This window comes from Phyllobates terribilis, unplaced genomic scaffold (genome assembly GCF_046119375.1).
Source record: "Phyllobates terribilis strain yellow unplaced genomic scaffold, ASM4611937v1 Scaffold_1__5_contigs__length_1240528914, whole genome shotgun sequence".
Classification (NCBI taxonomy): Eukaryota; Metazoa; Chordata; class Amphibia; order Anura; family Dendrobatidae; genus Phyllobates; species Phyllobates terribilis.
Window position 1 is genome coordinate 260,659,781 of NW_027362761.1, and position 121,896 is coordinate 260,781,676.

Sequence of the window (121,896 nt, forward strand, 5' to 3'; positions counted from 1 at the left end):
CGACCTAGACAAGAATAAATCCTCTCCATCTCTGCTGCTGTCAGTTTCAATCGTCTACGGGGAGAACCGTTATTTCGAACTAGCCCAACTGGACTCTGGAGCAGCCGGGAATCTTATTTCACAGTCCCTGGTAGAGAAATACCGCATCCCCACCAAACCTCTGGCTGTACCCTTGTCTGTTGCTGCCGTGGATGGGGGTCTCTTACCACGCCCCATCCAACTGTCGGGGAAAAAGAGAATATATATATTTGTAACTTTTATACTTTTGTAACTTTTATACGCTTTTTTGCTAATGTACTAACCACCATTTTGTGTCATATAACAATAAGCTTTCCTTGCTACGTAATACTCAAATCGAAACTTAAACTAAGACATTTCCAGCGTTGCCAAGACTTATTTCAGAGAAACGAAACAAGATTATAAGCTGACGGCTGCAATATCTGCCCAGAGACTGAGATAAGGAGATGTGGACCAATCAGGAGTGGCCAGACATTGGACTTTCATGGCTTACCCCGCCCCGGACAACCCCTTTCCCCTCCCATTATGTAGTGTATTTAGATTTGTGCATGTAAAAAATAAATGCAGAACATTGCTGAGGACGTTGTCTGTAGTAGCCTTCTGAGCATGCTCTGAGCTTGAACCAGCTTGTTGTCTGACTCATTCTTTGAATGGTTGACCCATGCTCATAGTTTGAATTTGGAGTGACTGGAGGACGAGTGGAATGTCATCACGACCCCCACAAATGGCGCTCAACGTGCGGCGTGGCTAGCGGTACGCCGCCCTCCCGGACCCATATTGCTGATTTCCCTGGTGGTGACCGCGGTGGCTGAATTTGAGGCCTGATCAACCTCCATCGAACACGGTAAGTTGAGATGTATTTTATATGTCTCACTTGCCTGTGTGTCAGCCGCAGCAGTTCCTGTTGGGTTGTCAGGTTGGATCTGGGTGGGTGACCGGTCGAGTGGTGAGACCTTGGGCGTCCCGCACCACGTCCTGAACCAGCAAGTGTTAAAACGAGTGACGTCGCATGCCTGCGCGTGCTCGTGTGCACACCACCTCCTCCTCCCCCGGTCACTGTACTTTTCTTAGATAGCTGCCTCCCGTAACTGATAGTCAAGGTTACAAAGCATTCCTGAATTGTAGTGTAAGGGAGAAAGAATCTGTGACGAATTGAGGTGTGCTCTTCGTCTAACACAGAGACTGCTGTAAAGTCAAGGTTAGGAAACAGTGTATTGAGGTGTCTCTACACTGTCGGGTGGTACCGTGGTAGGAAAGCAGATAGATTGAGGTGTCTCTCTATCTAAACAGTGTATCGAGGTGTCTCTACACTGTCGGGTGGTACCGTGGTAGGAAAGCAGATAGATTGAGGTGTCTCTCTATCTAAACAGTGTATCAAGGTGTCTCTACACTGTCGGGTGGTACCGTGGTAGGAAAGCAGATAGATTGAGGTGTCTCTCTATCTAAACAGTGTATCGAGGTGTCTCTACACTGTCGGGTGGTACCGTGGTAGGAAAGCAGATAGATTGAGGTGTCTCTCTATCTAAACAGTGTATCGAGGTGTCTCTACACTGTCGGGTGGTACCGTGGTAGGAAAGCAGATAGATTGAGGTGTCTCTCTATCTAAACAGTGTATCGAGGTGTCTCTACACTGTCGGGTGGTACCGTGGTAGGAAAGCAGATAGATTGAGGTGTCTCTCTATCTAAACAGTGTATCGAGGTGTCTCTACACTGTCGGGTGGTACCGTGGTAGGAAAGGAGATAGATTGAGGTGTCTCTCTATCTCATCAGTGTATCGAGGTGTCTCTACACTGACGGGTGGTGACCTGTAGTCAGGGTGCCGTGGTGAGTCGCACTGTAAAGTCGCCATTCAAGGCTAGGAAAGGAGTTAGATTGAGGTGTCTCTCTATCTCATCAGTGTATTGAGGTGTGCTCTACACTGAGGAATGGCGACCTGTGGACTGCACCAGTGATCTGAGTCGCGACAGATCATTGCATTCTATAAGAAAATGTTGAGTATATTCAAATTTGAAAGATCTCGTAAGTTGTGGAATGCTGCTGTGGGAGTTAAGCCAATTAGTGGAGTTACGGGAAGGCAAGAAGGCAAGAAGAATGTTAGGAATTTGTAGAATATGATAAGCTTATCCAGTACAGGCAGGCTTTAGTCTTCAGTTTAGAAAGAATGTGTTACACACAAGTTGGGAAAGTTGGGTGAGGATTTCTGCAAGCACATCTTAGAGTAGATGGTGCAGGGGGGAACAGAGAATGCCGAGCCTTTGCTCGGATACATGAAAGCTGCAGAATGTGATTTGTTATGTGACCCTAAATTGGCCGTAACCCCGTTGATGTCTGTCACTACACCGAGCCCTCAGCCACCACCCTATAATGGCGCCGACGCTAAATCATCGGAAGGATGGATGTGTCGTATGTGCTGACAGCAGAACCCGAAGTTCTGCTGTGTCTGTGGGGGGGGGGCCGCCCATGGCACGATGCCCAGCCTGCCCCCAAGAACAATCCCACCCCCACTCCCCCCTCCTCCCTCCAACGGCCATCTTACTACACCTTTTCCTGCTTCCAAGAACTATCCCATTTCCATTCCAACTCCTCCCTCCCACAGCCATCTTGCTACACCTCTTACTTGTTGTGGGAGGCCCGGAAAGCCCCAATCCGGCCTATATCCACTACTAGATCCGTCCGGTGCATATTACCAGCCACCAGCACAGGTGGAAAAGCCCGTAGTCCCAGAGCACCCATCTGAAACTAATGTGACACCCTCTGCTCCAGTCCACGATGCTGAGACGCTTCCCCTGTTTCCTATGGGAGTCACCCACAACCCTGGGGATATCCTCCTCAACTCCCCAGAATTTCAGGCCAGACTGCTCTCCCTCCGCCAACATACTGTTACTCAAGACGATACGGAGCCAGATGAGGGATGGGCTCAAGATACTCCAGCCCCCCCCTCCTTTACCCCATACGTCTCCTATGGCATCCTCCACCCCATATCCATTACCCGTACTCCGGCCCTTGCTCCAAGCAACTGCTGAAAGAGCACCACCCCTCAGCCCCTCAGAAGTCTGGGACCCCTGCCGCTCCCGTAATCTAGTAGACCCATCAGGACGCCCTGTCACTCTGTCAATAGGCTATGGTGACATCCTTACACATCGGGTGGGGGCCATGGTCAACCCTGCAAACACCTGTATGAGCCATGTTGGAGGATTGGCTCGCAAAATTTCCCTTGCTGTTGGTTCTACTCTGGCTGCAGAATGCCAGGCTCACTTAGCCGAAAACGGAGAGCTTTCAAAAGGCCATGGTTTCCACAAAAGCAGGACCCCTTAGTACGTATGAATCCGGCCTAGAATACATGAAACAGTTAAAAGCCTGGGCTCAGAATCGTTTGTCAGATCAAGCTGGGTCTGTACAAGATGTTCAACAAGACCCTGTTAAATCTGTGGAAAGATATGCTGCAAAACTCAGCATGCATTTTGAGGATCTCGGATACAGTTTTCACGTCAAGACGCAGGCCGCTCTGTTGGTTCAGGCCCTAGTAGATGGCCTACAAGACGCTCTCAGAGATGAAGTCCTGAGAGTACGGCCCGAGATTCGTTCTTCTTCTTTCAACGACGCGGTGGATATCGTTAAAGCTTTCCAAAAATCAATGCTAAAAATGGAAAAGGATACTAAGCCAAAGAAGAAAGCCGCTCCTGCCATGGTATATCAAGCTCAAGAAAGCTACCCACCCCCTGGCAACCAACATGGAATCAAGTGGGTAATGGTTAAAGGCACAGGTGATGATACTCCTCCCACATATAGAAAACAAGACAGAAGAGATGACAAGGGATCATCTAGAAACAGAAGACAATCTCGTGATTCTGAAGGATGAATGTTATGTTGGGAGTGTGGTAGCCTTGACCACATCCTCAGAGACTGTCACTTTACAGGTGGACCATCAACCACTGGAGTTCCTGGTGGACACTGGGGCGGCCACATCTGTCATTTCCTCTGCACAGCTCCCTCCTTCTATATCCCTATCACCGGATACCCTCACCTGTGTTGGGGTGGAAGGCCAACATATTTCCTCTCCACTCACAGTCCCTGTGTCTGCAGGACCGTTCACCGGAGTGCTCACAAGATTCTTGGTCTCTGAAACTTGCCCTGTCAATCTGTTGGGAGCCGATCTCTTAGAGCGGATGAAGACAACAATTACCTTCGGAAACCATGGTATGGAGCTTCTTTTGCGGGACCCTCATTCCGAACAAGGGACTGAAGACCGCTGTGTTCTTAAAGCCTTCCCTCTCATGATGATGACCATACAACCTCACACTCTTCTTGATATTTCACAGTTCCCTTATTCTCTGTGGTCCAGTGGGCCAGAGGACGTCGGCCTCCTGCAGGTTCCCCCGGTCCGAGTACACCTCAAGCCTGGACACAGGTACCCACGGTTGCCACAATACCCCCTCAAGGCTGCACAAGAACAAAGCTTGAGTACCCAAGTCGCTTCCCTCCTGGAATCAGGAGTCCTTGTCAGATGTGTATCTCCATGCAATACACCCCTTTTTTCTGTAAAAAAGAAAACCGCTCCGGGAGAGCCTCCAAGATACCGGTTGGTTCAGGATCTCAGAGCCGTCAATGCAGCTACCATTTTAGAAACTCCAGTGGTACCCAACCCAAACACCCTTTTGTCTCAGGTGCCTCCAACGGCCACCTTGTTTACGGTGTTAGATCTGGCCAACGCCTTCTTCAGTATACCCTTACATGAAGATTCGTGGTTTCTTTCTGCCTTCACCTTTCAAGGAGCACAGCTTATATGGACCAGGACTCCGCAAAGAGCCCAGAACTCTCCTAACCAATTCACTTATTCTATGAAGTCTATTCTGGAGCCATGGGTTCAAGAGAACCCTCAGGTCACCCTTCTACAGTATGTAGATGATCTTTTACTCTGTGGCACTGAAGAAAATTTGCCGGAGATGTCAGCATCCCTATTCTGGTTTCTTCACTCAGCTAACTGTAAAGTCTCGAAAGGCGAAGTCCAATGGTGTCTGCCCAAGGTCATTTTCCTCGGACATTGTATATCACAAGGTGCTAGACATCTGACTGAAGAAAGAAAACAAGCCATCATGGATATCACCTTCCCAACCACCTACTCCGCTATGCAGACTTTCCTTGGCCTCATCACTTACTGCAGGCAATGGATCCCTGATGCCTCAAAGCTCATGCAACCCCTGTACGATTGTTTCAAGGATGAAGGCTCAGTTTGGCTTCATGCTGAAGATCCACGTGTTTCTCATCAACACAGACTATGTTTTGACCGCCTTAAACAGGCTGTTGTTTTTGCCCCGGCCTTGGGCTTACCAGACTATACTCAGCCATTTCACTTTTTTGTCTCGAAATCGGAAGGTCATGCCTCTGGAGTTCTAGCACAACGCTATGATCATAAGTATCGGCCTTTGGGCTACTACTCAGCCCGCCTGGACCCTGTCGCCCGAACTGCCTCCACGTGCCTTAAGGCGGTCCACGCTGCTCACATCCTCTTTGACAAGTCAGCTGACCAGATGTCTGACTATCAATCCTGCCACTTTGCTTCCACCTTCTAGGGGGGAAGGTGAAGAGGGTGAAGATCCATTGGTGGAACCTCATGATTGTATAAAAATTTTGCAGGAAGAGACTTCTGCTCCAGAGAATATGGTGGCACATCCGCTCGCAGACCCTCAAGGGAAGTTCCACACGGGATATGCTGTCACAACGGACCTAACAGTCCTCAAGGCTGAAGCTCTACCACCATACATGTCTGCACAAGAGGCTGAACTTGTGGCTCTCACAGAGGCCTGCCACCTGGCAGCAGGAACAAAGGCGAATATGTATATACCGATTCCAGGTATGGACATGGAATTTGCAATGATTCTGGACTCTTGTGGAAGTCTAGAGGATTCATCACAGCTGCAGGTACACCAGTGAAACATGTCTCATGGATTAAGGCCCTAATGAAGGCCCTGGAACTACCCATTTAGGTTGCTGTTATGAAGGTCAAGGCTCATGGAAGACTAGAATCCAGAGAAGCCAGGGGCAATCACCTAGCTGACCAAGCAGCCAAGACTGCAGCAGTGGAGAATGTGTCATCAAAGTGGCAGGAAAAGGAAGAAGAGATGGGAGAGACTCTGCAAACCGTAGCTGTGGCGCTCACTAGAGCAAGAGCCAAGGAACAGCCGGCGGAAGACCATACAAGTCCAGCGGAGACACGAGTGGAATCCAGGGGGGTCAGGATGCCTAAAGAAAAATTGTGTGAGGAACAAAGGAAGACCCCCCACTGAAGAAGTCAAGCAATGGAAAGCGGCAGGAGCCGTGCTGGCAGGTCGCAAAGATTCAAAGGTCAACTCGACTCTTTACCAAGTGGATGGGAAGCCTTGCTTGCCTAGACGCATGTACTCAGCTGTGGCAGCATGGGCTCACGGGCCTACACACAGAGGAAAGAATCAAGCCTTGGCATGTATCAAGAAACTGTACTTTGCACCCGGAATCTCTTCCACTGTGACTGCATACTCAAAATTCTGCTCTGTCTGCGCTACCTGCAACCCAACGTGTACGGCATGGGTCCCTCTCCAACACCTGGCTAAACCAGACTACCCTTGGCAGAGAATACAAGTCGACCATATCCAAATGCCTAAAGCAGGAAAATAGGAGTACGTTTTGGTAGCCGTGGATATGTTCTCAGCCTGGCCCGAGGCCTACCCGGTTGTCAACATGACTGCTAAAGTCACAGCCAAGAAACTGATCACCGAAATTGCCTGCAGATTTGGAGTTCCCCAAGTCATAGAATCGGATCAAGAACCAGCTTTCACAGCAAATATCTACGAAGAACTCTGGAACATGTTGGGAACAGATTTGGGCCTCCACACTCCATACCATCCTGCCAGTTCAGGCAAAGTGGAAAGGATGAATTCCACACTCAAGACCCAGCTCTTGAAAATGACCCAAGATCATCCCCTCCCCTGGCCCGACCCACTCCCCATAGTATTGCATCACATCACACACACTTCTCAGGCCAAACATGGGCTGACTCCCTATAAAATTTTGTTTGGGACCCCACCCAAGATAGGAGAGATTAGGCCCCAAGAGTTGTCTGAAACACATGATAGAGTGGTAAAATTTGTGATTGCCTTGTCTAGAGAATTGACTAACACCCGCTCTCCAGTATCTGCTTCTCTCCCAGAATCTACAGGTGATGCAGTACATGATTTCATCCCAGGCGATCTAGTGTATGTGAAGAAGTTTGTCCGGAAAGACTGCCTCCAGCCGCGGTTCGAGGGACCGTACACTGTGCTTCTCACCACCCCGACGGCTCTGAAGCTTGAGGGCAAGAGCACCTGGATTCACGCCTCCCACTGCAAGAGAGACAGAACGAGTCTATAAAAGATGACTACCTTCTTCTATATCCTTTCCATATGCTTACTGTCTGTCCCAGAGTGGACAGCTACCACACAGGGGTAGATACCTCCTTCTTCTCAAGTTGGTTGGGAGGGCTCAAGGGATTCTTCCAACAAGTTTGTCTAGTAATGGGAGGCCTACTAGTATTGGGCCTGGTGGTCCTGTGCTGCACAGTCCCCTTATATAGAGAAATATACTCCTTTGAACAAGCCTGACCAGACCCCCCCCCATGATAAAGTCCAATTGAAAGATTCAGTTTAGGATCAGTTGGGAGAACTCCATGTGTCACCCAGGATAGGGCTCGATTGTCTGGGGGCGTCCCATAAGGGGGCAGCTTCTAAGATGATTGGGTGAAGAAATCCACCTCCCCTCTCCCCACACATGGACAGTCTCAAAGGCCCCGAAGCAAAGGAAAGCTTAGTGTTTAGGGGGGAATGTCGGGGAAAAAGAGAATATATATATTTGTAACTTTTATACTTTTGTAACTTTTATACGCTTTTTTGCTAATGTACTAACCACCATTTTGTGTCATATAACAATAAGCTTTCCTTGCTACGTAATACTCAAATCGAAACTTAAACTAAGACATTTCCAGCGTTGCCAAGACTTATTTCAGAGAAACGAAACAAGATTATAAGCTGACGGCTGCAATATCTGCCCAGAGACTGAGATAAGGAGATGTGGACCAATCAGGAGTGGCCAGACATTGGACTTTCATGGCTTACCCCGCCCCGGACAACCCCTTTCCCCTCCCATTATGTAGTGTATTTAGATTTGTGCATGTAAAAAATAAATGCAGAACATTGCTGAGGACGTTGTCTGTAGTAGCCTTCTGAGCATGCTCTGAGCTTGAACCAGCTTGTTGTCTGACTCATTCTTTGAATGGTTGACCCATGCTCATAGTTTGAATTTGGAGTGACTGGAGGACGAGTGGAATGTCATCACGACCCCCACACAACTCATCACCGAATCCATTACTCTACAGGTGGGAATGCTGCATTCTGAGAGTATCTCCTTTCATGTTCTGCCTGGACTCTCTCACGCCCTCTTGCTAGGTCTACCTTGGCTTCAGAGACATGCACCCGTGCTTGACTGGCAGACCGGAGAAGTCCTTCGCTGGGGACAGGACTGCCATAAGACCTGTCTGGTTCCCGTCCATCCCGTCCGTCCTTCTCCTACCCCAGCTAATCTACCTGGACTTCCGATTCCTTATTGGTCTTATGCTGATGTCTTTAATAAAAATGAAGCAGAGACACTACCCCCTCATAGACCATACGACTGCCCTATCGACCTGTTACCCGGTACTACTCCTCCCCGTGGGCGTATTTATCCATTATCCGCTGCTGAGACCCGGTCGATGTCCGAATATATTGAGGAGAATCTGGCCAGGGGATTCATCCGGAAATCTACCTCTCCGGCGGGAGCAGGCTTCTTCTTCGTAAAAAAGAAGGACGGCTCTCTCCGTCCCTGTATAGACTATAGAGGCCTTAACCAAATCACGGTGAAGAATAAGTACCCCCTTCCGCTCATTCCGGAGTTATTTGATCGTCTGAGAGGGGCTAGAATCTTCACCAAACTGGACCTCCGTGGGGCGTACAACCTGGTTCGTATCCGTCAGGGGGATGAATGGAAGACGGCATTCAACACCCGGGACGGCCACTATGAATATCTGGTAATGCCCTTTGGTCTCTGTAACGCTCCTGCCGTCTTTCAAGAGTTGGTCAATGACATCTTCCGGGACCTTCTCTACTCCTGCGTAGTGGTGTACCTGGACGACATCTTGGTCTTCTCTCCGGATCTCCAGACTCACCGGAGGGACGTTCGTCAGGTCCTGCTCAGGCTCAGGCAGAATCACCTCTTCGCTAAATACGAGAAGTGCCTCTTTGAGCAGACCTCGCTTCCGTTTTTGGGCTACATTATTTCTCAGACCGGCCTACGAATGGATCCAGAGAAACTGTCTGCCATCGAGAAATGGCCTCGACCGGAGGGGTTGAAGGCCATTCAGCGGTTCCTGGGCTTCGCCAACTACTACCGCCTCTTCATACCACACTTCTCTTCCCGGACTGCCCCAATTTCCGCGCTCACCCGTAAGGGTACTAATCCCAAAGAGTGGCCGCCCGAAGCAGAGGAGGCCTTTCTTTCCTTAAAACAGGCCTTCTCTTCCGCCCCGGTGCTGCATCGCCCGGACGGCAACAAGCAGTTCTTCCTGGAAGTTGACGCCTCCTCCTCTGGAGCCGGAGCGGTACTTACTCAAAAATCATCTTCCGGGAGGATGGTAACTTGCGGCTTCTTCTCTAAACTCTTCTCCTCCTCAGAGCGCAATTATTCCATAGGAGACCGAGAGTTATTGGCCATCAAACTGGCATTGGAGGAGTGGCGTTACCTGCTCGAGGGGGCTCTTCACCCGGTAATAATTTACACGGACCACAAGAACTTGGCTTACCTCCAGCATGCCCAGAGACTTAACCCGCGCCAAGCCCGGTGGTCCTTGTTTTTTGCTCGCTTTGATTTTGTTCTTCATTTTCGCCCGGCTGACAAAAACGTCAAGGCGGACGCCTTGTCTCGATCCTTTCTGGTGTCTGATCTCGAGGAAGATCCGAAACACATCATCGATCCCGCCAGAGTAATGCAGGTGGCTCCCGTGAGTCTAAATCGTCTCCCTCCCGGAAAGACGTTCGTATCAGTACCTGATAGGGAGAAGATCCTTCACTGGGGTCACTCGTCTAAACTGGCTGGCCATGCCGGTCAAAAAAAGACCCTCCAGCTTATTACCCGGCACTACTGGTGGCCTACCCTGCACAAGGACGTAATAGACTTTTGTTTCTGCCTGTGTGTCCTGCACCCGCAACAAGGTTCCGAGACATCTGCCAGCCGGTCGCCTTCTTCCGCTCCCAGTACCTGCTGCCCCCTGGCAGCATATAGCAATGGACTTTATAACAGACCTCCCAGTCTCTGCCGGTTGTACGGTCATTTGGGTGGTCGCTGACCGCTTCTCCAAGATGGCTCATTTCGTTCCCCTGCCAGGCCTCCCGTCTGCACCCGAGCTAGCTAAAGACTTTATTCGTCACATCTTCCGTCTTCATGGCCTGCCCCTCCACATCGTGTCGGATCGTGGGGTACAGTTCACCTCACGCTTCTGGAGAGCCACTTGTAAACTGCTAGACGTCACCCTGGACTTCTCTTCCGCTTACCACCCACAGTCCAATGGTCAAGTGGAGCGGATCAATCAGAACCTGACCAGTTACCTCCGGCACTTCGTTAATGCCCATCATTCAGACTGGGTGGATCTCCTACCATGGGCCGAGTTCTCTTATAACAATCACGAGAGCGAATCCTCCTCCAAATCCCCGTTTCTTGTAGTCTTCGGTCAGCATCCTCGGATTCCTTTTCCTGTCTCCACCTCTGTGGACAACCCGGCTGCGGAATCTCTCGTTGGCAAATTTTCCTCCATTTGGGAGAGTACCCGATCCGCACTCCTTAAGTCGTCCGAACGGATGAAAAGACACGCTGACAAAAAACGCCTGGATCCTCCACAATTTCGTCCCGGAGATAAAGTCTGGCTCTCATCTAAATATGTCCGACTCAAGATACCTTCTTACAAGTTAGGGCCTCGGTTCATCGGCCCACTGGAGGTCATCAGTCAGATCAACCCGGTGGCCTATAAATTGAAACTCCCGGCCAACTTACGGATCCCTAACAACTTCCATGTATCTCTCCTCAAACCTGTGGTACTTAACTCTTTTTCCAAGTCTACACCTCCTGCTCCGGTTTCTGCTGAGGACGAGTTTGAGGTAGAGAACATTCTTGCCACCAAAAGGGTAAGAGGAAAGACCTTTTTTCTAGTAGATTGGAAGGGGTTTGGTCCTGAGGAGAGAACGTGGGAGCCCCGGGAGAACATCCATGCCCCGCTCATCCTTGCTAAATTTCTGCCTGGCCTAAAAAAGGGGGGGCCTAAAGGGGGGGTACTGTAGCGCCGGCGTCCCTGCCCTCTGCTAGGCAGGGACGCTGTTCCCCTCACCTTCCTGCTCCGTGCCCGGCGTCCTTCTCCTGCTCTGCTGGCAGTGCGCGCTCCTTCCCGGCCACTGTGCTTAGGGCGCGCGCTCTCCCTCCCTCTTAAAGGGGCCGCGCGCGCCGTCCTAAGGAGTCCCCGGCCAATGGCCGGAGGACTTCACCATATATAAGGCACCTCCTCCAAAATGGAGGTGCCCGAGCAATGTTGTTGCACTGTTCTACTCTGCTTCAGCCCTCAGGTCCCGTTGCCAGTTACCTGCCAGTTACCTGCCTGTTACCTGCCTGATTCCTGCCAGAGTCCTGCCAGTTTGCTGTCTGTTTCCTGCCAGTTATTCCTGCTACCTGCCTGCTAGCCTGAGGTCCGACGGTCTGCCTTACAACTCCTGTCAGTCTGTCTAAGGACCAGCTTGCCCGCTCACCTGGGAGCGCACATCAGCTACCTGCCTGCTTGCTAGCCTGAGGTCCGACGGTCTGCCTTTCTACTCCTGTCAGTCTGTCTATGGACCAGCTTGCCCGCTCACCTGGGAGCGCTCCTCCGCTACCTGCCTGCTTGCCTGCCCGGAGGCTCCGCCGTCACGTGCTGTGACCACCAGCTATTCCAGAGACTCTTGCCCGCTCACCTGGGAGCGCTTCTCCGCTACCTGCCTGCTTGCCTGCCCGGAGGCTTCGCCGTCACGTGCTGTGACCACCAGCTATTCCAGAGACTCTTGCCCGCTCACCTGGGAGCGCTTCTCCGCTACCTGCCTGCTTGCCTACCTGGAGGCTTCGCCGTCACGTGCTGTGACCACCTGCTATTCCAGAGACTCTCGCTTGCTCACCTGGGAGCACACATCCTCCATCTGCCTTGCTAGCCTACCTGGAGGTTCAGCCATCACAGGTCGTACCAGCCCGTTCACCCAGAGACTGCCCCGGTCACTTGCCGTGACCTCCAGCCCGTTCACCCAGAGACTGCCCCGGTCACTTGCCGTGACCTCCAGCCCGTTCACCCAGAGTCTGCCCCGGTCACTTGCCGTGACCTCCAGCCCGTTCTTCCAGAGACTGTCCCGGTCACTTGCCGTGACCTCCTGCCCGTACACCCAGAGACTGTCCAGGTCACCTGCTGTGACTGCCTGCCTGGTCGCCACCCGCTCCCTTACAAGGACCGCCCCCTTGTATAGTAGCTCAGAGGTTCCGCCTCCCAGAACCGTTACACCCTCTGCTGCACTACAACTACACACCCCCCCTCTGCTGCACTACATCTACACACAGCTCTACACTATACACCCCCCCTCTGCTGCACTACAACTACACACAGCTCTACACTATACACCCCCCCCCTCTGCTGCACTACAACTACACACCCCCCCTCTGCTGCACTACATCTACACACAGCTCTACACTATACACCCCCCCTCTGCTTCACTACATCTACACACAGCTCTACACTATACACCCCCCCTCTGCTGCACTACAACTACACACAGCTCTACACTATACACACCCCTCTGCTGCACTACAACTGCACACACCCCCTCTGCTGCACTACATCTACACACAGCTCTACACTATACACACACCCCCTCTGCTGCACTACAACTACACACAGCTCTACACTATACACACACCCCCTCTGCTGCACTACAACTGCACACACCCCCTCTGCTGCACTACATCTACACACAGCTCTACACTATACACACACCCCCTCTGCTGCACTACAACTACACCTCCCCCCTCTGCTGCACTACATCTACACACAGCTCTACACTATACACCCCCCTCTGCTGCACTACAACTACACACAGCCCCTCTGCTGCACTACAACTACACACAGCTCTACACTATACACACACCCCCTCTGCTGCACTACAACTACACACACTGCTCTTCACTATACACACCCCTCTGCTGCACTACAACTACACACAGCTCTACACTATACACCCCCCCTCTGCTGCACTACAACTACACACAGCCCCTCTGCTGCACTACAACTACACACAGCTCTACACTATACACACACCCCCTCTGCTGCACTACAACTACACACAGCTCTACACTATACACACACCCCCTCTGCTGCACTACAACTACACACAGCTCTACACTATACACACACCCCCTCTGCTGCACTACAACTGCACACACCCCCTCTGCTGCACTACATCTACACACAGCTCTACACTATACACACACCCCCTCTGCTGCACTACAACTACACACAGCTCTACACTATACACACACCCCCTCTGCTGCACTACATCTACACACAGCTCTACACTATACACACACCCCCTGTGCTGCACTACAACTACACACACCCCTGTGCTGCACTACAACTACACACACCCCCCTCTGCTGCACTACATCTACACACAGCTCTACACTATACACACACCCCCTCTGCTGCACTACAACTACACACACCCCCTCTGCTGCACTACAACTACACACACCCCTGTGCTGCACTACAACTACACACACCCCCTCTGCTGCACTACAACTACACCCCCCCCTCTGCTGCACTACATCTACACACAGCTCTACACTATACACACACACCCCCTCTGCTGCACTACAACTGCACACACCCCCTCTGCTGCACTACATCTACACACAGCTCTACACTATACACCCCCCCTCTGCTGCACTACAACTACACCCCCCCCTCTGCTGCACTACATCTACACACAGCTCTACACTATACACACACCCCCTCTGCTGCACTACAACTGCACACACCCCCTCTGCTGCACTACATCTACACACAGCTCTACACTACACACACACCCCCTCTGCTGCACTACATCTACACACAGCTCTACACTACACACACACCCCCTCTGCTGCACTACAACTACACACCCCCCCTCTGCTGCACTACATCTACACACAGCTCTACACTATACACACCCCCCTCTGCTGCACTACAACTACACTCCCCCCTCTGCTGCACTACATCTACACACAGCTCTACACTATACACACACCCCCTCTGCTGCACTACAACTACACCTCCCCTCTGCTGCACTACATCTACACACAGCTCTACACTATACACACACCCCCTCTGCAGCACTACAACTACACACAGCCTGCACTATACACACACCCGCCCTGCTGCACTACAGCTACACACACACCCTCTGCTGCACTACATCTACACACAGCTCTACACTATACACACACCCCCTCTGCTGCACTACAATTACACACAGCCTGCACTATACACACCACTCTGCTGCACTACATCTACACACAGCTCTACACTATACACACCCCCCTCTGCTGCGCTACAACTACACACACTGCTCTTCACTATACACACCCCTCTGCTGCACTACAACTACACCCCCCCCCTCTGCTGCACTACATCTACACACAGCTCTACACTATACACCCCCCCTCTGCTGCACTACAACTACACACAGCCCCTCTGCTGCACTACAACTACACACAGCTCTACACTATACACACACCCCCTCTGCTGCACTACAACTACACACACTGCTCTTCACTATACACACCCCTCTGCTGCACTACAACTACACACAGCTCTACACTATACACCCCCCCTCTGCTGCACTACAACTACACACAGCCCCTCTGCTGCACTACAACTACACACAGCTCTACACTATACACACACCCCCTCTGCTGCACTACAACTACACACACCCCCTCTGCTGCACTACAACTACACCCCCCCCTCTGCTGCACTACATCTACACACAGCTCTACACTATACACACACACCCCCTCTGCTGCACTACAACTGCACACACCCCCTCTGCTGCACTACATCTACACACAGCTCTACACTATACACCCCCCTCTGCTGCACTACAACTACACCCCCCCTCTGCTGCACTACATCTACACACAGCTCTACACTATACACACACCCCCTCTGCTGCACTACAACTGCACACACCCCCTCTGCTGCACTACATCTACACACAGCTCTACACTACACACACACCCCCTCTGCTGCACTACATCTACACACAGCTCTACACTACACACACACCCCCTCTGCTGCACGACAACTACACACCCACCTCTGCTGCACTACATCTACACACAGCTCTACACTATACACACCCCCCTCTGCTGCACTACAACTACACTCCCCCCCTCTGCTGCACTACATCTACACACAGCTCTACACTATACACACACCCCCTCTGCTGCACTACAACTACACCCCCCCTCTGCTGCACTACATCTACACACAGCTCTACACTATACACACACCCCCTCTGCTGCACTACAACTACACACAGCCTGCACTATACACACACCCGCTCTGCTGCACTACAGCTACACACACACCCTCTGCTGCACTACATCTACACACAGCTCTACACTATACACACACCCCCTCTGCTGCACTACAATTACACACAGCCTGCACTATACACACCACTCTGCTGCACTACATCTACACACAGCTCTACACTATACACACCCCCCCTCTGCTGCGCTACAACTACACACACTGCTCTTCACTATACACACCCCTCTGCTGCACTACAACTACACACAGCTCTACACTATACACCCCCCCTCTGCTGCACTACAACTACACACAGCCCCTCTGCTGCACTACAACTACACACAGCTCTACACTATACACACACCCCCTCTGCTGCACTACAACTACACACAGCTCTACACTATACACACACCCCCTCTGCTGCACTACAACTACACACAGCTCTACACTATACACACACCCCCTCTGCTGCACTACAACTGCACACACCCCCTCTGCTGCACTACATCTACACACAGCTCTACACTATACACACACCCCCTCTGCTGCACTACAACTACACACAGCTCTACACTATACACACACCCCCTCTGCTGCACTACAACTGCACACACCCCCTCTGCTGCACTACATCTACACACAGCTCTACACTATACACACACCCCCTCTGCTGCACTACAACTACACACAGCTCTACACTATACACACACCCCCTCTGCTGCACTACAACTGCACACACCCCCTCTGCTGCACTACATCTACACACAGCTCTACACTATACACACACCCCCTCTGTTGCACTACAACTACACACACCCCTGTGCTGCACTACAACTACACACACCCCCCTCTACTGCACTACATCTACACACAGCTCTACACTATACACACACCCACTCTGCTGCACTACAACTACACACACCCCCTCTGCTGCACTACAACTACACCCCCCCCTCTGCTGCACTACATCTACACACAGCTCTACACTATACACACACCCCCTCTGCTGCACTACAACTGCACACACCCCCTCTGCTGCACTACATCTACACACAGCTCTACACTATACACCCCCCCTCTGCTGCACTACAACTACACCCCCCTCTGCTGCACTACATCTACACACAGCTCTACACTATACACACCCCCCCTCTGCTGCACTACAACTGCACACACCCCCTCTGCTGCACTACAACTACACACAGCCCCTCTGCTGCACTACAACTACACACAGCTCTACACCATACGCCCCCCCTCTGCTGCACTACAACTACACACAGCCCCTCTGCTGCACTAAAACTACACACAGTTCTACACTATACACACACCCCCTCTGCTGCACTACAACTACACACAGCTCTACACTATACACCCCCCTCTGCTGCACTACAACTACACCCCCCCCTCTGCTGCACTACATCTACACACAGCTCTACACAATACACCCCCCCTCTGCTGTACTACATCTACACACAACTCTACACTATACACCCCCCCCTCTGCTGCACTACAACTACACACAGCCCCTCTGCTGCACTACAACTACACACAGTTCTACACTATACACACACCCCCTCTGCTGCACTACAACTACACACCCCCCCTCTGCTGCACTACATCTACACACAGCTCTACACTATACTCCCCCCCCCTCTGCTGCACTACAACTACACACAGCTCTACACTATACACACACCCCCTCTGCTGCACTACAACTGCACACACCCCCTCTGCTGCACTACATCTACACACAGCTCTACACTATACACACACACCCTCTGCTGCACTACAACTACACACAGCTCTACACTATACACACACCCCCTCTGCTGCACTACAACTGCACACACACCCTCTGCTGCACTACATCTACACACAGCTCTACACTATACACACCCCCCCCTCTGCTGCACTACAACTACACCCCCCCTCTGCTGCACTACATCTACACACAGCTCTACACTATACACACCCCCCTCTGCTGCACTACAACTACACACAGCCCCTCTGCTGCACTACAACTACACATAGCTTTACACTATACACACACCCCCTCTGCTGCACTACAACTACACACACTGCTCTTCACTATACACACCCCTCTGCTGCACTACAACTACACACAGCTCTACACTATACACCCCCCCTCTGCTGCACTACAACTACACACAGCACCTCTGCTGCACTACAACTACACACAGCTCTACACTATACACACACCCCCTCTGCTGCACTACAACTACACACAGCTCTACACTATACACACACCCCCTCTGCTGCACTACAACTGCACACACCTCCTCTGCTGCACTACATCTACACACAGCTCTACACTATACACACACCCCCTCTGCTGCACTACAACTACACACAGCTCTACACTATACACACACCCCCTCTGCTGCACTACAACTGCACACACCCCCTCTGCTGCACTACATCTACACACAGCTCTACACTATACACACACCCCCTCTGCTGCACTACAACTACACACAGCTCTACACTATACACACACCCCCTCTGCTGCACTACAACTGCACACACCCCCTCTGCTGCACTACATCTACACACAGCTCTACACTATACACACACCCCCTCTGCTGCACTACAACTACACACACCCCTGTGCTGCACTACAACTACACACACCCCCCTCTGCTGCACTACATCTACACACAGCTCTACACTATACACACACCACCTCTGCTGCACTACAACTACACACACCCCCTCTGCTGCACTACAACTACACACACCCCTGTGCTGCACTACAACTACACACACCCCCTCTGCTGCACTACAACTACACCCCACCCTCTGCTGCACTACATCTACACACAGCTCTACACTATACACACACACACCCCCTCTGCTGCACTACATCTACACACAGCTCTACACTATACACCCCCCCTCTGCTGCACTACAACTACACCCCCCCTCTGCTGCACTACATCTACACACAGCTCTACACCCCCCCCCTCTGCTGCACTACAACTGCACACACCCCCTCTGCTGCACTACATCTACACACAGCTCTACACTACACACACACCCCCTCTGCTGCACTACAACTACACACCCCCCCTCTGCTGCACTACAACTACACACCCCCCCTCTGCTGCACTACATCTACACACAGCTCTACACTATACACACACCCCCTCTGCTGCACTACAACTACACACACCCCCTCTGCTGCACTACAACTACACACACCCCTGTGCTGCACTACAACTACACACACCCCCTCTGCTGCACTACAACTACACCCCCCCCTCTGCTGCACTACATCTACACACAGCTCTACACTATACTCCCCCCCCCTCTGCTGCACTACAACTGCACACACCCCCTCTGCTGCACTACATCTACACACAGCTCTACACTATACACACACCCCCTCTGCTGCACTACAACTACACACACCCCCTCTGCTGCACTACAACTACACCCCCCCTCTGCTGCACTGCATCTACACACAGCTCTACACTATACACACCCCCCCTCTGCTGCACTACAACTACACCCCCCCTCTGCTGCACTACATCTACACACAGCTCTACACTATACACACACACCCTCTGCTGCACTACAACTACACACAGCTCTACACTATACACACACCCCCTCTGCTGCACTACAACTACACCCCCCCTCTGCTGCACTACATCTACACACAGCTCTACACTATACACACCCCCCCCTCTGCTGCACTACAACTACACCCCCCCCCTCTGCTGCACTACATCTACACACAGCTCTACACTATACACACCCCCCTCTGCTGCACTACAACTACACCCCCCCCCCTCTGCTGCACTACATCTACACACAGCTCTACACTATACACACACACCCTCTGCTGCACTACAACTACACACAGCTCTACACTATACACCCCCCCTCTGCTGCACTACAACTACACACCCCCCCTCTGCTGCACTACATCTACACACAGCTCTACACTATACACACACCCCCTCTGCTGCACTACAACTACACACACCCCCTCTGCTGCACTACAACTACACACAGCCTGCACTATACACACCCCTCTGCTGCACTACAACTACACACACCCCCTGTGCTGCGCTACAACTACACACACCCCCTCTGCTGCACTACAACTACACACCCCCCCTCTGCTGCACTACATCTACACACAGCTCTACACTATACACACACCCGCTCTGCTACACTACAACTACACACACCCCCTCTGCTGCACTACATCTACACACAGCTCTACACTATACACACATCCCCTCTGCTGCACTACAACTACACACCCCCCCTCTGCTGCACTACATCTACACGCAGCTCTACACTATACACACACCCCCTCTGCTGCACTACAACTACACACACCCCCTCTGCTGCACTACAACTACACACAACCCCTGTGCTGCACTACAACTACAAACAGCTCTACACTATACACACACCCCCTCTGCTGCACTACAACTGCACACACCCCCTCTGCTGCACTACATCTATACACAGCTCTACACTATACACACACCCCCTCTGCTGCACTACAACTACACACAGCTCTACACTATACACACACCCCCTCTGCTGCACTACAACTGCACACACCCCCTCTGCTGCACTACATCTACACACAGCTCTACACTATACACACACCCCCTCTGCTGCACTACAACTACACACACCCCTGTGCTGCACTACATCTACACACAGCTCTACACTATACACACACCCCCCTCTGGTGCACTACAACTACACACAGCTCTACACTAGACACACACCCCCTCTGGTGCACTACAACTACACACAGCTCTACACTAGACACACACCCCCTCTGCTGCACTACAACTACACACACCCCTGTGCTGCACTACAACTACACACACCCCCTCTGCTGCACTACAACTACACCCCCCCTCTGCTGCACTACATCTACACACAGCTCTACACTATACACACCCCCTCTGCTGCACTACAACTGCACACACCCCCTCTGCTGCACTACATCTACACACAGCTCTACACTATACACACACCCCCCTCTGCTGCACTACAACTACACCCCCCCCTCTGCTGCACTACATCTACACACAGCTCTACACTATACACACCCCCCCCCCCTCTGCTGCACTACAACTGCACACACCCCCTCTGCTGCATTACATCTACACACAGCTCTACACTATACACACACCCCCTCTGCTGCACTACAACTACACACACCCCCTCTGCTGCACTACAACTACACACCCCCCCTCTGCTGCACTACATCTACACACAGCTCTACACTATACACACCCCCCCTCTGCTGCACTACAACTACACCCCCCCCTCTGCTGCAATACATCTACACACAGCTCTACACTATACACACACCCCCTCTGCTCCACTACAACTACACCCCCCCTCTGCTGCACTACATCTACACACAGCTCTACACTATACACACACCCCCTCTGCTGCACTACAACTACACACAGCCTGCACTATACACACACCCGCTCTGCTGCACTACAGCTACACACACACCCTCTGCTGCACTACATCTACACACAGCTCTACACTCTACACACACCCCCTCTGCTGCACTACAACTGCACACACTGCTCTTCACTATACACACCCCTCTGCTGCACTACAACTACACACAGCCCCTCTGCTGCACTACAACTACACACAGCTCTACACTATACACACACCCCCTCTGCTGCACTACAACTACACACAGCTCTACACTATACACAGCCCCTCTGCTGCACTACAACTGCACACACCCCCTCTGCTGCACTACATCTACACACAGCTCTACACTATACACACACACCCTCTGCTGCACTACAACTACACACAGCTCTACACTATACACACACACCCTCTGCTGCACTACAACTGCACACACCCCCTCTGCTGCACTACAACTACACACACCCCTGTGCTGCACTACAACTACACACACCCCCCTCTGCTGCACTACATCTACACACAGCTCTACACTATACACACACCCCCTCTGGTGCACTACAACTACACACACCCCCTCTGCTGCACTACAACTACACCCCCCCCTTTGCTGCACTACATCTACACACAGCTCTACACTATACACACACCCCCTCTGCTGCACTACAACTACACCCCCCCCTCTGCTGCACTACATCTACACACAGCTCTACACTATACACACCCCCTCTGCTGCACTACAACTACACACAGCTCTACACTATACACACACCCCCTCTGCTGCACTACAACTACACCCCCCCTCTGCTGCACTACATCTACACACAGCTCTACACTATACACACACCCCCTCTGCTGCACTACAACTACACACCCCCCCTCTGCTGCACTACATCTACACACAGCTCTACACTATACACACCCCCCTCTGCTGCACTACAACTACACACCCCCCCTCTGCTGCACTACATCTACACACAGCTCTACACTATACACACACCCCCTCTGCTGCACTACAACTACACACAGCTCTACACTATACACCCCCCCCTCTACTGCACTACAACTACACACCCCACTTCTGCTGCACTACATCTACACACAGCTCTACACTATACACACACCCCCTCTGCTGCACTACAACTACACACACCCCCTCTGCTGCACTACAACTACACACAGCCTGCACTATACACACCCCTCTGCTGCACTACAACTACAAACACTGCTCTTAACTATACACACCCCCTCTGCTGCACTACAACTACACACCCCCCCTCTGCTGCACTACATCTACACACTGCTCTATACTATACACACACCCGCTCTGCTGCACTACAACTACACACACCCCCTCTGCTGCACTACATCTACACACAGCTCTACACTATACACACACCCCCTCTGCTGCACTACAACTACACACCCCCCCTCTGCTGCACTACATCTACACACAGCTCTACACTATACACACACCCCCTCTGCTGCACTACAACTACACACAACCCCTGTGCTGCACTACAACTACACACACCCCCTCTGCTGCACTACAACTACACACATCCTACACTATACACACCCCCCTGCTGCACTACAACTACACACACTGCTCTTCACTATACACACCCCTCTGCTGCACTACAACTACACACTCCCCCTGTGCTGCACTACAACTACACACACACCCTCTGCTGCACTACAACTACACACACCTCCTCTGCTGCACTACAACTACACACAGCCTGCACTATACACACCCCTCTGCTGCACTACAACTACACACACTGCTCTTCACTATACACACCCCCTCTGCTGCACTACAACTACACACACCCCCTCTGCTGTACTACAACTACACACACCCCCTGTGCTGCACTACAACTACACACACCTCCTCTGCTGCACTACAAGTACACACAGCCTGCACTGTACACACCCCTCTGCTGCACTACAACTACACACACTGCTCTTCACTATACACACCCCCTCTGCTGCACTACAACTACACACACCCCCTCTGCTGCACTACAACTACACACACCCCCTGTGCTGCACTACAACTACACACAGCCTGCACTATACACACCCCTCTGCTGCACTACAACTACACTCCCCCTCTGCTGCACTACAACTACACACACCCCCTCTGCTGCACTACAACTACACACACCCCCTCTGCTGCACTACAACTACACACACTGCTCTTCACTACACACACCCCCTCTGCTGCACTACAACTACACACACCCCCTCTGCTGCACTACAACTACACACACCACCTCTGCTGCACTACAACTACACACAGCCCCTCTGCTGCACTACAACTACACACAGCTCTGCACTATACACACCCCTCTGCTGTACTACAACTACACACACAGCTCTACACTATACACACCCCCTCTGCTGCACTACAACTACACACAGCTCTACACTATACACACCCCCTCTGCTGCACAACTACACTCACTGCTCTACACTACACACACCCCTCTGCTGCACTACAACTACACACACTGCTCTTCACTATACACACCCCTCTGCTGTACTACAACTACACACACAGCTCTACACTATACACACCCCCTCTGCTGCACTACAACTACACACAGCTCTACACTATACACACCCCTCTGCTGCACTACAACTACACACAGCTCTACACTACACACACACCCCTCTGCTGCACTACAACTACACACACTGCAATACACTATACAAACCCCCTCTGCTGCACTACAACGACACACAGCTCTACACTATACACCCCCCCTCTGCTGCACTACAACTACACACAGCAGTATACTATACACCCCCCCCTCTGCTGCACTACAACTACACACACTGCTCTTCACTATACACACCACTCTGGTGTACTACAACTACACACAGCTCCACACTATACACACCCCCTCTGCTGCACTACAACTACACACACTGCTCTACACTATACACACCCCCTCTGATGCACTACAACTACACTCACTGCTCTACACTATACACACCCCCTCTGCTGCAGTACAACTACACACACTGCTCTTCACTATACACACTCCTCTGCTGTACTACAACTACACACAGCTCTACACTATACACCCCCACTCTGCTGCACTACAACTACACACACTGCTCTTCACTATACACACCCCCTCTGCTGCACTACAACTACACCCCCCCTCTGCTGCACTACATCTACACACAGCTCTACACTATACACCCCCCCGCTCTGCTGCACTAGAACTACACACACCCCCTCTGCTGCACTACATCTACACACAGCTCTACACTATACACACACCCCCTCTGCTGCACTACAACTACACACCCCCCCTCTGCTGCACTACATCTACACACAGCTCTACACTATACACACACCCCCTCTGCTGCACTACAACTACACACACACGCCCTCTGCTGCACTACAACTACACACACCCCCTCTGCTGCACTACAACTACACACACCCCTGTGCTGCACTACAACTACACACACCCCCTCTGCTGCACTACAACTACACCCCCCCCCCTCTGCTGCACTACATCTACACACAGCTCTACACTATACACACACCCCCTCTGCTGCACTACAACTACACACAGCTCTACACTATACACACACCCCCTCTGCTGCACTACAACTACACACACCCCCTCTGCTGTACTACATCTACACACAGCTCTACACTATACACACACCCCCTCTGCTGCACTACAACTACACACACCCCCTCTGCTGCACTACAACTACACACAGCCTGCACTATACACACCCCTCTGCTGCACTACAACTACACACACTGCTCTTCGCTATACACACCCCTCTGCTGCACTACAACTACACACACCCTCTTTGCTGCACTACAACTACACACACCCCCTCTGCTGCACTACAACTACACCCCCCCTCTGCTGCACTACATCTACACTCAGCTCTACACTATACACACACCCGCTCTGCTGCACTACAACTACACACACCCCCTCTGCTGCACTACATCTACACACAGCTCTACACTATACACCCCCCCCCTCTGCTGCACTACAACTACACCCCCCCCTCTGGTGCACTACATCTACACACAGCTCTACACTATACACACACCCCCTCTGCTGCACTACAACTACACACACCCCCTCTGCTGCACTACAACTACACACAACCCCTGTGATGCACTACAACTACACACACCCCCTCTGCTGCACTACGACTACACACAGCCTGCACTATACACACCCCTCTGCTGCACTACAACTACACACACTGCTCTTCACTATACACACCCCTGTGCTGCACTACAACTACACACACCCCCTGTGCTGCACTACAACTACACACACCCCCTCTGCTGCACTACAACTACACACAACCCCTGTGCTGCACTACAACTACACACACCCCCTCTGCTGCACTACAACTACACACAGCCTGCACTATACACACCCCTCTCCTGCACTACAACTACACACACTGCTCTTCACTATACACACCCCCTCTGCTGCACTACAACTACACACACCCCCTCTGCTGCACTACAACTACACACACCCCCTGTGCTGCTCTACAACTACACACACCTCCTCTGCTGCACTACAACTACACACAGCCTGCACTATGCACACCCCAACTGCTGCACTACAACTACACACACTGCTCTTCACTATACACACCCCCTCTGCTGCACTACAACTACACACACCCCCTCTGCTGCACTACAACTACACACACCCCCTCTGCTGCACTACTACACACACCCCCTCTGCTGCACTACAACTACAAACACTGCTCTTCACTATACACACCCCCTCTGCTGCACTACAACTACACACACCCCCTCTGCTGCACTACAACTACACACAGCCCCTTTGCTGCACTATAACTACACACAGCTCTGCACTATACACACCCCTCTGCTGTGCTACAACTACACACACAGCTCTACACTATACACACCCCCTCTGCTGCACTACAACTACACACAGCTCTACACTATACACACCCCTCTGCTGCACTACAACTACACACACTGCTCTTCACTATACACACCCCTCTGCTGTACTACAACTAAACACACAGCTCTACACTATACACACCCCCTCTGCTGCACTACAACTACACACAGCTCTACACTACACACACACCCCTCTGCTGCACTACAACTACACACAGCTCTACACTACACACACACCCCTCTGCTGCACTACAACTACACACAGCTCTGCACTACACACACCCCCTCTGCTGCACTACAACTACACACTCCCTCTGCTGCACTACAACTACACACACCCTCTGCTGCACTACAAATACACACACACCCTCTGCTGCACTACAACTACACACACTGCTCTTCACTATACACACCCCTCTGCTGTACAACTACACACACAGCTCTACACTATACACACACCCTCTGCCGCACTACAACTACACACAGCTCTACACTATACACACCCCTCTGCTGCACTAAAAACTACACACACTGCAATACACTATACACACCCCCTCTGCTGCACTACAACTACACACAGCTCTACACTATACACACCCCCTCTGCTGCACTACAGCTACACACACTGCTCTACACTATACACAGCCCCTCTGCTGCACTACAACTACACACAGCTCTACACTATACACACACCCTCTGCTGCACTACAACTACACACACTGCTCTACACTATACACACCCCCTCTGCTGCACTACAACTACACACACCTCTGCACTATACACACGCCCTCTGCTGCACTACAACTACACACAGCTCTACACTATACACACCCCTCTGCTGCACTACTACTACACACACTGCTCTTCTCTATACACACCCCTCTGCTGTACTACAACTACACACAGCTCTACACAATACACACAGCCCTCTGCTGCACTACAACTACACACACCCTCTGCTGCACTACAACTACACACAGCTCTACACTATACACACCCCCTCTGCTGAACTACAACTACACACACCCCTCTGCGGCACTACAACTACACACACCCCCTCTGCTGCACTACAACTACACACAGCTCTGCACTACACACACCCCCTCTGCTGCACTACAACTACACACACCCTCTGCTGCATTACAACTACACACACCCTCTGCTGCACTACAACTACACACACCCCCTCTGCTGCACTACAACTACACACACCCCCTCTGCTGCACTACAACTACACAAACCTCTACACTATACACCCCCCCTCTGCTGCACTACAACTACACACAGCTCTACACTATACACACACCCCTTCTGCTGCACTACAACTACACACACTGCTATATACTATACACACACCCCCTCTGCTGCACTACATCTACACACACTGCTGTACACTATACACATCCCCCTCTGCTGTACAACTACACACAGCCTGCACTACAACTACACACACACTGCTCTCCACTATACACACACACCCTCTGCTGTACTACAACTACACATAGCCTGCACTACAACTACACACATCCTGCACTTCATCTACACACAGCCTGTACTACAACTACACACAGCTCTACACTATACACACACCCCCTCTGCTGTACTACAACTACACACACTGCTCTACACTATACACCCTCGCACCCCCTCTGCTGCACTACAACTACACACAGCCTGCACTATACACACAAACCCCTTCTGCTGCACTACAACTACACACAGCCTGCACTACAACTACACACACTGCTCTACACTATACACACACCCCCTCTGCTGCACTACAACTACACATAGCCTGCACTATACACACAAACCCTTTCTGCTGCACTACAACTACACACAGCCTGCACTACAACTACACACACTGCTCTACACTATACACACACCTGCCTCTGCTGCACTACAACTACACACACTGCTCTACACTACACACACACTGCCTCTGCTGTACTACAACTGCACACACTGCTCTACACTATACATCCACGCACCCCCTCTGCTGCACTACAACTACACACAGCCTGCACTATAGACACCCCCCCTCTGCTGCACTACAACTACACAAACTGCTCTACACTGTACACACACTCCTCTGCTGCACTACAACTACACACACTACTCTACACTGTACACAAACCCCTCTGCTGCACTACAACTACACACACTACTCTACACTGTACACAAACCCCTCTGCTGCACTACAACCACACACTGCTCTACACTATACACACCCCCTCTGATGTACTAAAACTGCACACAGTCTGCAGTATACACACACTCCCCTGCTGCACTACAACTACACACAGCCTGCACTACAACTTTACACAGCTCTACGCTATACACACACACCCTCTGCTGCACTACAACTACACACACTGCTCTACACTATACACACACCCCTTCTTCTGCACTACAACTACACACACTGCTCTACAGTATACACACACTGCTCTACACTATACACAAACTCCTTCTGCTGTACTACAACTACACACAGCCTACACTACAAGTACACACACTGCTCTACACTATACACACACCCCCTCTGCTGCACTATAACTACACACAGCTCTACACTATACACACACCCTCTGCTGCACTACAACTACACACACTACTCCACACTATACACACACACACCCTCTGCTGTACTACAACTACACACAGCCTGCACTAAAACTACACACACTGCTCTACACAATACACAAACTGTCTGCAGCACTGCAACTACACACACTGCTCTACACTATACACACACACCCTCTGCTGCACTACAACTACAAACAGCCTGCACGACACACACATTGCTCTACACTATACACACCCCTCTGCTGCAATACAACTACACACACTGCTCTACACTATACACACACACACCCCCTCTGCTGCACTACAACTACACACTGCTCTACACTATACACACACCTCCTCTGCTGCACAACAACTACACACACTGCTCTATACTATACACTCCCCCTCTGCTGCACTACAACTACACACAGCCTGCACTACAAGTACACACCGCTGTACACTATACACACACCCTCTGCTGCACTACAACTACACACACTGCTCTACACTGTACACAAACACCCTCTGCTGTACTACAACTACACACAGCCTGCACTACAAGTACACACCGCTCTACACTATACACACACACCCCCTCTGCTGCACTACAACTACACACACTGCTATACACTATACACACACTGCTCTACACTATACACACACTGATCTACACTATACACACACACACCCTCTGCTGTACTACAACTGCACACAGCCTGCACTACAACTACACACACTGCTCTACACTATACACCCCCCACTGCTGTACTACAACTACACACACTGCACACACACACCCCTCTGCTGCACTACAACTACACACAGCCTGCACTATACACACACCCCCTCTGCTGTACTACAACTACACACAGCCTGCACTACAACTACACAAACTGCTCTACACTATACACACACCCCTCTGCTGCATTACAACCACACACACTGCTCTACACTGTACACACACCCTCTCTGCTGCACAACAACTACACACAGCCTGCACTACAACTACACACACTGCTCTACACTATACACACACTCCCTCTGCTGCACTACAACCACACACAGTACTCTACACTATACACCCCCCCTCTGCTGCAATACAACTACACACGCAGCTCTACACTATACACACACCCCCTCTGCAACTACACACACTACTCTACACTATACACCCCCCCGCTCTGCTGCACTACAACTACACACACTGCTCTACACTATACACACCCCCTCTGCTGTACTACAACTACACACACTGCTCTACACTATACACACACTGCTCTACACTATACACACACCCCCTCTGTTGTACTACAGCTACACACAGCCTTCGCAACAACTACACACAGCTCTATACTATACACACCTCCTCTGCTGTACTACAACTACACACACTGCTCTACACTATACACCCCCCTTTGCTGCATTACAACTACACAAACTGCTCTACACTATACACCCCCCCCCCTCTGCAGTACTACAACTACACACAGCCTGCATTACAACTATATACACTGCTCTACACTATACACACACCCTCTGCTGCACTGCAACTACACAGACTGCTATACACTATACACATCCCCCCCTCTGCTGCACTACAACCACACACACTGCTCTACACTGTACACACTCCCTCTGCTGCACTACAACCACACACACTGCTCTACACTATACACACCCCCTCTGCTGTATTACAACTACACACACTGCTCTACACTGTACACACACCCCCTCTGATGCACTACAACTACACACAGCCTGCACTATACACACACCCTCTGCTGCACTACAACTACACACACACCCTCTGCTGCACTACAACTACACACACCCCCTCTGCTGCACTACAACTACACACAGCTCTACACTATACACAACCCCTCTGCTGTACTACAACTACACACACTGCTCTACACTATACACACACCCCCTCTGCTGCACTACAACTACACCCACCCCTCTGCTGCACTACAACTACACACAGCTCTACATTACACACACCCCTCTGCTGCACTACAACTACACACACCCCTCTGGTGCACTACAACTACACACAGCTCTACACTATACACACACCCCCTGTGCTGCACTACAACTACACACAGCTCTACACTATACACAACCCCTCTGCTATACTACAACTACACACACTGCTCTACATTATACACACCCCCTCTGCTGCACTACAACTACACACAGCTCTACACTATACACACACCCCCTCTGCTGCACTACAACTACACACAGCTCTACACTATACACACACCCCCTCTGCTGCACTACAACTACACACAGCTCTACACTATACACCCCCCTCTGCTGCACTACAACTACACACAGCTCTACACTATACACACACCCCCTCTGCTGCACTACAACTACACACAGCTCTACACTATACACACCCCCTCTGCTGCACTACAACTACACACACTGCTCTTCACTATACACACCCCTCTGCTGCACTGCAACAACACCCCCCCCCCCTCTGCTGCACTACAACTATACACAGCTCTACACTATACACACACCCCCTCTGGTGCACTACAACTACACACAGCTCTACACTATACACACACCCCTCTTCTGCACTACAACTACACACAGCTCTACACTATAAACACACCCCTCTGCTGCACTACAACTACACACAGCTCTACACTATACACACACCCCTCTGCTGCACTACAACTACTCACAGCTCTACACTATACACACCCCCTCTGCTACACTACAACTACACACACTGCTCTTCACTATACACACCCCTCTGCTGCACTACAACTACACACAGCTCTACACTATACACCCCTCCTCTGCTGCACTACAACTACACACAGCTCTACACTATACACACACCCCTCTGCTGCACTACAACTACACACATCCCCTGTGCTGCACTACAACTACACACACTGCTCTACACTATACACACACCCCTCTGCTGCACTACAACTACGCACAGCTCTACACTATACACACATCCCCTCTGCTGCACTACAACTACACACACTGCTCTAGACTATACACACACCCCCTCTGCTGCACTATAACTACACACAGATCTACACTATACACACACCCCCTCTGCTGTACTACAACTACACGCACTGCTCTATACTATACACCCTCGCACCCCCTCTGCTGCACTACAACTACACACAGCTCTACACTATACACACCCCTTCTGCTGCACTACAACTACACACAGCTCTACACTATACACAACCCCTCTGCTATACTACAACTACACACACCCCCTCTGCTGCACTACAACTACACATAGCCTGTACTAAACACACACACCCCTTCTGCTGCACTACAACTACACACACTGCTCTACACTATACACACACCGCCTCTGCTGCACTACAACTACACACACTGCTCTACACTGCACACACACTGCCTCTGCTGTACTACAACTGCACACACTGCTCTACACTATACACCCACGCGCCCCCTCTGCTACACTACAACTACACACAGCCTGCACTATACACACAAAGCCTGCACTATAGACACACCCCCTCTGCTGCACTACAACTACACACACTACTCTACACTGTACACACACCCCCTCTGCTGTACTACAACTATACACTGCTCTACACTATACACCCCCCCTCTGCTGCACTACAACTACACACACTGCTCTACACTCTACACGCACACCCTCTGCTCTACTACAACTACACACACTGCTCTACACTATACACACACCCCTTCTTCTGCACTACAACTACACACACTGCACTACACTGTACACACACACCCTCTGCAGCACTGCAACTACACACACTGATCTACACTATACACCCCCCTTTGCTGCATTACAACTACACACACTGCTCTACACTATACACTCACCCCCGCTGCAGTACTACAACTACACACAGCCTGCACTACAACTATACACACTGCTCTACACTATACACACACCCTCTGCTGCACTACAACCACACACACTGCTCTACACTATACTCACCCCCTCTGCTGCACTATAACCACACACACTGCTCTACACTGTACACCCCCCTCTGCTGCACTACAACCACACACACTGCTCTACACTATACACCCCCCCACTGCTGTACTACAACTACACACACTGCTCTACACTATACACACCCCCTCTGCTGCACTACAACTACACACACTGCTCTACACTGTACACACACCCCCTCTGCTGCACTACAACTACACACAGCCTGCACTATACACACACACCCTCTGCTGCACTACAACTACACACACATCCTCTGCTGCACTACAACTACGCACACACCCTCTGCTGCACTACAACTACACATAGCTCTACACTATACACAACCCCTCTGCTGTACTACAACTACACACACTACTCTACACTATACACACACACCCTCTACTGCACTACAACTGCACACACCCCTCTGCTGCACAACAACTACACACAACTCTACACTATGCACACCCCTCTGCTGTACTACAACTACACACCCCCCTCTGCTGCACTACAACTACACACACCCCTCTGCTGCACTACAACTACACACACACCCTCTGCTGCACTACAACTACACACAGCTCTACACACCCCTCTGCTGCACTACAACTACACACAGCTCTACACTATACACACCCCTCTGCTGCACTACAACTACACACAGCTCTACACTATACACACCCCTCTGCTGCACTACAACTACACCCCCCCTCTGCTGCACTACAACTACACACAGCTCTACACTATACACAACCCCTCTGCTATACTACAACTACACACACCCCCTATGCTGCACTACAACTACACATATCTCTACACTATACACACACCCCCTCTGCTGCACTACAACTACACACAGCTCTACACTATACACACACCCCCTCTGCTGCACTACAACTACACACAGCTCTACACTATACACCCCCCCCCTCTGCTGCACTACAACTACACACACTGCTCTTCACTATACACACCCCTCTGTTGCACTACAACAACACACACCCCCTCTGCTGCACTACAACTACACATAGCTCTACACTATACACACCCCCTCTGCTGCACTACAACTACACACAGCTCTACACTATACACACACCCCTCTGCTGCACTACAACTACACACAGCTCTACACTATACACACACCCCTCTGCTGCACTACAACTGCACACAGCTCTCCACTATAAACACACACCCTCTGCTGCACTACAACAACACAGCTCTACACTATACACACACACCCCCTCTGCTGCACTACAACTACTCACAGCTCTACACTATACACACACCCCTCTGCTGCACTACAACTACACACACTGCTCTTCACTATACACACCCCTCTGCTGCACTACAACTACACCCCCCCTCTGCTGCACTACAACTACACACAGCTCTACACTATACACACACCCCTCTGCTGCACTACAACTACACACATCCCCTGTGCTGCACTACAACTACACACATCCCCTGTGCTGCACTACAACTACACACAGCTCTACACTATACACACCCCTCTGCTGCACTACAACTACACACATCCCCTGTGCTGCACTACAACTACACACAGCTCTACACTATACACACCCCCTCTGCTGCACTACAAATACACACAGCTCTACACTATACACAACCCCTCTGCTATACTACAACTACACACACACCCTCTGCTGTACTACAACTACACACAGCCCCTCTGCTGCACTACAACTACACACAGCTCTACACTATACACACACCCCCTCTGCTGCACTACAACTACACACATCTCTACACTATACACACACCCCCTCTGCTGCACTACAACTACACACAGCTCTACACTATACACCCCCCCTCTGCTGCACTACAACTACACACACTGCTCTTCACTATACACACCCCTCTGCTGCACTACAACAACACCCCCCCCTCTGCTGCACTACAACTACACATAGCTCTACACTATACACACCCCCTCTGCTGCACTACAACTACACACAGCTCTACACTATACACACACCCCTCTGCTGCACTACAACTACACACAGCTCTACACTATAAACACACACCCTCTGCTGCACTACAACTACACACAGCTCTACACTATACACACACACCCCCTCTGCTGCACTACAACTACTCACAGCTCTACACTATACACACCCCTCTGCTGCACTACAACAACACCCCCCCCTCTGCTGCACTACAACTACACACAGCTCTACACTATACACACCCCCTCTGCTGCACTACAACTACACACAGCTCTACACTATACACACACCCCTCTGCTGCACTACAACTACACACAGCTCTCCACTATAAACACACACCCTCTGCTGCACTACAACTACACACAGCTCTACACTATACACACACACCCTCTCTGCTGCACTACAACTACTCACAGCTCTACACTATACACACCCCTCTGCTGCACTACAACTACACCTCCCCCTCTGCTGCACTACAACTACACACAGCTCTACACTATACACACACCCCTCTGCTGCACTACAACTACACACATCCCCTGTGCTGCACTACAACTACACACAGCTCTACACTATACACACCCCCTCTGCTGCACTACAACTACACACAGCACTACACTATACACACACCCCTCTGCTGCACTACAACTACACACAGCTCTAAACTATACACATCCCCCTCTGCTGTACAACTACACACAGCCTGCACTACAACTACACACACTGCTCTACACTATACACACACTGCTCTCTACTATACACACACTGCTCTACACTATACACACACCCCCTCTGCTGTACTACAACTACACACAGCCTGTACTACAACTACACACAGCTCTACACTATACACACCCCCCCCTGCTGTACTAGAACTACACACACTGCTCTACACTATACACCCTCTCTGCTGCACTACAACTACACATAGCCTGCACTATACACACACACCCCTTCTGCTGCACTACAACTACACACAGCTTGCACTACAACTACACACACTGCTCTACACTATACACACCGCCTCTGCTGCACTACAACTACACACACTGCTCTACACTACACACACACTGCCTCTGCTGTACTACAACTACACACACTGCTCTACACTGTACACACACCGCCTCTACTGCACTACAACTACACACACTGCTCTACACTACACACACACTGCCTCTGCTGCACTACAACTACACACACTGCTTTACACTACACACACACTGCCTCTGCTGCACTACAACTACACACACTACTCTACACTATACACCCTCGCACCCCCTCTGCTGCACTACAACTACACACAGCCTGCACTATACACACACAGCCTGCACTATAGACACACCCCCTCTGATGCACTACAACTACACAAACTGCTCTACACTGTACAAACACTCCTCTGCTGCACTACAACTACACACACTGCTCTACACTGTACACAAACCCCTTTGCTGCACTACAACTACACACACTACTCTACACTGTACACACACCTCTCTGCTGCACTACAACCACACACTGCTCTACACTATACACCCCCCCTCTGATGTACTAAAACTGCACACAGCCTGCAGTATACACACACTCCCCTGCTGCAGTACAACTAAACACAGCCTGCACTACTTTACACAGCTCTACACTATACACACACCCACTCTGCTGTACTACAACTACACACTGCTCTACACTATACACACACCCCCTCTGCTGCACTACAACTACACACACAGCTCTACACTATACACACACCCCTTCTTCTGCACTACAACTACACACACTGCTCTACACTATACACACACACCCTCTACTGTACAACTACACACAGCCTGCATTACAAGTACACACACTGCTCTACACTATACACACACCCCTCTGCTGCACTATAACTACACACAGCTCTACACTATACACACACACACTCTGCTGCACTACAACTACAAACAGCCTGCACTACACACACATTGCTCTACACTGTACACACACTGCTCTACACTATACACACCCCTCTGCTGCAATACAACTACACACACTACTCTACACTATACACACAGCCCCTCTGCTGTACTACAATTACACACACTGCTCTACACTGTACACCCCCCTCTTCTGCACTAAAACTACACACAGCCTGCACTATACACACACCCCCTCTGCTGTACTACAACTACACACAGCCTGCACTACAACCACACACACTGCTCTACACTATACACACCCTCTCTGCTGTACTACAACTACACACACTGCTCTACACTGTACACACCCCCTCTGCTGTACTACAACTACACACACTGCTCTACACTGTACACACACCCCCTCTGCTGCACTACAACTACACACAGCCTGCACTATACACACACACACCCTCTGCTGCACTACAACTACACATACTGCTCTACACTATACACACCCCCCTCTGCTGTACTACAACTACACACCGCCTGCACTACAAGTACACACATTGCTATACACTGTACACACACCCCTCTGCTACACTACAACTACACACACTGCTCTGCACTGTACACACACACCCTCTGCTGCACTACAACCACACGCTGTTCTACACTATACACACCCCCATCTCCTGCACTACAACTACACACACTGCTATACACTATACACACACCCCCTCTGCTGTACTACAACTACACACAGCCTGCACTACAACTACACACACTGCTCTACATTATACACACACTGCTCTACACTATACACACACCCGTCTGCTGCTCTACAACTGCACACAGCCTGCACTACAACTGCACACACTGCTCTACACTATACACACCCCCTCTGCTGCACTACAACTCCACACCGCCTGCACTATACACACACCCACCCTGCTGCACTACAACTACACACAGCCAGCACTATACACACACCCCCTCTGCTGCACTACAACTACACACACTGCTCTACACTATATACACACCCCCTCTGCTGCATTGCAACTATACACACTGCTTTACACTATACACACCCCCTCTACTGCACTACAACTACACACACTGCTCTACACTATACACACACACACACACCCTCTACTGCACTACAACTACACATGGCATGCACTACATCTACACACAGCCTGTACTACAACTACGCACAGCTCTACACTATACACACCCCCTCTGCTGCACTACAAACACACACACTGCTGTACACTGTACACACACCCTTCTGCTGCACTGCAACTACACACACTGCTCTACACTGTACACACACCCGTCTCCTGCACTACAACTGCACACACCCCTCTGCTGCACTACCACTACACACACTGCTCTACACTGTACACACACCCCTCTGCTGCACTACAACTACACACACTGCTCTACACTATACACACCCCTCTGCTGCACTACAACTACACACACTGCTCTACACTATACACACATCCCCTTTGCTGCACTACAACTACATACACTGCTCTACACTATACATACCCCCCTCTGCTGTATTACAACTACACACAGCCTGCACTAAAACTACACACAACTCTATACTATACACTCTCCTCTTCTGCACTACAACTACACACACTGCTCTACACTATACACCTCCCCCTCTGCTGCACTACAATTACACACACTGCTCTACTGTATACACACACTGCTCTACACTATACACACACCCTCTGCTGCACTACAACTACACACACACTGCTCTGCACTACAACTACACACACGCTCTCCTGTACTACAACTACACACACTGCTCTACACTATACACACCCCCTCTGCTGCATTACAACTACACACACCTTCTCTGCTGCACTGCAACTACACATACACTGCTCTACACTATACACATACACTGCTCTACACTATACACATACACTGCTCTACACTATACACACTGCTCTACACTATACACATACACTGCTCTATACTATACACAGCACTCTATACTATACTATTCACACTGCTCTATACTATACACACTGCTCTACACTATACACACACTGCTCTACACTATTCACACACCCCCTCTGCTGTACTACGACACACAGCCTGCACTACAACTACACACACTGCTCTACACTATACACACACACACACTGATCTACACTGTACACCCCCCCTCTGCTGTACAACTACACACAGCCTGCACTGCAAGTACACACACTGCTCTACACTATACACACACCCCCTCTGCTCCACTACAACTACTCACAGCCTGCACTACAACTACACACACTGCTCTACACTATACACACACCCCCTCTGCTGCACTATAACTACACACACCCCCTCTGCTGCACTACATCTACACACAGCTCTACACTACACACACACCCCCTCTGCTGCACTACAACTACACACACCCCCTCTGCTGCACTATAACTACACACAGCTCTACACTATACACACCCCCTCTGCTGCACTATAACTACACACAGCTCTACACTATACACACCCCCTCTGCTGCACTACAACTACACACACTGCTCTACACTATACACACCACGTCTGCTGTATTACAACTACACACAGCTTGCACTGCAACTAAACACAGCTCTACACTATACACACCCCCTCTGCTGCACTACAACTACACACAGCTCTACACTATACACACACACACACACCCTCTGCTGCACTACAACTACACACAGCTCTACACTATACACTCACACCCCCTCTGCTGTACTACAACTACACACAGCCTGCACTACAACTACACACACACACACACTCTGCTGAAGTACAACTACACACACTGCTCTACACTATACACACACTGCTCTACACTATACACACACCCTCTGCTGCACTACAACTATACACAGCCTGCACTACAGCTACACACAGCTCTACACTATACACACACCCCCTCTGCTGTACTACAACTACACACAGCCTGCACTACAAGTACACACACTGCTCTACACTATACGCACACACTGCTCTACACTATATACACACCCTCTGCTGCACTACAACTACACACACTGCTCTACACTATACACACCCCCTCTGCTGCACTACAACTTCACACACTGCTCTACACTATACACACACACCCTCTGCTGCACTACAACTACACACACACTGCTCTACACTATAGACACCCCCTCTGCTGCACTACAACTACACACACTGCTCTACATACCCCCTGTGCTGCACTACAACTACACGCACTGCTCTACAATATACACCCCCCTGCTGCATTACAACTACACACACCCTCTCTGCTGCACTACAGCTACACACACTGCTCTACACTATACACACACCCCCTCTGCTGAACTACAACTACACACAACCTGCACTACAACCACACACCCCCTCTGCTGCACTACAACTACAGACACTGCTCTACACTGTACACATACATACACTATACACATACACTGCTCTACACTATACTCATACACTGCTCTACACTATACACACTGCTCTACACTATACACACTGCTCTACACTATACAAACACACTGCTCTACACTATACACATACACTGCTCTATACTATACACACTGCTCTACACTATACACATACACTGCTCAGTACTATACACACTGCTTTGCACTATACACACAGCTCTGCCGCACTACAACTACATGCTTTTTAACAGGGAAAAATGCAAAGTACTACATCTGGGCAATAAAAATGAAAAAAGCATATACAGAATGGGAGGAACAGAGCTAAGCAACAGTACATGTGAAAAAGACTTAGGTATACTAATAGATCATAGACTGAACATGAGTCAACAGTGTGATGCAGCAGCAAAAAAGGCAAATACAATTCTGGCATGTATTAACAGAAGCATACAGTCTAGATCACGTGAAGTCATTATCGGTCTCTACTCCTCTTTGGTCATACCGCATCTGGAATACTGTGTACAGTTTTGGGCACCACATTTTAAAAAAGACATAGACAAACTGGAGCAAGTTCAGAGAAGAGCGACCAGAATGGTGACTGGTCTGCAAACCATGTCCTATGAGGAACGGTTGCAGGATTTGGGAATGTTTAGCTTGCAAAAAAGAAGACTGAGAGGAGACTTAATAACTGTCTACAAATATGTCAAGGGCTGTCACATTGTAGAAGGATCATCTTTATTCTCATTTGCACAAGGAAAGACTAGAAGCAATGGGATGAAACTAAATGGGAGGAGACACAGATTAGATATTAGAAAAAACTTTTTGACAGTGAGGGTGATCAATGAGTGGAACAGGCTGCCACGAGAGGTGGTGAGTTCCCCTTCAATGGACGTCTTCAAACAGAGGCTGGACAGACATCTGTCTGAGATGATCTAGTGAATCCTGCTTTGAGCAGGGGGTTGGACCAGATGACCCAGGAGGTCCCTTCCAACTCTACCATTCTATGATTCTATGAACTACACACACCCCCTCTGCTGCACTACAACTACACACTGCTCTACACTATACACACCTCTGCTGCACTACAACTACACACACTGCTCTACACTATACACACCTCTGCTGCACTACAACTTCACACACTGCTCTACACTATACACACAACCCCTCTGCTGCACTACAACTTCACACACTGCTCTACAATATACACACACCTCTGCTGCACTACAACTACACACACTGCTCTACGCTATACACACACTGCCTGCACTACAACTACACACACTGCTCTCCACTATACATACACCAGCTCTGCTGCACTACAACTTCACACAATGCTCTACAATATACACACACCCCCTCTGCTGCACTACAACTACACACACTGCTCTACACTATAAACACTCCTCTGCTGCACTACAACTACACACACTGCTCTACACTATACATACACCCCCTCTGCTGCACTACAACATCACACACTGTTCTACAATATACACTCACTCTGCTGACCTACAACTACACACACTGCTCTACACTATAAACACTCCTCTGCTGCACTACAACTACACACAGCTCTACACTATAACTACACACACCCCCTCTGCTGCACTACAACTATACACACTGCTCTACACTATACACACATCTCCTCTGCTGCACTACAACTTCACACACTGCTCTACAATATACATACACCCCCTCTGCTGACCTACAACTACACACACTGCTCTACACTATAAACACACCTCTGCTGCACTACAACTACACACAGCCTGCACTATAACTACACACACCCCCTCTGCTGCACTACAACTACACACATTGCTTTACTTTATACACACACCCCCTCTGCTGCACTACAACTACACACAACCTGCACTACAACTACACACACTTCTCTACATTGTACACATACACTGCTCTACACTATACTCACACACTGCTCTACACTATACACATACAGTATACACACCCCCTCTGCTGCACTACAACTACACACAACCTGCACTACAACTACACATACACTGCTCTACACTATACACACACTTCTCTACACTATACACACACTGCTCTACACTATACACACACTGCTCTACACTATACACATACACTGCTCTACACTATACACACACTGCTCTACACTATACACACACTGCTCTACACTATACACATACACTGCGATACACTATACACTGCTGTACACTGTACACACCCCTCGGCTGCACTACAACTACACACAACCTGCACTACAACTACACACACTGCTCTACACTATACACTGCTCTACACTATACACATGTAGCACCCTGAGGATTCGGCTGCTACAGGGGTATTGCACCTCAACCCAGAGGTGTGATATTCCACTCCCGGGTAAGGATGGAGTGTGGAACTGAGCTAGTAGGCTGCATGCACTACACACATCCCATTTCCGGGGAACAGACCGATGGTACTCCCACTAGAGAAATGTGCAGGTACGACAGTGTCTGTTCCTGGCTGGAGTGGGAGGGGGGTGGAACATCCCAGTAGTGTAGGGGCAGATAGGGGGAGCAGCCTGGGTAAAGTTAGGAGCTCATTGGGTGCTGGTCACCTGAGCTCACACATAGAGGGAGTATATAAGGTGGGCACCATCTTAGATCAGGGTCAGTCTGTGAGACGTCAGTCAGTCAGTCAGAGCCTGTGAGCCAGTCAGACAGTCTGTCTGAGAACCTGAGAAGCAGAGCAGAGGAGAAGAGAGAGAGACCCAGAGGCGCAGAGGGGACCCCAAGAGCCCATAAGAGAGCTAATAGGGTGATGGGTCGGCAACAGGGTACCGGATCCCAAGCTGGCAGAGGCTACAGCACACCTTAGCCAGGAACCGGAGGTCGTGGGCAGGATCTGCCACGATCACCCACTAAATCCACCCGGAAGGCAAACCAAGAATAGGGTCAGGGAACCCAGAGACAAGGGTTTACCAACAAGAGGCCCGAGGGAGCCGGACTTAGGTGGATCCCTGGTGGGGAAGGCCGGAGAGGAGGACAAGTCAGAAAGGGAGCTCAGGACTACACTCCGGAGTTGCCTGGGAGTTGACCGAGTCCAGGACCTGGTGGACGCAGCACGGCTTGGGTGGTCACTGCTGTACACAGTGACCCGAGCAACACCAGTAAGTAAAACCCTGGAACTGCATTTTATGCCTCTGAGTCTCCTTGCTGCACCTTCACAACCACCATCCTCCACGGCTGACCCCCTGAGGCTATACCCCTCCCGTTGGGGGTTATACTACCTAAGCTGCACTCACATCATCAGCCTCAGTGGACCCTGCTGCAGCGGCGGCCGTATTGACCGCAATTCAACGGGTGGCGTAGTCGACACAAAAGAACATCTAGTAACATCTATAAGGACTGCCACACACTGAGTTTGACACCCTGGGCACGGACCGGGTCACCGCCACTCGGAGACTACAACCCCCATCTGATCCGGCTCCGGGTATCCCCAACAACACTGGCCCAGGGGGCGCGTCAACTTTGGCGTAGTCGGCAGGATAACGTGCCCGCAACAACCGGGTACTGCGTGCCTGAAGAGAAGTTCACCGTTACCTTAAAAAGAAGTCTCCCGCCGGTTCCGGAGGGTCCCCGCCATCGGGCCCCATCACAGGTCGTTTCCCGCCGGTTGTCCGCCATTTGCAGCTTTTTGCCGCCATCCATGGAGTTTCCCGCCACTGGGAGACGATTCCCGCCATTTCCAAGGATTTCCCGCCTTGGGGGAGCGGACGCCATTATGGGCGTGCCAGAGGGTGGCAAGAGACCACCTCCCATCGTGGGCCAGGTCGAAGAATGGCGCCAAAAGCGGAAACCGCGCCCACCAACAGAGACTGTGATGCTGGAAGTGTCCATCAGCGTAAGAGAACTGCCCCTGGAACTGAAGTTGCCCCGGGACGACCCTCGATGTGGGCGGAGACAGAACAAGAGAGCAAAGATGGGTGTCGCCTGGAGGAGTTTGGAGAGAGCGCACCCGGAGACAAGACGTCTGGAAGAGAGTCCAGAGAGAGCCTACCCGGAGATGGAGGGAGAGTCAGGCAGCACCGACCCAGTGGTCAGGAGCCTGTTGCAGGTCGCCACTCCAGAAGGCCTGCTGGAGATCCTAGCACAGCTCCCCCGAGACCGGGAGTGTGCACAGACCGCGTTGGAGGGCCTCGCACGGAGGATGGCCCGGGTGCAGCGAGAGACGTTGGCGGAGTGGAGCCGAGAGATGGCCCAGCAGACCGAAACCCGTCAGCGGAGCACGCCACCCGAGACGAGGAGACAGACCGCCTCTGAGGATGGCGCAGGAGGAATGAAGGCAGGAGACGGCGCCGAGAAGGGAGCTGAACGGACGGAGGCAGGTAAAGGGGACGTCTCTACCCCGAGCCGGGAAACCGCGTGCCTGCCCCAGCTCCCCGTCGCAGAGCCCGAAATTCCCCCTGCCGTGCCCGTCGCTGCATCGTCACCGCCGCCGACTAGGCCTCAACCGGAAACCGCGGCCGCGACCCCTGTGACGTCACACGCCTCGACCTCGAGCGTGGCCAAGCAGGAAATACCACCGGCCTGGTCGCAAGGCCTAGTACCTCCGGGCGCCGCAATACCAACAGCGCCCCCTACCTCCGCGGAGCCACCGGCCTGGCCGCAGGGCCGAGTAACCACGGGCGCCGCCGTTCTTACGGTGCCCTTTGCCTTTAGGGTGCCCCAAGCCTGGTCGCAAGGCCTGGTCGACCCAGGCGCAGCTACCATCAACGCGCCCTCAACATCTAGAGTGCCGCACCTGGGTGAAAATCTATTTGCCCAGCATACGTGCCCGGATGGGCAGCCCTTCATATGGCCCCAGGAGTACATTCAGCTGGAACTCCAGAGAGCAAGACCCCTAGACGAGCCCCTGATTCCGGCTCCGAAGCCTGTAAAGAGGACCTCGCCCCCGCTGGAGGAGGCACAGTTCGAGTGGGACCCCACCGGAGAAGACTTCATGGGGTTCACTCAGGAGACTCGGGCGGCCGCAGCAGAGCGTGCAGAGTGCTGCCGGCAGCAGCTCGAGGTCTTCGAGAGGGAGCGGAGAGAGAGGCGGGTCCGGGAACAGCAAGCGCAGATAAGGAGCGCGGAGCAGAAGAGCCGGACCAGGAGGAATCCCCGTGCAGCACATGGTCCCCCTTCCACCGGGACTGTGATAAAATTCAACATGCAGCACGGATGGGGCTTTATTAGAGACCATCAGACCCCCGGCGACGTCTTTGTAACCCGCAGAGACGTAGAAAGCCATCTGCCGGAGGGACACAGAGGTCGTGACCTGTACGTAGGGGACGAGGTCACCTTCACCCGGCACAAGTGTGCCAAAGGACCCTACGCCCTCCATGTACACCGGCTGACGGAGGAGGAGCTACGGTGTGAGGAGGAGCAAGAGGACCCGGACGGGTCTGAAGAATCTAAAGAAGGAGCAGGAGGACGCCGTCGTTAAAGTACGGTAAAGAGACTGTACATAGTTACCCGTCAGGGTATAAGAACTGTTCTAGTTAAAATATAGTCCCCGTTGGGACCAGCCAATTGAACTGAATCCAGTGTGTCCCTATTCCCACTGACCGAGGACTGAGAGCGGTCATTCCACCCTAATGCCTGGCCGAGGACTGGGAGCGGCCATATTCCCCTTGTATATAGTTGCGCTTCCTAAAGCGCCCCCTACCGGTTTTATAGGAAACTGTTTTATTCCAAGAGAGACTGTCGCACTTTTCCCGGTCACAAGTTGCACCGTGACCGGAGGAACCAGAAACAAGAATGTTATTTATATGAAAAGTTTATTGCTGATATATCTATATGATGTTTTCTATGTTTATGTTTATGAAAATTTTGTATGTTTTGGATGTTTATATTTTACAGCCCGAGGACGTGCTGTGATTTACCAGGGGGGAATGTAGCACCCTGAGGATTCGGCTGCTACAGGGGTATTGCACCTCAACCCAGAGGTGTGATATTCCACTCCCGGGTAAGGATGGAGTGTGGAACTGAGCTAGTAGGCTGCATGCACTACACACATCCCATTTCCGGGGAACAGACCGATGGTACTCCCACTAGAGAAATGTGCAGGTACGACAGTGTCTGTTCCTGGCTGGAGTGGGAGGGGGGTGGAACATCCCAGTAGTGTAGGGGCAGATAGGGGGAGCAGCCTGGGTAAAGTTAGGAGCTCAATGGGTGCTGGTCACCTGAGCTCACACATAGAGGGAGTATATAAGGTGGGCACCATCTTAGATCAGGGTCAGTCTGTGAGACGTCAGTCAGTCAGTCAGAGCCTGTGAGCCAGTCAGACAGTCTGTCTGAGAACCTGAGAAGCAGAGCAGAGGAGAAGAGAGAGAGACCCAGAGGCGCAGAGGGGACCCCAAGAGCCCATAAGAGAGCTAATAGGGTGAAGGGTCGGCAACAGGGTACCGGATCCCAAGCTGGCAGAGGCTACAGCACACCTTAGCCAGGAACCGGAGGTCGTGGGCAGGATCTGCCACGATCACCCACTAAATCCACCCTGAAGGCAAACCAAGAATAGGGTCAGGGAACCCAGAGACAAGGGTTTACCAACAAGAGGCCCGAGGGAGCCGGACTTAGGTGGATCCCTGGTGGGGAAGGCCGGAGAGGAGGACAAGTCAGAAAGGGAGCTCAGGACTACACTCCGGAGTTGCCTGGGAGTTGACCGAGTCCAGGACCTGGTGGACGCAGCACGGCTTGGGTGGTCACTGCTGTACACAGTGACCCGAGCAACACCAGTAAGTAAAACCCTGGAACTGCATTTTATGCCTCTGAGTCTCCTTGCTGCACCTTCACAACCACCATCCTCCACGGCTGACCCCCTGAGGCTATACCCCTCCCGTTGGGGGTTATACTACCTAAGCTGCACTCACATCATCAGCCTCAGTGGACCCTGCTGCAGCGGCGGCCGTATTGACCGCAATTCAACGGGTGGCGTAGTCGACACAAAAGAACATCTAGTAACATCTATAAGGACTGCCACACACTGAGTTTGACACCCTGGGCACGGACCGGGTCACCGCCACTCGGAGACTACAACCCCCATCTGATCCGGCTCCGGGTATCCCTAACAACACTGGCCCAGGGGGCGCGTCACACACACACTGCTCTATACTATACACACACTGCGATACACTATACACACACACACTGCGATACACTATACACACTGCGATACAATATACACACACACCGCGATACACTATACACTGCTGTACACTATACACACCCCTTTGCTGCACTACAACTACACACACTGCTCTACACTATACACACACCCCCTCTGTTGCACTGCAACTACACACAACCTGCACTACAACTACACATACTGTTTTACACTGTACACATACACTGTTCTACACTATACACACACACAGCTCTACACTCTGTACTATACACATACCTCTGGACTGTATACTACTACACACACATCCCTCTGCACTGTGTCCTAAACACAACTCTGGCTTGTACAGTACAGACGTTTGGACACACCTTCTCATTTAAAGATTTTCCTGGATTTTCATGACTATGAAAATTGTACATTCACACTGAAGGCATCAAAACTATGTGGAATTATATACTTAACAAAATAGTGTGAAACAACTGAAAATATGTCTTATATTCTAGGTTCTTCAAAGTAGCCACCTTTTGCTTTGATGACTGCTTTGCACACTCTTGGCATTCTCTTGAGCTTAAAGAGGTAGTCACCAGAAATGGTCTTCTAACAATCTTGAAGGCGTTCCCAGAGATGCTTAGCACTTGTTGCCCCTTTTTCCTTCACTCTGCGGTCCAGCTCACCCCAAACTATCTCGATTGGGTTCAGGTCTGGTGACTGTGGAGGCCAGGTCATCTGGCGTAGAACCCCATCACTCTCCCTCTTGGTCAAAAAGCCCTTACACAGCCTGGAGGTGTGGTTGGGGTCATTGTACTGTTGAAAAATAAATGATGGTCCAACTGAACGCAAACCAGATGGAATAGCATGCCACTGCAAGATGCTGTGGTAGGCATGCTTGTTCAGTATGCCTTCAATTTTGAATAAATCCCCAACAGTGTCACCAGCAAAGCACCCCCACACCATCACACCTCCTCCTCCATGCTTCACGGTGGGAACCAGGCATGTAGAATCCATCCGTTCACCTTTTCTGCGTCGCACAAAGACACGGTGGTTGGAACCAAAGATCTCACATTTGGACTCATCAGACCAAAGCACAGATTTCCACTGGTCTAATGTCCATTCCTTGTGTTCTTTAGCCCAAACTAGTCTCTTCTGCTTGTTGCCTGTCCTTAGCAGTGGTTTCCTAGCAGCTATTTTACCATGAAGGCCTGCTGCACAAAGTCTCCTCTTAACAGTTGTTGAAGAGATGTGTCTGCTGCTAGAACTCTGTGTGGCATTGACCTGGTCTCTAATCTGAGCTGCTGTTAACCTGCGATTTCTGAGGCTGGTGACACGAATAAACTTATCCTCAGAAGCAGAGGTGACTCTTGGTCTTCCTTTCCTGGGGCGCTCCTCATGTGAGCCAGTTTCTTTGTAGCGCTTGATGGTTTTTGCAACTGCACTTGGGGACACTTTCAAAGTTTGCCCAATTTTTCGCACTGGCTGACCTTCATTTCTTAAAGTAATGATGGCCACTCGTTTTTCTTTACTTAGCTGCTTTTTTCTTGCCATAATATAAATTCTAACAGTCTATTCAGTAGGACTATCAGCTGTGTATCCACCAGACTTCTGCACAACACAACTGGTGGTCCCAAACCCATTTATAAGGCAAGAAATCCCACTTATTAAACCTGACAGGGCACACCTGTGAAGTGAAAACCATTTCCTGTGACTACCTCTTGAAGCTCATCAAGAGAATGCCAAGAGTCTGCAAAGCAGTCATTAAAGCAAAAGGTGGCTACTTTGAAGAACCTAGAATATAAGACATATTTTCAGTTGTTTCACACTTTTTTGTTAAGTATATAATTCCACATGTGTTAATTCATAGTTTTGATGCCTTCAGTGTGAATGTACAATTTTCATAGTCATGAAAATACAGAAAACTCTTTAAATGAGAAGGTGTGTCCAAACTTTTTGTCTGTACTGTATATTACACACAACTCTGCACTACAACACTGCACTGTATACTACACACACACACACCACTGGACTATACTATACATACACACACCTCTGGACTGTATACTGCACACACACCACTGGACTGTATACTACACACAACATGGGACTGTATACTACACGCACATGACGCGCCCCCAGGGCAGTGGGGTACTCGGTGTCCGGGCCTATGGATGCTGGGGGGGAATATGTCACAGTGGCTGGCCCGGTCCGTGGCCCAGGGCGGTCAACAAAAAGGGGATAGTTTATATGGGATTTGTAGTTTGATCGTGATGCCACCTGTGGTTTCTGGTAATTCGTACCAGCGCTACTGCAGACCTCTGAGGCAGTTGATAGGCAGCTAGAATGGAACAGTTCCCCACAGGTGGAGCGGGTCTCAGGGCAGTGTAGAGTTTGATGGTGGGGGTGATGCTGGGGCTTGTAGTGCAGTCAGGATGGCGCAGCTGAAATAACTGACGGAGGCAGTGCGGTGCAGTCATCTGAGTTTTACTCACAGTTCTTGTTCAAGGTTCTCAGGTACACTGTACGGGTGTCCGCCTCCACGTCGCACTGCGTCTACCAGACCTGGGGTTCAGCACTTTCTCAAATATATCAGGAGTGCTTGACGGAACCCCTCGTTCTTTATGTTCCTTACTAGACCGACTTCTCACGCTGGGTCTTCTCCCTCCTGCCCTGCGCTTCCCCACACTCCGTCCCGATCGGGTGCTCCGAAGTCCCTCTGGGCAATCTGGAGTTCCCGGACCTACTTGACTCTCACGGTGACTAGGATGAGACTGTGGCGACTGCACCATGGAAGTGCAGAAGCCTCCGTTTTTTCCAGCCGAGACCTTGAGTAACACGGCTGGTCCAGGGGCCGGTCCCCTTCTTGCGGCCTGATCCCTCTGACACCTGGCAGATTCGGGGCGTACGGGTGCCGTCCTGCACTCACCGTACCCCCTGGGATCCCTTCTATAAAACGGAGCCTTTCTCCTCTGCTCCCCTCCTGGGCCTCTATTACTAGGCCCCACACATGGAGCAGAGCTCCTGAAGAGACTCTGCTCCCCTCCTCTCCTTTCACTGAATCCACACTGACTCCCCTCACTGTCCTGCCACCCTAAGAAGGCTTCCCTTTATATAGACCTATTATGGTGCTCCCCTACTCTACATCCTCCACCCACACCCACTACTGGTTCCCCCTCTCTTTGGTTCCCCCCACTCCAGCCAGGGACAGGGCTCAGCAGGAGACACAGTGCATCTTGCCCTTCCAGCCGGCCTGGAGTAGTGTAGTGTTGAATGCGTGTGTTGGGGTTCCAGGCAGCACTCTCTCCTTACCTGAGAGAAGGAGACACCACACCTCTGGGTGAAGTGCAGTACCTCTGTGGCGACTGAACCCTCAGGAGCACCACACACATACCCCTGGACTATATACTACACGCACATACCCCTGGACTATATACTACACGCACATACCCCTGGACTATATACTACACGCACATACCCCTGGACTGTATACTACACGCACATACCCCTGGACTGTATACTCCACACCTCACTTGCAAAACTCACATTGTAGTGAGCCAAAGACGAGCAGCTCACTGATCACCAGCATTTATACAGTCATGTGAAAAAGTGTGCGCCCCCCTTCCTGATTTCTTATTCTTTTGCATGTTTGTGACACTTAAATGTTTCAGATCAGAAAACTAATTTAAATATTAGACAAAGATAACACAATTAAACAAAAAATGAAATTTTTAAATGAAGGTCTTTATCCCCTTAATAACATCTGACGTACTAATACGCGTCTGTTCAATTTGTGAAGCACCTGGGGGTTGCAACTGCTCAGTATGCATCTAGATAGGTGCCTTGGGGGGTCTAGTTTCCAAAATGGGGTCACTTGTGGGGGAGCTCCAATGTTTGGGCACACAGGGGCTCTCCAAACGCAACATGGTGTCCGCTAATTATTCAAGCAAATTTTACAATCAAAAAGTCAAATGGCGCTCCTTCCCTTCCGAGCCCTACAGTGCGCCCAAACAGTGTTTTTTCCCCAAATATTGGGTATCTGCGTGCCCAGGGGAAATTGCACAACAAATTTTGCGGTCCATTTTTTCTTGTTACCCCTGTGAAAATAAAAAAAATTGGGTCTAAAGTAACATTTTTGTGAAAAAAGTTAAATGTTCATTTTTTTCTTCCACATTCAAAAATTCCTATGAAGCACCTGAAGGGTTAATAAAGTTCTTGAATGTGGTTTTGAGCACCTTGAGGGGTGCAGTTTTTAGAATGGTGTCACTTTTGGGTATTTTCTGTCATAAAGACCTCTCAAAGTGACTTCAAATGTGATGTGGTCCCTAAAAAAATGGTTTTGTAAATTTTGTTGGAAAAATGAGAAATCGCTGGTCAACTTTTAACCCTTATAGCTCCCTAACAAAAAAAAATTTTGGTTCCAAAATTGTGCTGATGTAAAGTAGACATGTGGGAAATGTTATTTATTAACTCTTTTGTGTGACATATCGCTCTGATTTCAGGGCTTAAAAATTTAAATTTTGAAAATTGCAAAATTTTCAAAATTTTCGCCAAATTTCCGTTTTTTTCACAAATAAACGCAAGTGATATCGAAGAAATTTTTCCACAATCATGAAGTACAATATGTAACGAAAAAACAATCTCAGAATCAGGGGGATCCGTTGAAGCGTTCCAGAGTAATTACCTCATAAAGTGACAGTGGTCAGAATTGTAAAAATTGGCCCGGTCATTAACGTGCAAACCACCCACGGGGCTTAAGGGGTTATTATTAAGAGAAAAAAAATCCTGGTATGAAACAGTGATTGCCCCCTAAACCTAATAACTGGTTGGGCCAACCTTAGCAGCTACAACTGCAATCAAGCATTTGCGATAACTGACAATGAGTCTTTTCCAACGCTCTGGGGGAATTTTAGCCCACTCATCTTTGGAAAATTGTTGTAATTCTGCCACATTGGAGGGTTTCAGAGCATGAACCACCTTTCTGAGGTCATGCCACAGCATCTCTATCGGATTAAGGTCAGGTCTTGACTAAGCCACTCCAACGTCTTAATTTAGTTTTTCTTAAGCCATTCAGAGGTGCACTTGCTGGTGTGTTTTGGATCATTGCCTTGCTGCCAAGTTCACTTCAGCTTGAGATCACGAACAGATTGCCGGACATTCTCCTTTAGGATTTTTTGGTAGACAGCAGAATTCATGGTTCCATTTACCACAGCAAGTCTTCCAGGTCCTGAAGCAGCAAAACAGCCCCAGAACATCACGCTACCACCACCATATTTTACTGTTGGTATGATGTTCCTTTTCTGAAATGCTGTGTTACTTCTACATCAGATTTAATGGGATAAACACCTTCCAAAAAGTTAAACTTTTGTCTCGTCAGTCGGCAGAGTATTCTCCCAATAGTCTTGGCGGTCATCAAGATGTTCTCTGGTAAAACTGAGATGAGTAGTTGTTTTCATCTTGGAACTCTGCCATGCATGCCATTTTTGCCTAGTCTCACTTTATTATGGTGGAGTTGTCATGAACACTGACCTTAACTGAGGCTTGCAGTTCTTTGGATGTTGTTGTGGGTTCTTTTGTGACCTCTTGGATTAGTCATCGCTGCGCTCTTGGGGTAATTTTGGTCGGTCGGTCACTCCTGGGAAGGTTCACCACTGTTCCGTGTTTTCGTCATTTGTGGATCATGGCTCTAACTGTGGTTCACTGTAGTCCCAAAGCTTTAGAACTGGCTTTATAACCTTTTCCAGACTGATAGATCTCAATTACTTTGTTTCTCATTTGTTCCTGAATTTCTTTGAATCGCAGCATGATGTCTAGCTTTTGAGGATCTTTTGGTCTACTTCACTTTGTCAGGCAGGTCCTATTTAAGTGATTTCTTGATTGAAAACAGGTGTAGCAGTAATCAGGCCTGTGTGTGTCTAGTGAAATTGAACTCCGCTTCCCAAAGATAAACCACAGTTAATTTATGTTTTAAAGGGGGCAATCACTTTTTTTCACATAGGGCCAAGTAGGTTTGGATTTATTTTTCTCTTAATAATAAAGACCTTCATTTAAAAACCGCATTTTTTGTTTACTTGTGTTATCTTTGTCTAATATTTAAATTTGTTTTGTGATCTGAAACATGTAAGTGTGACAAACATGCAAAAGAATAAGAAATCAGGAAGGAGGCATACACTTTTTCACACCACTGTATGTTTCATTTTTCATACCGATGTATGGGTACATCTTCTGACAATTGTTTCTCCATCACACTAATTGATATATAGCATTATGCTTCTTGGTTTGGTGGTCACTTTATAATATTTGATTGTACTAATTAGGTACTCAAATTCTGTTTTTCCTTCTTCAATGGTTTTAATGCGTCTTTTGTTTATTTGTGATTTTTAATACATGGCTAGTCAGCCATTTCTAATTAAGTATCTTTTATTTTGGTATAGTATGCATTTGCATTGGATCCAGGTAATTATAGGTTTGGTGTCTTCATTGTGTTCCAAATTATTATGCAAATTGGATTTAAGTGTCAAAAATATAATTTTTTTGTTTTTCAAATAAACTCATGGATTTATTGTGTCTCAGGGCTGTTTGGATCAGACTCAATCTCAAATACCTATGGTAGTTAGTTTGTCAGGTGAGCACAATTAAAGGAAAACTACCTAGGAAGGACGCTCCACATTATTTAGCAATATGGGAAAGAAAAAGGATCTCTCTGCTGCTGAAAAGCATTAAATAGTGCAATGCATTGGACAAGGTATGAAAACATTAGATATTTCACGAAAGCGTGATCGTCTTACTGTGAAGAGGTTTATGGCTGATACAGAGGACAGACAGGTTTGTGCAGATAAAGGCATAAGAAGGAAGGTTTTTGACAGACAAATTCATTGGATTGAGAGAGCAGCTGTTAAATTACCATTATAAAGCAGCAAACAGGTATTTTAAGCTGCTGCCTCTGTAGTCCTCAAGGTGTAGGATCCTCCGGAGACTTGCAGTTGAGCATAAAACTAATATTCGGCCGCCCCTAAACAGTCTTGTGTACTGATGAGTCCCGTGCAACCCTGGATGATCCAGATGGATGGAATAGTTGACGGTTAGTGGATGGCCACCATGTCCCAACAAAAAACCTAGAGAAATTAATTGGAATATAAGTTGGTATGCATGCAACGCATAGGTGCATGTTCACACTGGCCACTAAACCTACGATAAAAACAAAGTGAGCAAATGCCCTGCAGTAAATAAATAGCAACATTACATGAAAATAACATAGGGTACTTGGTTAACATAACCGTTCGGCCTCCCTTTTACTTGAGCTGGACATTACCTTTATAATGTCCAGCACAGAAGCCCCCATCCTCTGACTACGCTGATGGAGCTCTATTATTAGGCGATCCATATACAGATCCTCCGAATTAACCCGGAGTTATCTTCTGGACCATAACCCTTCCATTTGACAAGAAACTACAAACGGCACCTGAATCCTAGAACTCGCTCTATTTTATACTTCCGATTCCCCCCTCCAAACCTGCCTCCATAATGCCTCGGGGACCACGTGTCCCTTCAAATTTCTTTAAAAGGGAAGAGTGGAAGGGGTTGTTGATTTTCCAAGCTACAGGGAGTTGAAGCTTAACCGTCACGGGATTCAAGATTTTGGTAATCCTGTAAGGACCTACAAATTTGAGACGAACTTCCTAGAAGCCACCTTAAGATGTAAAGTCGTCAAAGATAATCACACAAACTTCACCACCTTGAAGACAGGGGCCTTTCTATGCCTGTGATTAGCTCCCTTTTTGGCCCGATCTCTAGTCACCAAAAGACGCTTGACCTTCCACCAAACTTTTATCAATCGGGAGGAAAATTTCTCTTCCTCTGGCACGGAGGACTGCAACCATGAAAAATGACCAAATACTGGATGAAAACTCCCACGACAAAAAAAAAAAGGTGAGGTACCAGTAGCCATGGAGGTACGGTTATTTAAAGCAAATTCAGCAAGAGGCAGAACCTCTACCCAGTCTTCCTGATTAGAAGAAATAAAATACCTCATACATTGCTCCAGCTCTTGGTTCATCCTCTGTCAGTCCATCAGTCTCGGGATGGTACCCTGAGGAAAACGACAATTTGATACCCAATCTGGAGCAAAAACTACGCCAAAAGCGAGCCAAAAACTGAACCCCTCTATCGGAAATAATGTTCCTGGGAACAATTAATAACATGAGAAATGAACAACATAGCTAAGCTTTTAGCAGTTGGCAACTTTTGAAGTGGAACCAAATGAGCCATCCTGCTGAAACAGCCCACCACCACCCACACAACAGTATTGCCGCCAGAATTAGGTAAATCAGTGACAAAGTCCATGGACAAATGGGTCCAGGGCTGTGACAGAATGTCGTTAGGCAAGAGATTACCCGCTGGGGCCTGACGAGAGGCTTTAGACTTTAATAAACAACCAGAAAAAACAAGAGTCGCCCCAAGAGTTAAAAAAGGGTTTTCCCACGAACAAAGTTGATTTTAATCAATACATCTTGGGGACACTTTAGGACGGCATGCGCTGTTCCCTTAAGAGGACGGGAGACCGCGCCCTAAGCACAGTGGCCGGGGAGCTACAAGCCGTGTACAGACCCCAGGCAGCAGCAGGAGGATCGGCACGGAGGCCGTGGCATTGAGGAGGCCGGGGTCTCTGCCAGGGGAGGAAGGAAACATGCAGAGACGCCTGTGCTACAAATACATAGTACAAATTTATTGAGAGGCGCACATGAGTGGATTGAACCGAGAAGCATGGTCACAACTCCTCACAAAAGACATATCCTTGAGTGTATTTTTTATTTGGGTAAGTAAAGTAACTGAAAAAACAGAGTTTTAATATATATTGCGGCATATTTATCAAGACTGTCTAATTGTTAAACATTGCAAATTTAGGCAAGTAGAAAAGTGGAAATGGTTCCAGCTTCATTAAAAACAATCCTTTATTGATAATTGTTAAAAACGGATTCCATATTGCATAGAAAAGGCACCGCGTTTCGAACGCTTGCCAGAGTTCTTTTTCAGAGCTCATATTGTTTTAATGAAGCTAGAACCATTTCCACTGTTGTACTTGGATGTTTCACATTTGGTGAATATGGAGGTTCCCTGCTTCGATATGCATTGAGTTGCAATGGTGAGCTGGTTCCTATCCCCTTTCTGCCATGTATCCTCAAATTTAGGCAATACATTGTTAGCCAGATTTATCATAGAAGTTCATGCTATTCGATAAATATGATGATTTTTTTAGACTTTCTAAACTAAGGTTACACCTATTAAAGTTCATACTATTTTAGAGAGAAAAAAAGTTCATAGGAGTGCTTCTTTAATTGGTTTACTTTGTGCCAGAAATGTGTGTCACACGTTCCTTTCCCAGAAAAACCACATTCGCAGTTAGTCCGGGGTTTGCATTTTCTTTTGTAAAAACGATCTAACTGACAATGCAATTACACCATTTTGATCTGAACACAACATTTTTATAATCACAAATTAGCATATTTTTTTTTAGCAGACACTTCCTTTTTTCCCCTCCTCTTATCAAAATTTATGTGCCACTAAAGAGGGCTTTGGTACTTCTATATTTGGATTATGGATTTTTCAAAAAAATAATCTCCTAATTCTCCAGTGTATAGTGATTCAAAAACTAGTTTTTACAACATCTGCAGCACATTACATACAAACAAAAGCATCCACACACGGAGTACACTAAGGTATATGTGAAAAGAAAAAAGCTTTTGATATCATGTGGGCAAGTTAAAAGAAGATTTATTGATGTCACTAAGAGAAAAAAAAATCTTGTAACTATGATACCTTTTAATGGCTAAGAAAAATAAAATAAATGTTAGAAATGAGTTACCGTATATACTCGTGTATAAGCCGACTTTTTCAGCACCCGTTTTATGCTGAAAAAGCCCCCCTCAGCTTATACTCGAGTATATACTTACATTCCGGCTGTGGAAGGTGGTGGTGGTGGTGGGGGGGTGTTGCGGAGGAGCGGTGCACAGGCAGTAGCCGGCTGCTGCAGCTACCAAGTGTGCCTGCTGCTAAAGAAAATCAATATTCACTCTTCTCCATGCCCATGGGAGTGGAGTGAATATTCATTTCTTTAATAGCGCGCAGTATCAGTAGCAGCCGCCGGCTTCCTGCTGCGGCTCAGCGATCCTGTGTGCCCGCTATTAGAGAGTATGAATATTCACTCTTCTCCACTCCCATGGGCATAGAGAAGAGTGAATATTCATTCTCTGTAGTAGTGGGCACACAGGATCGCTGAGCAGGAGTTGCGGCCGCTGATGACACTGTGCGTTATTAACCCCTTTATCCCCCAAGGTGGTTTGCACTTTAATGACCAGGCCAATTTTTACAATTCTGACCACTGTCACTTTATGAGGTAATTACTCTGAAACGCTTCAACGGATCCCCCTGATTCTGAGATTGTTTTTTCGTGACATATTGTACTTCATGATTGTGGTAAAATTTCTTCGCTATCACTTGCGTTTATTTGTGATAAAAAACAGAAATTTGGCGAAAATTTAGAAAATTTTGCAATTTTCAAAATTTTAATTTTTATGCCCTTAAATCAGAGAGATATGTCACAAAAAATAGTGAATTAATAACATTTCCCACGTCTACTTTACATCAGCACAATTTTGGAACCCAATTTTTTTTTTTTTTTTTTAGGGAGCTATAAGGGTTAAAAGTTGACCAGCGATTTCTCATTTTTCCAACAAAATTTACAAAACCATTTTTTTAGGGACCATATCACATTTGAAGTCACTTTGAGGGGTCTCTATGACAGAAAATACCCAAAAGTGACACCATTCTAAAAACTGCACTGCTCAAGGTGCTCAAAACCACATTCAAGAACTTTATTAACCCTTCAGGTGCTTCACAGGAATTTTTGGAATGTGGAAGAAAAAAATGACCATTTAACTTTTTTCACAAAAATGTTACTTTAGACCCAATTTTTTTCATTTTTGCAGGGGTAACAGGAAAAAATGGACCCCAAAATTTGTTGTGCAATTTCCCCTGAGCACCCAGATACCCCATATGTGGGGAAAAAACACTGTTTGGGCGCACGGCAGGGTTCGGAAGGGAAGGAGCGCCATTTGACTTTTTGAATGTAAAATTTGCTTGAATAATTAGCGGACGCCATGTTACGTTTGCGGAGCCCCTGATGTGCCTAAACAGTGGAAACCCCCCACAAGTGACGCAATTTTGGAAACTAGACCCCTCAGGGAACTTATCTAGATGTGTGGTGAGCACCTTGAACCCCCAGGTGCTTCACAGAAGTTTATAACATTGAGCCGTGAAAAATAAAATTTTCACAATTTTCCCACAAAAATGTTTTTCAGCCCCCAATTTTGCATTTTCATAAGGGTAACAGGAGAAATTGCACCATGCAGTTTGTTGTGCAATTTCTCCTGAGTAAGCAGATACCCCATATGTGGGAGAAAATCACTGTTTGGGCGCACGGCAGGGTTCGGAAGGGAAGGAGCGCCATTTGACTTTTTGATTGTAAAATTTGCTTGAATAATTATCGGATGCCATGTTGCGTTTGGAGAGCCCCTGATGTGCCTAAACAGTGGAAACCCCCCACAAGTGATACCATTTTAGAAACTATACCCCACAGGGAACTTATCTAGATGTATGGTGAGCACCCTGAACCCCCAAGTGCTTTACAGAAGTTTATAACATGGAGCCATGAAAATAAAAAAAGCTAACTTTTTCCACAAAAATGATGTTGTAGCCCCAATTTTTTTATTTTCACAAGGGTAAGAGGAGAAAATAGACCCCAAAAACCTTTGTGCATTTTCTCCTGAGTACGCCAATACCCCATTTGTGGGGAAAATACAGTGTTTGGGCGCACGGCAGAGTTCAGAAGGGAAGGAGAACTGTGTGACTTTCTGAACGCAAAATTGGCTGGAATCGAGAGCGGACGACATGTCGCGTTTGGAGAGCCCCTGATGTGCCTAAATAGTGGAAACCCCCCCACAAGTGACCCCATTTTGGAAACTATACCCCTCAATGATTTTATCAAGGGGTATAGTGAACATTTTGAACCCAGAGGTACGACACAGAATTTGATAACATTAGGTCATCATATTGAATAAGTTGTCATTAGTCTTGAGCGCAAGTGCTCGCTACTTGAGTTTGCATCGGGTACTCAGGTATGCACTATGTATCGCGCGTGCTCGAGTGACATGCTCAAGTCTCCGCCTCATATGCTAATTTTGCATCGCCATATTTTGACACCTATAATTTTTCCATCTTTTGGCCGACAGTCATGTAACGGCTTGTGTTTTGCGGGATGAGTTGACGTTTGTATTGGTACTATTTTCAGGCACGTGACATTTTTTGATCGCTTTCTATTCCGATTTTTGGGAGGCAGAATAAACAAAAACCAACAATTCAGGATTTTTTTTTTTTATTATTCTGTTCCGCATGTGGTAAAATTGATAAGGTAGGTTTATTCTTCGGGTCAGTACGTTTACAGTGGTACCACATTTATATAGTTTTTCTATGTTTTGGCGCTTTTACACAATAAAACCTATTTTCTAGAAAAATAAATTTTTGCATCGCTTTATTCTGAGAGCTATAACTTTCTATTTTACGGCTGATGGAGCTGTATGGCGGCTTTCTTTTTGCGGGACAAGATGACGTTTTTATTGGTACCATTTTTATTTATATTCATCTTATTGATCGCGTGTTATTCCATTTTTTGTTTGGTGGTATGATGATAAAGCATTGTTTTTTGCTTCGTTTTTTTTTTTTTTTACCGTGTTCACTAAAGGGGATAACTAGTGGGATAGTTTTATAGGTCAGGTCGTTCCGGACTCGGCGATACCAAATATGTGTACTTTTATTTATTTATTTTTTTCATAATAATATTTATTGATGGGTACATTATATTTTTGGTGGATTATTTATTTATTTATTTTTTTAAATATTTAAAAAAAATTTTTTTTTTCATTTTTTAACACTTTTATTTACTTTTATTCTTTGTCCCACTATGGGACTTTCACTTTTTTTATTCTGATCTCCTGTATAGCATAGGGATGGAGCACCATCCCTGTGCTATACAGGCTGTCAGCGCTGGAGATGCAGAAGATACTTTGGTCATGCACTGCGCATGACCAAAGTATCTTCCTGCTGTCTGGTGACCCGGATGTTGTCATGACGACATTGGGTCATCATGGCAACATCCGGGAAGCCACGGCAGACAGCGCTGGACGCCGGCAGGAGAGGTGAGTATCGCGATCACCTCCCCTTGCACCGAATATTCCTCGCAGCTCACCTCAGAGTCTAAGGGTGCATGGCAGTGATATCATGCACTGCTGAGATCAGCTGCTGGCAGACAGGACACAGCGCTGTAGCAGAGGGGAATAAGGAAGGTGAGTAGAAGTGTTTATTTTTTTCATGTGTGCAGTGATGGGGGCCATGTATACCAGGATAGGGGGGCCATGCATACCAGGATTGGAGATGATGGGGCAAGGCCATTCCCTTCAAAGTGGGTTTTCTCACTGAATAATAGTGGTAAGTAGAAGCTTGAAAAAGGTGGCAGTTAAAGAAGCACTTCAATCAATGTTTTTATCCTCTTATATATAGCAATAATATTATATAGCACGGTGTACTTGTAATTGTTCATTTTGCCATTCTACCCAGCTAATTCTTATCATTTCTCTGCTCTATGTACTAAAAGGAAATCTCTTGTTCCTGCAGAAATCATTCCCCTCTTCAACTCCTGACCCAGCTGCCTGTCCCCCTGCCATTGACTTTTGCAGTGATTTATGACTCAAGGCTTCATTTGGTCAGTTTTTAAAGGGAACCATCCTACCAGCATTTGTGTATTTATTGCTACCCCTTAGACCTCAGTCCAGAGCCTCTCACCTAGCCAAATCAGAACTCATACTTTGCACTGACGAGGGCCAACAGCCCGAAACACCGTGTCTGCGAATTGAGATTCTGATTTGGCTTTTATCCTAAGTCATATTGCACGACTCGTTAAAGGGTTGATTGTGACTTGTAGGATTGCTGCTTCCTATAGGTGGCGCTATAGAGTACAAGTCCTCTTTTTCTCTGAAGAGGCAATTTGCATATTGTATTTATTGCTAAATTCCCTCACTAACCATCCCTTTAGCCTGCTAATCACTTAAACAAGTTGAAAAAAAAGTATTAATAATCTTGTTTTTCAAATTAGTCCTTTGACACAGTGCTATATAATATAAAGATTGCAAGATATTAAGAGGATATGATGCGCCCCCAGGACAATGGGGTACTCGGCAGCCGGGCCTATGGATGCTGGTGGGGGATATGTCACAGTGGCTGGCCCGGTCCGTGGCCCAGGGCGGTCAACAAAAAGAAAGGGGTTTTTGGGTTTATATGGGGTTTAGGAATAGTTCGTGACGCCACCTGTGGTGCCTGGTAAAGACTACCAGCGCTGCGACAGATCTCTGAGGCAGATGTTAGGGCAGCTTATGATGGAACGGCTCCCCACAGGTGGAGCGGGCCTCAGGGCAGCGTGGGGAAATGGATGGTGGTTCAGGGAGAAATAACGGACACTCACACGGGGGTTCGCTTCGGTACCTTTACTGGTGTAGATGCAGGTATGGTCCAGGGTACTCGGTAGGAAGGGTGCACTTCTGGACTCTCCCCAGTGAGCGGGTAGAGGGCCTCCTGATCGGTTGCTTTCACTTGCTAAGCTTCTGACCTGCCTGGAGCTAGGCCTGGCTTAATTACTGTCTCTCTCTCTTGCACCTGCTGACCTGGTGGTAGGGCCTTCTCTTGGAGATCACTCTCCCTGGACGCTGGAGCCTCCGTGACTCCTAGCCCTGGTACAGTAGTCAGCGTTGGTCGACCTGGGACTTGTAGTCCTCCAGGTATCCGGTGGTCCCTACTGGGTATAAAGGGACCCTGTAGGCGCGGACCCGGTGTATAGTTCGGGGTGAGCCTGGTACGCTCCTCTGCCCCCTCGTTACTTCTTCTCCCCTCTCGCCTTCGGCCACACTCAGGGCCCTCACTAGGCTTCAGTGCGCGCTGTAGGCCTGAACTTGCCTCACACAGCAGCCTGCGTGCTGCTCTCTCTCTGAGCACACTAGACTCCACTCTAAAAACACACAAATTCTCACTAAACTCTAAACTGAACTGCTTGGCTCCACCCTCCATATATATATCCCTAATGGGGCTCCCTCTGGTGGTCTGAGGTGGTAGGGTGGAGGTGTGTGAATGTGTGAGGGCCTCTTGTGGAGAAGTCCGTCCATGCACCCTACTGGGTTCTGTGGCACCTGTGCGGAGCAGGGCGCCACAGATACAGATTTTGATGGGAGTTCTTCTTTATGCATGCATGCTACCACTCCATTTAAAGGGGCTGGCCACTTTCTTTTTTTAGTGCAGCTTTCTCGCAAACTGACCAGCACTTCTGTTCAAAATTAGCTGCAGATAAAGGAGCATGTGACCAGACTGTCCATCAGCCACTTCCAACTGGATAACACGTCACATGAGAAAGCCATTTTATGGACAGATGTACTGGTCAATTAGTCAGAAAAGTTCCTGTGACGATACAGCTTAAAATCTTAATTATGCCAGACATACTTTCTTATGATACAGAGAGGTTGGAAATTGCAGCATTCCTTTATTTTTATGTTGACTCTTTAATCTCTGTTCTTCTTTAGTTGATTAAGGCCATGTGCCCACGATGCAGAAATGCTCCGGATTTTTTCCAGAGCATTTCTGCATCTCCCTGGCAGAAAAACGCATGCGGATTGTACATGCGTTTTTTCTGCCAGGGACATGCGGATGTGAAGCGTTCTTCACATGCATTTCCGCATGCGGGTTGACAAGCGCTTTCCAAGCGATTTTAGCATCACTTGGAAAGTGCTTGACGACTTGGTCACACTATATAAATCCATGCAAACGGCATGGATTTTATATAGTGTGACCGTAAAGAATGGTAAAAAATAAATATATACTTACCTTCTGATGGCCCGCGCTGTCTTTATTCGCTGCGTCCTGGCTTGCTGGCAGCTCGCGGTACACTGAAGGACCTGCTGTCACATGACTAAATGACGTCAGCGCAGGTCCTTCAGTCCACCGCGATCTGCCGGCAAGCGAAGACAAGCACACCGCGGGCCATCAGAAGGTAATTGTAGTATTTATTTTTTATTTTATTCTTTTTTTTACAGGTTCTATGGTACCCCCGTCTGGAGGAGAGTCTCCTCTTCTCTAGACCCGGTTACCATCCGCACATTGAAACGCATGGATTCCGCATGTACAGATCCAGTGATGCAGAATCCAAGCGTTCTAATGCAAGTCAATGGTGGCGAAAACGCAGCGCTTCTGCAAAATAATTGGTAGTGCTGCGTTTTTTTTCCACAATGATAATCCGCATGTGCTGTGCACATGCTGTGGAAATTTCCGCTGCGGGTTATCATTGGGGAACATGGCATTTCTGCAGCGTTTTTGCCGCTGCGGAAACGCTTAAAAAACGCATCGTGGGCGCACAGCCTAACACAGACTACTATTTGTATAACCCTGAATGTTATCTGCTCGTTGATTCTGAAACAATGATGTGTATTTACAAGAGCCCCTGTGATACCAACTGTGTAAATAGATTATCTCAAACAATGATAGGTGAGCCATGCACCTTTATCTCTGACATGTGATATGCACACTTAGCTTTGGGGGTGAGAGCAGTTCTGCCATTCAGGGGGCTGAGCCCAGAGAAGCAGAAGGAACATGTGTTTTTTGTAAGAGTCAGACTTGAGCCCAGAGAAGCAGAAAGGAGATGTGTTTCAGAAACAGATTGAGACTTGGGACAGAGAATGAAGGCACATCAGAAAGACCTTATAAGGAGTATGAGAGACATCCTTCAGAACAGCAGATGGATTGCATGGCTTCCAAAGAGACACAGATTTGTATTCTACATGATTCTAGCCTAAGGGCACCGGCCCTGACTGGAAAGATTCGGATCTGCTCCATTAAACATTAGAGAGACCATGGATACTTTTGGGGAGTGCAGGAGAGGACGAAGAAGTCACCTGGCCCTATGGATATGTTGATTGGGGTTGCTAGGAGGGACCCACCGGTCGCCTAGAACACATGGAGACGTTTGGAGTTGCCAGGGGGGACCCACCGGTTGCCTGGCCCCATGGAAATTTTCGGAGAGGCTAGATTTGGACCATTGGGTCTCCTGGCCTTGTACCTCGATGGACAGCTGTTCTATCCCAGGCGGGCGGAGACGGAAGGGTGAGACTGTGTAATGTTGTACCATCTTGGGTATTTGCTGGGACTGTTCTGTGTTTATTGTCCGCTTTGTGGTTCAATAAAGTATTGCCACGCTGTTTTACCATCACCCTGTGTTGTCTGAGCAGCGTTACGCCCACGGAAGACCCCGGGTCTTCACAGTTGCACTAACAAGAGAAAGTGGCCAACCTTTTTAAAGTAAGGGACTAATGCAAACAGCTGAACACATTCTAGTAATAAGTAGGGGACCCAACTGTTGGGCCCCAGAGATCAAAGATTTAGCACCTGTCATAAGGAAAGATAATGAATGTTTGTTGGAAGTTCTCTTTATAGGGGCTGTCAACTTTGGACAGTCCCTACTTGTTAGAAGCATCCTTGACAATAGGGTGTCCTCCTGCTTTGAGGCGTACATTAGCTATATTCTCTGGTGAGATCTGGCAGAAAGAATTCAATTTCACTGCAGCACCATCATAGGGGTAATAAAGCGGTACACATATTCAAGTTAATTATATGTTTGTGTAATGCAGGATTGGTCACGTCCTCCTGAGTGAGAAATTCTCTTTGTAACCACTTTTGGACAAGAGATAAGGATTCAAGAAACAGTTTTACAAATTAGAAAGTCAGCCGCCCCTGTTGAATGGCAACCTTTGTACAAAGGAAACACAACTTTATTTGGCGTATAATAAATATAGGCTATTAGACCAATATGAAATATTATATTTATTTCTATTAAAGTAGACATTTAGACTAAATAACTTCTACTTTACAAGATATATAGAAATATATTATACATATAATTCGATATCATTGAAAATGTGGACATGTTTCCAAAAGACAATGCAGTTTACATCCTTATAACTTTGAAAGGCCCAGATGAGACTCAGTTCAGCCGTTCTCCTGCGCTCTTTCCTGGGGAGTCATATGCAGTGTTTCCAACATCATTGAAAGGAGATGTACTGAAAAATGGCTGATTATAGAATTCACCTTCAGATGACCTTAAAGGGGGTGTTTTCGCAACTTGGAGCATGTTTCCTGAAGAGCAAATATTTGTGCTTAGTTAATACCACACATTTAAACATATGCATAATAGATGTACAGTCATGAGAAAAAACTAGGCCAAAATGCAGAAGTATTTTTGCGCAAAAGTAAGTACACCTTTATTTTTATTTTACTCACTTATATAGCGCCACTAATTCCACAGCGCTTTATTGATTCTATAGGAATTAAGAGTGTAAGTAGTAGCTAGGTGCTGTAATTAAAAGCCCTTGATTAATTGATCATCAGTAAGTGTAACCACCCCTATAAAAGCAAAAGGTTGGGCAGTTTGCTGGCCTATGGCATTCAGGAATATGTCAGCACAATGTCAAGGAGGAAAAGCATCAGCAATGATCTTAGAGAAGCAATTATTGCTGCTGATGAATTTGGGAAGAATAAGTCAATTCCCAAACAATTTGCAGTCTATTATTCAACACTTCCCAGGAGTGGATGCCCCAGCAAATTCACTCCAAGGTCACGTGCAATACTCGAGAATTTGCAAATCCAAGAGCTATAGCTGAGACTATTAGGGTATGTGTACACAACATTTATCAGATGCCGGCATTCCTACCAACTTTTGCTACAGTAAGATACTTCAGGAAAAAGATGACAGTGTTTTGACGGAGCCCTGTTCAAAGTGTTTTCATCTGGTGGCTGATTGGTGGGCTGCTGGACCCCCACCAATGTCAGACTGATGACGTGCTTGGAAAACCAATTTCAGAGAGCTGTACTTAAACAAATGCCGTTAAAACTCAATGAACTTAAAGGGAACCTGTCACCAGAAATAGCTCTATTAACCTGCAGATATGCGGTTAATCTGCAGCTTAATAGCATCTGCAGGAAGAAAATGAACTTTATTCTCCCCTCCAGCATTCGGTTTCAGTCATGGGGGCAGTGGCGCCACGGGTTCAGTCATTGCTCTGAGTATACAGAGCGAGCCCTGACTGACACTCACTCAGCATTAGGGCTGGCTGTCAGTCAGGGCCGGGTGCACTGATACAGCGGCCGTTCTGTATTCTCAGAGCGGTGACTGAACCAGAGCCGTCCCCATGACTGAAACTGAATGCTGGCGGGGAGAATGAAGTTCATTTTCTCCCCGCTGCATTCGGCTGCGTGCCAGGCTGCATAATAACGCTATTAACCTGCGTTATTTAACCCCTTTCTGGCCCAGGGCGTACTAATACGTATCTGTGCCCAGGGCCTTATGGGCCTGATACGTATTAGTATGCCCTGTCTTTAATGCGGTGATCGCATTAAATTTACGGCGCTATCATACCTCAGTGTAGATGGTGCTGGCATCTCGGGGGGTGTCGCCGCTCCCCCGATCGCTGTGATTGACTGTTCAATTCTGAACAGCCAATCACAGCATTTCTCACTGTTTCCGGCAATCAGATTGCGGGAAACAGTGATGTGCAGCCTAAGAGCACCGATCCTAGGTTGTTGCTAGGAGACCCCAGCCCTGGCCCCAAACTACTATGATCGGTGCGATCGCCGATCACATTGATCATAGCGGGACCGCGCGGTCACGGGGCGGTGACCGGCTTGTGACCTGCCTGTCACCGCCCCATGACCCCCTGTGATGTCAGAAGAGCCCCCAGCCAGCTCTGATTGGAGCGATCGATGATGACTACGGCACTGATCAACGTCCGTGTTCGCTGCTTTTCAGGACTTTTTTTTCGTCCCTGTCAATTCTTCCCCCCCACACTTTGCACCACCTCCATGCGTGCATTCAGCAGCCGCCGAGAGTTGATCGGTGACACAAATCACCGATCAGCACTCGCGCTCGCTACTTTACCCTTTTTTTTTAAACTAACCTTTTTTCTTTTCTAGAGGCCAGTGGCATTATCTGATTGTGCGCCGCTCTGGGCCTTGCGGTGCCACAGAAGCCTGTGACACCACAATCGCCGCTCCTGCTCCAGAAGACATCTTACAGAAGACATCTGAAAGGCGACAACTGTAAGTAGGATTTTTTGATCCGTCCTCATCCACCCCAATCCCCCTCTCTCCCCTCTCCTTCTTCCCCTTTCTCCCACCAAGTGCCGATCATTACTTGATCGCTCGACTTTTATCTGTTTTTTTTTCCCTGTGCTTTCTGCAGCGGCTGAGCGCTGATTAGTGACCACAGATCACTGATCCGCACTCGTGCTCGCTGTTTTACCCCCCCCACCTTTGCACCACATCCGCGCGCACACCCAACAGCTGCCGCGTGTTGATCGGTGACATAGTTCACCGATCCGCACTCGTACTCGCTGTTTGCACCACCTACAATAGTTCCTTTTTTTCTCTTTTTTCATAAAAAAATGTTCACACCAAGCACACTGACACACACACACTCTAAACAAAGTACTGATACACACGCACCACATACATAAGAAAAAAAAATGTCCCGCTCATCCCAAACTTGCTATTCAGCGGAGGAGGCATACGCTTTTCTTGCCTCCGACACTGACAGCGAGGATCCCACATTTCTTTAGTTTTCTGATTCCTCGTCGTCCTCCTCTTCTTCCTCCTGCTCCTCACATACTGCTGGACCGCCACGCAGTCGCCCCAGAAGAGAAGATGAACCAGCGCCCCCCACTACTGACCCCATATGGACTTCGCAGCCGGAAAATTACGAGTCACTGATTCCTTTCGTCGTGGAATCAGGAATCAAGTTTGACACCACCAACCTCACAGAAATAGACTTTTTTGAAAGTCTCTTTCTCTGAGGATTTCGTAAACCTCATGGTGGGCCAAACTAATTTATACGCTCATCAATTTTTGGAACAAAACCCCTCTTCATCATTTTCTAACTGGTCTTCTGTAGACGCAGAAGAAATTATGAAGTTTTGGGGCCTGGTCCTTCATATGGGGATCCTTAAGAAGCCAGAAGTTCGGCAATACTGGAGTGTTGACGTTTTGTATAACACGCCAGTGTTCCGAATAGTCATGACCCGGAAACGCTTTGAGGCCATCCAGAAGTTCTTGCATTACAACGATAATGCAAGGTGTCCTGCACGCGATAACCCGAACTTTGATTGTCTTTTCAAAGTTCGGCCGGTCATCGAGCACTTCAACAAGTTTGCTGAAGTGTATGTGCCCCAAAGGGATATCTGCGTGGATGAATCCCTAGTTCATTTTAAGGGGTGGCTTGGATTCCGGCAGTACCTGCCCAGTAAGAGGTAAAGGTGTGGGATCAAGCTGTATAACTTTGTGAGAGTACTTCAGGGTACACTCAAAAGTTTAGAGTTTATGAAGGGAAGGAGTCCCGGATTGAACCCCCTGAATGCCCCCTGTTCTGGGAGTGAGTGGGAAAATTGTGTGGGACTTGGTGCACCCACTACTGGATAAAGGTTATTATTTGTACGTGGATAACTTTTATACCAGTCTCCCTCTCTTCAAGTCCCTCTCTGCACTAGGTACCGCAGCCTGTGGTACTGTCCGCAAAAGCAGAGCCCAATGTAGCAACCACCTGTTGGTGGTCAAGTACAAGAGGGATGTCCTTCTCTTGACCACCATACATGGTGATGGCAGCACCATCAGCACTGTACGAGGTTCCACTACACAGGTTGTCAAACCAGACTGTGTAGTGGGGTACAACAAGTACATCGGGGGAGTTGATCTCTCTGCCTCTGATCAAGTCCTCTAGCCGTACAGTGCTTTGAGAAAGGCCAAGGTATGGTATAAGAAGCTGGCAGTGCACATTGTAGAGATGCCAATGCACAACGCTTTCCTTCTGTCACAATGTGCAGGCCAGATTTCTACGTCGTACCTTCACTTCCAGGAGACAGTTATCAAGGCCCTGATATTTGGCAGTGGTGACGGAGCGGGCCCCAGTACTTCCGTAACTGAAGGACCTCTAATTGTACCGGGCCAGCATTTCCCAGGGCAGATCCCTCACAGTGGAGGGACACCATTTATCAATGTGACACCTGCCCCGACAAACATGGCCTGTGCATGAAAAACTGCTTCAAAAGATACCATACTTCAATGGACTACTAAATTAATTTCTGACGTATGACAACCTGACGAACACTACACAACTGATGTAGTGTTCGTCAGGTTGTCCTACGTCAGTCGTGTAGTGTTCGTCAGGTGGTCCTACACAACTGACGTATGACACTACATTATGAAATTAAAAAATCAGGTATAGTTCCAAAAAGGGGGCACTTGTTGGGCATTTCCACTGTTTAGGGACATCAGGGGCTCTGAGAACGTGACATGACACCCACAGACCATTCCATCAAAGTCTACATTCCAAAGCGTCACTCCTTCCCTTCCAAGCACTGACGTGCGCCCAAACAGTAGTTTTCTCCAACACATGGGGTATCAGCGTACTCAGGAGAAATTGGACAACAGATTTTGAGGTCCACTTTCTCCTGATACCCTTGTGAAAATATGTTTTTTTAACATTTTTGTGGAAAAAATGTTTTTTTTTATTTTCACAAGACATCATAATTTTCTGTGAAGCACCTGGGGGTTCAAAGTGCTCACCACACATCTAGATAAAATCATTGGGGGTCTAGTTTCCAAAAAGGGGGCACTTGTTGGGCATTTCCACTGTTTAGGCACATCAGGGGCTCTATAAACGTGACATGACGCCCGCAGCCCATTCCATCAAAGTCTGCATTCTAAAGAGTCACTCCTTCCCTTCCGAGCCCTGCAGTGCGCCCAAACAATGGTTTGTCCAAACATATAAGGTATCAGCGTACTCAGGAGAAATTGCACAACAACTTTTGGGGTCCAATTTCTCCTGGCATCCTCGTGAAAATAAAAATACTGCGGCTAAAAGATCGTTTTTGTGGAAAAAAAATGTTTGTTTTTTTCATGGCTGTACGTCAAACTTTTGCAAAACACTTGGGGGTTCAAAGTGCTCACCACACATCTAAATAAGTTCCTTAAGGGGTCTAGTTTCCAAAATGGGGTCACTTGTGGGGGGGTTTCCACTGTTTAGGCACATCAGGGGCTCTCCAAACGCGACATGGAGTCCGCTGTCAATTCCAGCGAGTTTTGCATTGAAAACGTCAAATGGCGCTCCTTTCCTTCCGAGCCCTGCCGTGTGCCCAAACAATGGCTTTCTCCCACATATGAGGTATCAGCGTACTCAGGAGAAATTGCAAAACAACTTTTAGGGTCCAATATCTCCTGGTACCCTTGTGAAAATAAAAAAATTAGGGTCTAAAATAAAATTTTAGTGAAAAAAAGTTAAATGTTCATTTTTTCCTTTCACGTTCAATTAATTGGTGTGAAGTACGTGAAGGGTTAATAAACTTCTTGAATGTGATTTTGAGCACCTTGAGGAGTGCAGTTTTTAGAATGGTGTCACTTTTGGGTATTTTCTGTCATAAAGGCCCCTCAAAGGCACTTCAAATGTGATGTGGTCCCTAAAAAAATGGTTTTGTAAATTTTGTTGTAAAAATGAGAAATCGCTTGTCAACTTTTAACCCTTATAGCTCCCTAACAAAAAAAATTTTGGTTGCAAAATTGTGCTGATGTAAAGTAGACATGTGGGAAATGTTATTTATTAACTATCTTGTGTGAGATATCTCTCTGATTTAAGGGCATGAAAATTCAAAGTTTGAAAATTGTGAAATTTTCAAAATTTTTGCCAAATTTCTGTTTTTTCACAAATAAATGCAAGTGATATTGAAGAAATTTTACCACAATCATGAAGTACAATATGTCACGAAAAAACAATCTCAGAATCAGTGGGATCCGTTGAAGCGTTCCAGAGTAATTACCTCATAAAGTGACAGTGGTCAGAATTGTAAAAATTGGCCTGGTCGTTAACGGGCAAACCACCGTGGGGGGTAAAGGGGTTAATAATAAATAATAATCTTTTTATTTATATAGCTCTAACATATTTTGCAGCGCTTTACAATTCAGACAATTTACAGACATTATGGGCATTGTCCCCATTAGGGCTCACAATCTACATTCCCTATCAGTATGCCTTTGGAGTGTGGGAGGCAACCGGAGAACCCGGCAGAAACCCATGCAAACACGGGGAGAACATACAAACTCCTTGCAGATGTTGTACTTGGTGGGATTTGAACCCAGGACCCCAGCGCAGCAAGGCTGCAGTGCTAACCACTGAGCCATTCTGGTGATAGGTTCCCTTTAAGCATGATTGTAAAGAAGAGTGGGCCAAAATTCCTCTACAACGATGTGAGAGACTGATAAAGTCATGCTGAAAATGATTAAGGGGGCTGTCTACTACAAGGACAACCCCTTCTTGATCTAAATATTTGGGACTGATAAAAAAAGCCTATACTCACCTTCCGTGCCGGCATTGATTGGCCGCCGCAGTCACGTGTCACAGCTACCACATGGGAGCCCTGGGACCGCGAGTGTCGGCACCGCTGAAACGCCGCCGGAAAGGGAGGTGAGTATTGGCTTTTTTATTTTATCGGCCCCAAACATTTCAGATCTAGAAGGAGTTGTCCTAGTAATGGACAACTCTTTTAATTCAAGTAATTGCAGTTAAAGGTGGTTCTACAAGCTATTGATTCATAGGGTGTTCTTAACTTTTCACACTAGGTTTCTGCATTTTGGTCTAGTTTTTGTTAAATAAATAATGACACAGTGTTACTTGAAAAACAATGCTCTATGCAAGCTATGAGGGTGTCCTAAAACAGTGGAAGCAGGGTGAAAGTTAATTTCCAACCTCTGTATCACAGAACTACAGGCATCAAAGAGAGTCTGAAATCACCTGGAGTAGCAGTTTTAATATACATTACACAATATTACAAAACTGCAAATATTTGAACATCTAAGTGGGGAGAACTATGACCTCCATAACTGATGTGGGTAAAAAGAAAGAACAATATCTCTTGGTAGTTACTACTATTCTAAATTTTATGTGAGAAAATGTATTGATCACGTCATCACCTGTCCATGGTGGTTACCTGGAGCATGTGATCTTTGTGATCACATAACCGCTCGATCATGTGCCTTTGCGCCGCCCAGTCGCATCAGTGGTTATGTGACCGCCCCCTTGGGCGTTCACTTTACTGGTCATGTGACTGTATTCTTAGACCCGGATATGGATGGTGGTGCGCCTGCATTGGCATCAGACGTGGCTTCCAGCCCCTTATAGGTTATACACCCTGGTCTTTAACATATGCCGTTAAGGGAGTCCTTAATTATATAAGTGCATTTGTGATATATGCTCTGATTGCTGTTTGAGTATTTAAATAGCCTAAATGATACATTTCTCAAATAACCCCTGATGAAGCTTGATGCGAAATGCGCGTCGGGTGAGTTTACTTGATAAGTGAGGTCTGTCTGACACCACTGTGCATTACTACAGCTGTATGATACCACTCCTTATTTTTCATTCTCTTTTCTGAATACGTGCAATATCTGAATGGTGTTGACAACTTTGGCTCATAGCTTCACCCGAGTATCTGTCCTCAATGCTGAAACTGTATTTAATATACTTCTCTATTAATCTGTTTTACTTTCTGGAAGTGTGATACCATTGTCCACCTATTTACTGTATTTTGTATGTCTGACTTTTTATGTTAACTTCACTATTTTGTAATAACTGTTTAATAAAAAAATATATTGTTATTCATGTGTTGAGCCTGCATATTCTTTGTATTGATATTCTTTATCTAGTAAGGCAAGAATAATCTTTTACTTTTTAGACCAGGGTGGCACGTGTGAAAGCAATTCTCTGAAAAATAAACACGACAAACACATTTGTGCAACTTCTAGGTGAGTTTTTTTCATCTAAAATTGCCAATTTGCAGATAAGTTGCATTTCATGTGCGACTTGCACTGAAATCGAATGCAAGTGTGTCGCATTAGGGTGGTCCTTATTTTTGAAAGTGTATTTTCTTCAGTAGGCACCCCTTGATTCGGTTTCTGTATGTAAACTAAAATGGCAGAAAATAATTCAGCCAGATACACACAGATTTAGGAGTCCCTACCTATCTTCAAACTTTCTGGATTTTTGCCATGGCCGAGTCCCATTTACACCTCCTCTGGTTGTGGCAAGACGGAGTGAATTTTGCTGAATATAGCCTGCCATTAATAATACCCTCCTTCTCCAGCTTGCTCGGCCAATCAGTCCTGTCTTCTGATGCTGTTCCTCCTCCCCCAAGGCAATAGAGCTCTAAGAGGAATAATGTCTCTTACTGAGAAGCACTGTCTGTCTCTGTTTGCATCAGTTCCTGTACATCAGTGGTCCCCAACCTTTTTTGCACCAGGGACCGGCTTGAAGCAAGATCATTTTTCCATGGCCCAGCAAGGAGGGGGTGGGGTGGGCGGGGCTTTGGTCATATGGGGGCGGGGTAATGGAGGGATTTGGAGTTTAGTGCATACTTATCATATAGTGTAGACCAGGTCCCCGCCAGGAGCTATGCCAGGAGCCCCACATAATGTGCTGTGCCAGGAGCCGCATCACTGAGGCCCCATCACGCCCTGCAGCAGGACAGGGCAGCTGTCCTGACAGCTGCTGTTCAGCTGCATTTACTTCATCCCAGGGGCGGACACAGACTGTAGTGGGCCCCTGTGCAAGAAATTTTTGGGGGCCCCCCCGCCCTTCATAAGGCAACAAAGTTATGTAAACATAACCCCCCCCATGTGCATCTCTCACCCCCCCATGTGCAGCTCACCCCCCGTGCATCTCTCATCCCCCTCCGTGCATCTCTCATCCACCCCCCGTGCATCTCTCATCCCCTCCGTGCATCTCTCATCCCCCCGTGCATCTCTCATCCCCCCCGTGCATCTCTCATCCCCCCGTGCATCTCTCACCCCCATGTGCATCTCTCATCTCTCCCCTCCCCCCCATGTGCATCTCTCATATCTCCCCTCCCCCCCATGTGCATCTCTCCCCTGCCCCCCATGTGCATCTCTCATCTCTCCCCTCCCCCCATGTGCATCTCTCATCTCTCCCCTCCCCCCCATGTGCATCTCTCATCTCTCCCCTCCCCCCATGTGCATCTCTCATCTCTCCCCTCCCCCATGTGCATCTCTCATCTCTCCCCTCCCCCATGTGCATCTCTCATCTCCCCCCCATGTGCATCTCTCATCTCTCCTCTCCCCCCCATGTGCATCTCTCATCTCTCCCCTCCCCCCCATGTGCATCTCTCATCTCTCCCCTCCCCCCCATGTGGATCTCTCATCTCTCCCCTCCCCCATGTGCATCTCTCATCTCTCCCCTCCCCCCATGTGCATCTCCCATTCCCCCCACTCCTAGTTAATTGTATTTAAAAAAAAATAAAACTTGTTATACTTACCCCCATACGATCCCTGCAGAATCCTGGCGCTCGTCCAAATCGCTGACACCAGGTTCTCCTGCCTTCCGGTCATGTGACGGCGCCATCACATGACCGGAAGTCAGAGGAATTATGAGATGTCCTGGACCCGGCGCTTTGCATGGGGCCGGGGGCCCCATGAGGAGAGAGACGCACAAAAGGGGGGCTCCGAGGGGGCTCCTACCGGCCGGGCCCCATACTGGAGTCAGGGCAGTCATGCCCTGATGGCGGCCCTGCTGGAGGCTGGAGGGGCCCCCTCTCCCTCGGGGCCCCCGTTCAATGAACCGGCTGCACGGGCGGTAGTTCCGCCCCTGCTTCATCCTGCTTCAGGACCTGTGGTGACATCACAGTTATGTACCTTGATGTCATCACAGGTCCTCTACAGGTCTACCCTGCGGGAGTCTAGAACAGCGGGCAGCATCCACCCCACACAGTGTGCTCTGAGCCACCGCAGACCAGAGCACACTGTCAATGTTTAGTGATTGTCTGTGGCGGTGCCGCGGACCGGCTGAAAAACCCCAACGGCCCGGTCCTGGTCCGCGGACCGGCGGTTGGGGACCTCTGCTGTACATCATACTCCCTTTACAGGGGTTACAAAAATAAAACATCAAACAGAGCAGCTAGCACTGCAGTATGTCAAAGCCAACAACCAGAAATGAAACAGACCTGTGGCTTATTGGACAAATGTCCAATAGTAGTTTATCTTCAACTAAACTGCCATCCGAGAGAGGTTATGTCACTGTTTTGCTACAACAAGAAAATGACTAAACAGACAGTTTGTGATGCAGCTCCTTTAACAACTACTGATGTTCTTGATGTCTGGGCAAAGGCAGGCATCCCCACAAGACTGAAAAAACAGGTGGTTGAAAAAGTGGAAGGTCTCTTCAAAGAATATGACAAGCTGAAGAAAAACAAAGAAAACAAAACTAAACGTTCTGATGATAGTCTGAAGAAGAAGGAGGAGGAAGAATGGAACGCAGGTTTAGACAACTTGTTTGATATCGCGCATGATAGGACTGTGGATATGACAAGAATACCGGAAGACGAGGAGTTTTTGCTAGCTCGGAAACAATCTGGATGCCATAAAAAAAAATGGGAGGTGTTGACAAAGTTTGAGAAAAAAAACAAATGTACACACAAAGTTATATTGAAAACTAGCATATACATTTTTTCTGGTTAGCCAATAAAGGTATCACTCCTAGAATACTTTTGCCATTTTTGGACATAAAAGTATTTACATAGAGAAAAAAACAAAGAAATTTTAAAGAAAAAGGCAAATTACAAGAAAAGGATCGAAAGAGGGAGACAAGAAAGAAGTCCTAGAGAGGAAAAGGTGGTGTTGCAGTCGTCATCTGATGAAGTAGATGCAGATACGGAAGACGATGAAACATAGTGACAGAAGTGCAGCATTAATTCAAACACAAACCCTTCAGCACCTTGGCCATGATCCTGCAGATTTCAATGTAAATCGTTCATCAGTTTGTAGAGAAAGAATAAAATGCCGTCAGACAATGGCTCTAAACCTGAAGCAGGAGTTTCAGCTAATTGTACCTTTAACAATTCACTGGGATGGAAAGTATTTAGAAGACATCAGCGGCAGGAAAACTGTAGACCGTTTTCCCATTCTGGTCTCAGGAGTTGGCATTGATCAGTTGCTTGGAGTTCCAAAGCTTACCAAAGGAACAGGTGAAGCTCGTGCTAATGCTGTTTATGCTGCAGCAGTGACCTGGACTGTTACTGACAATGTGAAGTGCAAGTGTTTTGATACCACATCTGTCAACATGGGTTTCAGGAACGGCGCCTGCAAACTTCTAGAGCAGAAGCTTGGCAAGGACATGCTGTAGTTTGCATGCCGCCATCATATTCTAGAAATAGTGCTGGAAGCCGTTGTTGTTCATTGCCTTGGTCCATTGAAAGATCCAGAAAAAATTATCTTCAGCAGGTTCAAGAACAACCGGCATATAATTGACTTGACTATCTTTCAGACAGCACTATCAGACCAGATCATGTCAATAGCAGTTACCCACATTGCAGCTGAAATCATAGCTTTTGTGGAGATGCAATTGCTTCAGTACCAACCAAGCGAGGACTTCCGAGAATTATTGGAGTTAACAATCATTTTCCTTGGTGGTGTTCCATCTAGAGGAATTTGATTCAGACCTTCAGCTGGACTGCACTGAGCCAGATGGATGGCAAAGGCTATCAATGCGTTAAAAATGTGGATGTCCAGGAGTCAGTTCATGCTGACAAATGAGGAAGAAAAAGTTATCACAGACATCTGTCAGTTCACTGTTTTGATGTATATGAAGGTGTGGTTCCTAGCGCTGTCAGAACCATTAGCTTCACGCATTGATCTCTGGCTGCTCAAAAACATCTATCCGTACAAGGAACAAAACAACTCAGTGTTAGAAGTCGCGATGAAGAAGATGAAAAGACACTTATGGTAGTTGTCCGAGGAACTAATCGCTGCATTGTTAATTGAAGATGCTGTGTCAAATGACACAAAATGTCTGATGGTGACAGCCCTACAAACATCAGCTGCAGAAAATTATCCCAAGAAGATAACTGTCGATGTAGCATCAGTTGTGACGTAGAACCTGGAAGACTTTGTCACTCAGAAAACTTGCAGGTTCTTTAGCATCACCGGCCTGTCATCGGTGTTTCTGTCCAAAGATGTAGATCTATGGTCTGCAGATGAAGGCTACCAGGCTGCCAAGAAAACAACCAGTGGTATGAGAGTGACTAATGATACTGCAGAACGAGGAGTAGCACTGATGGAAGAATATAACAAGTTGCACACAACAAATGAAGAACAGAAACTATTTTGGCCGCTGTAGTCAAGGAGTATCGAGAACAATATGGAGATAGAAAGAAAAAGACACTCCTGGACTGCAAATAATGTGACTCTATCAAACAAGTCTTTAACTGTCAAGCAGCAAAAGTAACGGTTTTTGTAGAGAAATAAACATGATTTGTAATTGCCGATCATAATGGTCAATTTTTACCAAAATATGATAAAACAACTACATATCTTGAACGGTAAGGACCAGTAAAATGTAATTTTTTAAAAAATATTTGTAGTTTATTCGTTTTTTACCCAGATGGATCATTTCAGAGGGTGCCCCATCAAAAAATTTTAAATATAATATTTTGCTTGCATTAAGGACCACCCTAGTGTTGCATGTGACTTTAAACCAGCAACTATAAATCAATTACATTTGAAAACTTTAGTGACTCTGTGTCACAGTATGTCACAAGTTGTAACAAGAAACCATAGAAAGTCATTACATCCAATGTTGCAATGTGTTGCTACAACTTCAGTGTGGAATGACAAATGTCGCCCCCTCCTCCACCCCGCACCACACTTTCAACGGTATCAGCATCCTGGATGCAGATACTGATAAACACAATACAAGCATGGAACCACGGAGCCGTCGGCTTCGTTTCATCATTCTCCCTGTGAGTCTGAGTTCGGAGTCTTAGCACAGCGGATACAATGACACTGTCGTCACTACATCACGCCCGCTATAACCAAACAGTGTAGAAATCGGAATCACTGTGTGAGTGGGCAGTGTGGGGTCTTTCATACTGTGTGAGGGAGCTGGGTGGAGGCCATCATACTTTGATGGGACCATGTGGGGTTCATCATACTGTATTTGAGGCTGTGTAGGGGCATCATACTATGTGGGGCCACCATCATACTGTATGAGAGTACTGTGAGGGCCATTATACTGTGGAGAGAGCTTGGGCCATCATACTATGTGGATGACTGTGGGGGCCCATCATACTGTGTGGGGCAACTGTGGGGTTCGTCATACTGTATGGGAGGATTGTGGGGGCTGTCACATTGTGTGGCAGGACTGTGGGCCATCATACTGTGTGGGGGACATTATATTGTGTGGGGGGCTGTCATACTGTATAGGAGAACAGTGGGGGCCATTATACTGTGTGGAGAGTGTATGGAAAGACTTTGGGGCCTTCATACTGTGTAGAGGACTTTGGGGGCCATCATACTGTGTGGTGCGACTAACCTGCTGAATATTGTTCTTTTTATATACACCTCTCGACCATGCAAAGAAAATAAAAAGCTATTTTATCATACTGTGTGGTGAGTGTAAATCTACTTTTTTGAACTTTCTCAAATATTGTGCACCACACATGTGAATACTGCCCAATGTGTTCATCCTGTTTTTGGGAGCAGTGCCGACCCTTTTTCTCTATTATATGAATTAGTAATTTCACTGTATAAAATTGCTAAAGTATACAAGAGTTAAGATATAACCTTAACAAAAAAACTGTGACCAGTTTTTGAGCCTATGAACAAATGCCACCAGATTTAACTGCTCCTGGGCTGCATTCCACAAGGTGTCTATCAGCTCCTGACTGCACCTGTATACTCCAAAAAATACCATTTGATATGCTCCCGCGTTGTATGTAAATGAGGGTGGTCCAGTTCGATGGGCGTCTTCTTGCGGCGTCTGTTCCTCCTCTCTGCTCCTAATCACGTCCTCCTGCTTTGATTTATGTGGATGACGAGTCCTGCATCATCCACATAGTGAACCGAGATCTTGGCCTGCACAGTAGCCTCACAGTACCGCGCAAGCGCACTCTGCTCTACCCTACTGTGAGCAGAGCATAAAACAGCACTGCGCAAGTGCATACCGATGTCATCAGAATGAGGCTACTGCGCAGGCGCGAGATCTTGGTTCGCCATATGGATAATGCAGGACGTGTCATTCACATCAATCAACGCTAGGTGCTTGCGCAGTGCTTTTTTATGATCTGCTCACAGAAGGCAAGGAAATTATCAAGATCCGAGGCTGGCATCTCCCTTTTGCAATTGCTGACCAATGACGTCCCAGATGTGCTCAATGGAAGACAAGTCTGGAGATGCAGGCTGATTCCAGTAGCATGAGTAACACGCGGCCTGGTGTCGAGTTGAAAAACGTTTCGACACTTTAGAGAAATGGATGTACCACTGGTTCCACAACAAAATCAATGTAACGCCAAGCTGTTATTGGCCATGACTGTAGATAGTGTATTTTTTTCTACTGTATGTAGCTCTCCTGTATTAGTTTTTATCTTCTCACTTTGCTATCAAGCTACAGGGCAAGCAATAAATATTACCAGCCAGTCAAGGACTGATAGTATGCGAAATATACAGTAGAATTTGTAACCTAGAGAGAGAAGATAGATATATTATTGTGTGCAACAAAGAAAGAAGATTCTAATGTTGTTCCTCCTATCTATACTAAACTATTCAACACTGAAATTGTAACACCAACTCCTGGAGTTATAGAAATCACAGGATCCATAGACATGTTAATGATATGCAAATGATGAAAAAAATGGAAACAAAATTTTCAACATCTTGATTTAACCACTATTGAGCGTGAGCGCCACATGCAGAATTACAAGCACTTACACACTTTGTCATGTTATCAAAGAACTTATTAATGGTTGTCTGTGGAATGTTCTGCCACATTGAATGCACTTGGGCAAATCATTAAAATCCTTCAGCCTGGCTGCATTTATACTCCTGATACAAAGTCTGGAGATGCTGCAGGCCATGGCAGCACATTTTGGCCATGCAGGCTGCTTACATTAGTACAATCTACATGCGGACTACTTTTGTCGTGTTGAACAATGGCTCTTTCTACACTTTAGAGCCATGGACGTACCACTGTTTCCACAACCAAATCAATCTAATGCCGAGCTGCTAGTTTACCTGAAATGAAGACAAGAGGGGTATGGGTACCATACATTACGCCACCCCACACCATAATCCTGGGAGTAGGACTGGCTTGACTTTCCCTTGTAGGCCTCTAAATGGCATTGCGCCCATGTTGTCTCCAGATGGAGATCGGAGGCTGGAATAGAGCAAAAGTGGCTGGAATGGAGGTCTATCCTCTTCAGCAATAAGTCCCGTTTTTGTCTTAGACGCAATGATAGCCAGAGATTGGTCTGAATAATGCCAGTGTTGATGATGCCAGTGAGCGGCGCTATCGGTAGCCGCTCACAGGCATCAGGTGACCCCAGCGCCAACGTCATGACAAGTGAGGCGTGACTCAGCACTGGGGTCCTCGCGGTGGCTGCCTGGGTTGTGGGCGGGGTTACCCCCCGCGTCACACCCGGCATCCACCGCGCGCTTTCCCAATGAATGGGGAGAGGCAGAGCGCGTGGTGGATGCAGGGTGTGACGCGGGGGGGGGGCATCCACCATGGAGCCAGGAAGATCGTGACCCCCGGCTGCTGCCGACACTTGTCGTGACATCAGCGGATGTCAGAGCTGGCTGCAGCCGGGGGTCTCATGATGCCTGGGAGCGGCCAGTGGTAAATATTACCAGTGTGGCTGGAATGGAGGTCTATCCTCTTCAGCAGTAAGTTCCATTTTTGTCTTAGACGCAATGACAGCCAGAGATTAGGCCGTTGGAAACATGGTCTCCAGACCAAAGAGGTATTCTTGAAGGAACGTTACACCAGTGCTACTGCCAGGATTATGGTGTGGTATTGCATGATGTTCAGTAGCTGGAACCCTCTAGTTTTCATTACCGGTACACTAACAGCTCGGTGTTAGATTTGTTTGGTTGTGGAACCAGTAGTAAACCCATTTCTGCAAAGTGTCTAAATGTGCTACCATGGCCTGTAGTGAGTTCGGACATATCTGACATTGAGAACATCTGTGACTTCATTGGTCGACAATTGCAAAGGGAGCTGCCAGCAGTGGCTCTTGACGATTTATGTTCCCAAGTACAATCACCTGGCAAAACATTCCTGAGGCAACCATTAATACCTCATTAACAGCATGCCAAGGCGAGTAAGTGAATGTATTTCTGCACGTGGTGCTCATACTTGATACTGTATGAATCGAGATGTTGTGAAACTTTTCTTTCCATTTTTTTTTAACATTATCGTGTTCATTGATCCTGTGATTTCCATAATTTCATTAATTTTTCTTCTTGGTATAGCAGTTTCAATGCTAAGGTGTGTTTTATCCACTGGTGCTACAAAGGGCAAAACAAATAAATACATTTGTTCTGGCCACTGTCCGTTGTATATATTTACAGTATATATATACTGTATCTTTTTTAACGCTTTATTAGTTTACTATTTTGCTCATCTATTTTAATTATACATAAAAAGGTTATATCTTCATTTTTCTCTACCCTAACAATTTTAAACAGTGAAATGACTTCTAGGACGGACACTTTCAACCGAGCCTCCAACGCGGATCTGAGCCAAGTCCCTCTGAGTATAAAAACTGAGTTTTCCACTGAGATATTTTACCTTATATTTTACCTTAAATTTTACCTATTCTGATTTTTTGTTTCTACTCTCACTACCCTACACTCTCTCGAAATTACGGATTACAAGAAAAAAAGGGATTAAGGACCTTTGTGCAATTTTCATATATTGTTTAGTTCAAGAAAATAAGACTCCTTGTGCATTGTGTGCGTCTATTATATAGCAATATACTTATTCTATAATTTAGAATTATTTGAATTTTCCAAGCAGAGATCATATACACACACACACTATATATATATACATACATACATACACACACATATATATATACACACACATACACACATACATACACACATACATACACTGTGTGCAGAATTATTAGGCAAATGAGTATTTTGAACACATGATACTTTTTACACATGTTGTCCTACTCCAAGCTGCATAGGCTTGAGAGCCAACTACCAATTAAGTAAATCTGGTGATGTGCATCTAATGACATCAACACCCTATATAAGGTGTGCTTAATTATTAGGCAACTTCCTTTCCTTTGGCAAAATGGGACAGAAGAGAGATTTGACGGGTTCTGAAAAGTCCAAAATTGTGAGATGTCTTGCAGAGGGATGCAGCAGTCTTGAAATTTCCAAACTTTTGAAGCATGATCACTGAACAATCAAGCGTTTCATGGAAAATAGCCAACAGGGTCGCAAGAAGCGCGTTGGCCAAAAAAGGCGCAAAATAACTGCCCATGAATTGAGAAAAATCAAGCGTGAAGCTGCCAAGATGCCATTCGCCACCAGTTTTGACATATTTGAGATCTGCAACGTTACTGGATTATCAAAAAGCACAAGGTGTGCGATACTCAGGGACATGGCCAAGGTAAGGGAGGCTGAAAAACGACCACCTTTGAACAAGAAACATAAGATAAAACGTCAAGAATGGGCCAAGAAATATCTCAAGACTGATTTTTCAAAGGTTTTATGGACTGATGAAATGAGAGTGACTCTTGATGGGCCAGATGGATGGGCCAGGGGCTGGATCAGTAAAGGGCAGAGAGCTCCACTCCGACTCAGACGCCAGCAAGGTGGAGGTGGGGTACTGGTATGGGCTGGTATCATCAAAGATGAACTTGTGGGACCTTTTCGGGTTGAGCATGGAGTGAAGCTCAACTCCCAGACCTACTGCCAGTTTCTGGAAGACAACTTCTTCAAGCAGTGGTACAGGAAGAAGTCAGTATCGTTCAAGAAAAACATGATTTTCATGCAGGACAATGCTCCATCACATACATCCAACTACTCCACAGCATGGGTGGCCGGTAAAGGTCTAAAAGAATAAAAAATAATGACATGGCCCCCTTGTTCACCTGATCTGAACCCCATAGAGAACCTGTGGTCCATCATAAAATGTGAGATCTACAGGGAGGGAAAACAGTACACCTCTCGGAACAGTGTCTGGGAGGTTGTGGTGGCTGCTGCACACAATGTTGATCGAAAACAGATCAAGCAACTGACAGAATCTATGGATGGAAGGCTGTTGAGTGTCATCATAAAGAAAGGTGGCTATATTGATTACTAATTTTTTTGGTTTTTGTTTTTGCAAGTCAGAAATGTTTATTTCTAAATTTTGTGCACTGATATTGGTTTACCTGGTGAAAATAAACAAGTGAGATGGGATTATATTTGGTTTTATTAAGTTGCCTAATAATTCTGCAAAGTAATAGTTACCTGCACAAACAGATCTCCTCCTAAGATAGCCAAATCTAAAAATAAAAAACCACTCCAACTTCCAAAAATATTTACTTTTGGGTTGATTGAGAACATAGTTTTTGATCAATAATAAAAATAATCCTCTAAAATACAACTTGCCTAATAATTCTGCACACAGTGTATAAACCATATTCTTATGTATTTAATCCTCCCCCCTGTGCTTACCCATTGTAAATCCAAAAGACCCAGAATATTCCTGCGGAGCCCTCTCTCTACTTGCAGAAGCCGCTCGGTTAGCCATAGCAATATTGCGCAGTCGTACTCCATCATACATTACTTGCAGCTTATTATACTGCCGGTTCCGCTCCATTAGCTTTTCTGACAGTTCATTATATTTTCTTTTGTATTCCTCCAGGATTTTCTTCAGCGAATTCACTTCCCCCTTCATGGCTACTAATTCTGAATCCTTGCTTTGAATTTGATGGGCATGAAGTTTTTCCACTTGCTTCAGATGTCCTTCTGCCTGGCTGTACTTATATTCCTGATACAATCGCTCCTGGTAAACCTGGTTACAAATTCAAAGGTTGGCCTAAGTGATGACAGCCAATAATACAAGATATACCATACAGAGGACAAAGATTTGGATTTATTAATGACAGATTTATTATTGTAACTACACTACTTAAGTCATTTCCTCACACCTTTACCAACACAAGAAACCAAGCAACAAGTCTTGGAACGATTTCTAAAGAAATGTAATATTATATATCTATATTGTACTCATCTGCATATTCCAGATTCAAAACACCTTCTCCGCCAGGCGCAATCTTGCTTTACGCACGCTAACCGAGGCCAGCGCAGTGTCTTCACCCCTGCACCCGATGTCTGATATTGTCTGCAGCGCTGACATCACGTCAACCATGCTGCAGCCGATCAGTGATATCAGTGGCTCTGATTGGCTTATGCCGTCTACGCAGGCAGAAAAGCTGAGCTCACTGATTGGCTGCAGCGTTGATGTCAATATAAAGGTACAGTACAGACCAAAAGTTTGGACACACCTTCTCATTTAAAGATTTCTCTGTATTTTCATGACTATAAAAATTGTACATTCACACTGAAGGCATCAAAACTATGAATTAACACATGTGGAATTATATACTTAACAAAAAAGTGTGAAACAACTGAAAATATGTCTTATAGTCTAGGTTCTTCAAAGTAGCCACCTTTTGCTTTGATGACTGCTTTGCACACTCTTGGCATTCTCTTGATGAGCTTCAAGAGGTAGTCACCGGAAATGGTCTTCCAACAATCTTGAAGGAGTTCCCAGAGATGCTTAGCACTTGTTGGCCCTTTTGCCTTCACTCTGCGGTCTAGCTCAACCCAAACCATCTCGATTGGGTTCAGGTCTGGTGACTGTGGAGGCCAGGTCATCTGGCGTAGCACCCCATCACGCTTCTTCTTGGTCAAATAGCCCTTACACAGCCTGGAGGTGTGTTTGGGGTCATTGTCCTGTTGAAAAAGCCTTAGTTACTTACCGGTAATGAGATTTTTCAGAGCCAATGACAGCACCACGAGAGAGAGGATCCGCCCATCATGGACAGGAAACCTACAGGTTAAAAAGGGCGGCACCTCTCTCCCGCCTCAGTTTAGTTAACAGAGCATGAGAGGACCGCCAAGGTTAATAACAACAACACAAATTCATTTTAAGCCAATTACTTTAAGTAACTTCCCCCGAAGGTGCAAAAAAGAAGAAACAACACGACGGGAGTGCAATAACACCACCAGTGTAGGGAGGGAATATAAGGGTGCTGTCATGGGCTCCGAAAAATCCCGTTACCGGTAAGTAACTAAGGCTTTATTCGTACTCCCATGACAGCACCACGAGAGAATTACAGAGACGAAAGGAGATCACCTTGCGATAGTGGATTTTGAAGCTTTACAACCTTTTCTGGCCCCCTGATGGCATATAAATAGAGAACTATCTTTCCTAAATTTGTGTGAAACCTCCAAATATTTAAGCATTTAAGCTTTCTGATTCTTAGGGGGGAAACAAAAGGTTGGAAGATTTACCTCTTGAGTTCTATGAAACCGTGAGACTACTTTTGGGAGAAAAGCTGGATCAGGCTTTAACACAATTCTATCATCCATAATTTGGGTAAATGGAGGGGATATAGAAAAGGCCTGTATGTCACTTACTCTTCTGGCCAAAGTCAGGGCCACTAACAAGGCTGTTGTAGCGTAGGCGTCCCTGCCTCCAGCTAGGCAGGGACGCTGTTCCCCTCACCTCTCCACTCCGTGCCCGGCGTCCTCCTCCCGCTCTGCTGGCAGCGCGCGCTGCTTCCCGGCCACTGTGCTTAGGGCGCGCGCGCGCGCTCCCCCTCTCTTAGAGGGGCTGCGCGCGCCATCCTAAGGAGTCCCCGGCCAATGGCCGGAGGACCTCACCATATATAAGGCACCTCCTCCAAAATGGAGGTGCCCGAGCAATGTTGTTGCAAAGCCTTCACTCTGCTTCAGCCCTCAGGTCCCGTTACCAGTTACCTGCCAGTCACCTGCCAGATTCCAGCCTGTTACCTGCCAGTCACCTGCCAGTTTCCTGCTTGATACCTGCCTGATATCCGTTTACCTGCTTGCAAGCCTGCGGTCCGACGGTCTGCCTTCCGACACCTGTCAGTCTGTCTATGGACCCGCCTGCCCGCTCACCTGGGAGCGCTCATCTGCTACCTGCCTGCTAGCCTACCTGGAGGCTCCGCCGTCACTTGCCGTGACCACCTGCCTGTCCAGAGACTCTTGCCCGCTCACCTGCTACCTGCCTGCTAGCCTACCTGGAGGCTCTGCCGTCACTTGCCGTGACCACCTGCCTGTCCAGAGACTCTTGCCTGCTCACCTGGGAGCGCTCACCTGCTACCTGTCTGCTAGCCTACCTGGAGGCTCTGCCGTCACTTGCCGTGACCACCTGCCCGTCCAGAGACTCTTGCCCGCTCACCTGGGAGCGCTCACCTGCTACCTGCCTGCTAGCCTACCTGGAGGCTCTGCCGTCACTTGCCGTGACCACCTGCCTGTCCAAAGACTCTCGCCCGCTCACCTGGGAGCGCTCACCAGCCGCCTGCCTGCTGTCCTTCTACCCAGAGACTGTCCCTGTCACTTGCCGTGAGTACCCGTCCTTCTACTCAGAGACTGTCCCTGTCACTTGCCGTGACTACCTGCCCTTCTACCCAGAGACTGTCCCTGTCACTTGCCGTGACTACCTGCCCGTCTTCCCTGGGAGCCACCCGCTTCCTTACAAGGACCGCCCCCTTGTATAGTTGCTCAGAGGTTCCGCCTCCCAGATCCGTTACAGTTTGCTCGGGCCATGGAACCCGGTGGCACCCAAGCTCCCTCGCTCTCGGATCTATGTCATGAACTGTCCCGTCAGAGGTCCCAACAGGAGTCCATCCTGAGTCACCTGCGGAATGTCAACTCTCGCCTGGACACTCTGACTGCTCCACCAGCTACCACCGCTAGTGTCATGACTCGCAACCCGGCAGCGCCGCTGCCCACCAATACCATGGTATCCTGCCCCGGACCCCGGCTTTCTGCACCTCCTCGCTTCGGAGGTGACTCCGCTCAAGCTCGGGGCTTCATAAACCAGTGCACCCTGCACTTTGAACTTTTGTCCCACCTGTTTATCTCTGACCGGTCCAAAGTAGCCTTTATCATGTCCCACCTCACGGGGGAGGCTCTGGCTTGGCTAAATCCTCTATGGGAGAGAGGAGACCCCCTGGTGTCCGACCTGCCAGCCTTTCTCACGGCTTTCCGGAAAATCTTCGACGAACCCGGACGGAAGACCTCATCCGCATCGTCTCTGCTACGCCTCCATCAAGGAAATCTCACCGTAGGCCAATATGCCATACGGTTCCGTACCCTTGCTTCGGAGCTGGCCTGGGATAACGACGCCTTGGTGTCTGTCTTCTGGGAGGGTCTGTCCGGCCGTATTAAAGATGAACTCGCCGGTCGGGACATTCCTACCACTCTCGACGACTTAATAACACTTGCCACCCGGATTGACATCCGGTTCCAGGAGCGCGCCAAAGAGGTCACCCGTGAGAGGAGGTTTCCACGTCTAGCTCCTACCTTCCAGAAACCCGTCACTCCCTCCGTTACTCCCCAGGCACACTCACCTGAGCCTATGCAGGTCGACCAGACCAAGATGGTCAAAACCCGTCAAGACTTACGCCGTGCCGAGGGGAGCTGCTTCTACTGTGGCAGTAAGGAGCACCGGATCCGTTCCTGCCCAGAGACGTCGGGAAACGCCTGTGTCTAGGATCGCTCAGAGAGGTCGCCCTAGACAAAAGTAAGCCCTCTCCATCCCTGATGCTGTCAGTCTCTATCATCTGCGGAGAGAACCGCTATTTTGAAGTGGCTCAACTTGACTCAGGAGCTGCTGGAAATCTCATCTCTCAATCCCTGGTAGAGAAATACTGTATTCCCACCAAACCTCTGGCCGTACCTTTATCTGTCGCCGCCGTGGATGGGGGCCTCTTACCACATCCCATCCAACTCATCAACGAATCTCTAACTCTACAGGTGGGAATGCTGCATTCTGAGAGCATCTCCTTTCATGTTCTGCCTGGACTCTCTCACGCCCTCTTACTAGGCCTACCTTGGCTTCAGAGACATGCACCCGTGCTTGATTGGCAGACCGGAGAAGTCCTTCGCTGGGGACAGGACTGCCATAAGACTTGTTTAGTTCCCGTCCATCCTGTCCGTCCTTCCCCTACTCCAGCCAATCTACCTGGTCTTCCGGCTCCTTATTGGTCGTATGCGGACGTCTTTAATAAAAAGGAGGCAGAGACATTACCCCCTCATAGACCATACGACTGCCCAATCGACCTGATGCCCGGCGCTACTCCTCCCCGTGGGCGCATTTACCCTTTGTCCGCTGCGGAGACCCGATCCATGTCAGAATATATTGAGGAGAATCTGGCCCGGGGATTCATCCGGAAATCTACTTCCCCGGCGGGAGCAGGCTTCTTCTTCGTCAAAAAGAAGGATGGCCAAGGGACTCGCCTAGAAAGATTAGTGTAAACTAACCACCAGCGAAGGGATTGTAAGGAGCGAGGGCCCAAGGTAAACTCTCGGTGTAGATGACCATCTAGGAGTGAGTCGTTATACAAGACATCCCATTGAAGAGCCCTTGAATGAAATTGGGACCAGCGTACCGCCGAAAAACTTGAGGTCAGGGTCCCCAATAAGGACATGGCTTTGCGCAGTGTCATGGAGGGACTATCTATACAGTGTTTCACTAGTCCCTGAATTTTCGTAATTTTCTCATCTGATAAATGACATAACTGCTTGTCTGAATCTAAAATGACCCCCAGGAACTGTTGGGCTTTCTGTGGAATCAATCTAGATTTTTCTAAATTTAGGAACCAACCTAGTCTTTGTAGGATAGAAATTGTTACCTGAAGGTGGGCTTCGCATTGTGCAAAGGAGTCCCCCACTATCAGGAAATCATCGAGGTACGGGATTATTAAAATATCTTTTTTCTTATGTGGGCCATCACTTCCGCCACCAGTTTAATAAAAACTCTTGGGGCTATAGGTAATCCAAAGGGAAGGGCGGTGTACTGGTAGTGTTTTATCACCCCTTTAATTTTGATGGCTAATCTTAAATACTTTTGATAATCCTTATGAATGGGGACATGGTAGTAAGCGTCTTTTAGATCCAGGACAACCATAAAACAGTGGGGAAAAAGCAATTTTATTACTGTTTTTAACTATTCCATTTTGAAGGTGTCTATTCTAAGAAACCTATTTAAGGATTTTAAATTTATGATAGTCCTGAAACACCCATCCGGCTTGGGAATCAAGAAGAGCGAGGAGTAGAATCCGTCTCCCTCTTCTGTTTTCGGAACCTCAATCAAGACGTTTTTCTTTGTTAGGTCTTGTATTTCCGATATGAGGGCAGCCTGCCGCTCTGGGGAGGAACTAGAGGGAACAATTACAAATCTCCTGTAAGGAATGGCTTGGAATTGAAATTTAAGACCAAATCTAATTAGGCCCAAAATCCAACCACTATGTGAGATACGTTCCCAAGCCGGAAAAAACAATGACAACCCCCCCACCACCTCGGTGGATTGTGGTTCCCCTGGCTTCTGCTCATCTCTGGAAGAAGAACCAAAGAGTAGGCCTCTACCTTTGCGACTCTTTTCCTCAAATTTCTCCTGTTCTCTAAAGAATCGCCTACGTACAAACTTCTTTCTCTGAAAGGATCTTTTAAAAGAGGGTAGAGGTACAGATGGAAAGCCCTTCTTAGGATCTCCTGCTTTTTCCAACAGATCGTCCATAGTCTGGCCGAAAAGATATTCACCCTCACAAGGAATTGTACAGAGTCTAGACTTTGTTTGTACATCTCCCGGCCAGCATTTTAGCCAAAGGGCTCGCCGAGCAGCATTTGAAAGAGCTGACGATTTTGCTGCTAGTCTGACTGAGTCCGCAGATGCGTCAGCAAGAAAGGCCGCTGCACCCTGGACTAGGGGGAGAGAAGAAATGATTTCCTTCCTGGGGACACCTTCTTTCAATTGGTTGTCCAGCTGTTCAAGCCAGACCATCAGGGCCCTGGATGTGCAGGTGGCAGCCACTGCTGGCTTCAGGGCTCCTGTAGTGGTCTCCCAGGTACCTTTTAAAAAGGTATCTGCTCGTCTGTCCAGGGGATCTCTTAAAGCTCCCATGTCGTCGAAGGGAAGCCTTTTTTGAAGCTTTGGCAATGGCTACATCAAGCCTTGGAACCTTTGACCAGGAGGAGCATGCGGAATCGTCAAACGGATATCTCCTTTTGAAAGAGGGAGGGATGCTGCCCTTTCTGTCCGGCTTCTGACACTCTCTTTCAATAAGATCCTTAATTTTTGTGTTCATGGGAAAGGATCTTTTCTTTCTTTGACCTAAACCTCCAAACATAACATCTTCCCGGGACTTCTCTGGTCTAGAGTCCACAATGCCCATAGTAGAACGGACAGCTTTCACTAAAGGCATATACCTCATTTAAAGGGAAACATTGTCTCTCAGATTCGCTATCAGAGGAGGATATGGAAGAGGAAGAAATGTCCGAGATGTCGGAGTCTGAGCCCGGTCGAGGGTCCTGAGGGGAATGCCTGACCTCAGAATTCTCAAGCAAGGCCTTGCCTACTTCTTCTTTAATTAAGGTTTTAAGGCCTAAAGAAAACCCCGGGGTCTCTTCCACCATCACCTTGTCAATACAAGGCTGGCACAATTTTTTAGTATATGCATCAGGGAGCGGGCTGCTACATAGGGCACATTCTTTATGCCTATATTTAAACGCACATTTCTTGCTCTGAAAAAAATTCCATAGACAGAGAAGAAAAAAAGAGGAGCAATTACACTGTGTTCCAAATTATTATGCAAATAATATTTTCTCAGATTTTCCCAAATTACCTATATGAATTGCAGTCATTGTAATATTCCAGTCAAATAACTATTAGAGTACAATTGAAAGGTTTTTGTACAAACTGCCTATGATAACAGTATATTTTAAAAAAAATAAAAAACTCAAACTGCACTCAAAATGCATGTTCCAAATTATTATGCACAGCAGAGTTTTCAACCTTTTCATTTTAATAAAGAACAAAAAAATTATCATTTTTGAAATTATAAGCATTAGCAGGTTATTACAAACTGAAATCAAACAGTTTTCAACTCAAAACTTTATTCTAGGTGATGTTATATTTGCACATAGGACCCCTTGTTCAAAAGGAGCTTCTGAACTCTCTCGTCCATTGAATTTGTCAGGTTTTGGATGGTTTCTGCTTTAATTGTTTTGCATGAGGACAGAATACCCTCCCAGAGCTGTTGCTTAGATGTGAACTGCCTCCCGCCATCATAGACACTCCTTTTGATGATGCTCCAGAGGTTCTCAATGGGGTTGAGGTCAGGGGAGCATGGGTGCCACACCATAAGTTTGTCCCCTTTTATGCCCATAGCAGCCAGAGATGCAGATGTGTTATGTGCAGCATGAGATGGGGCATTATCATGCATGAAAATGATCTCGATGGTCCAGTTTTTTCCAAGCGTTTTTCTGCTTGAAAAAGCGCTGCAAGAAATAATGTAAAAACGACAATGCTGTGCACGTATGCAGTCTTTTGTCACTCCCTTTCTCCTCTTCTGGATTAGGAAACCGTGAGGAGGCTAAATGGAGTAGTGTGTTAATACCTCAGAAGAAAAAAAGATGCCAGCGGCACAGCAGTCACAAATTAAAATAATGGCGAAACCGCTTCAGAAAAAAGATTGACGACTTTTTCCTTAAGTGGCTATGCCTAGGAAAACCTCCAGCTTTTTGTGTTTTTCTCAGTGCTGAAGTGGCCCTTTAAGTCCCCAGATATATCCCCACTTCCAGCGTCTTCACCGTTTTTCGGCACGGCTCCAGTCCCACAGCGCCATCTTGTGACAGTAACTTCTTACAGCCGGAAGTCAGAAGCTGTGTCACACGCTCTCAATACAAGTGTATGAGAGCCAGAACAAGGCCAGAACGAGCCTCTCATAGACTTGTATAGAAAAGTGACCTCCAGCTCGCTGCATGAAACACTGGAGCTGCCAAAAGGTCACTTTCCACTGGGGAGCAGTGGCAAAAACAGATGAAAAGGCTGGAAGGTGGGTGTCAGACAAGGACTTACATTTAAACCACCACTCCAGCGGTGCAATAAAAAAAACACTGGCGTGGTGCTTTAAAGGCAATGGGTGCACATAACAGGCACTCAGACCAGCGGGAGAGACTCAGTATTGGACCCAGGGAGGGTAAATAAAGCAATGTTATTAAAAAAAAAACACTCGACAGGGGTTTTCTAAAACCGAAAAATCCTTTTCAGGCAGGTAATGACTGCTATGGACACAAGCTGTATCCCTATATACAGTACCTCGATTTATATGTAGCCGCCCCTATGACTGAAAGCGAGGACACAGCTTCACTTCCTAGGTTTTAATGCTATTTACCTACAGATTAACCCTATATATGCACGTAAAGACGTGACAGAGAGGCTAAACTGAAGACCAGATGGTGTCAGTCACTGACAGGTGCCGGCTATGTAACTGCCAATGTCCGCGCTGCACAGACTGGGCTCAGCCCCTGCGCTCGCTCCATACACGGACACTGTACAGGTATGGCGGTCATTGCTGAGGGGTCACTATAGCATTGCTCGGCCTATAGTGGAGACATTGGAGAGAATATACAATGCCTGACATTACTCGCCATAGACGCACGCCGCCATGTGCATGAGCCCTTATACTGCCATCACCTGTACACTTACTGGTAACCAGAGCATGGATAACAATACAGTGCCATCACTGCAGGGCAGAGGCCCAGCGGGCTCCTACCTGGTAGGTCCAGAATGCCAGGGCAAGGGAGCAGATATCTAGCACCACCTCAGGCCTGAGCCCGGCCAGCATTATGGCCTTGTGCTCCTCCGCAGGGTTCAGCTCAGTGCGCAGGACGTCCAGCTTACTGGACAGAGCAGTGGTACAGACCGGGCACACGGTGGGCGAGCGGCTGAACTCGCCACTGCCGTGCTGGTCACAGAAGATGTGCGAGCACGCGGTGACCCAGACACGATTGGACAACTTCATGCGACATTTGGGGAAGTTGCAGAGTAGGAGGTCGTTGCATGCTGCCATAGTTACCGGTCAGAAGCTGAGGTAACACGCAGTGCACCACAAAGCAAACACCAACGGCAGCGACGCAAACGAACGTGACAGCGTGTGCCAGGTCCGCTCCGTGCGTACGTCTGATGGCCTGAGTGATGTGCGTGCACCTCCGGAGCGGGGCCGGATCACATAGCTCCTGCCTCAAGCGCGGGAAGCTTAACCCCCAGCATGCCGCGGTTTATGTGGATGCTTAGATGCAGGAAGGAAGCTCCTGGTCACCCATCGGCTCCCGACAGGGCTGTCACAAGTACTGATGGGTTGCTGTGGATGTCAGGGCGCCTGATAATGGCCCTTATAGCTGCCATGTTACTAGACCCTGCCTAAGGCATTGTCTATAGTCATAATAATACATGGGTATAGCAGTGTATTATATGAGCTCTGGTGTATAGTGGTGTATTATATGAGCTGTGGTGTATAGCGGTGTATTATATAAGCTGTGGCGTATAGTTGTGTATTATATGAGCTGTGGTGTATAGCGGTGTATTATATGAGCTCTGGTGTTTTGCGGTGTATTACATGAGCTCTGGTGTTTTGCGGTGTATTACATGAGCTCTGGTGTATAGCGGTGTATTACATGAGCTCTGGTGTATAGCGGTGTATTACATGAGCTCTGGTGTATAGCGTCTGGTTTTTTGACTTGTTTGCATTCTGTGCAATTTAAGGGTGTGGCATGCCCTTTGTTGAGCTGATTGGTATATATGTAGCTTACCACGGGCCTAGGTGGTCTGGAGTTGGGACCCGGTCCTATTTGTCTACCCTTTTATATGCATTACTTCAACTTTGATATACAGTAAGGTTTTTAATATAGGCAGTATAGGTACCGTCCCAATTTAGGGTCACCTTGCCGCTGGTGGGACGGCTTGTATACTTTTTTTGATCAAAAATAGTTCACTAAGTACCCTATATTTATTATGCAATTTTGCTTTACATTTATATATAATTATGGTAGGGTATGAGATATATATTTTTGTCTTGCTTCTTTTTTGCTAGTGTGAACATGCCTCTGTTTCTTGTATGTCTGCCATCTTAGACCTCAGTTCACATTGTCTGGTTTTATGTTACTAGACCCTGCCTAAGGCATTGTCTATAGTCATAATAATACATGGGTATAGCAGTGTATTATATGAGCTCTGGTGTATAGTGGTGTATTATATGAGCTGTGGTGTATAGCGGTGTATTATATAAGCTGTGGTGTATAGCGGTGTATTATACAGTGCCTACAAGTAGTATTCAACCCCCTGCAGATTTAGCTGGTTGACACATGAGGAATTAACTTGGCATTGTGACATTTGTACTGTAGATCAGCCTGGAAGTGGGAAATGCACTGCAGCAAATTTTTTTTTTTTTTAAAACGTTAAAAGTTAATTCAGAGTGTCATTTATTATTCAACCCCTCAAACCACAAGAATTCTGTTTGGTCCCCCAAAAATATTAAGAAGTAGTTCAGGCACCAAGAATAATGAGCTTCACATGTGTGGATTAAAGATCTCTTTTGCCAGCCTTTTCTGACTATTTAAGACCCTCCCCAAACTTGTGAACAGCACTCAGACATGGTCAACATGGGAAAGACAAAGGAGCATTCCAAGGCCATCAGAGACAAGATCGTGGAGGGTCACAAGGCTGGCAAGGGGTACAAAACCCTTTCCAAGGAGTTGGGCCTACCTGTCTCCACTGTTGGGAGCATCATCCGTAAGTGGAAGGCTTATGGAACTACTGTTAGCCTTCCACGGCCAGGACAGCCTTTGAAAGTGTCCTCCCGTGCCGAGGCCAGGCTTGTCCGAAGAGTCAAGGCTAACCCAAGGACAACAAGGAAGGAGCTCCGGGAAGATCTCATGGCAGTGGGGACATTGGTTTCAGTCAATACCATAAGTAACGTACTCCACCGCAATGGTCTCCGTTCCAGACGAGCCCGTAAGGTACCTTTACTTTCAAAGCGTCATGTCAAGGCTCGTCTACAGTTTGCTCATGATCACTTGGATGACTCTGAGACAGACTGGTTCAAGGTTCTATGGTCTGATGAGACCAAGATCGAGATCTTTGGTGCCACCACACACGTGACGTTTGGAGACTGGATGGCACTGCATACGACCCCAAGAATACCATCCCTACAGTCAAGCATGGTGGTGGCAGCATCATGCTGTGGGGCTGTTTCTCTGCCAAGGGGCCTGGCCATCTGGTCCGCATCCATGGGAAGATGGATAGCACGGCCTACCTGGAGATTTTGGCCAAGAACCTCCGCTCCTCCATCATGGATCTTAAGATGGGTCGTAATTTCATCTTCCAACAAGACAACGACCCAAAGCACACAGCCAAGAAAACCAAGGCCTGGTTCAAGAGGGAAAAAGTCAAGGTGTTGGAGTGGCCTAATCAGTCTCCTGACCTTAACCCAATTGAAAACTTGTGGAAGGAGCTCAAGAATAAAGTCCACATGAGACACCCAAAGAACCTAGATAACTTGGAGAAGATCTGCATGGAGGAGTGGGCCAAGATAACTCCACAGACCTGTGCCGGCCTGATCAGGTCTTATAAAAGACGATTATTAGCTGTAATTGCAAACAAGGGTTATTCCACAAAATATTAAACATAGGGGTTGTATAATAATTGACCCACACTTTTATGTTTAAAATTTAATAAATTTCAACTGAGCAACATAACTTTTTGGTTTGTAAGATTTAAGTTTCTGTTCATAAAACCTACTCTCGTTTGCAGTTTGAAGGCTCTAACTTATTTGCATCTTATCAAACCAGCTAAATCTGCAGGGGGTTGAATACTACTTGTAGGCACTGTATAAGCTCTGGTGTATTATATGAGCTGTGGTGTATAGCGGTGTATTATATGAGCTGTGGTGTATAGCGGTGTATTATATGAGCTGTGGTGTATAGCGGTGTATTATATGAGCTGTGGTGTATAGCGGTGTATTATATGAGCTGTGGTGTATTGCGGTGTATTATATAAGCTCTGGTGTATAGCGTTGTATTACATGAGCTCTGCTGTATAGTGGTGTATTATATGGGCTCTGGTGTATAGTGGTGTATTATATGATCTCTGGTGTATAGCAGTCCATTTATTTTATGAGCTCACTGAAGTTCTAGTCCTCTAATGAGGCTAGAAGTCAAAAAATTGTAATAAAATGTTTACAACATGTATAGAAAAAAATACCCCCACAAAAAGCTTTATAATGTAAAAATATAAAAAGAAAAAAATAACCTTCACATCATTGGTATTGCTGCCTCCGTAACAACTCCTCCACCCATTCATTTATCATATTATTTATCTTGCACAGTGAACGCTGGGGAAAATGAATAAAGAACGCCAAGATTGGTGTTTTTCTGCCCCATCTCTAAAAAAAATACAGAGTAAAAAGTGATAAAAAGTTCCTACATACCCTAAAATAGCACACATAAAACTACAGCTCGTTTTGAAATTTGGGATATATACAACATTTTGATTTTTTTTTGTCACATTTTTTTTAATGGCTCTCACCGTTAATGTTAAATACTAGTTTTATAGAATGGATCCTTTGAAGGCAGTGATACTAAATATGTGTTGTTTTTTTGACAACTTTTTTATTATTAAAAGTGGGATTTTTTCATTGTTTCTTTTTATACATAAAACGCTTTATTTTGTTTATGCAACACTTACCAGTCCCACGTGGGAACTTGACCATGCGATCCTTTGGTTACATTGATAATACAGTGTACTACTTATGTATTGCTGTGCATTGCCAAAGACTGACAAGTAGCTGAGTAAACCTCGCCTCGCTGAGGAATATGGCAGACATGGGGGGCTATTGTTAGGGCTTTAGTTGTCATTATGCCATTAGCAATCCCTGCAAACCCTATTTATTATCCCAGACAGTAACCTTGACACTCAGTAATCATCCATCACATGCTATTAGCGCCCCCAGGAGAACCAGGATGAGCTGTAAATAGTTATCACTGAAGTGTGTGTGACTGTGCCCTGTGATAATCCCTGTGCTGTGTGTATGCAGAGGGTGGGTCATTGTCCCTGTGTTACAAAGGTTTGTGTGATGGATGGGGGTGAATGTGTTTAATACGGTGGTGGTCCTTGGAAAGTAGGTGTATATGATGAGGAGGCCTCGGGTGCAAGGGTGTGTGCTGAGTGGGGTCAGTTGGGGTGCAGGTCTGTTTAGGAGAGTGTGTGCATGCATGTGTGTGTTTGTGTCCTGGGGTGCCGGTATGTGATGAACGGGGGTCCTCTGGCCTGAAGGAGGGTCCTGGGGTGGAAGCATGTGTGTAGGAAAGACCATGGAGTGCAAGTGTGTGTGAAGGGTGGAATTGGCTATTGAAATGCCTATTCACACTCATTATCCGCCAGTGTAAACATGCCGGCAATCACAAAACAAACGAGGAAAACACTAATTCGTTGGGTGATTGGATCATTTATGCTGGCATAAAAATAGTAGTTACGGGCCAAGCATCGTACCATGTGCACAGGTGATGCGCTGCCGATACGTGCTGCATATGGGAACTGAACGATTGTATTAGCCTTTCCTCTATTCCCATGTTTTCGACTGACTCTTTAAAACCCCTTCACAACCCTGAGATTTTGCGTTTTTGCATTTTCGTTTTTTGCTACCCTTGTTCCCAGAGCCATAGCGTTTTTATTTTTTGGTCAGTATGGCCGTGTGAGGGCTTATTTTTTGCGGGACGAGTTGTACTTTTCAACGCCATTACTAGTTTTACCATATCGTGTACGGGAAAAAAATTCCAAGTGCGATGAAATTGCAAAACAAGTGCAATACCACAGTTGTTTATTTTTTTTACCACGTTCACTGAATGCTAAAACTGACCTGCCATTCTTATTCTCCAGGTCATTACGAGTCCGTAGACACCAAACATGTACAGGTTCTTTTTTATCTAAGTGGTAAAAAAAATTCCAAAGTTTGGTAAAAAAAAAAAATAGCGCATTTTTCTAAGACCTGTAGCGTCTCCATTTTTCGGGATCTGGGGCTGAGTGAGGGCTTATTTTATGCGCACCGAGCTGAAGTTTTTATTGATAACATTTTGGGGTAGATCCGATGTTTTGATCGCCCGTTATTGCATTTTATTGCAATTTTGCGGCGACCAAAAAACGTAATTATGGCGTTTAGAATTTTTTTCTCGTTACGCCGTTTACCGATCAGATTATTTTTTTATATTGATAGATCGGGCGATTCTGAACCCGGCAATACCAAATATGTGTATGTAGGGTTTTTTTTTTATTTATTTATTTTGAATGGGGCGAAAGGGGGGTGATTTAAACTTTTATATATTTTTTTATATTTTTAAAACCTTTTTTTTTTTTTTTTTTCAGTTTTTGATTGCTTCTATAGTCTCCCTAGGAGACTAGAAGCAGCAATTGTCCGATCCCCTCTGCTACATACAGATGATCAGCAGATCACTTGTATGTAGCAGAAATGGTCCTGTGCTATGAGCGCCGACCACTAGGTGGCGCTCATAGCGACCTGCTCATGACAACCACTGGTGTCTGCTGCAGATCCAGAGTTGTCATGACCACCCATCGATGACCCGCGATCACGTGACAGGGTCGCCGATGGGCGGCATAAGTGACGCGCTTCCGGCGCGGCGCTGTTAAATGCCACTGTCAGAGATTGACAGCGGCATTTAACATGTTAACAGCCGCGGGTGGATCGCGATTCCACCCACGGCTGTTGCGGGCACATGTCAGCTGTAATAATCAGCTGACATGTGCCCGGTTCAGTGCGGGCTCACCGCCGGAGGCCTCACAGAACCGGGGGATTACAGCCTGTGCGTACTAATACGTCACAGGCTGTAAAGGGGTTAAACAAACAATAAATGATTGCCAATTGATTTACAGTCATGGCCTAAAGTGTTGGCACCCTTGAAATTGTTCCAGAAAATTAAATGTTTCACCCAGAAAATGATTGCCATTACACATGTTTTGTTATAGACATGTTTATTTCCTTTGTGTGTATTAGAACAAAAAAACTGAGAAAAAACTGAGAAAAAAAAGGCAAATTGGACATAATTTCACACAAAACCCCCAAAATGGTCCAGAATTGTTGGCACCCTTAACTTAATATTTGGTTGCACACCCTTTGGAATAAATAAATGCAATCAATCGGTTCCTATAACCATCAACAAGTTTCTTCCACCTCTCAACTGGAATTCTGGACCACTCTTTTTTTGCAAACTGCACCAGGTCTCTCATATTTGAAGGACACCTTCTCCCAACAGCAATTTTAAGATCTTTCCACAGGTGTTCAATGGGATTTTGATCCTAATTCATCACCGGCCACTTCAGAACTCTCCAGCACTTTGTTTCCATACATTTCTGAGCTATTCTTGAAGTATGTTTGGGGTCATTGTCCTCCTGGAAGACCCATGACCTAGAACGCAAACCAGATTTCTGACACTGGGCACTACATTGCGACCCAAAATCCTTTAGTAATCTTCAGATTTCAAGATGCCTTGCACACAGTCAAGGCACCAAGTGCCAGAGGCAGCAAAAACAACCCCAAAACATCTTTGAACCTCCACCATATTTGACTGCAGATATTTAAGGAGCATAATACAAGAACAATTACAATAATCTTGAACACAATGTGACAGCGAATGGTACAGGAGGAGCGAAGACCCTGCTCGCGAGGGCTCACAATCTACAAGGGATGGGTGAGGGTACAGTAGGTGAGGGTAGAGCTGGTCGTGCAGCGGTATGGTGGAGCGGTGGTTACTGCAGGTTGTAAGCTTGTCGGAAGAGGTGGGTCTTCAGGTTCCTTTTGAAGGTTTCCACGGTAGGCGAGAGTCTGATCCGTTGGGGTAGAGAGTTCCAGAGTAGGGGGGAAGCACGGGAGAAATCTTGTATGCGATTGTGGGAGGAGATAAGAGGGGAGTAGAGAAGGAGATCTTGTGAGGATCGGAGGTTGCGTGCGGGTATGTACCAGGAGACTAGGTCAGAGATATATGGAGGAGACAGGTTGTGGATGGCTTTGTATGTCATGGTTAGGGTTTTGAACTGGAGTCTCTGAGCAATGGGGAGCCAGTGAAGAGATTGACAGAGAGGAGAGGCCGGGGAATAGCGGGGGGACAGGTTGATTAGCAGAGCAGCAGAGTTTAGGATAGATTGGAGGGGTGCGAGAGTGTTAGAGGGGAGGCCACAGAGCAGGAGGTTGCAGTAGTCAAGGCGGGAGATGATGAGGGCGTGCACTAGTGTTTTTGCAGATTCATGGTTGAGGAATGTGCGGATCCGGGAGATATTTTTGAGTTGGAGTCGGCAGGAAGTGGAAAAGGCTTGGATATGTGGTTTGAAGGAGAGGTCAGAGTCCAGGGTTACCCCAAGGCAGCGAGCTTGAGGGACTGGGGAGAGTGGGTAGCCATTGACGTTGATAGATAGGTCAGTTGGGGGGGTTGAATGAGATGACGGAAAGATGATGAATTCTGTTTTGTCCATGTTAAGTTTTAGAAATCTGGCAGAGAAGAAGGATAAAATAGCAGACAGACATTGTGGGATTTTGGTACTGTGTTCTTTTCTTTGTAGGCCTCATTCCTTTTTTGGTAAACAGTAGAATGATGTGCTTTGCCAAAAAGCTCTATCGTGGTCTCATCTGTCCACAAGACACTTTCCCAGAAGGATTTTAGCTTACTAGCGTACATTTTGGCAAACTGTAGTCTAGATTTTTTATGTCTGTGTCAGCAGTGGGGTCCTCCTGGGTCTCCTGCCATAGCATTTCATTTAAATGTCGACGGATAGTACGTGCTGACACTGATGCACCCTGAGCCTGCAGGACAGCTTGAATTTCTTTGGAACTTGATTGGGGCTGCTTGTCCACCATAAAACTATCTTGAATTGCAACCTTTCATCAATTTTTCTCTGCTGTCCACATCCAATGAGATTAGCTACATTGCCATGGGTTGTAAACTTCTTGATTATGTTGCACACCGTGGACATAAGAACATCAAGATCTCTGGAGATGGACTTGTAACCTTGAGATTGAAGTCCTGAGACTGTTTTCTTTTCCTTTTACTGTTCTCCATACTTAGTGTGGCACACACAGATACACAATGCAAAGATTGAGTAAGCTTCTGTCCTTTTTATCGGGTTTGAGGTGTGATTTTTCATATTGCGCTGTTATGCACACGCCCGGGCTAAGCGGCGTGTGCGTGTGATTGGTAGTGATTCCACTGGACCGTGCCGGAGAGTGAATGCCTGGAGGGGCGTGACTAAGTATTCACCCGATCCGACCAGGGTCGCACGACGGCATACGACGCCAGTGCACCAAGGAGGAACCGAGCAGAGGGACCAGGTGCTACTCCAGGACAGACCCCGGACACGGCTGTTGACCCACACAGGGGAATACAGGAACAGGCTGGTAGGCTGGCACACAGACTGGTGGGTATAGGCAGGCACGACTGGTATGCAGGCAGGCGGGTATGCAGGCAGGGGGGTAAAGGCAAGCACAGCTAGAGTGCAGACAGGGAGGCACTAGCAGGTAGGAACACAGGCGGGATAGGACCCAGTACACACCGGGACTCAGGAACAATACAGGCAGAGGGTTACAGGCAAGCACAGCTAGAGTGCAGACAAGGCTGAGCAGGGAGGACAGGGCTCTGTTCACACGGAACAGACAGGAAGGGAAAGACAGAGCCAGATACTCACACAGTACTTGCAGAGACAACAAGCAGGAGTTAGGTACGAGTTCAGACTCTGCAGAAAAAGGAAGGGAACGGACATAGAGGCAAAACAGGTAAAGGACAGGAGAGAGTTCAGACTGGAACTGAGAGTGTACGGAGGAGACCGACACTGCAGAGGGATACAGGAGCGGGTCTGGGAATACGGCCCCCAGAGAGGCGGAACGAACAGGCAAGGAGCGTGTTCAGACAGGACAGACCAGACACAGGAGCGGGTCTAGGAAATCGGCCACTAGAAGGCGGAGCGAACAGGCAAGGAGCGTGTTCAGACAGGACAGACCAGACACAGGAGCGGGTCTAGGAAATCGGCCACTAGAAGGCGAGAGGAACAGGCTAGGAGCGTGTTCAGACAGGTCAGACAAGATACAGGAACGGGTCTAGGAAATCGGCCACTAGAAGGCGGAACGAACAGGCAAGGAGCGTGTTCAGACAGGACAGACCAGACACAGGAAGGACTCAGTTCAGACACGGGAGCTGATACCGCCAAGCAGGAGACATACAGGACTCAGTTCAGACACGGGAGCTGATACCGCAAAGCAGGAGACATACAGGACTCAGTTCAGACACGGGAACTGATACAAAAAGCAGGAGACATACAGGACTCAGTTCAGACACGGGAACTGATACAAAAAGCAGGAGACATACAGGACACAGTTCAGACACGGGAACTGATACAAAAAGCAGGAGACAAGAGACGGGACCTGGCACCTTCAGAGTGCAAGCACACACTGAAGGAAACACTATGCTCCGGCAGGGATAGAAGGAAGCTGCTGAGCTATATACCAGGTGACAGACAGCAATAGGCTGAGGACGCACAAGGGGTGTGACCCACAGCAGGTACAAAAGGCAGGAAGTGATCGGGCGCCGCCCTTAAGCAGCAGAAACAGACACAAACAGACAGCATGGAGGGAAGCCAGAGAGACATTCTGGACAGGAGATCAAGTGCGCCCTCTTGCACAGTGGGAGATGGACCACCATGCAAGGACGCCGCCAGGTATGTTACAGTACCTCCCCCCTTACGCCCCCTCTTCTTCAGGCCTGCCAGAATCTTCCGCAGGGAATTCGAGGACCAGTCGTTCACTGGGTTGGAGGGGGACAGAGACTTGAGGGTAATCTCTGCTTCGAGGTACATCTTGTCAAGCTCACAGGAAAAAATAGACGGGTTATCAGGTACATAATGAGGAAAAGTCACTGTCTCTTTGTTATCTGGTGGTATCCCGGAGGATTCAGGAAACAACTGGAGGTCCTCCGCCGGGTCAGAAGAGTGCAGAGGCTCAGAGAAAACAACTGCTTCAGAGTACACTAGGTCGGACTCACTGGAGGAAGCAGGCGAGGTATCGGGTACCGAGTATAGGAAAGTCTCTGTCCATTCACCACCAGGTGGCACCCCGAAGGGTTCTGGAGACAGCTGGCGGACCTCCGCCTGGTCAGAGGGGTGTAGAGACTCACGGGTAACCTCTGCTTCAGAGTACACTAGGTCGGACTCACTGGAGGAAGCAGGCGAGGTATCGGGTACCGAGTATAGGAAAGTCTCTGTCCATTCACCACCAGGTGGCACCCCGAAGGGTTCTGGAGACAGCTGGCGGTCCTCCGCCTGGTCAGAGGGGTGTAGAGACTCACGGGTAACCTCTGCTTCAGAGTACACTAAGTTGGACTCACTGGACGAAGCGAGCGAGGTATCAGGTACAGAGTATAGGAGAGTCTCTGTCCTTTCGCTACCAGGTAGCACCCCGAAGGGTTCAGGAGACAACTGGAGATCCTCCGCCTGGTCGGAGGGGTGTAGAGACTCGGAGGCAACTACCACTTTGGGGTACCCATTGTCAGGCTCACAGGACGAAGCGGATAAAGTATTGAGTACCGGGTGTAGAGAAGTCTCTCTCCATTTGTCATCGAGTGGTATCCCGGAGGGTTCAGGAGGCAACAGGGGATCCTCCGCCAGGTAGTAGAGGTGCACAGACTCTGAGGTAACCACAGCTTTGGAGCATCTTTGGACATGCACACCGGTTAAAGAGAGAGAAGCATCTGATGCCGGGTGCAGGAGGTTCTCCTGTGTGGAGTCTGGATGGGCAGAAGTCTCTTCGGGCAGGAGAACTGGTGCACTACCCACGCACATTACCCATTGGGGTTTCTCCGGGATACAGGGAGATGAAGCTTCAGTAGGGACTTCAAGGTTGGGGTCAGGAGGTCTCAGGGAGGACAGACCCTGGCGTGACGGCTTGCCTCTAAGTCTAGCACGTCTGGACTGCCTCTTGAGGTTGAGAGAAGTATTCCGGAAAGCGTAGTCACCCTGTGAGGATTCTGGGTGGGCAGTAGTCTCATTGGGCTGGAGGACTATTGCGCTACCCACACACATTACCCATCGGGGCTGCTCCGGGATATTGGGAGGTGAAGCTTCAGCAGGAGCCTCCGGGTTAGGATCATAGAAGACCATTAGAAAGGCCACCAGGAAGGCCATTAGGTCCCGGAGGATCGGATCCTGTGTTTCATATAGGGGGTTGATCCATTCCAAGGCATCACCCGCCAGGTAAGACATCATAAAGGCCACTTTAGCCCAATCGGAAGGAAAATAAAGAGGGTAGGCCTTAAAGTGTAGCATGCATTGCTCCACAAATGCACGACACTGTCTTGGATCCCCATAGTAACGTGGCGGATCCGCAGGAACGAGAGCTGATAGATCCATCTGGACGGGTGCGTAATTCGCCTGGAACTCAGCTAAAGGGGGAAAAAAAAATTATTTATTTATTTTAATGCATGTATTCGCTGGAAAAACTTCTCAAAGAGCGAAGGCCGTGGGGCTCAACGGGAACCATCGCCTGAGCATGCTGTTATGCACACGCCCGGGCTAAGCGGCGTGTGCGTGTGATTGGTAGTGATTCCACTGGACCGTGCCGGAGAGTGAATGCCTGGAGGGGCGTGACTAAGTATTCACCCGATCCGACCAGGGTCGCACGACGGCATACGACGCCAGTGCACCAAGGAGGAACCGAGCAGAGGGACCAGGTGCTACTCCAGGACAGACCCCGGACACGGCTGTTGACCCACACAGGGGAATACAGGAACAGGCTGGTAGGCTGGCACACAGACTGGTGGGTATAGGCAGGCACGACTGGTATGCAGGCAGGCGGGTATGCAGGCAGGGGGGTAAAGGCAAGCACAGCTAGAGTGCAGACAGGGAGGCACTAGCAGGTAGGAACACAGGCGGGATAGGACCCAGTACACACCGGGACTCAGGAACAATACAGGCAGAGGGTTACAGGCAAGCACAGCTAGAGTGCAGACAAGGCTGAGCAGGGAGGACAGGGCTCTGTTCACACGGAACAGACAGGAAGGGAAAGACAGAGCCAGATACTCACACAGTACTTGCAGAGACAACAAGCAGGAGTTAGGTACGAGTTCAGACTCTGCAGAAAAAGGAAGGGAACGGACATAGAGGCAAAACAGGTAAAGGACAGGAGAGAGTTCAGACTGGAACTGAGTGTACGGAGGAGACCGACACTGCAGAGGGATACAGGAGCGGGTCTGGGAATACGGCCCCCAGAGAGGCGGAACGAACAGGCAAGGAGCGTGTTCAGACAGGACAGACCAGACACAGGAGCGGGTCTAGGAAATCGGCCACTAGAAGGCGGAGCGAACAGGCAAGGAGCGTGTTCAGACAGGACAGACCAGACACAGGAGCGGGTCTAGGAAATCGGCCACTAGAAGGCGAGAGGAACAGGCTAGGAGCGTGTTCAGACAGGTCAGACAAGATACAGGAACGGGTCTAGGAAATCGGCCACTAGAAGGCGGAACGAACAGGCAAGGAGCGTGTTCAGACAGGACAGACCAGACACAGGAAGGACTCAGTTCAGACACGGGAGCTGATACCGCCAAGCAGGAGACATACAGGACTCAGTTCAGACACGGGAGCTGATACCGCAAAGCAGGAGACATACAGGACTCAGTTCAGACACAGGAACTGATACAAAAAGCAGGAGACATACAGGACACAGTTCAGACACGGGAACTGATACAAAAAGCAGGAGACAAGAGACGGGACCTGGCACCTTCAGAGTGCAAGCACACACTGAAGGAAACACTATGCTCCGGCAGGGATAGAAGGAAGCTGCTGAGCTATATACCAGGTGACAGACAGCAATAGGCTGAGGACGCACAAGGGGTGTGACCCACAGCAGGTACAAAAGGCAGGAAGTGATCGGGCGCCGCCCTTAAGCAGCAGAAACAGACACAAACAGACAGCATGGAGGGAAGCCAGAGAGACATTCTGGACAGGAGATCAAGTGCGCCCTCTTGCACAGTGGGAGATGGACCACCATGCAAGGACGCCGCCAGGTATGTTACATGCCCACACCTGTTACTTCCCACAGGTGAGTTTGAATGAGCATCACATGCTTGAAACGAAGTTCTTTACTCACAATTTTGGAAAAGTGCCATCAATTTTGTCTGGCCCATTTCTGGAGTTTTGTGTGAAATAATGTCCAATTTTCCTTCTTTTCTCTGTTTTGTTTGTGTTGCTCCAATACATACAAAGGAAATAAACGTGTATAACACAACAGGTGTAATTGCAATAATTTTCTGGGAAAAATACTTCATTTTCGGGAACCATTTCAAGGGTGCCAACACTTTCGGCCATGACTGCATGTATGAAGTTATACGGTATTTATCAGATTACAAGATGGACTCCCAACCCCCCCTCCAAATTTGGGAGGGAAAAGGGGGTGCATCTTATAATCAGAAGGTATTGCATTTTACCTGTGGGGCGGCAATGGTGGAGCAGGGTCACAGCTTCAGGAAGTCAGTAACGGCTGGAGTTCGGAGATGCTGCGGGCTTCGTCCTCTCAAAAGAAGTCGGCGGTGAGCAGAGGCCCCCTCTCCTGTACATATCCCTGCAGTGGGCTTTGGGAAAATGGCCGCTGGAGGTGGCGCATGCGCTTTCATCTTGGAGCAATTTGAGTCTCATACTGCTTGTGCCTCATTATTCCCTGATTCTTTCCAAGTACACTCCCCCCGAAGAATTCACCATAGTGGAGTTTGGAGTGTGACTGTTTGAGGTTGCAGACAGGTGTCTTTTATACTGATAAGTTCAAACAGGTGCCAGTACTACAGGTAATGAGTGGAGGACAGAGGAGCCGCTTAACCTCTTTACAGCCCATGATGTATTAATACGCGTCAGTGCCCTGGGCTTTAAGAGCCTGACCCGTATTAGTACGTCATCGCGATCGCGCGCGCACACAGGCTGTGCGGGCGCGATCGCCGCCGGGTGTCAGCTGATTGTCACAGCTGACACCCGGTACTATGTGCAGGGAGCGGTCCCGCACCGCTCCCGGCACATTAACCCCCGCAATGCTGCGATCGAAGTCGATCGCAGCATTGCGGAGGCAAGGGGAGGTAATCGGTATACTCACCTCCTCTTCCGGCCTCCAGCGCTGTCTGCCGCGGCTTCCCGGGTGTTGCCATGACGACCCGATGTCGTCATGACAACATCCGGGTCACCAGGCAGCAGGAACATTGTTTGGTCATGCGCAGTGCACGACCACACAATGTTCTCACTGTGCAGCGCTGACTGCCTGCATAGCACAGGGATGGTGCTTCATCCCTATGCTGTGCAGGCGATCAGAATAAAAAAAGTTAAAGTCCCATAGTGGGACAAAGTAAAAAAGTGTAAAAACTCACAGAAAGTGAAAAAAAAAAAAAAAAAAAAAATTGTAAAAATATTTAAAAATTGCACAACAAATTTTGGGGTACATTTTTTCCTGTTACCCCTGCGAAAATAAAAAAAATTAGGGTCTAAAGTAACATTTTTGTGAAAAAAGTTAAATGTTCATTTTTTTCTTCCACATTCCAAAAATTCCCGTGAAGCACCTGAAGGGTTAATAAAGTTCTTGAATGTGGTTTTGAGCACCTTGAGGGGTGCAGTTTTTAGAATGGTGTCACTTTTGGGTATTTTCTGTCATAAAGACCCCTCAAATTGACTTCAAATGTGATGTGGTTCCTAGAAAAATGGTTTTGTAAATTTTGTTGGAAAAATGAGAAATCGCTGGTCAACTTTTAACCCTTATAGCTCCATAACAAAAAAAAAATTTGGTTCCAAAATTGTGCTGATGTAAAGTAAACATGTGGGAAATGTTATTTATTAACTATTTTGTGTGACATATCTCTCTGATTTAAGGGCATAAAAATTCAAATTTTGAAAATTGCTAAATTTTCAAAATTTTCGCCAAATTTCCGTTTTTTTCACAAATAAACGCAAGTGATATTGAAGAAATTTTACCACAATCATGAAGTACAATATGTCACGAAAAAATAATCTCAGAATCAGGGGAATACGTTGAAGCGTTCCAGAGTAATTACTTCATAAAGTGATAGTGGTCAGAATTGTAAAAATTGGCCTGGTCATTAACGTGCAAACCACCCTCGGGGGTAAAGGGGTTAAAGAAGAAGTTACAGGTCTGTGAGAGCCAGAAATCTTGCTTGTTTGTAATTGACCAAATACTGTACCTATTTTCCACCAAAATTTGAAAAAAATTTCTTTCCAAATCAGACAATGTGATTTTCAGGATTTGTTTTCTCATTTTGTCTCTCATAGTTGAGGTCTACCTATGATGTCAATTACAGGCCTCTCTCATCTTTTTAAGTGGGAGAACTTGCACAATTGGTGGGTGACTAAACACTTTTTTCCCCACTGTATATTGAGAACTATCTGGTGCATTATACTATATGGAGGCTATTTATACAGTGTGGGGAATACAGTTAGGGTCCTACAGTGTGGGAGATAATGTGGGGTCTTTGCACAGTGTGGGGGCCATCATACAGTGTGGGAGATAATGTGGGGTCTTTGCACAGTGTGGGGGCCATCATACAGTGTGGGAGATAATGTGGGGTCTTTGCACAGTGTGGGGGCCATCATACAGCGTGGGAGATAATGTGGGGTCTTTGCACAGTGTGGGGGCCATCATACAGTGTGGGAGATAATGTGGGGTCTTTGCACAGTGTGGGGGCCATCATACAGTGTGGGAGATAATGTGGGGTCTTTGCACAGTGTGGGGGCCATCATACAGTGTGGGAGATAATGTGGGGTCTTTGTATAGTGTGGGGGCCATCATACAGTGTTGCATACATCAGTTTAGAGGCTACTAAGGGGTCAGTATACTGTGTGGGGGATACTATACAGTGAGGGAGCATTATACTGTGTATAGGAGAGCACCATACTGTGTATAGGGAAGCTGTACATGGGGAGAGACTCAGGACATTATTAAATGTTAAGTGGGCACTTATTGTTGTAGGGGAACTCAGGTTATTGTGACTGTCAGAGGGGCACACAGAGGGTATTATTACTTTCTAGGGGGCAAAATGTGGACACTGTTTTCTAGGACACTTACACATGGCATTACTATATTCTAGGAGGTTTGTTTTACCATCTAGAGAGCGCACAGCAGGCGCATTAATACGGACACGGCAGCCGCGGCTCAGTATTGGGGTATCAGCAGGATGAGGTGTTTGTGCAGGTTGGGAATAGACGGGGACGATGCCTGAAATATAAGGAGTCAAATATGTCTTTGTTGTGATCTCTGCAGACTTGAGACTCTGAGTCCTGGATGGAGACATTGCCGTGTCGGTCTGGGCCAGATGGAAAAGACGGGAAACGTGAACAACTTAATCAGAAAGAACGTCAGCTGTAAGTTATATAACTGTGCTGTGATCTCTTATATGTTCTGCAGGACTGGCATCTATCAATATATGGTCACCATATGGCGGTAATATCGCTGGTCTTTGTATAGAGATTCATTTCAGTAAAAGCACGGTCATCTGCTGAGGTTCTCCTACATCCACTATCTGGGTGCCCCTCCATAGCTGTAATCAGGGTTACCTGGTTAGGGGCCCTCTCAGAAGTTTCAGCCCCCTGAACCAAAACCCTAGCTACGCCTCTGGTGGTTTGGTAATTCATTTTATTGAAATAAAAAGTTCTAGATTAAGGGCCATCCTCCTGGCTAGATATTATACTGTACGGACTGGGGAGAGAATACTGACTGTATCACCTCCTGCTAATCTCTGTGCTGTATTACGAGGCTCCTCCTTCTGATCCAGTCTCCTCCTTACCAGCGCGCACTTCCGGCGGTAGGAGGCGGAGCTCTGTGCTGTGGGCGGCTCCGCCCCTTCCCATGACGTCCTCCATCACACGCAGGAGCCGCTGCAGACTGCTTACGGGCGTGTGACCGCGCACTCTAAGCTCCTGTGCTCCTGCTCGCCCAGGAGGTCAGTGTGGGGGCGCGGGCCGGGACTTGTACGTTCTGCTCCCGTCTCGGCGTTCTGTGTATGTGGCGCTGTGTAGGTCTCTCTCGTTTATCGGAAGCCGTTAATCTCAGGGCCGCCATGTTGGCTGAGCACGAGGTGGCTCCGCAGTCGTGTTCCCGCGCTTTCTATGGCGCTAGGACTTGGCCTGCCCCTCTTGTTCCATGAGTGCTCACAGTGAGAGGGCCTCACTACAGACTTCTTATTCTTAGGTGTCCGGAGCTGCAATGACGAGCCTGTGGAAGATTCCACCCGGAGGGTAAGGTTGTTGGTCTCAGACAGCCCTGACATTAGTGCTTCCTCAGTCCGGTACCTGCCTGTTATTCATCCGCTCCTTCCCTGTGATCACACAGTAGTGTTAGTCATGGGGGATTTGTGGTGTTTGCTGGAACTTGAACTATTCCCCAGATCCCTGACTGTGCCCCATCGTGCCCTTAGTGACCTGACTATGCCCCAATCCCAACGTGCCCTTAGTGACCCCTATAATGCATCCCACTTGCCAGTAACCTGCTGTGATGAGTTTGCATAGTCCGTGTTTCACCTGACAACCAATGATTATGTTCTTGCCCTGAGCAGGCTTGTACTGTGCCCAGTGATGCAATATAGCTGGTGCCCAGCTGCTGCTCCCCATAGTATATTACATATATTTATAATTTGCTTCCACTTTAATAAGATTTAATGTTCATTCCCCTTAGCTGGTTGGACTGTGACACACATGGACTTCCTGCTGGAGATGACGTGGCAATTCGGATCCAGTGCAGGTAAGCAACACTCCTATCAAGTACTAATGTGTTCTTGATCCTAAGTGATTCTTGAGTGTCTCCTGCTACAGTCCTAAGGTTATGTACCTACAGGTTGTTCTGTTTCGTTTTTTAACCCTTTTGTAGACACGTGTGCATTTACATGAGCCAGCGTTGCAATTAAACAATTGCATCTATCTACAAAGATTTGAACATATTTCCTGTCAATGCATTAAAGAGTCAACAACTGTCTTGCTTTATTCCCCATAGTTCAAGCCTAAAAACCATAAACCATGTATGTAGACTGGCTCCATGATGACTCTGTGGTGTTCTGTGATGAGTTTTCATAGTCTGTGTTTCACCTGAGATCTGTGATTATGATTTGTGCTCTGAGCCACACTTGTCCGTTCTGTTTAATTCCCTTTAGTAACTTTTGTTACTTCATGATGTTTTTCTGTTTTCTTTAGGTGATCTGGAGGTCAGGATGGTTAGTTTTGAAAGGTAAATTTCATTGGTTTGAACTACAGAATCGTATTGCTTTGTTACCCTATTAATGGCTAGTGATTTATTAACACTCCCACTCATCGATGGCTGTTCCTTTCTGAGCCCCCAGCTATGGGCTTTGAGATTTTAGGCTGTCGTAGATTAAAGTTGCCTTTTTCACTCAGGAGTGAGTAAAGGTGGGTTGACTGCCTCTCCTCACTTCTGAATTTTGCGGGGCAAGACAAAAAAGCCACCCTACTCTGTGTGGTGTGATATGTCAGCCTAGCAAGTACTTTTTCTAAGCAATCTTCTTGTTACAGGTTATATGGACCGGTGAGCACCTACAGTTGATGTAATCTTGCGTTGCATTTTTGGTTGGAAGGTACGTATATAAATCAAACCTCCAAATTTCAGTTACAGTATCTATTGCCAGTCTGTGGCTCCCCCTTTTTATTTCGGAGCCTTGCACTGATGTGTTTGTACTTTAGAAAAAGTTGCCAGAACGGTCCTAATTTTCCACTAAATGTAATGATTGTTTAGCAAATTGGGTCTAAACTTCCAGGTTGTGGGATCTTTGCATGCAGAGCGGGGTCCCACAACTTTTGGCGGATATCCTCACTCTTTGCATTACCCCAGTGCTGTCTCAAACTTTACTAGGCCATTGTTGGATGGTAACGGCGATAACCTTTTATTTTTTGAATTATGCTCTCTGGCGCCCACCTGGTGTTCATTTTGTCCGATCAGTGGCTGGTCGAGTTTGCGCAGTTCCTGTCATAAGAGGTCCAACTCTCCATCCCCAGTGTGCACAATGTATTCTACTCACACAAGTCTGACAGCTCATGCTCAAGCATGTTCAGCTCAAGTCTGACAGCTCATGCTCAAGCATGCTCAGCTCAAGTCTGACAGCTCATGCTCAAGCATGCTCAGCTCAAGTCTGACAGCTCATGCTCAAGCATGCTCAGCTCAAGTCTGACAGCTCATGCTCAAGCATGCTCAGCTCAAGTCTGACAGCTCATGCTCAAGCATGCTCAGCTCAAGTCTGACAGCTCATGCTCAAGCATGCTCAGCTCAAGTCTGACAGCTCATGCTCAAGCATGCTCAGCTCAAGTCTGACAGCTCATGCTCAAGCATGCTCAGCTCAAGTCTGACAGCTCATGCTCAAGCATGCTCAGCTCAAGTCTGACAGCTCATGCTCAAGCATGCTCAGCTCAAGTCTGACAGCTCATGCTCAAGCATGCTCAGCTCAAGTCTGACAGCGCATGCTCAGCTCAAGTCTGACAGCTCATGCTCAGCTCAAGTCTGACAGCTCATGCTCAGCTCAAGTCTGACAGCTCATGCTCAGCTCAAGTCTGACAGCTCATGCTCAGCTCAAGTCTGACAGCTCATGCTCAGCTCAAGTCTGACAGCTCATGCTCAGCTCAAGTCTGACAGCTCATGCTCAGCTCAAGTCTGACAGCTCATGCTCAGCTCAAGTCTGACAGCTCATGCTCAGCTCAAGTCTGACAGCTCATGCTCAGCTCAAGTCTGACAGCTCATGCTCAGCTCAAGTCTGACAGCTCATGCTCAGCTCAAGTCTGACAGCTCATGCTCAGCTCAAGTCTGACAGCTCATGCTAGCACAGAGCATGTCTGTGATTCATCCCAACCCCCTGCACTCACACAGCTGACCTCTGGGTGAGATCGTTCTGCTTCACTGACTTGTTTGAGCGCAGGGAACAATCGCACTCACAAGTCTGTTAAGCAGAACGAGCTCATCCAGAGGTCAGCTGTGTGAGTGCTGGGGGTTGGGATGAAACTGACAGCTCACATGTGCTTACATGAGCTGTCAGACTTGTGTGAGGAGAATATGCTGTGCACGCTGCGGATGGGCAGTTGGGGGGAGTCGGACCTCTTATGATGACAGAAACTGCACAAACTTGGCCTAGCCACTGATGGGACGGATTGAATTAGCGCCAGGGGTCATAATTTTTAACAACTATAAATTAGAAAAATATTTCCACCTTTTCAGCTTTAACTGTTATTTATGGTGGCACAACCCCTTTTAAGTTGGTCAGCGACTTTTTCATGAAGAAACATGAGCATTCAGCTGAACCGACGCTCCAATGTGTAGGAGAGCTGGCCAAGATGACTGTCAGTCAACAGCCATCTAATGTACGTGGCTGGTGGCCAGTGTGAAAATTTCAAGATTACATTTGTTTATTTTTAAAACTGATTTGTGATATGAAGAAAAAACTAATAGTTTAAAAATATATGTAAGGCTGTGTGCCCACGATGCGGATTTAATGCGTTTCCGCGGTGCCATTTCCGCTTTGAAAACACATTAACACTTAAGTTGCCATGTTTCCCAATGATAATCCACATGTGCTGTGCGCATGCTGCGGATTATCAGTGCGGAAAAATCCGCAGCACAGCCATTTCTTGTGCGTAATCGCGGAAAAATCGCAGCCTTTGTCTTTCATTGAACTGCATAACATCCGAATGTATGCATGCGGATGTTGTGCGGTTCAATGCGCGGGTGGTACCTGGGTCTGGATAAGAGGAAACTCATCCGACCCGGGTACCATTAGTAATAAAAAAAAATATATATAATATTTTTTAAAACACATTATACTTGCCTCCCTGGTGTCGTCCTGTCATCGGCGTCCTGCGGTATTATGAAAAGACCTGCGGTGACGCCATTTAGTCATGTGATGATCACGTGACTGCTGGCGTCGGTGGTCGCGTGACCTCTCAGCTGACTTAATGACGTCAACGCAGGTCCTTTCAGAACACAGCGGGATCACCACCGGAGACCGGTAAGTATAATAGTTTTTTTTTTTTTTTTTTTTACATTTTAATTCTTTTTTTTTTTTTTTTTTTACTATTGATGCTTCATTTAAAGTAGCATAAGTTGGTCACACAATATAAATCCAAACCAGTTGCATAGATTTATATTGTGTGACCAACTTGTCAAGCACTTTTCCAAGTGATGCTCAAAATCGCTTGGAAAAGTGCTTTAAGAAAAACTCAAGTAGAAATGCATGCAAAAACGCTTAAACACTTCTCCCTGGCAAAAAAACGCTTGGATAATCTGCATGCGTTTTTTCTGCCAAATTTTTCAGAAATGCTCAGGAAAATTTCTGCATCATGGGCACATAGCCTAACGCGAAAATTTGATTTACTCAAGAAGTCATGTCCTGAAAACTTTGTCTTTAAATGGGCCTGGAAGCAATAATCCCCTTCCCCTCCCTTTGATGCATATGGATTCTTTAGTAATAGTAGTGTTGGCTGCCACAGGTGATTTGTGGTATTTGCCAAGTTTTCTGGAATTTGAATTTTCCCCAAAACCCCAGACTAGGCCTCAGTGTATACTTAGTGATGCCTATAACGCGACCCACATGTCACTAGCCTGCTGTGATGAGTTTGCCTAGTCCGTGTTTCACCTAAAAACCAGTGATTATGTTCATGCCCTGAGCAGTCTTGTACTGTCAACTGCTTGTCCAATGATGTGGGGTCTCTGATGCCCGTCCGCTCTGTGAGAGGCTGGTCTCCATGTATTGCTAATCCTTCCATCTGTAATATATGCTTTAAAGCAGGGGTCTCAAACTCTGCTGGGTATATGGGGCCGTCCATGGAAAAAAAATTGAATTTGGGAGGCCTCATTCTTTGCAGGTTAAAGTGACATTTTTAGTGATACCATTTTTTTTGTATACACCGTCTGAACATTTTTGCTGTGTTTATTTTCTTTATAGCTTGGGTCGTTACGGGTGTGGTGATAACAGATGCACACTTTTTTGTTTACTTTAGTTTATATATAAAACGGCATTTTTACCATTTTGTTTCCTCTAATTGGCCACATACAGTATTGTTTTACAATTAGCACTATTTAGTAATTCTGGTAAACATTTAGTAATGTGCCCCATCCTGGTGGTCCCTATGTTGTAGAATTGTCCCCTGCGCTGTTCTTCACACACAGAAAAAAAAAAAAAAGATTCTTCTCACCTGTCCTCCGTTCCTTCGGCATCCTTTTTGCACTTGCAGTCCACAAGCACAGATCCCTTGATGATCCCGACTTGGTCCAGGAGGAGCTGCCGACAGCAGCGCTCCATTGCCGCGCAGAGACCGGCTCTCTGCACAACATTTCCAATGCCAGCCGCTGGCCAATCAGGCCAGCAGCTACCATCTACGAATGTCAGTGACATCATACGCCGCTGCACTGGGACGCAGATATCAGCTGCTGGCATTGGAAATGCTGTGCTGGGAGATGCTCTCTGTGCGGAAATGCAGCACTGCTGTCGGCGGCTCCTCCTGGACCAGGTCTGGATAGTCAAGGGGTCTGTGCCTGCGGACTGCATAAAGCAGCCTCAGAAGCTGCGTGCGGCCCGCGTGTTTGAGACCTCTGCTGTGTTTTATTTGCTTGCTGTATAAGATTTACTGTTCTTTTTCCTTAGATGGTTGGTAATCTACGACCACTGTGACATATATGGACTTTCTGCCAGAGATGACTTGTACATTCAGATCCTGTGCAGGTAAGCAATACACCTCTCAAATACTAATGTGTAAATGGTGATCTTTAGTGCAATGCTCCCTGCTTTAGTCTTAAGGCTGTTCACACTAGGTGTTTTTTCTGCAACAAAACCTACTCTTTTGGCAGAAAAGAAGCTGCTTCAAAAACACAGGTTTTGGTCCGTTTTTCAGGATTCCAAAGTTCAACTTTACTTCCACTACAGAAGCATGAACACAGGTCTTGCATTGGTGACCTATGTGAAACCATATTAACCAGAATTACAAATGTAACAGTTGGGGAGGTGAATTGTTCAAGAATAGTTTATCCAAGACATTAGCAGAGCATTGAGTTTGTAGGACACTTTTTACACTTTGGTCTGCCATTGACTTGTTCTGGCATTGTTCAATCTCACACCTTGGTCAGCCAATGTCTACTTTGTACTTGTCACTAATCTAATTTATTCTGTACTAATCCAAATTGCCATCTCAGTTGTCCAAGACAAGATGGTTTAAAATTGGGAGGATCACAAGAGTAAGTGTATTTCACATACTGCTGTACTTGCTTTTTTTTTCACTAAAAACGCAGCAAAACCTGATGCCTGTGTTTTTTTGCACTACCCCTTGCTTTCAATGGGTGAAAAACGCTGAAAGTGACCTGCTCTATTGTGCAGAAAACCATGCACAAAATACTTGCTGAAGGATATACAGTGCCTACAAGTAGTATTCAACCCCCTGCAGATTTAGCTGGTTGACACATGCGGAATTAACTTTGCATTGTGACATTTGTACTGTAGATCAGCCTGGAAGTGGGAAATGCACTGCAGCAAATTTTTTTTTTTTTTTTTTTTTAAAACGCTAAAAGTTAATTCAGAGTGTCATTTATTATTCAACCCCTCAAACCACAAGAATTCTGTTTGGTCCCCCTAAAGTATTAAGAAGTAGTTCAGGCACCAAGAATAATGAGCTTCACATGTGTGGATTAAAAATCTCTTTTGCCAGCCTTTTCTGACTATTTAAGACCCTCCCCAAACTTGTGAACAGCACTCAGACATGGTCAACATGGGAAAGACAAAGGAGCATTCCAAGGCCATCAGAGACAAGATCGTGGAGGGTCACAAGGCTGGCAAGGGGTACAAAACCCTTTCCAAGGAGTTGGGCCTACCTGTCTCCACTGTTGGGAGCATCATCCGTAAGTGGAAGGCTTATGGAACTACTGTTAGCCTTCCACGGCCTGGACAGCCTTTGAAAGTGTCCTCCCGTGCCGAGGCCAGGCTTGTCCCAAGAGTCAAGGCAAACCCAAGGACAACAAGGAAGGAGCTCCGGGAAGATCTCATGGCAGTCGGGACATTGGTTTCAGTCAATACCATAAGTAACGTACTCCACCGCAATGGTCTCCATTCCAGACGAGCCCGTAAGGTACCTTTACTTTCAAAGCGTCATGTCAAGGCTCGTCTACAGTTTGCTCATGATCACTTGGAGGACTCTGAGACAGACTGGTTCAAGGTTCTATGGTCTGATGAGACCAAGATCGAGATCTTTGGTGCCAACCACACACGTGACGTTTGGAGACTGGATGGCACTGCATACGACCCCAAGAATACCATCCCTACAGTCAAGCATGGTGGTGGCAGCATCATGCTGTGGGGCTGTTTCTCAGCCAAGGGGCCTGGCCATCTGGTCCGCATCCATGGGAAGATGGATAGCACGGCCTACCTGGAGATTTTGGCCAAGAACCTCCGCTCCTCCATCAAGGATCTTAAGATGGGTCGTAATTTCATCTTCCAACAAGACAACGACCCAAAGCACACAGCCAAGAAAACCAAGGCCTGGTTCAAGAGGGAAAAAGTCAAGGTGTTGGAGTGGCCTAGTCAGTCTCCTGACCTTAACCCAATTGAAAACTTGTGGAAGGAGCTCAAGAATAAAGTCCACATGAGACACCCAAAGAACCTAGATAACTTGGAGAAGATCTGCATGGAGGAGTGGGCCAAGATAACTCCACAGACCTGTGCCGGCCTGATCAGGTCTTATAAAAGACGATTATTAGCTGTAATTGCAAACAAGGGTTATTCCACAAAATATTAAACATAGGGGTTGAATAATAATTGACCCACACTTTTATGTTTAAAATTTAATAAATTTCAACTGAGCAACATAACTTTTTGGTTTGTAAGATTTATGCTTCTGTTCATAAAACCTACTCTCGTTTGCAGTTTGAAGGCTCTAACTTATTTGCATCTTATCAAACCAGCTAAATCTGCAGGGGGTTGAATACTACTTGTAGGCACTGTATGAAATGTCAATGGACTCATGAGAACCTACAGTTGATGCAGTTTTGTGTTAAGTGCAGAGATCAATTGTTAGAAATTCTTTCTGGTAAAGCTATATATCTTTCTAGTGTTTTGACCTTCGGTTCTGCTAAGGTAGAGCTTCAAATCCACATTTCACACAGCTGTATTGTTTAAAGGGTTTCTCATGGTTAAAGGAGTTGTCCTCTAGTGTGCCAAGTTCTTGAATGCCCCCAGTGTGCTGAAAATAATATTAACCTCCTGTGGCAGCACTGCTCCAAGCACATCGTTCCACCTTGGATTTTATGATTGTCTCCTGCATCTCACCATCACACACGGAGCGATACCGGTCCACAATGTAAATTTTCTTTTGGGGTGTGGTATTTGGCTTTCAGGCGAAATTTATGGAAACCTTTTAAGTTCATGCTACAGTACTATTTTATCATGAAAGTAGGGCATTTAGAAGCATGCAATGGTGATTTCTTCATAACTTGTCACGTGGCCTTGAGCATCAATTACTGCTTGACAATGTTGTCTCATGCTGTTCACAAGTGGCGTTATTGTCTGCTGGACCATGGTATCCCACTGTTCTCGAAGGGCAGCCCTCCAGGTCATTGAGGTTCTGGGGTACAGAGTTACGAGCTTCTACATGGCAACTCCGCTGATATGGGATTCAGGTCTTGAGAAAGTACAGGCCTCTCCATTTGAGGTACCCCAGTGTCCAGCAGCTATTCCCTAATAATGCTACCTTGATGAGCTGGACCATTGTCCATAAAGATGAAATTGGGCCCGTGTTGTTCATGCAGAGGCACAATGACTGGATTAATGATGTTGTTCAAGTAGTGGGGGCTTGTCACTGTACCATTCACAAAGTGTAGGGTAGTTCTGTATTGACTAGACTCCTGCACACACTGTAACCACCAGCAAAGGCTCGTCTGGTGACAACTGTGACTGATGCATACTGCTCTCCTTGACTTCTCAATTTTTGCTCGGTGTGAATCAACTTTAATCAGTGAACAGCACCGAGGCCCACGGCTCCAGTTGGACATTTGCATTCAAAAGTTTAGAGACTTTCACGTGAACTTAATGTGATAAGGTTAGAGTGCATTTTAGGTTCATCCTCAAATTTTGCAGTTGACAGGCACCCTCACCCAATGTGGTAGAACAAGGCAGGCTTTTGGACATTGCTTAGTTGCTGCTGCCTAGTACTGCATTTTATTTCTCATTCAAGTACTGGGTGTTGGACATTCACCAATCTCATATTGATGACTTATCCCTAATTTTTTTTTTTTTCTTATAGGCTATTTAAGACAAGAGGCCAAATATCCTACAAGAATGTGTAAAGCTGCCATATTTTTTGGTTTTATTGGCTGGATTGTTAAAATGCGATGTTGTATTGTGCAGTTGTGAAAACTGAAATGTTCTAATAAAGATGAATGAAACAAAGATTTGTCCTTATTGTGTGTGTTTATATATGGCAAAGTGTAATATTTACGGTTGGTGTAAAAACACTTTTCCAAGACTTGACTGCTTTAGCCACAATTGGATTGTTTGGGAATATCTTAAAGGAAACCTGCCACTTAGTTTTTAGCTATTAAACTGGCTCCAGTGTTAGTAATGCAATGTGCATCACTAACATGGTTTTCACAAAGAAAAGCTCCCAGTATTATGTTTAAAAAAAAAACATTTTACGACGTGGTACATAATAGTATGCACCTCGTCGTGACCCCCAGCGCTGAGCCTGCACTAAACCGGGCACATGTCAGCTGATTTATACAGCTGACATGTGCCCGCAACAGCTACGGGTGGAATCTCAATCCACCTGCGGCTTTTAACTAGTTAAATGCCGCTGTCAAACTGACAGTGGCATTTAACCTCACCGTAAGCGCGTCAGTTACCCCGCCCATCGGTGACCCCATCACATGATCACGGGTCACCGATGGGTTGGAATGACAACCCGGGGTCTGCAGTTGTCATGTCCAGATTGCTATGAGCGCCGCCCAGTGGTCGGCGCTCATAGTAAGTGAGCAAATCTGCTATATACAGGCGATCTGCTCATCCACCTGTATGTAGCAGAGCCGATCAGGTTCTAAACGGCAGAATTAAGCTTTTTTTTTCTTTTTGTTGCCACAACATAGCCCATTATTGCATTTTCTTGCAATCAGAACATCATATCTACCCTGAAATGGTGTCAAGAAAAACGTCAGCTCGGCGCGCAAAAAAGTCCTGGAACAAGAACTTGCAATGACCCGGAGAAATATAATGGCAGGTCAGTTTTATCATTTGGTGAACTTGGTTAAAAAAACTGGAATTGCTTTTTTTTTTTTTTTTTGCAATTTCACCACACGTTTTCCAGTACACTATGGTAAAACCAGTGATGTCATTCAAAAGTACAACTCGTCGAAAAATAGTTATGGCAGCTTTACAAATTTGCTTGAGGAATTAGTCAACTCAGCTGAGGTTGCTGAGATGGAATGAGTTGCGTGTGCTCTGATTTAATAATAAAGGATCTTGACCATCAAGAGTGTAAGTACACAATAGTTTCTATGAGCCATCTGGTCAGGGATGCTTTAGTAGCTTTGCTTACTTTATTGATACTCCTAAACGTTAGGAACAGATTTTCTGCTTTCCTTCGAAACACTTCTCCATGTCCAATCTCTTCCAGCTCTCCTGTAAAATCTGACTCTCATGAGTGTCCAACCATCAGAGGGCGTCTTTAGGGTTCTCAAAGAATGTAGAGGTACATAAGGCAACCAGTCTCGCTTCGCAGGATCAATCATTGTGTATTGTAGGGCTAATACTCTAATTCTCTTTTTGATGTCCAGAAACAAGGATCTCTTGCACTGAACTGCTGCTGCAAAATCCGCAAAGAATAAGACTTTTTGCCCACCAAACCTAATATGATTGTCCTGAGCTATCTTTAAGATTATTGAAGTGAAGAACTGGAGAGGAAAAAGAAGTGCAATTAGGGTATATAGGATATGCACAATGGTGCTCACCTGGTATGGTTGTATGGACACAACCACTGATAGGGCAGACCCACAAGGAGATTAAGGTATAAACTGGAGACAAATGGATTAATCTGCACTGCAGTTAAACAAATGAAGGCTGCAGATTCAAATGCAGGCGGTTTATTCATCAACACGTTTTGAAGTTTACAGCTTCATCAGGACAAACCACGGTATAGTAACAATCAGCACAAGCAGATATAAATAGACCAAACATTCACAGAGTTCAAGAATTGCATATTAAATGTTACAGGTGATATGAACATTATTGTAGGAGCCATGACCATATGGAATAAAGTGGAAACCATGTCATTGTCGATGATACTGAATGTTAAATTGAAAACACTAAAGAAAATGGTGAAAGGAAAAAAATATATTAAAATACTGTATTTTCTGGACCATAAGACAAATATTTTGGAGGAAAGTGGGGACTGCGTCTTCTAGTCAGGATGTACCATCCGGCTTTGAATGGCGGGGTGGGGTGTGTGGCAAAGGCGGAGGAGCGGGTCACAGTAGGGAGGAGCCGTGTGCTGCAGCTAACACTGTGCCTGCTGTTAAAGAAAATTAATATTCACTGCTCCCCATGCCCATGGGCGTGTGTGTGAAAACCCAGGGTCTTCTGTGGGTGTAACGCTACTCAGACAACACAGGGTGAGGGTAAAACAGCATGGCAATACTTTGAACCACAAAGTGGACAATA

General features: G+C 47.5%; 1 protein-coding gene, 1 long non-coding RNA gene and 1 other non-coding gene across 3 annotated transcripts; 2 read left to right on the forward strand and 1 right to left on the reverse strand.

Moving 5' to 3' along the window:
- Positions 1-65,197: 65,197 nt before the first annotated feature.
- Positions 65,198-93,209, reverse strand: CCNB1IP1 (cyclin B1 interacting protein 1). Its single transcript, XM_073653770.1, has 3 exons — positions 92,913-93,209; positions 83,776-84,115; positions 65,198-65,349 (listed from the first exon to the last, which is right to left on the reverse strand). Exons 1-3 carry the CDS (start codon positions 93,207-93,209, stop codon positions 65,198-65,200), a joined length of 789 nt encoding a protein of 262 aa, XP_073509871.1.
- Positions 93,210-109,997: 16,788 nt separating this feature from the next.
- LOC141166780 (uncharacterized) lies at positions 109,998-119,628 on the forward strand. Its single transcript, XR_012251349.1, has 7 exons — positions 109,998-110,160; positions 110,409-110,455; positions 110,892-110,957; positions 111,404-111,437; positions 111,740-111,801; positions 115,849-115,926; positions 119,489-119,628. It is a non-coding gene; the product is annotated as an uncharacterized lncRNA (long non-coding RNA).
- Positions 111,522-111,666, forward strand: LOC141175232 (small nucleolar RNA SNORA79). The gene has a single exon (XR_012253024.1). It is a non-coding gene; the product is annotated as a small nucleolar RNA SNORA79 (small nucleolar RNA).
- Positions 119,629-121,896: the final 2,268 nt, after the last annotated feature.

Excerpts from the sequence above, each read along its gene's own strand:
- CCNB1IP1 (XM_073653770.1), bottom strand. The coding sequence starts at position 93,209 with ATGGCAGCATGCAACGACCTCCTACTCTGCAACTTCCCCAAATGTCGC. Across the intron at positions 84,116-92,912 it reads TGGCATTCTGGACCTACCAG|GTTTACCAGGAGCGATTGTA; the intron begins GTAGGAGCCCGC and ends ATTTGTAACCAG. Across the intron at positions 65,350-83,775 it reads GTCTTTTGGATTTACAATGG|GAAACATGCTCCAAGTTGCG; the intron begins GTAAGCACAGGG and ends TTTGCTCTTCAG.